The sequence below is a fragment of the Anopheles merus genome, chromosome 3L (assembly GCF_017562075.2).
Source record: "Anopheles merus strain MAF chromosome 3L, AmerM5.1, whole genome shotgun sequence".
NCBI classification, from domain to species: domain Eukaryota; kingdom Metazoa; phylum Arthropoda; class Insecta; order Diptera; family Culicidae; genus Anopheles; species Anopheles merus.
Genome location: NC_054085.1, coordinates 12,630,850 through 12,761,041, shown reverse-complemented (window position 1 = coordinate 12,761,041; position 130,192 = coordinate 12,630,850). Strand labels below are relative to the sequence as shown.

Here is a 130,192-nt window from a genome sequence, read left to right as displayed (position 1 = left end):
AACTGCGCAATGTCTGTGACTGTCACAACAAACGGAACAACTTAGTACAGCGGAGCGCCGTTTATTCGAGTACCTTTAATCCAGCTATCCGTTTATCCGTGTTGTTGAGAAATGACAGTTCAATACAAAGGTGGCATTACGTGCTAAGGATAATATAAATTAAACGATTATCAAAGCACATTGTCATAACAAAAAAACGCTATTATTCATGGCGCATTCCAAATATTTTCTCATTGGAAAACATGAAGTTAATGAAAACTGGCTAGGTTTTCACCAACACATCATATAAATTTAAAAAAAATCAAGAATTTGTGATAAAATCGGGAACTAGACGGGAATTTAATTTTTCCAGAAAATACGAGAAAACAGGAAAATTATCAAAAACTTTCTGTAGTCCGATCGTTGCTCCGTTGTTTTTTACGAGCTTTGCATTAATCCATCCATTCCTCACTAGCGCTATGGATGAGCATTGCTGACTTCCTCATCTTTTCCGAGAATCGAAGAACAACCGCCCAGCTATCGCTTGTCGTGGATTTTTTTTATATAGAATGAGTGAAAAATGAAACCAAGAGCGTGTTTTTCAACGCAGGAATAAATAGATAAAAGCCTGTTTAAAAAGGGTGCTGTAGAACGCACTTCTTATCACATAACGTACACTTCCCGTAAAACACTATCAAGAAAATGTACCAAAATGAAGAAAATCACTTAAATCTCCCGGATTTATTCGTGGGGGGGTGCATCATCAGCGTCGTGCGAGTAACAGCATAATGCATGGCTGCTGTTTTACAGGAAATCCGTTCTTCGGCGATTTTTCAGTTTTCTCCAGCGGCTGGTTGGTCCATCACTTCCGGTTACCCCTTTTTAAAGGTGTGTGATGGCATCTGTTAATCAACAATTGACAGCAGATGCAAAATATCTTTGTCACGGGGAAAAGTCTTTACACGTTAGTTTAATGATGCTAAACCTTACAAAAAGCAATATGTTTAAAGCTTTTATCATCATTTTTCCATCAGTTGTTTGCTCATATAACACTTCTGAAAATATAAAGATTGCATATTTAAATAGCTTAAGATCCATAGTAGCCAAATTAGATCCACAAACGAGCGCACGATTGAAAATTTGTTTGTACAAATTTGATAGAAATCATGCCAAAAATGGTTCTCTAATGTGTTGTCACACCTCCAGATTGGATACTATATTGTTGAATAATTCACTGATAACTTTTATCCAGTATTTATGACAAGTGTTCATCTTTCCCGTAATGCCCGTCTTTACTCTCCATCAGCTAGATAACGATTTTTGAAAACGCTTTATGATATAACAATTTAGAATTGAAGTATCAATAACCGGCACACGAATTATAGTGATCCGGGAAAACCCCAAAAAAAAATCAGGGAAAAACTGGGAAAAAACCTGGAATTTAAAATACTGGTTCGAGTTGCCCCACCCTGTAAAATATATACTTTAACTCATAAGCCGTGTTATACGAGTATCCGGGCTAGGTCGAGTCCCGATGAGCCCGGATAAAAGGCGCTCCACTGTTCTTTTATCATACATACACAACGTCTGGCCAGTCTTAAATAGTTATCATTCCGAGAAGCAATTAAAGTACTCAATTTTCTTTTTTTTTAATATTATCATTCTTTATTTCAGCAACACGCGTGTGTTATACAACATAAAGTTATCCTTGCGATCATCCGCTTCGCGTACTGACTCTCTTTGACTACGGGGAAACACATTTAAATTAATCACTGACACGAACGAGAGTGCACACACACGCACACCAACAAGGGTGATGATAACCTCCTCATCACACGAAGCGTAAATTGTTTCTGTATTATTAAACATATTAAATCCTCCTCGGGATGATGGTAAGGCAGGGCTGGGGGGAGGGGAGGAGGAGGCACAGAGTTTTGTTAATAATTTAAACATTTAAAAATATATTTTCAATATATTTCCTATATCGCCTGTTCGAGGGAGGTTGTTTTGCGGCTTTCCAAGGCACAACGTGTTTCGTTTGACGAAACTCAAACCGCTTGCTTTTTAGGGGTTGTTGACTCCCTCTCTCTCTCTATGGGTGGTGTACACAAGAAAACAGCGATCACAACAACAAAAAGCAGCAGAAAACAAACAATTATTTACAACAGGTCCCTCTCCATATTATCCCTCTCGGAGCGGGGACGCTTTGGAGTCGGGGAATAGATGGGGAAGCGTAATGAACAAACAATTAATTGCACTTTGAATCCTGTGTGACACAGGGGGCGGCGAGGAGGAGCTGGGGGAAGACTGTGGGTAGAGGGAAGTCGAGAATGGGGAAGAAGACTTTATGCGCGCCGACCGGGCGACTAACGACCGACAACCACCTGCGATCGCTGCGAAAAGGCATTTTCTGTGGAGCAGCTTCAGTCTCGAAGCGACTTATGCAAACGCGGTCCCTAGAACAGGGTCAGCATGCGGGCCAGTGTGACTGTCGCGAAGGTACAGAGGAAGACCTGCAACGTGGCAGCATTCGCCCGGAAGGCGGCACCTGAAAATGGGAAAGGATTGAATATCAATCATTTGGAAACGGTCATCGAGTAAACGATCGAGAAAAGGAGCACTTACCCAGATAGGGCATGCTGGTGCGCAGCTTGTAGTCGGTCCCCGGTATCGTTACCTCACACTCCAGCTCCATGTCTTTGTTCTGGTCGGGCAGGATGTACTGTACCGTCATGTTGTAGTAGTTGGTGTACTCCTGCACCTGTTCCGTTTCCACCGCGTCGGGCACCTTCTCGTTATCAATGCTGTAGCCAAAAACAGGGCAATAGATTATGAAAATGAGAATAGAATGAGATAGAATGTGATTTAATTATGGTTAGAATTGAAAAATTAATTTGAACTATTTCTCTTTTGTTGCATATAGCGCCATCTATGGTCGACTAGCCGCACTACAACGCGAATTAGTTTTTCAATACTTTAACTTCGTCAAACCGAATGCCAAATGAATACATTTTAGTTTTTAGTCGTGAATTTTCTTCGTGTGCTGTGCTTTAATGCGGTTAAATTAAAATAAATAAATAGATAAAATCGTGTTTGATGCTAGTATCGCTACTCGCCGATAGGTGGCGCCACGCCATTATCATCATCCCGATGAAGGATGCTTTTTCCGTTCATTCTCGCCTTTTTTTGTGCGTCCTAATCTAATCTAATCCAACCAAAAACCACGATCATCCCCAATTGCATACTTACAGCAGCGAAACTTCCGGTCGGGGGAAAATTTCACCCACATTGCAGAACACCACCGTGCTGCCGTTCGTTTCCCGCTGGAAGCCGAGCGAGAAGTCCGTCTCGGGCACGATTATCTGCAGGTGGGCCGTCCGCGACTGCACGCTCTGGTACGTCTGCACCTGGCACGTGTAGTTGCCGGTGTAGTTGGCTCTCGGGTTGATAAACTTTAAGGCACTGTGCTTGTGGAGCCGATCGTCCGACTCGGAGTAGCCGAGATCGATGTGTCCCTTGAACGCGCTCTGGAAATTGATAACAGATGAGTGTGTTTTTCTGCTTTCTTGGCACGATTTCATGTGTGTGGGTGTGTGTCGGGACTTACAAACACGACCGGATTCCGCGACGGTATCCACTGGTAGATCTGCAGCTCGTTGTGCTTCCATTTCAGCACGAACCCCTTCGACTCGCTCTCGTCGATGTCGTAGTCGCAGCCGAGGATCAGCGGTTTGTGGTCGCCCTCATCGCGCGATATGCTGTACGAGGACGGTACTCGCAGGTTGTTGATCTCAAGGCAGGTGACAGCTGGAGGAAGAAATGAAAGTAAATAAAGAAAGTGAGTAAATTTTAACAACTATTTGTTTCTGTTTTCATTCGCTCATTAATATTTATTATATCACAGCGATCATTAAATCAATTGGACATTAAATAAAACATTGCCTTTAAAGGCATATGAATTTCTTAATAAATTAAGAATATAAATAAAGCAATGCATTTTAAAAAGTTTTTTTGCAATTTTTATCGCAACCGAACACGTTCTTGATCGACCGAAAATTTCCAATTGGAATTTGATTTCAGTACTCCTATCCCGTTCTCTCACACATTGATTAGTCTCAAAGATACCACAGTATAGTTTTATCCACTTTTGAAATCATCGATACCAGGGAAGCACGTAAGTAAGAAGGCTACATTTATCCAATTGCGTGACATTACATGGTGTTAGTAGATGCCTATGCCACGCCCCCTGCATTAGATCTGTACTGGAATTTGATCGTCCAGTGTGTTATCACACTCTGCTCACGAAGCAAACGGTGGTTGATCGTATGTGTTCGCTGACACTAATAAAGCCGCAAAGGATAGTGTGTGTTGAGAAGGTTAGTTTGTGTCCTAGTATTTGACATCCTGTTCTTATCATGGAGGGGAAGGCTATTCCATCTCTCTCTTTCTAACTCATTGCAGTATATGCTTATTCGGGAAGTATAATGCTACAGAGGGGAAACAGTTTCAGTTACACACACAACTATGTATAACACAAAATGGAAATGGATGATCGATAGTGTAAGTGTCCTTCCGCTTTCTCTGTCACACACGCTGGATGCTGCGCCAAATTAAATCGTTAGAAAACCGGATTTGGGTAACAGGAGAGCATTTTATTTAGGAGGCTGCCTACCACAAAATTGCGTTGCCTCAGTGTATTAGTGTTGCGTTAGGATTACATGTGGGGAAGATGATCATTAGTATAAGTGTATCCTAGGTAGCTTTGATAGTCCGTTTTCTCTGTCCCTCTCACTGAAGTTGACCATGCTGTGCCATACCAGGAGCTTAGGAAATTGGCATTTTGTAACAGGAGACCATGTTTTCAAGGAGGATGCTACAACTAATTGCGTTGCGTATGTGTATCGTATGGAGAAGATGATCGTTAGTGTAAGTGTTCTAGATCGGAATGTGATCTGTTTTCTCTGTCACTCTCGTAGGAATTGATGATGCTGTGCCAAATTAAATTGTTAGAAAACCGGATTTAGGTAACAGGAGAGCATTTTATCAAGGAGGTGCGCTACAAAATATTGCGTTGCATTAGTGTGTTGTATTAGTGTATTACATTAGTATTACATTTGGTCATTGGTAGGGGAGCGTGGGGCAAAATGGTTACGTGGGGCGAAATGGTTATCTGCATTATTGGTAAATTAACACGTTTATAATGACTTTTAATGATAGAAAAACATCAAATACAATGTTTAAAGCCCACTATGAATGTTTCACTACCTATAATTTCAAAATAAGCGAATAAATTAGCAAATAAAGTTTTTGCTCAAAACGATGCAATTTTCAACGTCTCTAACATAAACTTTCGTAAAATCTATTATTTACGTATAAGAAGTAACAATTTTAATTTAATCAAACGTTTAAAAAAATAAAGTTTATAAAATGTATCACTTGGGGCAAAATGGTCGGTATGTCTTGACAGGAGCAACATTTTGAGAATGTGGTGAAAGCTAAGGTCGCTACAATATGTTAGCTTAACATACAGGGTTTCCCACGATTTATTTGTGAGTTCCCATAATTTTTTGGGCTCGTCTCACGATTTATTCATCGTATCGCATACATTATTGGTTCGTTCCCATAATTTATTGGTATCGTCCGATTAGATATCAATACAATTGCACCAAAAAAATTTGGGAAACGGCCAAAAAATCGTGGGAACGCACAAAAAAAAGAACCAACCAATAAATCGTGGGAAACCCTGTAAATAAAACTGTGCTGTATGTATACTCTATCGATAAGCAAAATCATTGACATCACGTTATTACTGAAATATTCCAGCACTATACTAAATTATTTAACAAAACACTTAAATACTAATCTTAAACCTTTTTTCTAACAATTCTACCAAGATGCAAGAGTTTTACCAAAAGCCTAATGTCCAATATTGTGGTCAATTTTGCGCCGTTGTTTTGATGTGTTTTGACATATGTATGACCATTTTGCCCCATTGCGCATTCATACATTTTCATAACTTTCAATGTCGATTTTGAAATTTTATTTTATTTATTTATATTTGTTATTAATATGTCAATTTTTGATTGTTTTTCATGAATAACAAGTTTAAGCATCGATTGTCCTGAAAATATCAGAAGTGTAAAGTGATGATGACCCGATGAGATATAGAGCAAAATCCTTTCAAGTTCCATTTTACCCCGCTTTCCCCTAAAAGTGTATCCTAGGCAGCTTTGATATCCCGTTTTCTCTGTCACTTTCACTGGATTTGAAGATGCTGTGCCATACCAGGAGCCTAGGCATTTATGTAACGGGCGATCATTCCATTCAGGAGGAGGCTACACAATCTACGGTCTGATCGTTAGTGTAAGTGTTCATAGATCGCGAAAGATCCGTTTTCTCTTTCACCCTCGCTGGATTTTGTATTCACGCCTAATCAAAATACTTCGAAAATTGGCATTTGGTACCAGGAGAGCATTTTATTAGAGAGGTTATCTACAATCAAATTGCACTCCGTAAGTGTATCATATCACGAACGAAGAAGATGATCGTTAGTGTGAGTGTGTCCTAGATTGTTAGGATCTCCTCCTATTTTCTCTGTCACTCTCGCTGGGCCAATCAGAAAGCTTCAAAAATTGGCATTTTGCAACAGGAGATCAACCAAATGTGAAGGTACCACAATCACCGTGTGCTTGTGTGTGTGCGATATCACATTCTTATCACGCGAAGGGGAAATTCGATCGTTGATAGATGTGAGTGAGATCAACTTTGGGTTCACTCGTTTTGATTTAGTAACAGGAGAGCATCCATTGAAGGAGGTGACATCTAACGACTCGGCTGTGTTAGTGTTTGCTATCATTATCGTAGAAACGTAATCGATAATGTGTAGATCTCTTCCCAAAATGAGAGTTAATGATCAACATTCCAACGACTATCTTCGCCCGCTTATCTGTGTTGAGCCTTTCTGGATGTGCAGGGATTTTAGCGACTATGGTACAGGGTTTTGGGATATAAATTTTGGGTTTTTTTTATATTATGAAAGGTAAAAAGGCACAGCCTTTTTTTTAATGAAACGCCACTCTAAAATTCAAATATTCAAGGTCTCGCTTTAAAATAGATAAAAAGGAAAGTGTACATTTTCGCCGTTCACCGTGTTTTCACCCCTCAGCTGCAAAAGGTGTTCAAGATTGAAGGAAAAACAACCCCGCAAAATGTTGACGCCTTGCCAACAAGCAAAAAGCATTACAAATAATAAACACAGCAAAAACCCATTGACATTCGTTGAAGCGTTTTACAGAGCTACACACACCACTAGCTCACTACTAAGCACAATCGCCTGTGACCGAAACCGTCTTCATTGCCCAACCATTGGAGGTTGGTGGAATTACATTACTCGATTGCAAGTCGAGGGTGTGTAGGTGTGTCGGTCGGTTTTAAAACATTTGCAGAACGTTTGAAATCTGTGCCAACAATCTGAAGCTAAACTACAGAGGAGACTCTGCTGCTGCTGCTGCTACTGCCGTACACAACAAAGCGCTACAAACGGCAACACTTTCCTAACCTCCCTCGCTGTTATGCTTATTTTTTTTATTAAATATTACATACTGTTCTATTTTCATGAAGACGACCGTACCCACTTGACCGTCCGCATGGGCAAGGCAGTAAAACACATGGCTACACGGTGTACACTACGGCCTCAACGACCCAACGGCCCCAATGCTTTTGGAAAATAAACTGTCCATACCTCCACGCGTCACTCGCGTATTTTGATAATATTCTAACCACCAAACGAACGTGCTAAACGTACGCGCGCACGCGGCAGTAAAAGCAAGCTAAAGTTTGCAAAAACAACGCCACTCCTTGCGGGTTCCCGGAACTTCCCGGTAGTCGATGGTTGGGCACAAGCAAACCCAAACAGTAAGTTGAAAGTAGTAGTAGTAGTAGTAGTAGTAGTAGTAGTAGTAGTAGTAATAGTAACAGTTATCCTCCGCGGGGGGGTGGTGTGGACGGTTTGCTAATGGATGGACAAATAACTTTTCATTCTTGGGGTTGGAGTGAGCACGTTACGAGCAAGACATAAATCAAACGTCATAAAGCGTCAACAAGCGTCAGTAGTGCGGGAGTTGTTACTATATCGAAGGGGCGATGGTGAACCAACGCAAGACGTTAATGTGGTCCAATCTATTGCTTGTCTTTAGGTTAACCAGTTGAGGGAGTAAGTGAAGTGATACAAAAAATAACAAGACAAACAGGCTCGGTGAAATAACAAGCGAATCGGTTATCGTACAACAAAACAACATGATTTAACACTTTTTACCCTTCCTTGTTTGTTTTGTTGGTTTTCCTTTTTGTACCTTTTGCTGTTTTTGCTGTTTCTATACTCCCTTTTCACCTCTTTCATGTGTTTAATTTTCATTTCTATGAAATCTTTTTTATTATTATTTTTTGTTTCTAATTTGTTATTGTTCTGGCGCGCCATTTTATCTCTTACTTGTTATTTTCGATTAATTTAAATACTGCCTATTTTTGTTTACATTCTGTTTTTTTAATCGTTCCATATTCCTTAACAAAACTAGTCCAATGTTAAAAGTTAGTTATTTGGTTTTATTTTATACTTTCCACTCTTTTTGATCATGTATTTACTTGTTGAGCCGGTCTCATGGTACAGTCGTCAACTTGTACGACTTAACAACATGCCCGTCATGGGTTCAAGCCCCAAATAGACCGTGCCGCCATACGTAGGACTGACTATCCTACTATGGGGGGAAATCAATAAGTCACTGAAAGCCAACCCCACAAGTGGGTTGGCAGGCCTTGACCGGCATCGGTTGTTGAGCCAAACAAGAAGAGAGAAATTTACTTGTTAGTTTTAATAATTTTTCGTTGATTTTTTGAAATATTTTTTTTTCTTCATCTCTTGTTATCCCTTTACCTCTATTTCATCTATTTATAGACATTTTTTTCTTTCGTCGATAATATGACGTTTGATTATTTATTGGTAATATTATTGTTTTTTAGTTTAATATATTTATCAATTTATTTATTTATTTATTCATTTATTTATATTCATTCATTTATTTATTTTATTTTTTGTTTTTTTTTTAAATATTCTTATTTATTTATTTATTTTTTTAATTATTTATTAATTTTTTTCGTCATTTTTTCATTTATTTTATTTTTATTTTTTATTTATGTTTTATTTATTTATTTATTTATTTATTTATTTATTTGTTTATTTAATCATTTATGTATTCAGTTATATATTTATTATTAACTCGATTTATACGCTGTTGAATGTTTTTAGTTGTTCGTTTTATAATTTTTGCTAACATTCTAGTTTGCATATCAACATGCCCTTTAAACCCCCGATAGAACGAGCCCCTGTGCACAAGATTGAAACAAATAGCCTATTATTGACTAAAACAGGTCAAATAATCAAATAAGAAGGGGCATATGCTTTAATAAATCAAAGATGTTCTTTGCAATTAAACTTAAGCTAAGGTTATTGTAATGCAAAAGTAAATTATACGTCAATTATATTCATCAAATGTACTGTATTACAATACAGATTAATACAACAGTTTCCGTTTGAGTGCATCGAATGCAACTATAACTTGATTGGAAAATCCCTTTACTAGAATTACAGCCAGGCAACGCTCACACTCCAAAACCACAATTATTATCGTATTGAAAGCATCAAACATTCATCTTCATACGGTCCAACAACGAATCTACTGCTGATAATCAATTTTGGTAGTATCATAGTCACCGTTAATACTGCATGTGCCACGAACGAACAGCCTTAAAACAGGCTTTCATATACTGACTGGTTGTACTAAAATACATCTATTTTATCATATATCACTATCCAAAGATACTATCCAAGACCACACACACGTTCCTATCAACACCAGTTTTCATGAGATGCCAGGCTGCTCCATCGAAGACGGTTTCAAGGCGTTTAACCCTTTTTTTCCTATTTTCATACTTCTACCAGCAAAAAATGAATGACAACAAATGAAATTTGCTTTAAATTTATATACATTGCTTCTTTCCGCATGATAAACGTTTAAAATATTACAAGTGAAAACCCCACATCTCCTCACAATCACCAATACGTCAACCACACCCCACTAGCACCGGTCAGAATTGAAAGACAATCCAAACCCCTTTCAGGAGGAAATTCCTCCAACCATCCATCGCTCCTTCCTTCCTGCCTTCGCTTTATATATATACATATATACCGGAAGCACACTTTTCCTCCTTAACGATGGAAACGCCGGCAGAGAAACGCGCGCGCAAACGATAAATTAAGGTCACGCAAAGGAACGCGGGTGTGCGTTCGCTTTTTAGTCGCTCTTTAATTCCCCTACCTCCCGATAACTCTTCTTCCCTCCACACTAGTTACCATATTTTACTCCCCACACAACACAGGCAAGAAAACAGCTGGCCGTACGATGCCTGCAAGGCGTCATAAATCTAATTTCAAACATGATTGACGCGCGCTGCGCATAGGATAAAGATAGCGCACGAGAGCGCGGTTTTTTGATAGGCACGGCATGGCTGGGGGGAAGTTAGACCCTGCGCATTGACCGGGAAGGAAAACTGTTGCTTTTGAGGGAAATTCCGATGCTTTTGGCGCTATTTTGCACTATAATTTTCAAACACCAGCCTTCAAACGGAAAAAACCGGGGGATTGGCCACCGCAATTAGATCACCCATGGAACCACACACAACCTTGCATACTCGACCGTGCATAACGAAATGATACCAATCCCATCCCAGCATGGCCATTCATCATAAATGCGCACCTACTTTTCGCCAAGGTGCAATTCCGTTGCACTTCGTTGCATCGCACGTGCGCCACGCTTCATCGTACTATCGACGATCTTTTCGATCGGATCTGAAGCGCATTTGCATGCGAACGGCTTCCTCCCTTCCAGTCTTTTTTTCATTTTTGCAATATGCTTTTCAAAAATTCCTTCAACACACACTCACACACACACAGAAGAGAAAATAAACTCGCAATTCAAGCGAGTTTCTAAAAATATTCCACCACAAGTGTGACAACACAGTGGACGCCCGTTCGCTCCAAACGTTCTTCCGGTCAAAGACACTCGAGTGTGGTGCCGGCTCGATCTCATCTTATCGAACAAGTCTGCCCTGGGGAGAAGAAAATGTGTGCCAAAATTTCTGTGAGTGTGTCCTCCCTCTTTTTCTCCCTTCCCCTTTCCACCACACACACACACTTTCCAGGGCGCACCAACACCAGTACGCGGATTTGCGCACTCGGGATCCAAACACTCTGGGGAAGCGCACGCTTATTTTACTTGCGATTTGAGTTTGTTTTTCCGTGTGTTTTTGCCAATACATTGGAGTTTTGCAAGGATAGAGCTTCCTTTCTTTAAAAATAGTTGCATTGAGGGTGGAGTGGATCTGCTCTATTATATTCGCTAGAAGAATTTCGGTATTGTGTGAGGTAATATTGTTCGATGTAGGAACCACAGTGATCTCATCGGGCGCAATTTCGCAAGCAATCGCGGGACACTATAGTGGCACACCACATGGAAATTTGTTCTGTCAGTCGCTGCTTGATAATTGCTGATTGTTTATCAGCTTGTTGTTGCTTGGTTGGTAGTGCGAGTGGCAATTTCCACCGTGTTAATTTGTAGTGCATAGTCGTTAGCAGCTAGATACGAATATTGATTCTGGCACCTCTACACAAAGGTGAAATACAGCGCAAATCGCAGCTTTAGAGCAATGTTTTATTTTCGATGCGATGATCGAGAAGTAATAATGAGGTTATAATCAAGGGCGGTTCAATGTTATCTTGTAATCAATTTACATCTATAATGACGATTACTCGGTCCTTCAAATGCTGTTGCATGGATCTAATTATGAAAAAAAAGGATAGAACAATAAAGACTTGGGAAGCAAACCATTGCCAATGAAGAATCGTTTGATGATACTACCAACAGTAGCAGTGATGTACTGTGGGGTAGATACTTTTTTACCCTTTTTTGGGTTTTTATCGGGTTCATTTTTACCCATCTTTTTCGTTTTTACCCTGGTAATTATTGGGTATTTTCGTTTGAATAGAATTTTCAATTATTTTTGTCACTTATATTAAAAATCTGTTTCGAATTTTTATGTAAAACAAAATGTTCAGTTTAGATTAGGTAATTACATGGTCTCTGTATCTACATATTTAATACATTTTATCTTATTTTTAACAAGGCTTTGAATTAACACTTTTATTTTCCCGTTGAAATTGTCGTGCAGTCAGAACTTGGTGAACGATTTGTTCAATGTTTTCAAAAAGAACGATTGAATTATTCATAAAATTTTCAATATCTTGAATCATTAAACCCACTTACTTTTTCTTCAAATTGAGAACTCTAAGATTTTTATGGATCCTAAGAAATCATGTCGTATCAAAAAGTTGTACAAGTGAATGATCAAAGCGTTTTACCCGGTACATTTGACTTCTTTCAAATTAGATCTACCAGATCAAGGAACGTAACTAGCTCTAGGTAAACAATGGAGTCAAATATAACACGGCTGTTAAAAAGGATATTGACAATTGTGGAAAGATGTTCAAGCAAATTTGAGTGGCTGCACAACACAAATCAATACAGTTTATCTACTAATCGAGCTACAAAATTATCATATTTGTCGTACAATTATGGTTTAAGAAACGTTATAGATGATTTTTTTCTACTCATTCTTTCGCACTGTACGTATAGAGGCACGGTCCATTCGGGGTTTGAACCCATGATGGGAAAGTTGTTAATTCGTACGACTATAGATGATAGTTTACCCAATTTACCTGGGAAAATACCGTATTTACTAGTGATTTTTCCCCGAAATTGAAAATACCCGATATGATACATCCCTGATCATGACAATTGCCTTGAAGTTATCCAAGATTACTTCACTTATTGGAATATTATTTCCATTCAAAAATGTCCACATAGACATGGTCCAGACTACCAATTGTCCTCCAAGTCGCAAACAAATACACATAAAATAAGCCAAACGCGTTTTTGCGATAGTTATTCACTGCATAGATTCTGGAATCAATGCTTCTCTTTGTCAGAAATCTTTGTATTGCTACTGGAACTCTGGAATAAATCAACATAAGTCTGGTGAACGTTTGGGTTCACTAGCGATAGCCCCAGGGCAGACCTGCATCAGTTTATTTGCTTTCGTTTGGCTTTGGCATAATGATCGTTTCCACTCTCTATCTGTCTAAAGTCTATCTTTCGCTAACCTTCGACTTAAGTCGATTGAATTCAGATTCGCCCAGAATGTTCAATTTAAACGTAAATACCTTCACGATGTATAGAATCCTTGCCTTTAGTGGCAGATGATAGTTGCGATGTCTTTCTCTTACTGCAACCTTGTTTGCAATTCTGCCTCTTTTCAAGAAATTAGCTTTCTTTCTGCTACAAGGAAAGGACTCAAATATTCCATGTGTCTAAGCTTCAGTTTTTTTTTCTCCAAATATTCTCAACATGTTTTTGAGTTGTTGTTAATTATTTTCCATATCTCTGACAGTTTTTACTCATATTTTATTTCCTCGATTAACCTTATTTCATGAATATGATCGATGATACATTAAACGACAATAATGTGTAGATCATAAAGTCCGTCATTTATGAAAGGGATATTAAAGATCATGAGCACCAACACTCCATTTACCGTTAAAGGGGTGGTAACGCTATCTTTAATACAGGTTCTAATTTTTACCGGACGCTTTTGTGTTGAAGTTTCATAAATAACCATACCACACGATCAGATACACTAAATATTCCAGGATCAGCCAGTACATTGATACTTTAGTGTTGAGATACAGTATAGCATTACAGTACAGTAGGTTTTATAGTGGTACACAGGTACATCAAACGAGGACATTACAGTATAACATTGTATTAGAGGATTTCAGGATTTCTGGATGATCTGTGGCGTTGAGTGACAAATTCTTGCCTTATTTTAATCGGCCAGATAATGCCACCACGTTGCGAAGAGTTCAGCTACTATGCAAAGAGCATCAGAATTTCAGAAAAATCGCGTAATTATTAGATTATAATGTATTAAATACGTCGTAGAGGCCATGAATCAAAGCCATCAATCATCATCATCAATCACGATCAGATACACTAAATATTCCAGGATCAGCCAGTACATTGATACTTTAGTGTTGAGATACAGTATAGCATTACAGTACAGTAGGTTTTATAGTGGTACACAGGTACATCAAACGAGGACATTACAGTATAACATTGTATTAGAGGATTTCAGGATTTCTGGATGATCTGTGGCGTTGAGTGACAAATTCTTGCCTTATTTTAATCGGCCAGATAATGCCACCACGTTGCGAAGAGTTCAGCTACTATGCAAAGAGCATCAGAATTTCAGAAAAATCGCGTAATTATTAGATTATAATGTATTAAATACGTCGTAGAGGCCATGAATCAAAGCCATCAATCATGAGCGCACGCGGATTTTTGAGTTACATTAGAGCATTTAACTTACTCTAACTTAGCTTTAAAATCACTCAATCCTTCATACATCCTTGTCACAGTAACTCAGTCGTTTTAAAAATAAACAAAAACTTGACATTTCTTTCATGAAGTTGTTTGTTTTTCAACGTGAGTTACGTGTTTATTTCAATAGTTTAAGGTCATTCAAACAGCTGATTATAGCGTTTCATAAACATTACGACCACCTTTGACAGTTTGTCCCATGCATCAACTAAAGATTATGATGAAAAATACAGAAACCAAAACCCGTAACCTTGCGTAAGTTCATAACACCATAACTCAAAGTCCGCCATCCTTGCATTCCCAACACACACACGATTAACCTTCCCACAGGTTCAGCGAACTTGACTTGAGAAAATTAAGAAAAAAACGACCCAAACGAAGGTTTCCCTTTGCAAGAAAGTATCAACTAACTTGTTCCGTTTAAATTCTTCAGCGGACCGTGTAACTTCGACGAAGATAGAAGTAAACGAACGATTAAGGAAATGGTGGCCACCCGATAGTTACGACCTTACACAGACACAACAAACAAAACAAAAAACACACACAAACACCAATTACCTTGCAGTAGGAAAAGGAGTATTAATCCGGTGTTAAAAATAAGTCCCCGCCGCTTATCCATTCTCGATGTCAACGTGTCAATGGGATCTCGAATCGGGGGGTGGTTGGGGGTTTCTTTTCGTTTACAGACGACTGACCCACACCGTACAGATGACGACTGGTCCAATAATGCCCCGTCGCAGCAGCTGTCGTAAACGTCACACACAGGACGACGACGCACCACAATTCCGCACAGTTCGCGTTAATCCGCACCGCTGTCAAATTCTCGTTCTTTTCCTTGCCTAATTTTCACTATTTTCACACACAAACACAAGCACACGACGACGGGGACACTAAAAAGGAACAGGGTGTTACTATTATTTCACTGGCTTACACGCCTTTTTTTTTGGACGGGATACACATTAGCTCCATTGTTTACTTCACGGTGTAACGGCGACGAACGGTTCATTACTAGCGTGGCACAGCATCGCTTGCTTTGACCAGTTTGATGGGTTTATTGTTTTTTTGGGAAGGGGAGCATAGTTTAATCAGCATAGAAGGCGAGGGGGAAAGTGATCTACAGTGACTCACTTAATTAATGGTACAGTTGCATTGGCTTTGCATGTAACATGTCATACCGTTATTATTTTAATTTAATCTGTCTTGTTCTTTTAGAGACAACTTTGTTATGATTTTGTTACTGTTAATAATTGTTAATTTATTTCAATATAAATTCTATTGTTCAAAATAAATTTTAATTAAACCATTTGTGAGTTGAACCATGCACAAGAAACCACATTTTGTCTACATCTTGCCCTCAAGTTACTGTACGAACTTGGAAAAGGTACGAACAATAAAAATGTGGCCAGAGGATACTAATTTAGATCATTAATTCCTGATTTTTTACTGTTAATCAGTAGCCTGAGAAGGTCAGATGTCCTCGTTGCTCATGAAAACTAGATTTAGACCTCAAAGAATTACTCCATTTAATGCATTAAGCTGTACCACAATATTGTTTGAGTACCAACCAAATGGAGTTTTTGACCATTTTGCCCAAAATGTTATATACAAAGTATGACCATTTTTCACTCACAAAACTGAATCGATGATCAGAAATATTATCTATCTAATGACATCAAACATTAAGGTTTAGCTTGAGAATTACCCAAAATACTGACAAACATTAAGAGTACCATCAATTTTGCAAGCCACTGTATGTGTGCGAGTATGTGTGTGCCACAACCATGATCTCATGTATGTGTGCGTGTATGTGTGTGCCACAACCATGATCTCATCGAAGGCCAATTATGTGTCAGTGTGCTAAAACACTATTCCCTCAAAACCACCAAGGATGCACATGGGATTTTTATTGAATTTTAATGTCCGGGAGGCGGCGGGAAAGCAAGCAGTACACGGTCCCCAAAAATAACACTCAATAAAACATCAGCAGCATGCCTATCGCAATGGCACGGTGTGATCCGATGAATTCTTCGAAGGTTCGTCCTTTTTTTTGCTGCTGTTCGGGTTGTCAATGTGTAATGTGAGACCTGTTATTTACTATCCGCCGTTCAATCTTCCGTGCTCGTGGAGTTTACTTTGGAGGGCGAATGGAAAGGATGGAACAACATTGAGGAAATTCTCGGTACACTAGGCGTGCTCTATTTTCACTTTTTCGGTGGCTCTTTGCTTCTTTGCTGCCCGTCACAGTCACCCAATCAAGGTCACAGGCTAGCACAGGATATTGAACGGATAACGAAGTGTAAGGATAATGAAGTTTCCTGTCTTCTCCAAAACGAAATGAGGAAACTATTTACGAAAACATTTTTGAAAAGTCTCTCACTACCAACAAAAAAAGAAAGCCTACATCACCAGAATTTCAAGGTTGATGATGATCTCAGACATTAGACCAGTCTTCGCCACCACAGATTGTCTACTAAACATAACCCAAAACGATCGTTACAAACAACACAAAACGGAACAATCTGCAATCTTGAAACACAGACACACACGTAGCTCTGCAGCAGCAGCAGCAACCAAAAGCTAGCAAGATGAAATCCCATTACTAATGATAATGAAAGGTCCCGCCGAGTGCAACGTTTTCGAATCGCTTTCAAAAAACCGCGCGCAACAAGCACCACACATTGATATTTTTAGTACACACAATCCCTCCACATCCCTCTCTGCCTCGCTCTCTTTATGATTGCAGGGAAAATAATCGTCACACACGGATGCCCGCACACACACATACACACACAGTGGGGAGAAAAGGAGGCCACTACCATCATAACACCACTTGTTGCGAGCAGCTCGCGTAAATATTCTTCCCCAAAAAAAACTGCAAACTGTTACGGCAGGATCATAACGAAGATCTTCCCGCAGATCACGATCGCAGATCGCACACTACTTCACACGTAGAGGTTCTCGCACGGATATCTGCGAACAGAGCCGGAAAGACACAGTTAATATCACGGCTAGATCGCGAGGATCTGTTCCTGAATTTCTGGACACTTCTCAAGAACTCCGCACTGCGAGACAGAGTTTGATCTTTGCTCAAAATTGGAACAAGATATTGGGATACTTCTGCGCTTGCTTTGATTGCTAGTCGTAAAACTCGTAAAATTACACCCCACAAATCACCCAAAAGATACACACGCACACACACGGCACACACGGTACACAAAATGAGGCACGTACGGTTAACGGTTGATCCGATCCGTTTGAACTCCGCCAAGAAACTGTCTAATGGCGCAGGAGGAACCAGCGCTGAACGTCGTCGTCGTCGCGCCGTAGAGTTTCGGTCGGTCTCGCCCGCCGTTCGCTCGGACAGACCACCGTCTCACTCACACACACACACACAGTCACATGCCGTGATGTATGGGTTTACAGTGTAACACGGCGTGCTGCTGCCCCCACAGGAGGAAAAGGGGAGGAAATCAACCACCGAGAAGCGGGAGCTCAGCCGTGAAGCCAGCCTGCACAGACACACACACACACACACACACACACACACCTCAAGCTTCTACCCTCCGCCTTGTGCCATTGACTTCAACCCATGCCAAAGGGGGGGGGGGGAGGACAGATAAGGGACAGGGGAGGCTTTAACGGCGGGGAGAGAGGCGGAAACGGTACCGCACAGATACACTTGAGTTTCCCTTCTACCTCAGCTTCTACGCCCTACCACCCTACCCATTCCTCCTCCACTTCCTTCCGGGTGATCGTCTTCCGCTTTCCCTATTTCATATCCCCCCATCCCGCACGGTGGTTACGGTGGATGACGACGGTCGTTACTCTAATCATATGTACCGCGCCGCGCCAGTCGTCGAGCGAATGGTTCAGAAGCAAATATTCTTTATTTTCTACGCTCGGCGTTAAAATATTGTACACAATATTATCTGTGTGTGTGTTGTTTTTTTTTCAACAGTACAGAAATGTACACACTATCTTAAGGTGCACCGGGGGAAGTGAGGGTCGAGGTGGTAAATGAGGCAAACGAGTACAAATTTTCCGCACATCTCATCGCACACAATCACTGATCACCTGCTGTGCCTAACGGTGTAACTGTATGTGTGTGTGCGACTCTGTCCGTGCTGGCCGCGAATGGGTGGAAAAACTCGCGGAAAATCAGCAAATTAAAGATGACACATATCCAATGAAAGGGTGAGTATGGGGAGCCAAATGAGGAAGGTGAGGAGAGGTAATGGTAATGGAAAACGGAAAGAAGAACACACCAAAAGGATATTTTTAGCAAGAGAAGTGCAACATTCAGAATGAGAGAGGTAGATATAAAGAGAGAGAGAGAGAGAGAGAAATAGAGAGAACGAAAGAATAAGAGAGTATGGTTATGGTGAGCTGTAGATTTAAAAAATGGCAATGAAATTTATTTATGATTTTTTCTCTTTTCCCGATCGCGCTCGAAACGGTTTGGATTTAAAGAGGGAAATTCATTTTTTACTTTGCTGCTGCTACTTTCTACCCTCTTCTGTTTGTTTTGCTTTCCACCTGTTGTTTCGTTTTTTGTTGCCACAGTTGCAATGCTAGCAGCAAACAAATCGATTTAAATCGAAGGAAATGAAAATATTTCGCATGTGTAAAGGGTTGTATGAGATGTCTGTTACTGTTACACACATGTATTTGAATTTTTCCCACAGTTTGGTGACAGTTACAGGAGTAGAAACCCCGTTCAAAAGATTAAAAATGTTTGCAATAAATAAATAAAAATTTGGGGTAATCTTGAACAAGGTTAATAGAGGGCTAGTTATTGTTGTTGCGGAACAATTTTGTGGTTGATGTACTTTGCAAGTTTTCCGACATCGAAATCAAGCTTAACAAATATGTGACACACATTTCAGCTTTGAAATGTTTTGTAATTTTTTATTACTGTTGTACGTGCTAGAGATTTTTCGATTATTTTACACGTATTAGATAGGGTAAATGTACCAATAGTGGTGCAATTTGTAGTGGTAAAAATGTGTTTTAATGGATTTCAAGTGTCAGGAAGGTAAATTCATGCATATTTTAACACATAGCAATTGGAATATGTTTCATCTTCGCAATCACAACCATTTTTACTAAAAAACGCATCAAATTTTAGAAAAAATACATATTTTTGTGACTGCTTCGTTGTACCTTTAATGGTGGTATGGTTCCTATAGTCGTCGTATTGTGTTCCTATAGTGGTGGTAAACAAAGATGCCTCCAAAAGAGGCATATCAATAAAACTTTGTTTCGAAGCTGTTTTTGTATGAATAGTAAGGATTACTGTTATAATTTTGATTTCTTGGGTAATTTGATCTTTAAAAATGTATAAATTTGATTGATAAAACTATTGAGTACTATATTGTATAACGTATTGTTAAACTATAAAGTACTGTATCACACCTGTCGTCAACCCGGAAGAGTGTGCTTGATTTGAGGTTGATTTTTCACTCAGCCAGGTAAGCGAATTTTGGCCTTTGATTGGTAAATTATGTACAGAAAACTCATTTCTGTTGCTTATTTTTATGAAAACAGTACGAAATGTCAAAAATAGCGTCGAAAAAATCTAAAATGTCATGTTTTTTATTGATTTTATAACTAAGACCACTATAGGAACATGCCTGTTTTGTGTACCTATCATGGGACTATGGTAAAAAACACTTTAAAATGCATAAATATGGTCAAAAGGCAATAAATTTTAATAAAGCAATATCATTGGATAACAATTATATTAAAAAACTAATAATTTCGTTGTTATGCGGTCATTTAGAACGTTAACAAAGATATGAGTTTCGTTATGAAATCCTAAGGATTTTGGAAAAATGTTGACCATTAAATAACGTAATGGCCCCCAACTTTTAAACCCTTTGTTAAAAGCCAGAGAACATTTCACACTAACTTAAATAACTTAATTACTTTTAATTTATCGTAGGCAACGCATTTTAGTGCAATACCACCATTATTGGTACTACCACCACTGTAGGTACGTTTTCCCTATAGATTTCTGTACAACGGATTAAAAGAGGCACTTTTAAAAGAGGGCAATAAATAAATACAAATATAAATGGGGACCGAAAACGGCAGCAAAATGTCGCGTATCTTGAATTTCAGCGTAAGTCGAATCTCGTGATTTCCAGCGAAAATATCACTAATTTTCGTATAATAATCAAATAATTATTTGTTATGATTCTGACTGAAAATAATAGTTTCAACCCTTTTGAAATGGTTTTTAACATTCTATCCAAAGGGAACTTATTTGGCAATTTACAATTGATGTGTCAAATCAGTAAAATTTGCTCAAAGAATTGTCGAATTCAGAAATCCGCGTATAAGATAAATCCGCTTATATCTCGGGGACTACCTGGACGTGCTTGTGTTTCATAGCGTTCAATAGGAATAGCATCACATTAATTAACAGAACATGCAAGACCTGAAACGGATTGTTTCGATGCCAGGCTACTTCCCTGTAGTAACAGGCCACCTGTTAAAAAAAGTCTCGTAAGCCAGTATAAAGCAGATATGGAATCGCAGCGTTAGTATTCAGAACCGTTCGGAATAGAACTATATTACATCCAGAATGACCATACAAAGCCGTTCGTAGGACGTTTCTCGGTCTTGTACTAGGTGGCCTGATACGGAGGAGCGACATGTACTGTAACCCTGTAAAAGGTTGTGTGCAACGTCAAGAAACGATCGTGAGTCATCGAATAATTGGTTTTTGTTGCATTACAAATAGCCGTTGCTTTCTATGAACAATTTAGTTAGCGTAACTCAAATATCAGACGACTCGACTACTATTAATATTTTTTTCATTTGAAATGTTGATTAAAATATCGCACACTGGTACGTGATTTTGTCAGCGTAGGAAATGCACTTCCAAGAAGAAGCTTCCAACTCGGCACCAAACAATGTACCATTTTAAAGTTTCACCAAGAATAAGCTACCTTCCTTCAATTCCTGCAAACGCCTGTTTATCATTTCTGTATATCCTCGTGTGCAAACGTATTTGATGCGTCCAAAAATGCGTCCATCAGCTCGGCTCGCTGCAAACGTTTGATTACCTCCCGAGGCACGGCTACGGTCTGATAAACAGTGATACGCACCACACCAAACCGGTACCAAACCGCGCGCCTGACGCACTTTAGCCACCGATATGCCACTTGTTGCTGTGGGATTAAAACGCACGTTTCGTGTTGGCGTTTTCCAAGCCCCACCGTCGGAACACGTGCCAAAACGCGTTTCGGTGTGGTTTATTTGTTTCTCTCCTGTGGGGAGGAAAAGCAACATTAACGCACTGTTTCTGGCCATCATCATGAACATCGGCGTTGCGGGACAGTGTTGCATCTTTCCGCGTCAGATTTTGCCCCCGTTTTACCCTTCCGTTGCGTTATGAATGCGTTGGCAAAGGAAAACAAATATCCAAACACTCGGGCTCGGCGCTCCGACAAACTCTCGGAATCCATTGGCCGAATGCGCATCGAACGGTGACGAGATTCATATCGCACTTCGGCGTTGTTGTAGAGGGAAAATAATTGAAATATTTTAAATGGTTTAAATACTTGTTGGTCCCATTTCGAGCTATGGAAAGTTCATTAGTATTTGAAAGTAATCTTTTCTAAAGTTTTGCTTTGGATAAAACAAATTTATAATTTTTTATGATTTTCAGCCCATCAGATTAATTCAAAATAACCTCTCCTACATTTTTATGATTCCTTAAAAAAATCAATTTCAAACGATTGTACACATATTTTAGATACAAATTGGTGTATAAATTGACATACGACCTCTCAAGCCCTGTTTGGTTATCATTGTTGATCTTTTATTCAGTTCTTTTATTGCTCCTTTCATTCAGTCTCCAAAAAACTGCAAATGCTTCGTTGGAAAACAAACACAACCATTTAATCTCCCCAGCTCAGAGAATATCAACATAAAATGATTTTGAAAAAGAACCCCTCGCCAGACCCGAGATTTGTAGTGTACGTAGATCTACAGACAGCCAGAAGGGAATGATCCAGAGGGAAAAGTCTTTTGAAATCAACGAAGCATTCGATCCCGTAAAAAAACCCCGTAACCCCAGACAATGTAAAGGCAGCAGTGCGATACGCGCCGTCGCCCCCAAGTCGTCCAATCGGATGACCGACTGTGTCCAGACTTCCAGACATTAGACAGCCCATGCAACGTCATCATGAGCTGGTAGGATTACATTTCCGCGATCAAACACACACACGCGACTTGAGACGCGCGCGCAAGTTGTTTTGTCAACGATCACGCACGCAAGGTAAGCATCTAAATATCACTTAGAACATCCTCGGAGTGACGTCATTTGTCTAGTGTGAGGGAGTGACTACCTTTTCAAGGGTGCTAAAACACTTCACGCATTGGGTTTGTTGTGCCAAGTTCAATTATTGGGGTTCCATTTGTGTGGCCGGATGCGCTGAACTACAAGCTGTTTAAATTATGTCACCTTCAATGCCTATTTGCTAACCCATCAATGGCGAATGAGCGGTCAATAGGCGACGGCATTCATTGCTCATTATGCAAACAGTGTGTGAAGAAGACGGTTGACCGCGCACCTGTCACCCGGTAATCCTCATAATTAATTCATGACCGAAAGATTTGCTTTTACACGCGCTGTTTGCTCAAATAATTATTTCCTTCACGTACCATTCATAAGACTCAAGTTTCCTGAAGGAAGTTTCGGTGGAGTCGGCATTTGAGAAAACATCCTCCCGTCGTCTGTTTTCTAACACAACGCACACACACGCGCGCACTGAGCATACGGTGTGTTAAGGCAAATAGTACATTCCCACCCTTCACAGCCCGTTTCGTGCCTCAAAATCGTCCGAATAGGTGATGAAATTGAAATGATTTCATCATCGGAAGGCATAATACGCCATGCCTCCAAACAAAAACCACCAGAAATAGTTGCGCATTTATTTTGTGATGAATGCGTGATGAAACTTCACTTCATCACACTGACAGGGTCCGGCAGCAAATAAACAAAACGGACCACACGAGATTTTGATCGATCCGATTTGATCGGGTGTCTTTCATCATTTTATTGTGATATGGTGTTTTGTTGCAGTAGGATGAGGTTTGAGGTGGAATTGCTGTGGTGCAGGAAATATATAAAGGCTAGCAAAGGAAGCCAGGATTGGGAAAGCATTTCCCAGACAAGTGGAGAGTTTCTTATGTTTAATGCTATTTTGTCGCCTTTATCATTACTACTATCTTTAAAGACGTTATTCCTAGTTTCCTATCACCTGATTCATATTTTTCATATATTTATACATGCTTGTCTTTAGATAACTGTTGACCCTTTCCTTTAGAATTGCCCTATTCTTTTCCATTATTTATTAAATTATTAGATACTGTCTTTTTTTATTGTTTGACCCAGTTATAGAGGTAGGTAGGTAAAGACGTATACATGAAGGAAACGTTAAAAATAGGGATATATAAATACAGCCACCATGAAGAGATGAGTATACCTTATGTTACAACCATTTTTTATTAGAAAAACTGTTGAAACTGTCAAGTTCCTATCCCCTGTTTTGTTTTGTCATGAATAAAAAACATGTCTTTTTTGTGCAGTTTTGAAATGTTCGAGTAAGACGGACACCTAATATGGGAAAGATGGACACCATGAAAGGTAAGATGGACACCTGTAGAAAACGTTAGGAATTGAAGAGTTTTATAGCATTTGACTCTTCCTAACTGATCTAGAACCGTGTCTATGCGGGATAAAAGGAATTAGTCTGGTAAAATTTTCTTGTTAAACTGCCGAAAATCCACTACTAAACCAGTGGCGGATTTAGGGTGTTGGGGGCCCTAAGCGGTAAAAGGAGTTGAGGCCCCCTGTTGGTGTCGAGCGGGGGGGGGGGGGGATTCTCGAGATCGACATCTGCCTTAATCCGGTGTCCGGTGAAATTAATAAAATATTCTCTTTAAATGCGTTGGTCGTTTACTCGTTAATAAATTAAAATCAAAGTCATAAGATCATGTATTGAATTGCCTTGTCATAGCTAGTAATGGCTCATTGTATTCCATATAAAGTACGCCTGCTCTCATCAACAAGCAAGTTACGAGAGCGAAGAGGTCTCGAAGGCACTAACATGAAGAACAAATGCACATTTGTTTACCTTAAAACGGTGCTCGAGCGTCTGTAGGCCAAGCAGAGGGTAACGAGAGGCGTTAACTTGGCATGGTTGGGAGTCCTCTGAATTGGTCGCATTTTAACGCAAGTCTTGTAAACTTCCGTTGTATTGCCTCTATTGTGTTAATCATCGTAGTGCAATTCGGGAACCAAATTACTGAGCACCCCCATGCGCACAAGACAAGTAAACAACGACATAAGACTTAAGACATGACTTCTTCTTCATTGGCACAACAACCGTTGTCGGTCAAGGCCTGCCTCTAACCACTAGTGAAGGGACCTTGGCTTTCAATGACTTATTGTTACCATAGCAGGATAGTCAGTCCTACGTAAGGGAACACGGTCTGTTCGGGGCTTGAACCCATGACGGGCATGTTGTTAAATCGTACGAGTTGACGACTGTACCACCAGACCGGCCCATGACTATTCAAGCCTTGACTATTCAAGACTTCAAGCTTGCAATTATCGTGGCATTGTTTCCCTATGCGCTTGTGCAAAGGTGTTTGAGCTCATTCTATACAATCCGCTACTCACAGCAATTCAAAACTATATGAGCCCTAGTCAGCATGGATTTCTCCCAAGGAGATCTTCCACCACAAATCTTGCTGAATTTGTTGGTTTCTGCTTCGACAACATGGATCGTGGTACTCAAGTTGATGCAGTATATATTGACTTCAGGGCTGCGTTCGATAGTATCTCTCATGATATCCTACTCTCGAAGCTAAAAAAACTCGGTTTCCTCGGCTGGCACATCACCTGGCTGCATTCATACTTAACTGGTCGTTCGTACTATATAAGCATAGGATCTCATCGCTCTCACTCCTTCACCAGCTCCTCCGGAGTGCCGCAAGGGAGTAACTTGGGACCGCTACTCTTCCTCATCTATATAAATGATCTATCTTTTGTTTAACCGCCAGGCCAACACCTAATGTAAGCCGACGACGTAAAAATATTCGCTCCAGTTAGAAACGACAGTGACTGTGTACGCCTTCAAATGATCCTTGAGAATCTCGACAGCTGGTGCAGCTGAAATGCCCTCCAAGTGTGTGCTGATAAATGTCAGTGTATATCATTCAGCAGAGTCCGTTACCCTATCTCGTTTACATACACTATGCTCAATACGGCTTTGGTTCGCACGACATGTATCCGTGATCTGGGCTACTCGACCAGAAGATGTCATTTCGCCCTCACATTGACAGCATTGTTGCGAAGGGAAATCAGCTACTCGGTCTAATTACGCGGACCTGTAGCGAGTTTACCGATCCCATGTGCGTCAAGTCGATCTTGTGTGCCATCGTAAGGTCGTGCCTGAGGTACTGCTGCCCGATCTAGTGCCCGCTTGGCGTTGGTGACATCAATCGCCTCGAAGCCATTCAACGGAGAATCACCAGGTACGTGGTTCGACTCCTTCCATGGCAATCCCACCATGCTCGGCCCTCCTACCATCAGCGGTGTCTGCTTCTCGGACTTGAACCACTCTGCTCTCGACGCAAAAACGCCCAATGCCTTTTTATATTCCGGCTCCTTAACGGAAAGTTCGATTCCACGGCATTACTAGCCAGCATCAATTTGTTCGCTCTCTGTCGGATTCTTAGACCTAATTTCCATCTCCGTGTACCGCGTACCCGCAACAATCATAGCCAGGGACACCTTATTATACGTATGTCCCTCGAGTTCAATGAAGCGTTAGATTTGTTCGATTTTAGTATGTCTACTTCCATGTTCAAGGAGAAATTGCGTCTACGTCACATTTAATGTTTGCTTATAACTAGAGGTTTATTTATATGCTCCTTAATTTTATTATAAGGTTGCCGATTAGACACGATGGTCCGTTGGTTATATATGAAATAAATAAATTAATTAATTAATTAATAATAAATAAATAAATTGTCGAAAGATAAAACCTAGCATCTTATATGCCTTGTTAACAGTGTTGTCAACGTGTAAACGGAAATTTAAACTAGAGTCCAGCTAGGCGTTACGCTCACAATCACAAACTTCTTGACGACGATCTAACATACTGCCTAACAACGAATTACGAATTATACTTGATCGTTTTTTCAAGTCTATGAAACGATGTAGTAAAAAAGCGAGCTAGCCATATCATTTTTAGACACCATGTATCAAAGACCAAGTATGAGTTTCTTCGTGCATGGGGCCCCTATTGGGCACAAAAGTTCTCGATGAGAACACATTGTACACATTGTTGTATATGCTGGGATTACCATCCACGGGGCCCCTAAATAGACGGAGCCCGCCGCGGCCGCTCAGTCCGTTAAATCCGCCACTGTACTAAACGTCATTTCTTCTTGCCTTCAACTGATTTCTTCGGTACTAACAGTATCGGTGAATTACTTTCCGCATCCACATCCTATTACTTTCCACATCCTGGTACGTACATAAACTAATTCTTAGCCAATTGCAACAAAGGTTCATTCAATTCATCCATTAATTTAGGAATTGTAAGCGCCGCTTGTAATATATCGTAGAATGCAGGAGCTGAGGCATTACTTAAATATCGGACACTAACAGCTGATGTTGTTCGAGATTATAGAACAACAAATTAGAACTTCCCTTATGGAAATTAGTCCGCCGCCCAGTCTTCCCCAGAATGTTTGAGGGTCTTGTTAATAGATCTATCCAATTTTTCCACCATTCAACTTTTAGGTCTTTGTAATCCCATAGAATCTCAAATCTATTCCTGTACGATGTCATCTTCGATCATCGGAGCATCTTCTTTTAGCAGATAAAAATGGTCCGAATCTTGGCAAGATATTGGGTTACGTGAAGAGCCTTTCTATGTCTAGTTTCTGGATTTTCCGTTGTTTAGTTCGTGAATTTTACCAATTTTGCATATTTTGCTTTCATTTTGATCGTTGCATTGTATATTTATTTCATCATTACTTTTTATTATTATTTTTAAATCATATTTTATTTTTCTTTCTATTCTTGCACTCGCTATTTTCCTGTCTGGGTATTTGTAGTATGGTTTTTTTTATTTTTGCTCCATTTTTCTACATTTTTTCTATAAAAAAGCATCAAAAGCCTTCGTTTCACATTTGCTAAAGCATGATTCATCCAAAATAAATATTATGTTATACGAAACCGTAAATAATTAGACCAAACAACATATAGGAACAGATCTTCGAATTGAACAGTTATATAGAAATAAGAAATAATAATAAATAAATTAAAATTAGTTCAGCGAACATGATAAACAGTAAAATTAATACATGGGAACGATAAGTAAAATGTTGAAGACGATTTTTAAAAACAAATATCAAAAGCCATTAAACATTCAACCAACGACAATAAATGAAGAGAAGAGGTTTTTTTTTTTAAATTCACTAAAGCTTATTCTATCTGATACAGTTGGCACACTTTTTCCTATCTCTGTGACATGCGTTATGCGATGTGTTCATAAAGAATATGGCTCGAGATCATATATTTGACGAGCAAAGAAGGTGTGTCAGATAAAATGAAAAAAGTTGTAGTGGAATGAATGTTTTCTCTAGTAAATATATCAATCCTTCGTCAATGATTTAATCTTTTTCGCTTTGTATGCTGCCCATTGGCTCTTTTTTATCCTTAAGTACAACCTGTGTCGTTCTTACAAACAATTCCAAAGTAGTTGATATTTACCGCGACAAATCATTCACTGTCGTCAACACACAAATCTAGCCTATGGGGCACCATTCTCTCGCAAAAAAATACACAAAATCTCCCCCCAAGTCACGGTGACATCACATCCGAGCTGTACCACAGGAAGCAAAAATATTGCCCTAGGAATAGTACACAAGGCAAGGAGGAGAAAACAAAATCCAACATCTATAAGAAAAACCTCGATATTATAAACGATGAGATCAGCTACCTTTCGCTCTCGGGGAAGCATCAAGATGTTCTCGCCGTTTCTTCTCTGACTCGTTTTTGTGCCAAAAAACCATGTCAAATACCGCCAACACACACAAATTCGGTCCATGGAATGGCCGTCACCGGTGGCAATGCTCTCAAAATAAAAATTCATCCCTCGCACACTATCTACACACTATTAGCAGCCCTCCATTAGCAGCAGTTTCCCTCTGCTCGAGGACGTAGGAGAGCGCGAGGCCGTACAGATTTTGCTTTCCGCGCTCAATGTCAAAGTCAATGTGCGGCGCTCGCCCTCGGCAACCGGCAACACGTGTGGCGCGTGAAGCCTTTTATCGGGAAAATCTCGGGAAGTCGCGCCAAAAAGTGAACAGAGTGCGCCATGTGCTGTTTTGGGGCGGCACTACTACTAGCTCCTGGCACTACCGCAGCCAGCTTTGAATGTGTTCATTTTTAGAACACCACCAAACGGCCCTCCACCAGCTGTACTGCCGCCGATGACGTGATCGATAAAAGTGAACTCCAAAAACAAGCGCCAATGGATGTGAAACCTTGCAGCCACACACACAGAAATATCATATAGTTTAGTAAACTGTATGACAAATAATATTTAGATAAGGGAGTCTCGCTCCGCTTGCGTCACTAGTTTAATGCTCTGTTATTCTACAACACATGGGACCCGCAAACCCGGTTGCTTTTCATGCGTCCTTCACAATTGTGTGATTTAACCAAACGGCGATGTCAAATACTGACCCGCTAGTCCATCATTTACTAATTTCTGATGTCTGGTTTTAAACCCTGCATCCTTGAAAACATAACTAAACATTCTTCACCGTTAGTGCTTAATATTCCACAACTCCCTTTTATTTCCAACTGTCACGCGTGCACAACAGGCAACGTCCGAACGTCTCATAAACACTAAACAATCTGTTGGTAACGCTGCAGACGTTTCGCTTCACGCGCTCATAACATGTGGAAAAATGAACCATAAATTTGCCACCAAGAATGTGTGATCGTGTGCGATCTTCCCAAACTCAAGACACACCGATCGGTGGATAGGCTGGATGCAGAGGAGGAAGTCAGTAGAAAATCATTTTCTACCTCAACATCATTGGCATTCCTGCGATATGACGTGCTGAAAGTTATAGCGTCAATAAACACTCATTCGCCCGAACGTTGCGTTTCTCTTTTTGTTCGAACCATTCGTCGGTAACATAAATACTAATCCGTATCAGTTGGTAAAGGACCGGGGTTTTATTCTTTTTTAAAAAGGTTAACTTAAAGGTTCACTTTCGCTTGGAGTGGTTCGAGATTGAGCATTAAGCACGTATGATTCATTTGGGTAGAATTAATGCAATTAAAATAGGTACAACAGTACGGTGCGCCTGAAGCTCAGAGGTGTCAAACTCAAAAGAACAACTAACAGTATTACATTTTTATACAGATACAGATTAATGTTATGAAGTAATTTTAACGGTAGCGAAGTATTCTTTCATTGCGAATGATCAGCAAATGGTGAAAAAATGACAAAAGCTAGAATGATCCAGTTAAAAAAATGATAAAAATGAATGCTTTTTAAACGTATCGTGCGTTAGATGAAAGTGCCGGATCAGTTAAAATTTGATGGTAACAAAATTTCAATCACAACATAATTATAATTTCTATGAAGGAAGGCAAGGGTAGGGTAACTTTTATAATATTCGATTCGATGATATTATATTCTCGAGATTCGAAAGATGATTATAAAGGCCTTATTAGACTGAGGAAAATACTGTCATTTCTCGATTGGCATTTATCTGTCAAACTAAGATTTTGGCACAAAACTGCCTCTCGTACGTGTAATAAAGCAAGAGAATTGTAACATTTCACATTTATTATTTAATTTATTGACTTTCTTGGTTTTATCCGAATGAATCACTCTTTGTTTCCCATTATTGTTGTTTTTGTACATCATCATCATCAGGAAATTCAATTCGCTCTATCGACGTCGACAAAAAAAAATCTACTCGGGAGCACATCGGAAATGAGCATGGCGAATTCCGATTTTCCAACTGGCATCTATCTGTCAAACCCTGTTTGAGGGATAGATTCCAAAATCGAATGACATTCGGTCTCAGCACAATTTTTCGATCGAAAAAATTCGATAGGCGTAAAACTGACAGTCGGCCTCAGCACAATTTTCCGATCAAAAAAAATCGATAGGCGCTCACGTAAAACTGACAGTATAACTATTTCTTTCATACTCCTACATGAAGTCGATTCCCATCGAGTTCAGTATTTAGTGTACGCAAACCATTTTTTTTAATATTCATTAAATTATTTTTTATCACCCAACATATTGAAAAAGAACCAAAACATTTACCAACTTGCTTTTACATAACGTTTTTCAAAACCATCAACCTTGATTTATATAATTATTCTGATATTCGAAAATTTCCGCAGCTCAATGCGTCGCGGATTTTTCCCCATTCAAAGCGGAACGATCGAATTTTTGTAGCATAGTTCATTTTGCTCGTGAGTGTCATGGTATACCAGTTTTCGAAAAGACCAGTAAAATGAACACCTATGCGGCGGCGAAATGAGTGTCAAATGACACGAAAATGACAGCCGGATCAATCGAATTTTTTTGATTGAAAAATTGTGATGAGGCCGAGTATTTTCCTCCGTCTAATAAGGCCTTAATCAAAATGAGTTCTAAGCAGAGTTTTTGTCGGATCACTTTCGACTACTTTTTCTTACCGAGTTACACGTTGCCCAGCTTATAAAGGCCGGAGTACATTGTCCGTACTCGCTAATGTAATTTTGATTTACACTAGCGCATCTGGCGGCGGCTGACCGAAGCATTTTCCTAACAATTTGAAGCCGATGCAGAAAATATGTTATTTTCTACTTTTTTACTACTTAAATTTGAGATCCGGCATGGCCATTCCCTCAATGACCAAAAAAAGATGCGCCATGGAAAATTAAAATTACTCTAGCGAGAACGATCAATGTAGCTTAGCATTACTAAACATGAGGGCACTTGTTTTTGTGGACTGGAAACCCTGTAATACTAATGGATTATGTAAAATCTTATCAATAAAAACTTATCATGCATTTTTTCGCATTTATTAAAGTCATTTGATTAACTAAAACACATTTTACTTGATTTGACCTGTTTGAGCCGGCCTCCTGATACAGTTTTCAAGGCATACGGCCTAACATTATGCCCAGTACACGGCTGGACTGACTATCTTGCAATGGGTTAAGCGGATTTTTAAAAGCGAAAGATAACCAACCCCATTGGTGGCATACGGCAAGCCTGATATCTTGCATCTGATAATGAAATAAAAATAGCATTCGGTTTAATAAGCCGAACCGCCTGTGTTTGACACCTCTGAACATATTAACAAATTTGTATGTGAAATGATTAATTTTCATTGTATAAAAGATTTAGACAATAAAGTATGAACTATGGAATATAACATATAAAAGTCCACTTACAAAAATATCTAACACATAGAAAATTAGGGTATAACGAGAATAAATAACTGGTAACATCAAGAAACACCGTCAAAACCAAAAAACTAAAATACATGAAACAAATCCTAATCATCAGGCCTTATCAATTCCCCGGTTTCTCTACCTACGCCACTAAACATTACATCATACCATCAATTAGCCTTCGGAACTGACCCTCGCCATCATCCCGACTCGAGACTCGGACACTGAACATTGCCCCCCGTGTGTCCAACGCACCACATCCAATCCAAAAGCCGGCGATATTCATTCATCAAAAAGCAATCGCAAAGCAGAGAGCAAACACCCGTCCCATCTACGCATGCCTATAAATATGCGTATGCTTCAAAAGCAGAAATTTAATCTGCTCACATACTGCTGAACTCCCACCACCACTATCACATGCTCGACCAGGGCGAAGCCGGACAAGTGCGTCGCGCACTATAATCGTTCATAAAAGTAACGAACCTCCCTGGAGCGATAGGAAGCCGCGTCAGAGGCAGCTAACTCTGCTCATGACGCAGTATTATTTTGTAATTAAAAGAATAGGAAAAAAAGAAATTAAACAAAGCTCTCGAAACGTTCCACGTGACAGTTAAGTATCATCTCACATTGCTCAGGTTACCTACCCCCCCAAGTCTGGGACACTCCGGGGACATGCTCTCAAGTTAGCAATACCGTTTCTCTGCCGGCTGAAAACGTAGAACGCACACTCATCCAGCTTTGCAAACGTATTGCCCGTCGACCCGGTTTTGAGCGCGCGTTGCGAACTTCCAGCAGCGACGCTGCACGTTAGTACCGACCGCGCACTAAACCGTGATAGAGGCCGTACACCGTTGCGCTAACGCAGCACACAGTAGCACGCGCGTCTGTGTCTCACATCTCCGGTTGACACATTTACCGTGTCCGGAGGAGGGAAATCAGTGCCCACAGAAACAATCGATACCAACTCTAAACCCACTGGCCGGTAGCGAACTCCAGCGAACCGTGAGCGCTCTACAGTTTGTGTCTGGGACACCTTACCTGGGACACGGTGTACATTACAGAACCGCGCGCGTTTGACAGGTCTCAGACAGCTCCAAAAAGGTGCCTTTTCAACCATGATCTTCCCAACCGTGGACGCCTTCCAGAGCTATCTCTGGCTGGTGCTGGTGTGTGTGGTGCTGTATCTGGTCTGGTTTCTCGCTACAACCGGCACACGCTACTGGCAGTGTGTCCCCCGGGTGCCGTACATCAAGGGCCGCCCGCTGGTGGGCAACTTCCTCGACGCGTTACTGATGCGAAAATCCGTGTTCGATCTAATGGACGAGCTGTACGTGGACGAACGGGTACGGGATAGTGCACTGTTTGGCATCAGCAAGCTGCTCACGCCCACCCTCGTGCTGCGCGATCCGGAGCTGATCAAGCAGATACTAATTAAAGATGCAGCGTTCTTTTGCAATCGGTAAGGGTGCAACGAACGGGTAGAGGGAAAGAACGCGTGGAACACTTAAAATCGTTTCGATTATCTCTCGCGGCGTATTTGCAGCTCCATGTCTACCGATCAACATGGCGATCCGATCGGGTACTACAACTTGCTGATGATTAAAAATCCACCCTGGAAGCAGCTCCGGTCTTACCTAACGCCGTCGCTTAGCCTGAGCAAAATCAAACAGATGTACCCGCTGCTCGATCAGGTAAGCTCATTAGCATGTGTGAAGGTCTTTGTTTGGGACTGGGGTTTTTAATTATTGGCTTAGGAATCTATACGTAACATATGCAATTAATACATCAAGGTAGTATAAAAATAGTAAATTGGTATAAACATTACAGTCTCCTTTATAGTGCTCAATTTTTGTTTAAAGAATGTCGAATTCATTATATAAAGCACTGTATTACAACGTGAATAGATGTTAAATACTAAAACAAATAGTAGACCGCTGAGCAGTGCCTAATTGATCAGAGAATTGCATGGAGCGGCAATGCAATTGGCATCAACAAAGCTAGCGCTGTTGCATGACAATCAACTATAATTAATAAGTGTCATGCCCATGACCTTCTAAGTCCTATCTTGAATCATTTCGCTGATTGAATCATTTCAGCGATCATGACTGTTGCTTTTACCAGAGGCATTTTCTAAATAACGAAAAACTAACATAGAAGCAGATGTGATATCAACTGCGGCTCTATCGACAATTGGTCGAATGTCGGTAGTACATTAAACTTGGTCGTGTGTGAAGACCTACCTACACAATTGCAATTGCAATAGTGCAATTGCACAATGTAGGCATACCATTGTAGGCATGACTGATTACGGGCACACCATTAAAATGGATACAGACGACGTAATGATGTTTACTTTTTGTGTTTTCTCGCGTAGCCACAACAATTGAATAATAGGCATTGCGAATAATTAAGATAATCCTTCAAGAGATGAGCCTTTTGGAGGTCACTAATGTCTCTAATGGAGGTCATACAGGACTTTAAATATGAAGTTAATGCTTAGCAAGAATTAGCAGTCACCTTGAATAGCGTTCGACCCAATAACTGGTAGCATGTTCAATTTTAGCACCAATATAAGTTTGCGATAAGTTTCAGCATTTGAGTAGAATTGATATCAGCATCATGACCAAGATGAAATCAAGATAACTTCCAGCACCGCGATATGATTAGTATTAGTTCCGGTATAAATCGGGATAAATTCCAGAGCAATAATCGATTCGGGATCATATCCAACACATCGATTGAGATCATCTCCATGACCATGGCATGGTATAAGTCTTATATCTGAGGATCCCAGGGTCATGATCAGGGTCAGGTTTAAATGCAATTGGACTGTTACAGGACTAGCACTATGATCAGGATCAATACTAGCATAGTTATGGATCAGTTCCACTACACGTCGGAAAAGGGCACAAAATGGCATGTTTTATTCGGATTGTTCGGGTCAGATTGGTTATTAAAAGATCTCGGATCAATTCCACGACCGGCTTAGATATTGGATCAATTCCTGATTCGGGAGAGGCCTGGAGTCAGTCGTGGTCAAGTCGAGATGCTGGATGAGTTCAGGAGAATTTCCATATGATCTTCTGGATAACCAGTAATACAACAGATATGAAGAAGTTCCAAAATAATTCAAGACATTTTCCGGGACAGTAGTTGGATCTGATTTCAATTTAAGAACATTTCACGATTCTAGAACAGTTTCACAATAGAAACAGATCTTGTATCAGTTCCAGAATAGGAAAAATCGTGTAAAGAGTAATCCTGTAACCCATTCAAATAATCTAGTGTGGGTTATTACTGTTTAAAACTACGCCGCTTAGTTCTTCAAGACTCGTATCTCCCAAACTGATTGTTCTCTTATCGATTTTTACTTGGTCATCATGTATTTGATGCTTGCATGGTTCCAAAAACGATAAACTAAGTCTCCATTCAACTCAACATAAATTTGCTTGCCATTATCAACTATTGTCCCATGCTTTAATTACTACTTCCTGAGCGATTATAACCGACCTTCTCTCCTCAAAAATATCTCATGACTCAAATCTTGCACCCACAAGCGCGCAAAGTTCAACCCCCTTTATCCCACCCCAAAGACCGTTCAATTACAGACATACAAGGTGAATCCGGTCAGGTCGTCAGCGGGGGATTAGATTAGAGCGATAAGCAATCGTATTGGCCCGCGAGGCAAGATAGCGGCCACGTGTGCTCGAATGCATTTAAGATTTTGGAACAGTTCAACCGTTTCCCATTGATAGTAGACCCAGTTAAGGGCTCACTGTTGGCATGCATCCTTCCATGCGAGTCAACAAACACAATGGCTGGTGGTCGAATTTGGAGCGTTATCAGTGAACCAATCGGTCCGCTGTGTACGCACAAGAAATAATCACTTACCTGTTGCATTATTGTATCGTTGGATTATTTTAGCGCGTGCACGCTGTCTCTTGGCTGCCGTAGTCAGTATTTATCAGTATCCCGTACCAGGCAGCAATCATGTCGCTCGAAGTGGTTGATATTTTGTACACGGTAGCCCTGCTGCTGCTCCTTTACCTCGGCTGGCGCAAGCAAACCTACTGGACTCGGGCCGGCGTACCGTACATACCGGAGATTCCCATCATCGGCAACTTTGCCACGATCTTCCTGCAGCGCCACTCGAGTTTTGAGTACATCGAGCACATCTACCATCATGCCCGAACGCGTTCGAGTGACTTTTTCGGCGTTAACATCTTCACCCGGCCTGCGCTGGTGCTGCGTAGCCCCGAGCTTATTAAGCGGCTCACGTGTACCGATGCGCAGCGCTTCATTAATCGGCAGATGTGTACCGATCCGTTTCACGACACGATCGGGTACTTCAATCTGATCATGATTCGCGAGCCGCTGTGGAAGCAGCTGCGCGGCTTTCTTTCGCCCTCCGTCACCAGTGCCAAGCTGAAGCGAATGCAGCCCCTTATTGAGCAGGTGTTTTCACACACTAAATCTTGCCCCTTTTGTCTTCTACCTCAAGTGCTTATCGCTAGAAGCTAATTGTGTTGGTCACTACTTTCCAGGTCGGTGCAGACATGATGGCGTCACTCGACGCCCTACCCGTACTGCAATCCAATGTGCGCGAGACGGAGTTTAAGGAGCTTTGCGCCCGGTTCACCACCGATGTGATCGCGAGCACGTTCTTCGGCATGCAGGCCAACTGTCTGAAGGATGAGCAGTCCGAGTTCCGGTACTATGGGCGGAAGATCTTCGACTACGGACCGGGGCGCGGCCTGACGATGGCATCGTTCTTCTTTCTGCCCGAGCTGGTGCCTTATTTGCGGCTGAAGCTTTTCCCCCGCGACACGGAAGCATTTCTTAAGGCGATTATCGAGCAGGAGATAGCACGGCGCGAGCAGACGGGCGAAAGTCGGGGCGATTTTATCGACTCAATGATTGCGCTGAAAAACAATAATGCCACGCTCGGTGTGAAGGAGAAGATACGTAAGTTGGGGGAGCGCCTTAAATTCCCTTAAAATGTGATTACAAGATTCTGGATCTCCTCTTTTGCAGCACTCAAAGGAGACATACTTGTGGCACAAGCTGCCACCTTCTATATGGCCAGCTTCGAAACGACCTCCTCGGTGCTATCGTTCGCTCTCTACGAGCTGACGAAAAATGTAAGTAAATGAAACATGTTTGAAATTATTTTTAAATAATTTCTAATTCAACGTAATTATAGCAACACGTCCAAGAAAGGTTGCGCGAAGAGATACGCGACATTATTGTCAAATATGGACGCGAAATTCCGTACGAAGCGTACGCGAACGAGATGCCGTACCTCGGTATGGTCATCTCGGAAACGAACCGTCTCTATCCGGTGCTTGCCTTCATCGAGCGACAGTGTACCCTGCCGGAGGGAAGCACCGGGTACAAGCTGGAACCGTTGCACGATTACGTTATCCCTAACGGTATGCCCATCATGATTCCAATTTATGCCATCCATCGTGATCCAAAGGTAGCTAAAAAACTATGAAAACTATATCAAAAGCGATTCTCTATTAACTTCCGGATGCTTTTCTCGCATTAGTATTTCCCCAACCCGACCGTGTTCGATCCGGAGCGCTTTGCGAAGGAAAACCTGGACCAGATACAGCCCTGCACGTACATGCCGTTCGGCGTTGGACCACGCACCTGTCTGGGGTCACATTTTGGGACGTTGCAGATCAAAATTGCCCTGCTAAAGCTGCTCTCCCAGTATCGCATCGAGCGATCGCCCTCCACGCCCGAGGTGTTAACTTACCGCAAGAACGCGTTCACGCTCAACTCCAACGAAGGGCTGTACGCGGCGCTGGTTGAGGATGCGATGTGAAATATATACAACAACTGGACCAACACAAACAGTCATTTTCGGCGTGGTTTTGCGAGCCACTCGGGAGCGGTTTCTATTTTAAAGCTATTAACGCGTAACACCGTGGTGACACGACCGGTTCGAACAGTTGCACCAGAAAGCTACGGTCGTGTCCGCACTCCCGCAGGTACAGTAGCCGATCGAGCAGGATGAGAGTCTCCACGACCGGCGCAAACTGTTGCCTTATCAGATAGAACACTTTCAGCTGCTCCAGCTCGGCGCTAAAGCGCTCCTCCAGCTCCTGTAGGCTGCCGTCCGTAATCGTTACTCGCTCCTCCAGAGCTAACCTCCGAACGGATCGGCGAACATAGTCCACAAACCCGCCGCACTTGAGCCGACCGACCTGGTGGGACTTTTTCTCGCCACACTCCAGCAACACCACCTGCAGCAGGGCCCGATAGCCAAGCTTATCGCTTGGGTTCTCCCTATTGGTGCAGGCACGTTCAATCGATTCCGCCGCCAAATTGCGCGCATTGCGTCCGAGGTAAAAGCTCTTCCCCCGCAGGTATTTGCTCATGGGAAACCCATAGCCCGGGTTGTCCGACACTTTCGTCGGATTGTAGAACTCGTCCACTACGAACTGCTCCTGCATCAGATGGTAGCAGCAGCCAACGTTGCAGATTCCCTTGATGGTGGGATTTTCGTGAAACAGGCGTAGGCAGTTCGGGCCGAGGTTGCCGCACGTGTGCAAACCGCACAGACAGAAGGTGCTGTGATGGCCCCCAGGGAAATATTCCTGCGCCAGCTCGATCAGGTTGGTGTTGAAATCAATCAGCTGCGTTGCCGTCCGGTACAGCGTGTCCAGTGAGCCCTGCTGCAGCAGGTTGGTAAAATGCTCATCCTCTTCGAGGTTCGATTTTTGCACGGCTTTTGGTATTTTGGTCTGAAAAAAACAGAAGACAATAAGTTAATTTTGCCTTTCCTTGACCAATCTTTCATCCTTACCTTGAGTCGCTCTCGGCGCTTTTCCGCATTGCTCGTGTTTGCTTCGTTACAATCCACTCCAAGCACCTTGATGCCGTGCTCCAGCGCAATCCGTGAGGAAAGATAGCCCTTCCCATCGCCCGCGTCAATCACCAAAATGTCCTCCAGGCTCGTGTCGGGCTGGGTCGCTGCCATACCGTTGCAAAGGGACGCCACGACGGCCGCCGCTACCTCCACCTCGTGACACTTCTTCACGTTCATCAGTTCCGTCATTTTCAGTCGCGTTTCCCTCCGACAGTCCGACAGCGCATCCATAAACTCGTCCAGCGTGAGGGCCGTTCCCCGAGCTTCCGCTCCTCCGAGTCGGAACTGGCGGGTGTTTTTGATAAATTCCCGCACCGCCGGAAAGCAACCACCATCATGCTCCTCCCCGTCAAACGACGGCTCAAACTGGCCCCAAAATATCTCCTTTGCCTGCAAATAATCAGACACGGTGCGCAGTTCGCTCTGTATCGCCACCGGCACGAACCGCTTCCAGTGCTGCTCGGTCAGATAGTCCACCATGTGGCAGTTGACGAACGGGAGGTTGGGCTGCAGGAAGCGCACGATCGAGTCCACCTGCTGCCTGATACGCTCCATCTTCGCCAGCGACGGGTTAAAACGAAAGCGCATTCGTTTGCGTGTACTTGTAGGGCAGCTTCAGCAGTGCGCAGAGCCGTCGGTACGTGTTGCGGATGCGCTGCAAATCGTGCAGCAAATCAACGGCCGGATCGTTCTCGCGGGGATACTTTCCCAGCGCCGCCAGCAGTTCCTGTACCAGCGTGTGTGCCTTTTCGTTCGCTGCCGTCTCCGGCTGGGAAGCAATCTCCGTCACGATTGTGTGATAAAAGCCGATTTCACGTCCGATTTCCGAACCCTTCTTGTGGCCGTAATCTTCCGCCTCCTGTACGGACCGTTCCTGCCGTCCGTCCGCTAGCCCGTGGTGAAAGTGTTCCTCGATGATGCGCTCCTCGGTGAGAAAAATGTCCTCAAACACATCGTTTATATCACCGCTCTCTTCGCTCGTCATAGTTTTGTGCACAAAACCCGCTGCAATCACTTGGGAAAACTACCGGACTGCATGGTGGCAGCGGAAAACAAAATGTAAACAAAACAATGACACGCCGGTCAGCTGTCAAAATGAGTGAGATAGTGGTCGCTTGTCGCTCAGAGCGCAGAGAAAAAATTAACCTTAATAATTAAGCGGTTTTTACGACTTTTTCAATACTTTTAAGATATTTTGGTATAAAAAATGTTCTTAAAAAGAAAATGTAAATAATAATAAAGAAACAAAAAATGTGTTTCAACTGTTATACGTCAACCGCGCACAGTGAGCGCTCCTCCGTTCGCTGTCACTTGTGTTCGACGTTCCAGAAATTACCAGCTGTCAAATCGCAACCCCTTCTCCCCTCCTTCCCGTCGCAGGCTCTGTGTGTTTTTCTGTTTTGTGCAAAACCGCATCCAAAATCGATCGACCGCTCGCCATCGTGTGTGCCATCGAAAACAAATCGTGTTGTAATTTGTGTGCATTTCTCCCTCCCTCGAGGTGGCAAAAGTGCAAGACAACTGCATTCAGCGTGCAACGATCCCGATCTGTCCTGTGTGAATTGTGTGTGTGTGTCTCTCTCTGTGTATGCCCACACTAATCAAGCCCCCGCATCGTTGCTATCGAAAAGTGATAAGGCAAGGTGTGTGTGTGCACCAGCCAATCCCGCGGAGAGGAATGTTGGTAGTGTGGTGCGCTGAAAATTGATAAAATTAAGCTGACTAACGGCAAACCCGACATCGCAATCAATTTGAAAAGTGAAACCGAGCTCGTTTGAGTGGCTGCAATTTACATAAGTCACAGGAAAACGGGGAATCCAAAGTCCGAACCCGACAACAGAGAGAACAGAACTAAACCTACTCAAAAAAATGACAAAATACTATGAAAGTGAAACCGTGTACAACTACTCCTGGGAGCAGGTCACCCAGGGCTTCTGGAACCGATACCCGAACCCGTTCAGGTAAGGCTCACCCCCCATTCAGGGCAGGCGTGACTTCAGGAAGCAGCACAATGAAGCTGCTGTAATGTTACATCGCCTTGGCTAAGACTCGTTTTAGCGTCCCTAGAAGGGCGGAAAATTTGTCAGCTTGTCAAAAAATAGCTGCAGTTTCGGTTGCTCTAGTTACCCTTTCGGGTGGCCAATGTGCCGCCAACTGCTTGTGTATGTGTGTGTTGCCCGCGCAACTGCAAGTGAATTTGCGGTTCCTTGGATGCCCACCGCAAAGCACAATGCCATCCGCACGCGCCAAGACAGACACATCTACCGCCCCATGCCAATTATGTAATGCACACACTGAGATTGCCACAACCATGCCTCTCCGGCACATGTGTAAATGTGCGGCACTTTCTCGCCGGTTGAACACGTTTTAATTCTTCTGCTTTACGTTCTATTTTTATGTAACCTGGCCTCCCCACCACCTCTGTCGCATGCCGGCACGCGCGCGCGCACACACACGCAACCATCTCGTTATCTGCGCCGGATGCATCGCGCGCACACACACGCACGCACACGCAACACGCGACAGCTCGCACGTACTCTCCGAGGACACGGTCTGCCGGGAGGTGCGGAATGGGAAGCTGCACAGCAAGCGGCTCCTCACCAAGACGAACCACGTGCCGAAGTGGGGCGAGCGCTTCTTCAAGGCAAAGTCGGTCAACATCGTGGAGGAGTCGGTGGTCGATCCGAACGAGCGAACGCTCGTCACGTACACGCGTAACATTGGCTTCAACAAAATAATGGTAATATGGACACTTTTACACATTGAAATTAGAACACATTCTTTAAACAAACACTTCCTCCCCTCTCTTTTCCAGAGTGTGGTGGAAAAGGTGGTCTACAAATCGCTCCCCGACCAGCCGGGCAAAACCATTGCCATCCGGTCGGCGTGGATCGATTCGTCCGTGTACGGCTTCGGTACCGCCATTCGCGCATTCGGGCTGGAGCGGTTCAAGAAGAATTGCGCCAAAACGGTGAGCGGCTTCAACTACGTCCTGCAGCACATGTTCCCGAACAATCCGGTCGCGCTGGCAGCGGCCGCCGCCGCTGCCGCCAGCCAGGCCTCGAAGGCCCAGAAGCTGCGCGAAGCGGCCAAACACGCGTCGGACCACATGAAGGCGCAGGCAGAACATTTGGTACAGAATCTGTCCGTCAAGGGCTAGGAAGGAGGTGATACACACGGGGGGATACCATGCAGCAATTTCAACGGTTACGGAGCAGTCCCCCAGGTACACAAGTTTATCGCCGTAGGTTTGTTTTTAAGTCTTTGGTGTGGGGCCATTCGGAACCGGGTTTTGTTACCTAAAAAGAGCTGTGGTTAGTGCGTTAGAGAGAGAAGCAGAAAGAGAGCGAGAGGTAGGAAATAGGAAAAGTTTTTAAAACAGCCGTTTCAAAAGTAGTTATTCCCATCTTGGATGCGCAGACGTAAAGCCGACGCAAAGAAGGTCGTGTTCCATATCTCAGCAGTATTGTCATTCGTGTGTGGCCTTGTTGGAAAGCATGCCCCATGACCCCCCGGTACACCACAAAGTCCCATGAAAAAAAAGCCACAAAACCCACACAAAATGCCGGCAGGGCCGCCGCCCGTCCAAAGAGCCATTGGTTGAATTGTGCAATTTCCAACGGTTGGTTAATCATTCCACGTGATTGTGTGCGCATTGTGTGCCCTGGGAAGAACGGCACTCGACGATCTCATTTGCGCCTGAGATCACTTCTCGCCTAGCGCGGATCGCACGAAGTAGGTTGCTTGCTGCTGTTACTGCTGCTTCTGCTGCCGCTAAGCTGCTACTACTAGCAACCAGAACAAAAAACAGACGTTTGATAGTGTTTATTGTTAATCCATTAGTCTCTACTGTTCAAAAACCGAAGGGGCAGCGATCGATGGAGGAGACGACAGCAGTTGTGAGCGAAAAATGGTAATACTGGGTTGGATTCTCCCGGGAGGAAAGCAAACGAGAGACAGGGTAGACTATACATTTGGAATTAGCGCGAATAGGACGTAAACTAGAATATTCAATTGTACGCTACTTTAAACATAACTGGAATAAATCCATCCTTTAACGAATATCTCTTTTAGAGAGATTTATGAATAATATGTACAATGAAGAATGATGACAAACGCCTTTTTTGAAGTCAATTGTCCTTAATTGTTTGGTCCCAAAATGTTGGAAAAGCTTAGTAGCGGAAAAAATATAAAAAAAAACTTTTGGGAAACGGTCAATAAATCGTGATACAGAATCCTTGAACAGCCCTGTAATATGGCTAACGGAACCACTATTGAAGTTTTTCGTCTCCAAAGCATTGCTTAGAACACGCTACCTCGAACGCATGGAAGTTCTCCGTTGCCTAGCAACCCTCATTCGCTCCAGCAAAAATGAGTAGTGATGGGTGGATTGACCCGAACCTACCGGGTCTTACCCATCAAAATGCCTTCCGGAGCGCACCGGATCACATTTGCCGTTTGTGAATCAACGCAACTAAAAAGTACAAACTCCCTATTTAGCACGAATTCTTACCAGCGAGGTCATACTGTTGAACTCGTATGCACCTACCAAACCTACTGAACCTACCGAACTCGTTGCACCCACGTGTAGGAATCGCATTTACTTTTGCAAACCTATTGAACCTACCGAACTCATTACACCTGACTCCATGTCGATCTGTTAGTGGAGTCGTATGACCCATCACTAAAAATGAGTTGTAAAGCGTATCGAGCAGTCGCTTCAAGGTAAGTCACTTATCAAATGTCCATCTATCTTGGAGGTCTTGGAGATAAGGTGTAGGAAACGCGTTAAAAATCTGGAATCGTGCCATCACAAAGGAACCTTACAATAAGACTTAAACAAATAACGGCCAAAGCATCATTTCACTTCTACCGCACGACGAATTCCAACGGTTTTTCATTTTATTCGGAAACATTTCGCTTCGATTGTTCTTCACTTACGTGCTAATGCTGCTTTTTTAGAAAAATGCGCGTCAAGCGTTGCCCCCCTCCTTCTCTTCCTCCTTTTCCTCCCCGCACTTGCCTACGAGAGTAAACGAATAATAGGTAAAACAGCAAAACAAAAAAAAGTACCCACCCTTTCCTTACAGTTCCCCCCCCCCCACTCTACTGTTTCTTGAAGCTCTTTAGAATCGGGTAGATGTTTTCGAACGCGTCGTAAATCTCCTGCCGCACCTTAGCCCCCGTCAGCACCACCTTGCCGGACACGAAAATGAGCAGCACGATACGCGGCTTCACCATACGGTAGATCAGTCCGGGGAAGAGTTCCGGCTCGTACGAGCTGAACCGACCGTGTGTTAGCACCAACCCTTCCAGCCGAATTGGAAACCGCACGTCACAGCTGCCGACCATGTTCTGCACCTTAAAGTCGAGGAATTTGGCCTAAAAAGGGAGAGAGAGAGAGAGAGGAAACTAAGCTAAATTGGTCCAAGGCCACAATGGGTGTCATCCTTCGCTATGCGTACCGTAAAGCCAAGCTTCTGTATGATACGCGCGTACTTTCGCGCCGCCAGTCGCGAATCGTCCTCACTCTTCGCGCCCGTGCACACCATCTTGCCGGAGGAGAAAATCAGCGCGGTCGTGCGCGGCTCCCGGATGCGCATGATGACCGCAGCGAAACGCTTCGGATTGTACTCGGCGTTACGGGCGTGCAGGGCAATCTTTTTGAGATCGAGCTTGCAGCTCAGGTTCACCGTCGAGACGATGTTTTGCAGCTGCGGCAGGATGGCCGGCTCGCTCGGCGTCATCGGCGTCATCGGGGTGGCGGGACCCATCGTCTGGTGGATGTTGACGCTGCCGATGTTTTCCGGATCCCGCACGCTGCCCCCGCTGCCGCTCTGCGGGTGGCTCGGTGTTGCTGCCGCCTTCGATTCCGTCATCGGCACCATCGGTGACATGAGACTTTGCTGAGGGGGGCAGAAAAAGAAAGGATTAGAAAGGACTTTAGCTGCAAACGAGAAACCACCAAATCCAGTCCGCTTACCGGTGTCTGTGGTTGAATCATGTTCTGCGGGGTGGAGAAGCTGGGCGCGTACGTGTGCATGCTCTTGCCGGACGTCGAACCGATGGCCGGCATTGTGTAGTTGCTCGAGCTAAGGCCACCCATCGGTGTCATGTGCGGCATCGACTGTTGCTGCTGGTAGGCATGGGGCAGAATCTGCTGATCCTCCTCCGGCTGGTGCAGCGGCGTCCCGATGCTGGGGATCGAGAATCCCGGACTCGGCAGCATCTGATCCATGGCTGGTGGCTGCCAAAGGTCTCGGTAGCGTGTAAACAAGCGATGCAAACAAACCTTCCAACCGCTACGAAGAGGCACAACGCGACACTGTGGCGCTTTTCGAATGGATGCCTTCTGCCGTTTGGGATTGACGCGTTTGCCGATCCAGTACACACAACTTACTATACGAAAATGCCGGGAATATGGTTCGAAATCAACAGAAACAGCCAATTCGCGTCCAAAGTGTTGTTTCTTGTTGGCTTGTTTTGGCAAACACTCGTTTGACAGATTGGCTGTAGGACAGAATTTGACGCGTATGACAGTTTCGATTTCTGAGCGCGCACAGTGAGAAAATGTTCGAACTTTGGCCAAATTCGAAATTTCATCTACAAAACCGTTACAAATTGTACGTTTTTTTTAAATCATCTCCGTAATGCCATAGCATAGCATGAAATTCAGTTTACTTTCAATGAATCAGTCCTGTATTTAATTCATTGAGGATTTATTGTGGCCATTTCTACGAACTAGATGTACCACGTGTTCAACGTTTTGTTTTCTAAATCTAGCGAGAATTGAATGAATTCAAAATATTTATGTTCAAAAATGTATTTACAGAATTAATCGAACTTACCCAACATAATTCATTTTCTTTCTTTGTTTGTTCAGCTTACCTTTACGGCCACCACAAGCACAAACAAATAAATAAAACTCGTGTTATAGTGTTCACCAAAGAAAAAACTTTACTCCCCCTGCAACAAGGATTTCCGACACAAAGTACAAAAGAGAGTTTTACACAATAAATATATGGCAACCGATCAACGACGCGATCAATCGAAAACTGGGATTGGTTTTAAAAATGGAAACATGCGAGACGCTCCACTTCACTTGCGAGAGCCAACGTTCTGTTTCTGTGTTGTTGGTTTTTCTGTTTTGTTTTACAGTTTTTCAAAAAAAGAAACGTTTTAGTATATTTTGCTTTGTTTTAAATCCCGGTTTCTGATCTTTTGTTTTGTGTGTTTCCTGTTTGTTTTCGTTTTTTTTCTTTAAAATACAAATACTTTTAAAAAATAACACATTTTTAGAGACACAAGCAAAAGAGCATTAGAAGAAAGAGGGAGTTTTGTTTTGTGTTTGTGTCTTTCGTTTTTTTTCTCTTTTTTTGTTGTTGTTTGTTTTGTATCCCTTTCTTGTTCACTTTTGATGTTTTTTTTTCTTTCTTTATGTCTCAAGTATAAGTAGAGATTATGCTGTGTATTCGTGTACGTAGTACAACAAAGCACAGTAATGGCTTTGCCGTCTCCTCTCCCTACACAAACGTTCCAAGAGAGGGTTAAAGAGTGTTGTTTACTCATGTGTGTGTAGTTGGATTTTTTGTGTACGTTTTTTCTGTTTTAAACTATTTCTGTCACAATAATAATTAGTAGTAAACCGCGCAACCAACTGGAATGCTTTTGCCTCGTTTACCAGTGGGGGAAAAGTTACTTGTATCTTTTCTCTTTTACTCTCTAAAATATATTGTTTTCTTTGAACTGTAGCCAAGCTGCCGATTCGGTTTTACATTTCCTTTTCCTTCGCTTCTTTCTCTTTTCCAACAAATATTTGTTGTGTGTATTGTGTCTCTTTGTTATCTTAGTCTTTTTGTTGTCTTAACTTGTTTAAACTGTGAATAAACTGCTGTGTTTCTCTATTGTTGCGCTAATCTTTTACATCTTTTGCTTTAGCAATTGCAGAGCACATGGTTGTGTTTCTGTATTTCATTGCTGTTTTTTTTTCTAACGGTAGCGAAGTGTTTGCCTTTATATACGGAGGGAAGAAAGAAGAGGAAGTAGAAATTGGAGTTGGTTTAGAGTAATAGTACAAACAGTTGTAGGCGATAGTAAGCAAACACACAGGGCACGCCTCTAAAATACAGCTTTTCTCAGCCAAAAACGCACACAAACAACGTACACATTGAGGACAACCACATGCACCCACATACACAAACACACACACACGTAAGAGACACAATAGAATGTCAATGTGAAAAAATGGGCATGCAAGAGGCACAATCTATCAATCAATTAAGGCGAATATTCGATCTGTTGAAAAGTTTCGGCTACTTGCCCCCCTTCAAGGGAAAGTGTAGAAAAACTGGTGTTGTTTCTATAATGTTTAAGGAGCAAATGGTGAATGGTGTGTAGTAAAAACGCTTACAAAAGTAAAACATTAAAATATAATCACAAGAGCGAAAGAGAGAAGGAGAGAAAAAGAGAATAGGTAGTAGAGAGTGCTCTTCAGCTGTTTATTAATTATTATATTTGTTTGCCTTCATCTCTGCCTTGCCTTCAAACTACCAACACACATCAGTATCCTCGCTCTCTCTCTCTCTGTATTTCAAATGCAATTCCCATATCCAACGGGCTTCTCAAAACACGCAACAAACCCTACCTTCCTTCTCCTCCACCTCCTCTGGCCTACAAACCCTTCTTCCAAACGAATCCTCTTCCGTGCCACGTGGGCGCCCGTGCGCCTCCATTTACGCAGCGCGCACGTTAAAGCGCAACCCTCAACACTCTGCTACGCGTACGCGCGAGGTGTTGCGCGCGCTGCTAACACTCACGCACATGAACTAATGCATACGCACATACACAAACGCACACACACAAACACACAAGCGCGCGCGCGATCGCACGCAAGAGTGTAGTGGTGGTGGTGTAGTAGGCGATGGTGGGGATTTTTGAGTCAAATCTGTGTATGTACGTTTCTTCCTGTCTCTTACTCTGTGTGTGTGTATATATAGATATCTATACTGTATTAATATATCTTTGTTCTTGTCTGCTTTCCTTCTCTTCTTTTGACGCTTTCTATGTTCTGTTTGCTTCTTTTCCAGTTTTGTGTTTTTATCTAATAGTGTACCTGTTAGCAACTTACTTTCCTTTTTCTGTTTAGTTTTCCTCTTTGTTACTTTTGCATTACAACACCTTCTGTTTTTCTTAATTTTGTTGTTGTTGTTGTTGTCACGTGTTCCGTGCTTTTTTAATTGTATATGTGCATTAATGCGCCAACAATTGTCAAAATGCTGCTGCTGCTGCTGCTATTGCTGCGGCTACTGCTGCTTGCCTTTGCTTGCTACTGCTCTTATAGTTTCCTTCTTCTCTTTTGTATGCGTATGTATGTATGTGTGTGTGTTTGCCTATGTTTGTATTTGTTTGTGTGCGAGAAAATTGTTGTAATTAGCTGTTTTTTTCTGTTATCTGTTGTTTTGTAGTTTTTTTTTTGGGTTTGTTATTAGGTTTTATCCTTTTTTTATTCTCGTAGTGGGTTTTGCTTGGTTTTTTGTTTGTTTTTTTTTTAACTTTGTTTTTTCGCTGTTTACCTCTCAACTAACAAACGCGACAACGACGACGACAACGACGACGAAAGAAAGAAAGGAAGAAAGGAAGAAAATGTCTTTCTTTTTTGGGAGTTTTGTATCGTGTGTAGTAGAGCTAAGTGTGTTCGTTGATTCCTAACTTTGTTTTGGAATTGTTTAAACGGTTTTTTTTGGTGTGCTCGAAAGTCTGTGAGTGTGTGTGTGTGTGTGTATGTGTGTGATTGTATAGTTTGCTTGTGTGTGTTTTTTTCTTCTTTTAAATACGTTCTCTCTTCTCTTACTAGCTTGGTAGTAGTAGTAGTTCTTTAGTTGAAAAGCTCTTATTTTTATCAATAATGAGTTACTTACTGCATTTTTATACTATCTTTTGTGTTTCTTTTCTCCTCTCTTTCGTCTTATGCTTTGTTTTGTGTGTTTTTAACTACGCACTTATACCATTCATTACCATACACTATATGCGGTGCTGTGTTTTGCAATATTCGCTTCGCATTGCATTCTAAGGTGGATTTTTGTTTTGTAACTGACAATTTGCTGACAAACGTTTTCAAGTTAAACATTGATTAAACCGGTGTTAACTGACATCTTGGACACCACACACTTCCTCGACACTCCCTCTGCTACTAAAACCCGAGTGAGACTATCATATGCGGTGTGTGTATGTGTGTGTGTGTGGGTTGGTTACTTGCTTTCTTTTTCTACAGCGTAAGAACGTTTCATAAACGTGAGATGGATTTGCAAATCGTAGTCGATGTGTTTTGTTTTTTTTTCCCCGAAGGATACAACACAGCTGCTTCTTCTTCACACACACACACACACGCAGCCACCGGTTCATGCTTCTGATTCTGTTCGTATTAGGTCCCTCTTTTAGTGCAAGCATTTAACTACTCCTAAATCGCATTGAGGCTACTACTCTGTTGCTGTTTCGATAGCAATCGTCTTACACACCACACATACACACTGTCAATAAGCCACTAAATGACGACAAAGAGAGATACAACTAGATCAATCAATCCAATTCGGCCATACTAGGATATAAGGATAAGCTGCCATCTGCGCTGCTGCTGCTACTGCTGCTGCTGCTGATGCCGCCGCCGCCGCTTTTGCTGTTTGCGCTGCTGCTGCTGCTGCTGCCGCCGCCGCTGAGTTTGCTGCTGCTGCTGTTAGCTGAACGCTTTCCTTTGGTGTCGGGCTGTTGAACAAATTCGTGCTCGTGGTGTCATAGGAACACACGCAAATGCTTTGCCGAGAGACACACGCAAACACTAAAATTAATCGAACGGAGTGGTGTTAAAATAGTCTTAGAATAACGGTTATATTTAAAGTGATTTTTCAATTAAAAAAGAAAAAAAAACCATTCTCAAAATTCAATTTCTTTATACTTTCCCATCCTGCCAAAAGAAAAACAAAACGAGCAGAAAATCCTTTTGCATCAACAACCACACCATCACCGAAAACAGATCAATTGCAAACCTCTCTCTCTCTCTCTCTCTCTTCCGCTATGTTCTCGATATTCACAAACAACCAATGTCAACCAGAAACGATGTGGAATATTTTAGAGAATTTTATATGAATATTGAAAACGGTGCGCGCGTGTGTGAAGTATTCTGTGTTGAGTGTGTCGAATTGGATAATTAATTCTTTTACCCAACGAGTGGTGGAGGAAAGTGTATGTTTCTGTATTACACCACAACAAGTATTCTCTTGCAGCAAGTATTCTTTCCCAAGATAAAACAAAAATAGCTTCACTTGTTTACCAACATAACCCACATATTAAAGAGAGTAAATGAGCTAGATAAATGCATCAAAAATGCTCTTCTAACCGTATCTTCAAGATCCTTTTTGAAAGTATTGTAGCTAGATCTTGTGTATCCTTATCTTCTTATATAGCTACTAAGCTACTAAATAATACCTTTCTGTTCTCTATTCTACTCTCTCTATCTCTTTCTAACTATCTCTCTTTTTATTACACACTGCTGAACCACTTTATTCGACATTTTAAACATTTTCTTTCTAAATCGCCTCGTTCCATTATGCGCGCTTACGTTGGCTGTAGATTCATCACACTATCTAAAACAGATACCCTCCTCTAAAAGGCTAATGCTCTTTTGGTACTTCGATTAATTCAAATATGCCGATGGAGAGTGAGAGAGAGAAAGAGAGAGAAAGGGAAAATTGATTTCCGTAGATTTTAGTTGTTTTTATTTTTACAAAAAAATGTACACAAATAGATTAAGGATAGTGTTTAAATTTAATTTAATTTAAATCTTTTTCTTTTCCGGTGCCTTCCTCTTCTTTCCCTCCATTCCTCTCTGACTCATTCCTCAGCTGCTCTGCTGCTGTTGCTGTTGCTGCTGCTTTCTTCTCTGCCTATCTCTGGGCCTGTGGTGCCCGTGGCGACTCAGCCGCCACGTGCCATTGCCCACACCCTCCTCTCCTTCCTTTCCAATTTGCTTTCTTTCTACTCTTTTCTCTGTCCGGCGATGTTTCTTTTTTCTCTCTCTACTAGCTGAATTATATTGAAATTTTGTTGTTTTGGAAAAGCTGCGCGAAGGGATTTTGTTGTGATGCAGAAGATTAAAGTAGTGGTGGTGTGTTGGTGTAGCAGAAGTAGTACACTAGAGTACTGTGGTGTTGTTGTGTAGAGCAGTGGTAGTAGTAGAAGAGGAAGTAGAAGTAGATAATAGTAATAGGTAATAGAGTAGTAATAGGGTGTTGTGCACACACGCTAGAGAATTGAGTGGAATTGCGCGGTGATGGTTGTTGCTGTCGTTAAATAGCTCTGTTGTGTTGTGTGTGTCGTGTGTGTCTGGCTGTCTGTGCGGTTATATTATAGGAGTAAAGAGTAAAAGGTTTCAGTTTTTGCTGTGTGCTCCACCCTTTTGTTGGTTTGCATTATTACAATATAGGAGTTGATTGTATGCCCTTTTTTGTTTTTCTTTCTTTTACCATTTTTATTTATCTTCTTATTTATAATTGTGGTTGTTACAATTAAAATTTTTTAAGTTATATGTGTTTTGCCTTTTTTTTTCTCTGCCGACTCTTGCTGTACCTTTCCATTTTGTTTACTTTTATTTTGCAATAAGGATTTCTCTTCGGGTTTCTCTTTTTGTTTTGTTTGTTTCTGTTTTGTTTTTTTGGAAATGAGAATTTTACCTTGTTTCTCTTTCTTTCGTCTGCGTGGGAAGAGAGAGTTGTTGTGTTGTTGTGTCTCAATGTGATGGTAGTGGGTGGGTGGTGGTGGTGGTGGTGATGAAGAAGCTTTGTTTTTAAATATTATTATGGCTGTTGTTGTTGTTGTTTATTTTTGCTGCTGCTGTTGTTACTGCTGTTGAAGTTGTTAAAATATTATAGCTGCTGTTTTGCTATTATGTTGCTTGCTGATGTTATTTTCGGGCAGCGCTTTTTGATGCTATCTTTCTCATCGGTTGAGATGTTATCAAAAAGCTGTTTGTTGATTTGCTATGCTTAGGTAGTGTTTTCAATTAGTTTCCATCATGTTTGTTGTTGTATACTGCTTACTGCTGTGTTATGCTTAAGAGTTTTCTTATTTAATGTTTATCTCTCGTTAGCTTTACTCTTTTCCGTATGGTTTCTTGCTCTTTTACGTTGCGTTTTTTTTGTTGTTGTATGTAGCTCTTTTCCTCTTCCTTTCTTTTCATCATCATCATCATCATCCTCCTCTCGCTCTTGTTTTCTCCACTCCATTAAATCCCACGCTGCATTTCTCCACCTCTTCCGCTTTTCGCTCTTTTTTAAATCCAAATCGATAGCGTTGCGCAGCTGTTGTTGCGCGTGGCTACAGTCTTCTTAATAAACAAATAGAAAGGCGCAATGTATCGACCTGTAGCTCACTTCGATGTCATCATTGTTACGAATTCTGGAATAGTTAAGAGAGAGAAAGAAAAATGGTAAAACAAAACGGAAATTAGTTGTGCAAAAGAGGAATGTGAAACCAAAAATAAGAAAAAAAAGAACAAGAAACTCCTATACTAAAAAGAGTAACACTTGTATTTTTACAACAAGATATAGCAAATAATCCTAGAGTAAACACTAATTAACCGTCCATAACACAAGATAAAGTGGTAGAGAGATATAAAAAAATCTTACTAATAGAATAGGAAGTATTGTGCAAAAAGAGAAGCACAAACATACGCCTTGTTGAGGCACACATTGTTTGCGCCAACACCAACTGGGGCTCTGGATGAATATATTAACATATGTTTGGCTTGTGCAAAAGAATGATCGTGCAATTTGTGTACACGCGGTGTGTGTAAGAGTAAAACAAAACAGTATAACACCGCAATTGCGTGTGCAATTCGTTTGACCGGAGTAATGAGACGTTTAATAATAGCAAGTGCTCACGACGCGATGTCTAAAACTACTTTATATGATTTTAAAATATTTAAAAACATTAAAATCAACATTTCAATGATACATTATTCCTATACTATCATCCAGCAACTCGAATCTACGAATAAAGTAACGCTTCTCGAAAATAGTTCACACAATAGTAACGGACACACAGTGCATCGATAACGGATGCTGAAGGGTCCCCGGACCTTCCACACTACGTCATCGTCGTTCGCTGCAATTTGCTTCGGTTCTTTTTTGAAAAGAATAACCCCACAATGCAACCACACTAACTGCGGCGTCTCTCTCTCTCATCCACAAGCAAATATTAATAACAGTGCCATCGTGCCCAAATAACCGCAGTATTATCTTTATGGTAGGATGGAATGGTGGTGGTGGTTAGTGAGCGGAACCTAGGAGCCACACTTCTCGCTAGAGTACAGGAATATTATTAAAACCTAGGCACACACACTCAATGTTATAGTTCTTTTTTTTCCTCCCAGTGCTACTTCTAGACTTTGCGCCAACGTTTTAGATGATTATTTACAGTATACTGAAGCGCCGGCTGTGTGGTTCTGGTTACAGTCGTACACCACACACAGTGAGTTCTACTGCTGGAGTACATGCAGGGGGTGGGGAGTGACCCCATCATCATCAGCATCCCCCGCTTTCCGTCCACAGAGAGAGAGGATGGTCGCGCAAAACGTTCGTCACCTCCAGTGTAGAATTCGAGATGCAGTACCAGTACCCGACGTATGACGTAGATAAAACTTACAAGACCGTGCTCATTACGCGCCTTGCAAAACGCAAGACCATCCCCCCATCCCATTTTCCCTGTTTTGTCCTATTTGTGTATATGGAGGTAGTAGTCGATGTCGGTAGACCGACCACACATGGAAGATAAATCTTCCAACAGCCAATGGTAAACAACACAAAACCCGGCGCAACTTCTACTGTCAACTCGGGTGCCGCCTGTCGAAGGGTGTTTAAGCAGCAGCAGCAGTAGTGCAGCACAAACACCTCCCAACCTTCCCTTGCTTTTGGTAGAGTTATCCTAGGTACAACGGGTTCCAATAGTTCAACCCGAAATGACGTTGCGCCTTGCGCTGTACTACAAAATACTACTGCCATCGCCGGAACTGTATCGGATCAGAGAGATAGAGAGCAGAGCGCTATATTAAAAAGACTATTTGAACAGCAACATATGGCAGGCGGGGGATCCATAAACAAATCGTAAGACGGAAGTGTAATACACAAAGTACAGTGTTGCCATAAATCTATTTAGCGCAGGTTACGACGCGCCGAGCAACACCAGAAGCGTGCTGTTGGGGCAGTCTTTATTTAACCAAGAGCTGCACAGAGTTTGCAGCCACGGGTTGAAATGGTTATATTGCACCAGAATATGAAGCTACACTTACTACTAGGCGATTCATTTGAAATCACAAAACAATACAAACATCAGCTAAACGATTTGAAATGCATCAAACTCCATAGAAAATTCTGATGATCATGCTGCTTCTGGATCGATCATCGCCTGTGAAAAAGATCGATAACATTACCCAAATTGACCATCCCACATTACTATGGGACTCTAGTATCTAAGTCACGCGCGCAAAGCAAGTCGTCACACGTCGTCAATGATATCACATGATGACGCGTGCGACGGGGGGCAGCAGCAGCAATTCCTGACCAATCTCAATTAAACGCGAAAGCTCTCATTACAACAACAAATACAATTAGAAAGCAGTCCCGTGATTTCGGGTTATAAAAAGATACTGCCGCGGCCACGCCCCATTCCTACCATAAATTAACCTGTTTGTTGTGTCAATCTGGTCAATGAAAACACATATACCACACATCCCCCATCAAAGAGAGGAGATGGAGACCATGAACATCGCCGAAGAAAGACAGCGGAACAAACCCTTTCCTTTTCTGAGCTGTATATACACCTCCGAACAAGGTTAAAAACATAACAACACAGTGAGTGGCGGTGGTGCGCCGCTGCTTCTCGATAACAAGCGATCGTAGCGAGCGTGTGGATTCCCACCCGGCTAAAGATCAACGATCGTTTTACTTGTGTTTTTGCTGCTTCGTGTGCACCTTGCGTCAAACTGCCCCTTAGAACTCTCATCGTCTTCGCCCTTCGCACCCGCTTTTTGCCTTCATCTGTGGCGGAACAACATTCGCCATTCTCGTGTGTCTCACGAGCAGCAGCACACTTCACCCTTCTAGAGCGATGAGTAAGCGAAAAGCGCCGTGAGTAATTCATTCCCCAATTCGACCGGGCAGCAGTATACACAATTGGTAGATGATGCCTACGCGACAGTATACACCCCCCGTCAGATGATGACGCTGAGACGCCTTCTTCATCCCGTGCATACAAAGCAGGATGTGGTGGCAGAGAGCACGGCGAGAAGGAGTTGAAGGTAGTAGTAGGCCCAGCACGCTTTACGACCACCCTATACACCAAAACATGTGAGAATTTGTATTTTGCATAATTCGAGTAGACTCCTCTCTTCCCATATTGCGCGCCAGGGGTAGTGTCGTTCGGCGGATGATGTAAATGTAATTTGCAATCAACGGTGGTACTACAACAACTCCTCCCTCCCCAAGGGGCCAATAATAGCCAAAAAGAATTTAGTAATAAATTACAACAACATTCCAAAGAAAAAAGCATTTTTAGTAGTAACACTAAAAAGCGACAAAAAAGCACGTCCCACAAAAATAGATCCTCTAACAAATCTCTGTGTGCACCAACCAAGCCGCCAACCAACGCCCTCTCTCTCTTCTTCCTCTCCCTCCTTCGCTAGTAAAGGCATTTCTTTATGTGCATTATATTGAGAAAGCGAAACAGGGTCCTCTACTTTTCTTTTTGTTCGCCGTGCCGTGAGCCGACTTCCGAAACGGCACACACCACAAAAGGCTTGAAATTTATGAGTTCACGTGTTTCGCGCAACAACCAAGCTCTCCTTCCTTTCCTCCCAATATACACATACAGCATTCACGTTCGTGTGCTCCACAAGTTTTATTGCGCCTTCCACCACTGGGTGCGTGCGCGTTACACTACACAGGACGGCGGTGTGGTGTGTACGTTATTCTGTTAAAAAGGCTGCCCTCTACACAATACAAGCTCTCTAGCCGGCTGCCACTGCCACTGCTGCTGCTGCTCGCGGTTAGATTTTTCCGAAACACTCCTTTCCGTTTATTCCAACAGCGTAATATCACCCCAGTGGACGTTGTGTGTGTGTGTGTGTTGAAGGTGCATCAAATATTAAACCACCCACAACACCACCACCAGTCACACCTTATTTTCGCCGTTCCCCAAGTTAGGGCATGGTTAGATTTTTCGCGAAGAAGCTTTATTGCCGCAGTCGGATTTTTGCGTAACACAGAGTCTCCCCCCTCAGCACTGTTTGCCAAAAGGGAGTGGCAGCAATGCGAAATATTTTACCCTCAAGCAGAAGGCGCGTGAATGTTGGAGAGGAGGATCTTTGCGAAAAATTTAAGGAGTGGAAAAGTTTGGATTGTGCTGGAAAAATTGCATGCAGCACGCAAATACAGAGGAACAACACACTGGGGTGTATGGTGCAATCCATCAATTCAGGAACACTGCAAGTGCATAGTGAGCTGATTGTCATTTGCTAGATTTCTACCGCGCCAACACCATGAACATGCACATGAATGCCACACACACCAGAGGGGACAGGGGTCCTCTGGTTTCAATAATGCACACGCGACTGCAGCACCCCACCACACGGGGTAAGGAGAATGAAACAAGCTGAGTGATTTATTTTCGTTGATTTGCACAACCACCACCAAAAAGTGTTAAGCGTGCGTTCCCAGAGCTCTGACCTCTAGGATTTTCGTGCATTCAAATCATCAAGTTTGCTCGGATGGGTGGTGTGTGTGCTGTTGGTGGTCCTTTGAAGAACCTGTCAGAAGAGTTTTACACACATCCTCACACAAAAGGATCCTTCCCTTCATCAAAACTGCAACACACACACAGACACGAAACACAACCGCCAAGTCAAACACACATCATCTTCTTTCATTCAGACTCCGTCGTGTTTGCCTTTGAAGATGATGGGCTTGGCTTCAAAGTTACAATGTAAAAGCACGCTCCTTCTACTATATCCCCTCTTTGCACGCACACATTTGGCGAATCCTTTTTCCTTTTTGTCTGAGAAGAATACTTCTTGAAGGCAGAACAAAAACTTGGTGGCAATAAAAAATGAGGGAAGACCTTGTGCAATATATGCACCACGACCGAAACCTTCACTTCTTCAAAGGCTTTTTTTTTCTAGTGGATTGTAAATTGTGCACAGAGGAGGCACCCCAAAAGGCGCGCGCGTACCTATGTGTGTGTCTGTGGTTGTTACAGAAGGAGGTGTAGCGGGCGGTAAAGTGAATGGTAAAGTCAACAAATGATTGAAATGCAACTTTCAACAGTGTCATTCAGGGATGAGTGACTGCAAAACGAAGCAAGAAGTGACTTTGAGCCAACTGGTCACACACAAAAAAAAGTTTGAATTATATTCCTACTACAGGGCAGGCATCCATTTCCGGCAATGTAACACGAAAATGTTCAAAAGTCAAAACCATCGTCGATGTTAACTCATAAAGTAAGCTCTTATTGGGGAGCTGGCGCTCCGCACAGGACACCGAAACACGAAGAGCTTGACGACGCAAAAATCAAAACATGACCCTGGCAACATGCTGATGGCGCAGTATGCTTTGTGTTCTTGGAGAAGCCGCCGAGAGTTTGGTGGCGCGTTTGGTGCCAGGAAGAGCGGCGCTATGAAACTAAAACTCTACTATATTCCTTCCTTCTTGCCGCTTTTACGCTTGTATATATCGATCAAACGGGGTTCGATTGATTTGCACCAATCTGTCCATATACACACACCAACACAAGAAAGGACGACAGAATTTGTTTGGCTATTACCCCCATCGAAATGGATGTTAACCACGTCAGGTAGTGAATAGAATGTGAAACTAAAACAAAACAAAAAACCATTGCTTCTCTTGCACAAAACAATAACACACTAGCTGCTTCGAAACAATGCTTGATGTGGGCGCGAAAGGCAACTCTTACCTTCATAATTAACCTGGCCATCGCCATCTATATCGGCTTCACGGATCATCTCGTCGACCTCCTCGTCTGTTAGCTTCTCGCCCAGATTAGTCATGACGTGGCGCAGCTCAGCTGCAGAGATAAAACCGTTGCCGTCCTTGTCGAAGACTCGGAATGCCTCCCGGATTTCCTCTTCACTGTCCGTGTCCTTCATTTTACGAGCCATCATTGTTAGAAACTCGGGGAAATCGATCGTGCCGTTACCTGTTCGCGCCAAGAAAATTGGAAACAATAGTAATATTAGTAATCATGTATGTAAAGTAAAGTCAATGGGTATAATTTATGTAGTAATTTTATTTCAGGGAACATTCGTTAGATTCCTCTATACAATAGATTCCAAAATGGCAAAGAAAATTACCCAAAAATATGTTGTTGCCTCACAAATCATGTTTATTTAAATTTCATCTGCAAAAGTCAAATCATCAATAATACAATAAGAAAATCGCAAAAACACACAAGCCTAGAATCAGCCTAATCCCGTACATATTCAATATCTTATGCGCAAAAAAGCAGGCCCCACAGCACTATCAGGACGACCTTCCCAGTGCGTACATATATAAATATGTGAAAGTATACACGCATGTGTAGTACACACGGACACCTCCGCTGGGGTCGCAAACGAAACACCTTCGCCACGCCAAGGAAGCAGAGCCCAACACCTTATGGTCAAAGGAGCAAAGCGCTACAGGCGCTTAAATATATTATAATGCTCCGTTTTTCTTCCAATTCCAAGAAGTACACCATACAACACAGTAAAAAGGATACTCAAGGATGTACCCTCGCTTGTGTTTTTTCCATGGATTCCAGAGCAAAAGGTAGACTCTACCTGCCATACACTTGACTGTACATCATGGCTTGCGTAATGCCACGTGTGGAGGGGGTGGTTTGTATCGATTTTTCCCCGTACTATGCGGGAACGTATATTTGAATGTCTTACTGCAGAAGGAGAAGCGAAGGTAACAGCAGATTTCACTACAACATGGAGAAACACACCACTACCTAAATCACATTCCCAAGTCGCCCTTAGAGAACACATACAAAGCATACACACCCAACTACACCAGGGGTAACCAACGCCGATGTTACCGTTTCCCGCGCAGGAATCAATTTCGGGGAGAGGGCGCCGGTCAGTGTGTAAAGGTGTTTTCGATTTGAAAAATTAATCAACACAAACGGTAAACTGATTGAACCATTCTCCCCCAAATGGTCGTTTTTAGTTTTGGTAGGCAATAAAAGGCGCCTTGGGGGAGAGATTTTAATGTTTCAGTGTGTCCTTGCCGACATAACAAGGGCTAACAACGGTGGCGTCATATTGCCCCACAATGGTAGCTTAATTTTGGGGAGAATAATATTAACCAAAAATCAACGTTTAATGTTTTTCATCATATAACGTCATTGGTAAGAATTGTTGAACACACAAATAAAACATATCCCAATGTCATAGGATGAACACAAATAACTTTGGAGCAGGATCTTTCAGCTCCAAAAATAAATTGAACAAGACTCCCCACGACCATCCATGCCCTTTTAAAATAAGGCTTCATACTTTACAGCCAACTAAATTAACTCTATGAAATTGTTATCCTCCCTCTCTATCTTCTCTTGTGTATAATAGAGAGCATTCTGATCTGATTTCTAATCTCGGAAAAAGGCTACAATTCCAAATCCGAACAGAGGCATTATTGGTGGTGGTGTGGTTACTGGTAATTGTACTACCACAATCACACCAACAAAATAGGTTGCGCCTCAAGCTCTTTTGCTGTGTGTAACCACCACCAACTAACCCTACCACCCTCTTCTCGGTTCGATAGACTTCCCTTCCTCCCTTATACTCCAGAGCGGGGACAACAACCCAAAAGCAAAGGACACAAACCGCAGTGCACGAAGAACCTTTCAATCGAGTACAAACTCCCCGCCGATTGAGGACGCCAACGCTGAGGACTAGGGCATGATTGGCAATAGAGGTCACAAGATAAGGGATTGTTGTGTGCCAGCGGGAGGACACGTTCTTCTTCTCCTCCGTCATCCGCACCACACCACTTCTGGGGGGCGAAGTGAAATAGAGGTTTCGCTATGAAATATAGTGAACGACGACTACTACTACTCCTTTCGCCCGAAACTTTACCCATTATCCATAAAATCCAAAAAGGACCTGGGAGCAGCAGCAACCCACCAAACCCACCGAGAAAACCAGAACTCAAAGGGTGTGAGGAGCCCACAATTGGACGGGGAGTAGTAGTGGTGTTGGGAAGAGTGTATGAATTGATACTCCGAAAGGGCACAAACGACGACGGCACTGATTTTCCCATGGCCGCACAAACCGTGCTGTGCTGGTGGTGGTGGTATCATAATGACTTGCCCCCACCCAACCGATACTTCAGTGGCGAAGGGAGGAGAACACTACAGTGTAGAAATGGTTGGCCAGGATGATTTCGGGAGAAGTGGTGGTATCCAATAAGGGAACGAAAATTTATTATAATGTGTTTCGTTCGTATCGTAACCGTGGGAGCGGCGGTTTGGTTTTCGTACAGGGCTTTTATGTCAAACTAGCGTGATTACGAACGAGCTTTCCGTAGAGCTATGTGAAAGGACAGTAGAGACACCACCACCACCGCGCTCTCTCGGTCCAGTCTATGTTATGTGTGCCTTGTCATTTCCTATCTTGGTGTATGGTAGGCATGATAGCGAGCAAAGAAAAGCTCATTTAAGGCGTCGGCGAGTTTACGCACCAGACCGAAAGCTATCTCGTAACCGATTCGATCCGACCAGGGGCCGTCCTTTCAATGCCGTGGAGACACACAAAACAGGAAATACCAAGGAAAATCTCCAGTAAAATCCTACCATCAAAAGTAACAGTCGAAAGGACACAGTGTATTTGAAGAATTTGTTTACTGCGCCATGGAGGTGGCCTTTTCTATTGATCCTCCTTAAAAAGTTATGCGAGCTTGGGGAGCTGACGATACAAAAATATTACACAACAAGCAACACCCACACACGAGAAGCCGGCGTCAGCGATGGTTTCCCTTTCATGACAAATTCGACGCACTTTATTGTGTACAGCCCCGGCCATCGAAAGGACGAAAAGGACAAACGGGGCGAATGAAGCTCGTGCAAGGGAAGAATTTACTCCCATAAAATAGTTTCTCCTTCTAGAGGAACACAAAAGGAAGAAGAAAAAAGCTTCACAAAACTTTGCGTTCTCGGTGGCTGGTTCTATACGTGCAGCTGCTGGTAATAAATATCATTTTCATTGTATCTCTATGGTAATCAGGGATACTACGCCAGTGTAGGAGATAACTGTCTACAATACAAGGTAGCGAACAAAAGGACGTCACACACATCTCTTCTCTTCACCGTGCGGCAGCAGAAAGAAGCATGGCTAGCGAAAAGCACACCATCATCATACATCACCACCACCGCGTAAATCCCAAACAAACTTGAACGATTTACGAACGTGTCATGAAAAGTAAAACTATTCACGGCGAATAAAACTGTCTCCCGAAAGCGCTATCGCGTTCTCGACGGCGCCTAAGCAAGGAGCGGAAGCCGTCCCGCAGCCGGCTACAGTGTCCTTTTTCACTGTTGATTCCCGCTGACGGGGACACGGGCAAAAACTCGCCCTTCTTTGGACCAGCATAAGCTTTTGCGATGTGACACATTCGTGTAATATTTCTTTTTTTTTTCGGGTGGGCAACAGTGTTTAACCGTACGGTTGTGGTAGGCTAACAGAGAAGACGTGGATGAGACCACTCTTTCTCACTCGCCTAGCCAATAAATTTCATCGTTATCCTTTCCTGCGTTATATTTACTGCCTTGATTTTGGCGATTATTTATGGGGATCCTGTTTCTTTTCGTAGCCTTCCCACGCACATGTAGCTTCGTCATGCTATCTGTTTAGCAGCTAAATCCAATTACCGTATCGGTATATGTATTACATTACCGATTTTCCTAAAATGATATTCAAAAATTAAATAAAAACAAACAAAGTAGTAACTCAATAAATGGAAGGCGACTCATAACGACTCATAAAACAACACGAAATGAAATAGAAAGTTAGATTTTGATTCGAAAAAAAAACGTTTAAATTTTGCACAATTTGACAACCGCTAGGAAGAAAATTAAATTCTTCGATCTTTTCCCTTGTTCGCTCGCCCACGGCTTGTTCGAAGCGAAGGCATGCAAAAAAGCTCCATCGCGCGTTTCGTAGCTGACACACAAATACACAATCGGCATACCATAAAGGCAACGAACAAGAAATGGGAGGCACTTTTTTGCAGGATTTTACAAGCATCCTTATAAAAAGTGTGGAAGGGCGTCATCTCTCATCGTAGACATCTTTTCCCTGCTCTTTTGTTCGGAGCTGGGGGAGAAGTTCTTTACTCTTGTAGTCGTCGTGCCCCGGAGAGGGGTTGGAGTGGTGGACGCTCCAATATATCTAGCTTTTCAAAAGCATGACAGTCAAAAGGCCAAACCGAGCGCCGCCAATCTTCGAATTGCCCCGCCGCATACCAGTGCAATCAAGGACAGCCGAGTAAGCACAAGCACATACACACCAACGAATGCTATTGTGTGTACACACTTCTTCTCCTCTTCTTTCTTCGTTTAAGTCCAATACCCAATATCAAAGCGCAAATGGATGCCACCAACTCGAGCTACCCGTTGTGCCTCCCGTTCTAAACGTTTGACCGAGAGAACGTAGCAACGTTTAGCCGATAAGAAATTCCTAAAGTTCAACTATTCACAATTGGGCGGTTGGGGGTGGTCGGTTTGTGTGTACGTGGCAGTTCCTTTGATGTGTGTTTTGTGTACGGGAACGCGATCGTCCACAAATGTAGATGCACGCTTAGCAAAGGCACACGAGCGAAAACATGTCCTTTTCTGCTGCTGCTCTGCTCGTTTACTATATATTAATGGTTCGAACATTTTCACTCTGCTCCGGGGGGCTGTTAGTTCCACTGTCTCTTGCTCTTTTATTGAAATATTTGCCACGGCAGTAAAACACAAAATAAGGGCAACAATCTGGAACAGCATCGAACGCGCCCACATACGCCCTTTTGGGACAACACACAGAGTGGCAGTGGCCACAAACGAGCATCATTGTTGGTCTCGGCAATTGCATACCAACGCCAACGAAACACGTACACCAAAAGTTCACCCAGATAAGACACCAGAGACCAGTAGAGGCCTGATAAGCAATACGCATCATGCGCCACACCGTCCGGGGTCTGGATCTTAATCACACAAACGCGCGCGAGCGCAAAAGATAACTGCAAACAGTATCCCACCGGTCGGTCGGGTCGGTTAGTCGCCTTGTTACATTTATCACACATTGACGTAATTTAACCAGGTGTGAAAAAGCAAGAAGGGCGAATCAGCTACACACTATTGCAAATGACGACATCACGCGCTTTGTGCTCTGCTCTTGGTTTGATATTGAATGTAGACATATTTGCATTTTGAGGAACAAAACAATAATTGCGCCTTTACGATACTAATAAGCTTTTTTAAATGGAGTTTGACAGCTGGCGGCCGACTCCATACAAAACCATCCACATAACAAGCTCCAGATTATTTCAGCCTCAAAGCTAGAATTAGATTCGAGTACCTGCTCGAAAAAATGGCAAAACAAGGTCGTGTTTTTATTTATCTCAAGATACATTAAAGAGATCAGGTGGTAGAAACTAGAATCAAAGTGTATGTAGTCCTCCAGGTTATCTCATAGCCTGTTTTTTATAACCAAATACGAACGTCACTATTTGACAGGACGTGTGAACTTTTTTGCTCAAACAGGCTTTCTGAAGAAAAATAAGAATAAGAAGAAAGCTTTCTGGTAACTTGACAAATACACAAAACACACTTAAAATCTTCATTCAGAAGCAGAAGCGATAAAATCAATCTTCTAAATACACACATTTTTGTATATTATATCCACTTTGATAGCTGCTCGAAAACTGCTATACAATGTAAATAGCTGATAGGCAGAAATTTCAGCCTACGATCTTAAATGGCAAAGGGGCCCAATAACGAAAGAATTATAGAAACATCATCGATTAAGCTTCTTTATGAAGGTAAAATAATTGATTGTGAAATTGGGTAATGAAAAGTTTCTGGATTACATTACACAACATTTTGAAACGAAGCAGCTAATTCACACATAATAAGGAACTCGCCCGTATCATCCTTATTTGTTCGCAAGGCCGTAGGGATCACACAGGGATTTGAAGCATCCGGGACAAAACGAGACAATAAATGGCATGGGGTTGGTTGGTTGCTGCTGCCATCCATTTTCTTCTAACCTGCATCAACCTTTCCTTGCGCTTAAGCTTAAAACAGCTTAAGGATACAACAGATCAGAATTACCTTCAGACGGTGATAGAGAAAGAGAGAGAGAGCGCTAAATAGAGATTCCACTATCAGATTATTATGGTACGTGACCTGTGTGCAGTCATCGTCATCATCGTTGTCGTCTCGTGTGTCCAACAAAAAGGGGCGACAAAAAAAATGCAAACCCTATGTCAAAGGACGCACACAGGCTATAATCAATCCTCCCCCAGGGGGGGACAGCAGCAGCAGCAGCAGCAGGGGTCATTACATATGATGGTGGTGTGTATACAAGCCCAGTAGAAGGAGTTCCGGCTGGCCTGCTTTTGGCCGGTATTTGCGTGGTGTAGGTTTTCTAGTTGGTGTCCTGTCGCCGTCGGCTATCATTTTCCCTGGAGTGCACAAATGTGTGCTAGCAAAATCGACCGACGCAGCAGGATGGGAGCAAAATTACGCACAACAGAAGGCTCTAGATACTTCGAGTAAGCAGTAAGTGTGCAAAAAAGGCCATGTAATTCACACATTAACACTGAAGAGAAGCTTTCGTAGTAGTACAACGATACCAGCCACCATTCATGCTATAAATAAGGTGTGTAATGGTTTCTCAGTATGGCTCTGCCCATTCCTTGGCAGCGTTATAACCCACCTTAAATAATGTAGAAAGTAGTTACAAAGGGAAAAAAGGAAGTAGCAAAAGCATCGCAATACAAATACACAACTTCCACAACCCGATTATTAATGCCGGATGGAGAGCTTGCACAGCATTAGATTGCATCGCACTTTCGTGTATCGGGGGTATATAGTAATCAGATAACACACAGTACTGTACCGTACCACCAACCCCTACACACCCCACACTCCTAATGGCAACAAATCATAATTTACATTTTAAATTAATTGTGCCCTTTTGTCCCTCTCACCCGTAACTCCTCCTTTCGGCGGTTGGCCGCTTTGCGGAAATATGATTCGTGCGCAAGCAGCAAATGGAGTCGCCCAGTACTTGGCTTAACCTTTTCATAACCATCATAGCGCGACCACCCCATCACCACCACCATCACTGGAGCAGACCCACAGCAGCTAAAGATGGTTTGGGGTATATAATTACAGTAAGCCCGTAATAAACAACACACAACAACCCCGTTCACAACGTGAGTGCTGCTGCTGCTGCTGCTTCTGTTGATGACGAGGGAATGGTACGGGGGGATTGAGTTTAGGAGGGTCTCGGCTGCAATTTAGTATGCGGTTTTGACGACTCATGGTGACGTCAAGCCGCCACCAAATCCCCTCTCTTCACTCTGCTCTATATTTTCTTCCCGCCACCAACTGTGTGTTGTAAAAAAGCCTTCTATACAAACAATAACAAAACAACATCGTTTTAAACACACAAACACACAAGAAGTTGTACACTTCCGTCTCTCAAAAGCTGTTTTACCCAGCGCTACTGCACCACAACCACTTTGTGCAAGACTATTATTTCAAAAACCACATCCGGTTAACAGCGCGCACGTGTATACTTTGCATTCGTAATTGCTCATGAGCCACAAACCATCCAATCCCCTTCCATCATCTCTTTATAAAGGGAAAAAGGGATCCTTTTTTGTGATAATACTTGCCCTACTTTTGAGCACACAAAACGGTACCACCAACACCCGGGGGTTTTGTACAAATGGGAACTCGTTTTTTACCTCCATTTTATCACCACAAGGTTGTAAATTACTCCATTTGACAATTTGTAATGGCCATCCTTTCCTGCTGTCTGCTAAAAGGGAAAAGAAGAGTAGAGGAATCGGGGGAAAGGGGAAACACCCCCATCATTCAACAGCACCGATCCTTCGCGTACAAGGAACCGATCTTGATAAACCTCCCTCGTCGTTTAGCCCACCAACACAACACACAGAGAAGGTTCAGGGATCCAAAATAAATTGACGTACAAAGACAACAGGAGACAGAGCGGAAACAACTCTGACATCTTTTTCCATCACGAAACACTAATCCCCATTGCTGGTGGTTGTGGAGAGTGAGCTTTCTCGTGTATCTATATTGCTTTGATCCGCCAACACACGGCGAAAAGCGGATTTTCTCTTGCATCTTGTGTTTCGCATGTTTGTTTACAAATTGGCAACTGCACACGGTGGGGGTTGTTGAGAAGCCATTTTCGGTGCCCACCTTACTCCCGAAAACCGACGACTTGCAGACTTTCTTCGATCGAAACAGCACAAACAAGAGGGCAAAAAATAAATCGGCTTTCGAAAATTGGACACCACCAACGGCACACCAACGGAAAAACACCCCGAAAACACAATTCCGGCAAAAAGAAAACAACAACACAAACCACCATCATTAAGAGGGGATAAGCGAAGAGGAAGAGCGCTGGAGTGAAAAGGAAAGCTTTGTGTTCAAGAGGCTAGACACCAATCCACGCACGTACACACCACCAAACCAACCAGCAAAAGAAGGCTAAGGAGATATGGTGGTGCCGCTTCGGGAAACTCCTAGAAAGTGCTGAAGTGCAAGAGAACCGGAAAATCAATAGCAGCCATTTTTCATGGCAACATTTCGATAAGGCGGCGCTGGTTCGTTCGGGAAAATTGGAGCCAAATCCAGGAACCTATACTCCAACAGCGCGCTGTGTCTGTGCTCCTTCTAAAAAGCTACTCATTACACTAGACACACACTCACAAACATACAGAAAAAAAGACGCTCTTTCTCTCCTTCGTCCGGGTCGTTCATCCCTTCCGTGATTGAAAATTTGGTACGATTCCAAAAAAAAACACACACACAGTGTGTTGACACGAAATTTGGGCCGCAATGACAACTCTTTGAAAGCTTTCCCATTTCTTTCTATTTTTTCTTCTGTTTGCCATAAAAGCAGGGGATGCGCTATATTTAACCAACCAGAATTGGGTGGGAAAATAGGAACCGAAGCGAAAGACGTTGGCTGGAAAAGAAGCCCTCGCTACCGGGGGGTTTAGGACTGTAGGAGACGAGGAGCCCAATTCGTTTGCTTCATTTTTCACTTCTTATCGACCTAAAAAAAAGGAAAATAAAAAAACGAGTCCAAAGCATTCCAATTCCTTGGAGTATTTTAATGGAACAACGAAAACAACGGCGACGATAACGATGAAGGATAGAGAGAGTACGTAGGAGATGGATAGACACGACGCCACCAGCACCGATACACCATCATCGTCGTCGTCGTCGTCGCCACTATTCCCAACGACGTTTCTATTTTTCCATAGTGATATCCTTGGCAATTTCCACATTGTCGTCACGAATGCCACGGGGGAAATGGAAAACAACAAAATGGAACACAGAGCGGAAGAATTTGACGCCAGCGAATAAGACCATACACCTCTCCCTCATCAGGATTAGATGATGATGGACGCTCTAAAAACAGAAACGCTTTGGACTGACGTCACCACTACCGACTACTCCATCTCATCGTCAAGAGATACTGTCAGCGGCAGTGAATTATATTAGGTTGTGCCTAATCATTGTGGAGGAATTTGTGTAACATTCCGTCATTCTATATTTATCATGCATCGACATTTCGATAACATATTTGTCTTCTATTTGTAGTAATATGTGTAGCTACTTCCAATTCTTCATCCTAAATCGTATTTTTGTTTTCGTATTTTAAGGAATTAGGCAGATTTTCTCCACCAGCTGTGCGTGTTAAATCCATCAGAGAGCTGGGAAGACCACAACATATGTGTCTGTCATCTTCATCTAAACTCTCCTTCTTTTCCGATCACGCGTATCCTGCTCCTCCCGAACATCTCATCCCGCGTGACACGTTTATTAATCAAGCGGACGTGTCATTTCCTGTATGTCCAACCATACCCACCGAAAGCCTTTTCCGTAGACGACGACGAGAGCATCGGACAACTCGCTACTCCGTTCTTTGTGCTTCTCTGTGGCTGTTTGTTTTTTCCCCCACTGCTGCTGCCATAAGCCAAGAGGAGTGTGCAACAGAGTAGCAGCTTTGATGCAGTAGCGCAAAGGTACAACGGAGTTGGTGCTGCGCTACACTTTGTTATTGCGCAGAACGTTTCTTGCAGCAAAAAGGAGTCAGAGGTAAGAGAACATGGGAGCCTGGATGGCTCTGGAAGGAGGCAAGAGGTATTCGAGAAATTCCAGGTGTGTATCTCTATCTCGTTGCCGTATGCAGTGTGTAAAGCTCATTCTCACACAATTTTGTGGCTTGTTGCCAGCTTTGCTTTGGGTGCCGGCGTTGCGGGCCTTACAAGTTGCGAAAGAGTGGGAGAGAGAGTCGACCTGGAAAAGCTCACGTACACACACACCGAGTTTGAAACATAGTAACAGCTTCTTTTGGGGGTTGTGAAACGCTCCGAAAAACCATCAACCATCTGGCTCTCTATTTCTCTCTCGACAAACTTCAAACCCCAAAAATCCAACGAAATACCTTTCGAGGGGGTTCGTCGTCGTGTGGCTTTTATTCAGTTTCGATGTACTAGTGTAACGTGAGAGAGCGTGAGAGTTGGGGCTCTTGTTTTTTCGGAGGGAAAGCTTTTTCCGCAGCGCCCTCGGGCACACCACTTTCCAGTGGGGTTTGAGAAGAGCAGATGAAAAGGTTGGTATATCTTTCTGGAATTTCCTCTCTATCTCTCTTGTTGGAAGAGTGGAAAGGCGAGCACCTTTTATCGGCCTTTTCCCCTATCTCGATCTCTCTCTCCGGGTCTGTGTGTGCGCTGTTAACAGTGGATGGGCTTGCGCACAACACACACGCTCGCGGTGCGGTGGTGGTATTTAGCTGGGGTCTGCTGCGCTACCGTCATGCTACAGTAGCCAGCCGATTTTCTACCGCTGGAAAACGATCGATATCTTCACTACCTGCTACTCCTCCTCTTCCTTCCTTTTCATCCTTCCTGGCTTCCCGCTGTACGGAAGGATGGGTGACGGCGATAGCACACTGTTGCGCTTCACTGTTGTAGCGAGCGCAGCGTTTCGTGGCACACAAAATGCCTTTTTGGTACGTTCTAGAAGCCGAACAAAAAATCGGATAAATATGCAAAGACAGAGTACATTTGATCGTTTTCGTTGGAAACCTCCAAAAGATGTCAATTTGCCACAAATTGAAACAAAACAAACTCTCACAAACACATACCACGAAAAGGTGTTGTGCCAGCACATGGTGCTGCTTCAGGGTTTCACACACACCCATCAGCACACCAGCAGGCCAGTAAACAAATGGGCGGTGGCTTTTACCCGTTTTCCATTAGCATAGCCCCCCACATATTTCAATTATGGCAGTGCGGTTGGTTAGCACATCGTGCTCTAGGCGAGGCCACGTTCTTCCAATAAAAGTTAGCCAACACAATGTACAGCGGGCTCTTACACAACACCTAAACACACACGTGCATTCTCTCTCTATTGATAAAACAGGATTAGAAATTGTATACTGAATTACATCTGCTTTTGCAACATTTTCCCGCTTGTTTCAGTCACACGACAGGGCAGAACAGCGCAAAATAAATCAATTTCAGCACTGCTGCTACGTGTGGGTGACGAAGCCCACCGCCACGTACATCATGATGATGTTGATTATTTTCGGGCTTTTCTGTCCGTTAATTAATTTCCAGTTCCGTTTCGAAACGTGGCGGTAACTGATAATAATGAGGCCAACAAAATATACAAACGCGCGCGCGGCGCACGTAACACGAAACGCGAACAGAGATTCAAACATAATCATTATTGATATCGTGTTTGCTGCGCCAAAAACCGCCGCAGTGGATGGCTGAGCCGAAAAGGACAACCAGTAGCAGGGGACACAGACACCGAAAGGAAAATACTCATTACGGGAGCCAATATTCGATACTGCGGATCGAATAACACCGGTTCGAACCGCGTAAAGCACAATCGGGTTGAGAGGCAAGCGCTGATCGAAATAATCTTCTTTCTGGTCTACTAATAATGATATTCTCATTAGAAGATTACGAGCGAGGAATAATTATTTTAGAGGTAGCATTCACGCACACCAAAGCGGACCCTCTCTTATCGCTCGAGCACGTGCTGAATTTGCGATAAAAGATAATTGGTGAACGACAGCAGCAGCATACCAAAAAGGTACTTTTAAACCAAAAGCGAGACATAAAAAACACGTTTTGCTGCTATTCAGAATTGTTTCAAAATTTAATGAGTTTTGAGGAGGAAGCTTGGAGGAAGGAGCAGATGGATATAATAATCTGCTTATTACTTAACTTTTATTTTCTACCCCCGTTTAATATTCAATACGGAAGTGTATGGAAAAGTTTTCCTTCCATCGCTGCATTTAGCGGTAAGTTTATTCGTCCAAAACGTCCAAAAAGCGTTATTTTCCACCTCCCCAGTCATGCATATGGAGGAGGGTCCTAGGGACAAGAAACATTTAAATGGAAGCTAAGTTTTTCTCTCACTCCCAGAAAGCTTGGTATAAATTTTAATGAATAATTCATTACGATAAAATAACTTATTTCCTCTTTCCCAGGATTTCCTTTCCTTCCTACTTCCTACGTATGTATTTTCCCACACACAAACAAAATACTCTCTTTTTTCCGGGGAAAAGTTACAGACCGACGACGGTGGCGTAAGTGGGTAAGTTCTATTTTTGACCTTTTTATTCAAATCCATTTAACCCCACACATCGTCCTCTCTTCCATGGTCACGGAGTGTCGGTCAGTGTGCGGCGGCGAGAAGTCCTTCGGAATAATTTCAGAATCAGGATACACGGGCGACCTGGCGCCGTCTCACATCCTTCTTCTTCGGAAGAACATAGCCACGTCCGACTGTTCCCATGTGGCACACAAAACCGGGGGCTTTCCCAGGCTCTTGTCATTCGGTGTGTGTGTGTGTGTTCACACACAGATGATCTCATTTCCTGCTACATATATTTCAGTTTCGTATGTAATCATCATTTCATAGTGCACACCTCGCCATCAAACCCGCAGAATGAACGCAGCAGAGTGACTAGGGTTAATACTAGATTTGTGTGTGTGTAGGACAGACGACAAGAAGCACAATCCCTTCACTAGAAATCCAATTAATGACCGGAGCGCGCGCGCACTCGCGCTGTTACTTTATGATTTCCTTGTTTTCCCATTTCCTCCTGCACTGGACCCTCTCTGGCCAAGCCAGTATTGCTTGGGAAATAGTTGCTCAGTGCCACGTCACGTCTTAAACCATTGCCCTCCCGGTGCAGCAAGTTCGTCCTTGTCGTGCTCGACCGACGACGATCAATATAGTTTCCGAAACTCATTTTCTCTCACACGTTTTCCATTAGACAGAAGGACACTGAAACAAGACGTGTGACAAGTGGCGTTAGAGTGTCGGACCGGGCTGATTGAGTGTACCAACCTTTAACGACAAGGTGACGAAGTTAATGGGAGCCCCAACAGCAAGCAGCAAATAATGCTCTGGAAATTGTGCAATTCCCACCATCATACCGGGTAGTCCCAATGTTGAAACAACATTGGATAGATTGGAAAAGGAAATAAAGGCCGCTCAAAGCCACACAACGATTTAGGGAGGGAGGCCACCAACTTCCATTCAACCCTTAATCGGAAACTTTACATGTGACCTTTGGCCGCGGGGTGGCCCAAAATTTGGTTCCTAAATACACCACCACCATCATCGCTCTTCTTGTAATGGCATCATGCTTTTATCGAAGGTCACAATCAAATACAACATCGCCATGGTCATCACCATCATTACTACCCGGCCGCGAACCACTACCAACCAACACAGGTGTGTGCAAACATCAGAAGAAGAGGGGTCCCCCCTGCGGCCTGGTGGTGGTTGTGTGGGGTCCAGGAAAATAATTCGAATCTGATTGCAAAACCCCTTTGCTGAGGAGGGTGGTGATTAATGCGCCGATCGCGTGCCGCTGTGGAGAGTACAGAGCTACAGAAGCGCGCCAAACACCAATCATCACAAGTTTCCCAATAAAGGAGAGGTCGTCTCTCGTGAGATATGCCGCGCCACCATCACCTTCACAGTATATTGATTGCGGGGTAACACATGAAAAATGCCACTGCTACGTGTGTACAACCCTTTTGCAAAGAAGCAAATGAGTACAACCTTTGAAGAAGCCTTTCTGATTTGAGATGCTCTGCAACTGAACGATATTAGTCCCCGAATAGTGACTACAAACATTTAAAATGAAAATTTAAAACAATTTCATATGCTTCATACCAAACAATACAACATGCTATTTACAGGGTTTTCCAGTGGTTCTCATAGTTGTTGGACACTTCCTTAACTCTTTCGTAGAAGAAGTGAACTTCATAGGTTGAAAATTGAACTCTGGCACCGTTTTGGACAGGCTCCTCGGAAATTCCTATTGGATTTGTTCAATTGTATAGAGTGCAATTCCCATTACATTAAGTTCATTTCAAACAAGAAAGTGACAAAAAAGTGCTCCACAGCTACGAGAACTCCTGGAAAACCCTGTAACAATACAATAATATTAAAATAAAAACATCCTATATTTAATTCTGCTTTCAATTCCAATCAACTACGATTCAACCAAAAACCGATGAAACCGAGTACCAAACTGTTGCAGGCCAAGAGTGGCAACAAAAAGCGTCCACTTCTCCCATCCATCATCAACCAACCATATGTTGCCGTTTGCTCACACACTCAAGTTCAGCTGTTCACAGCCGATACCGGAATATGACGTGTCACCTGATTAGTGGACATCGTCCAATAAACGATCCAGTGTGTACGGGATGATATTAAACGAATGCTTGATCAAGAATCAACTGAAGCATGATATCTCATCTGCTCCATTCATTACACTATGCAACCGCTACATGGGAACAACTCCGGCCACCATCATCCATTAAAAAGTTGCCGGATGCCGCGCGCCGAAAGAGGAATTTTCTAACGAATGTTCGTCCCCCCTGTATCCCGCCCAATTAAATTGCAAAGCATTCAAAACTCAACCGTCGCCTACAACACTACTTACCGTCCGCGTCGACTTCGTTGATCATGTCTTGCAATTCAGCTTCTGTGGGGTTCTGGCCTAGCGATCGCATCACGGTGCCTAATTCCTTGGTGGTGATTGTGCCATCGCCGTCCTTGTCGAACAGCGAGAACGCTTCTTTGAATTCAGCGATCTGTTCTTCCGTAAGTTGATCGGCCTGTGGGGAGGAGTTTGGGAAGAAAAAGATGAAAACAGAGCGGTGGTGTGGTTAGTGTTTGCGCACTATTACTTTGACAAGCCGGTGGTGTGTGTAATGGGTAATAAAACAATATTTAAGACGGTGAACTAATTTGTGTACGGGAATGTTTTTGCTCCGGTTGAATGGCTGGCTTACAGCGGGCGCTGCTGCCGCTCGTCCTCATGTCATTGTGGATCTAAATATTTTCACGCCGCTTCTTGCAGCGCCGTCCGACATAATTTACCCGGAAACGAGCCAGAATGATTACAACACGCTCAATCTTACTTTCGCATCAACACAACAACTCCATCTTCATGTTTCCCTCCACCACAGTGAGCACCACACACACGTGGTGTAATGGATTTCATGGCTTGCCGTGAACTTCTCTCTACCTGTGGAGATTGATTGATTGGGGCAAATTTATAACATCCTGCTTTTGGTGGTAGTGCTGGCTGGGAGTTTTTCCCGCCCCCTCTTCCCATTCATCAACATGTTTTGAAGGCGCATAAGCGCACGTGGTAATCTTTCCGAACACGACAAATCATCCTGTGGTCACGAAACAGCGACCCCAAACTCAAAAAAAGGTTGGCCCCGCGAAGAGTGACTTCCGGATTTGCCAAAAGGGGAAAGAGGGCCAAGGAAAATGCGATTATCGTGATACAACAAACACACGCCACACAGTATCTCACGCTCCCCAGGCTGTGAGAAATAAGATTAATTTTTGCGCCATGGCTGTGCGTTCCGGAGGTCAATTCTAGATATTTTTCTCCCGCTTCGTAAATCTTCCGCCGGCTTACACAAAACCAAACCAAACGAAGCGGGGGAAATCACAGTGCCGCGTCGCCGCATCACCACTACACACCGAGGAGTCATAAAATAATCGGCCATCTTCCAAACAAGCTCCAAACAAACGATGTCATCAATCAAGCAACACATAACACAGTGTGGCGGTGGTGGTGGGGGTGTTGGAGTAGGATCTCGTTTGCTTTCCCACAATCTGGCCGCTGTTTTCTGATGCTTCAGAAGGCTGCAAAAGAGAAACTAGAGCCGTTCCACACACATATAATGCAACGCACGCTCAACATGCTGATCAATTTAGAACAACACCATCGCTCTTCTCTCTAAATGTAGGAGAAGGAAAAAGACTCCTAGCGAATCTGCGATGGTGGAAGACATGGTGGAGCGAGAGATGCAAAATGCCAACGACCAACGTGGCCCGCGCGTTCACCGCGTTACCCGTTATACCTCGCGAAGTGCGACAAGTTATTCGAGAATCATTAAACATTATTTATATGCATGGCGTATACCTTCGCGCGAATCAATGTTGGAAAGTGTCGTCTCTTGCCACTCCTTCACTCTCTCCTGACCCAGCGACGACGATGACGACGATGCCACTTATTGGACACGTGTGCCTGACAAGCTATGAGGGACTGTGTCCACAGTAGCTACCTCGCCCGACCCAACACATGATCGTGTTTGGAATCATTTACTAGACAACTGGTACATGTTACAAGACCATATCATAGCAAAATTGTAATAAAATACATAAAACAATCGAACCGTAAGCATCGCATAGCGTTTACGCTTCATACACCTCCTGAAGATCATCTTCTTGATGGTCCCCCCCGAAACACCACCACACCTCCCCCAAAATTGGACTGTTGCCGTCGCCGGCTGTTGGCGATTGACCGATTTAACCCACACCAACCAGCCAACACACACGCTCGCTCGCTCTCTCTCTTAACACGGTGTATTCCACACACGCACAGTCTAACCGGCCGCATGTGTGTAGAGACACGGGGCAACAACACCGGCAACAAAACCGGTCAGCAGACAGTGTGTTGTAAAAAAACAGATAGTGTGTGCTGGTACTACTACACCACTACTACAGATGCGCGTTGGGTAGACAACACCGGAGCATAGGCCGTTCGGAAGCCCGCATAGAGATGATCTCGTCATCATTTTACAATTTGTGATCTCCTCTCTGTCTCTGTCTCTCTCTGCTGTACATGAAGTCACATAAGCAACCAACCAGCGGCAAGGCAAGCAAACCATCTTAATAAGGTGACAATTTTATACACCCGGTATTGGTGGAGGTCGCCCTTGCCTTGAGGAGGATGCTAGGCATGACCGGACGGCAGAGAGAGCTCATGTTGCAGAATTCTTCTTGCTCCGTTGAACAAGCACACTTCAGGAATTGCTGATGTTAGATGATATCAGAGCTTCAGCTTCACAGCTGTACAGCTCGTGTCAGATTCAGGGTGTGAAATAAAGCAAACTGAAACTGACACAAACGTACTAATTCCATAAACAATTACACAGGTGAGTGTACGTCATTGCAACAGGCTGACCCCGACCCGGAGGCGCCACACTCACGTGTTTCCCCCCTCGGGACATGCCTAGTTGTTGCAGACTTCCCAATCAACTTGGCTGCTTGACACTGATTGTCAAAACATAATGGGCAATTGTTGCGCGCCTCCCTCATTATTAGCAGCCAAAACACACAATTCCAAAGCACGGAACCCTCTCAACCGCCAACATCATGCCATGTGAGCAGTGTGTGTGTGTGTGTCTGATGTGTTATATTTTGACATCTTCGTTCTTGACCTCTGGTAGCAATCTTTTCTCGCTTTGCAGGCCGAAATAAGAATATTTGTTGCACACGGTCGAAACTGAGGCCGAAATATCGAACCGAGTGTGTTGCTCCAATTGCATTTCAATTTTGGTGTGTTCAAACCCCCTTGCTCCTCCATCATCCCCCTCTCGCTGGCTCTCTTTTGTGCTGTGCCAGATGTGGGGAAAATTGCAATTTGGACAAGAACACAATCCATGCACTGGACACGGAATGGAAAACCAAAACAACACATCACCACCACCATATGCAGTGCGGGTGCCAAGAAATACACACACAGCCCACACCACATGCACTCTCTGGACTGGTCGCTCTTTCTCTCTCACACTCTCTTGAGGAGCTACTGATGGCTTAGGAGTGGTCCAATGGTCATGGAAAGGTGGCCCCGCACCAAACCGCAACATCAAAAGCGCGTACAGAAGAAACACAAAAAGAAAAACCTGCAGCCTGAGTCAGCGAAGAACCGGTGCAACAGAGTCTTCTCCTCCTCCGTCCGCCCTTAAGCATGGTTTTGGTGGCGAGATATCACACACACACCCAGAACTAGAGAAACAGAACTAAGGAGAGAGAGAGACCTAAAACACACCGGTGTGCCGAGCCGGTGAAAATCGAAAATACATTTCCCAAAACACGGACACCGAAAAAACCCCCCCGCCGCACACACTAAACGCTGAGCGCGGCCAGTCGCACGGCCCACGGAGGAAGAGAAAACCCGTCGGTACCCGTTATACCACACCAAGAGAGGGAAAGGGCGCACTCGTACGGGCAGGGAAGGGTGGTACACACAGAAGGTGTCCCAAAAATAACATTCCAACACATCGTCGGAGGCCGCACACACAAGGGAACGATGATGGTGCGTTGCTGCTGCCTGTTTTGTTGCCACTATAGTGCGCCACATCGCATATATCACGGGATTCCGCGCGCTGGTGGTGTTTCACTGGCATGAGCTGCAACAAAAACACACGCACACACATTCCCCACGAACAACAAAAACGCATCTGTGCAACTCTCTCTCTCCCCCTCGGTCTGGGCAGGAGGAGAGGAAGCTGCCCCGAGAAGGAGGCAACACACAGACCCCGGTAAAAGTTTTGCCGCAACGGGAACCACCATCCATATCACCGTGCCGAAACGCCCGCGCTGGGCAAATTGACACACAATCGACGAGTATAGTGGTCGACCCCCGCGCGCTCGTGTGGGCGCTCCGGGTCACCGGGGTGTGTGTTTCTTGCATGCCCGTGAGATCGTCGTCACCGTCGCCTGCAGATTGGAGTGCGGCGCTGCTGCACTGTGGCTGCGCCACGTTTGCGGAAAGGTAAATATCCCCCAAGTCAAATCGTTGTGCGGCGAGCGTGTACCACCGCGCATTTTCAGTGCTTTGATTTGCAATTTCTACCAACAGCAGCACTGTGTGCGCAGCGGGTACCTTCTTTTGATGATTCGCGGCGTTTGTGTTAGGCGCAATGATATCAGAGCGTGCCTGTGAGCCGGTCTTCCTATTTCAGCTTGAAGCATATGGGTTTTTTGCTAGCTTCCTTTGGAGTAAGAGAGGGAATTTCCTCATGCAGGTTTAGTCATTGATTTGGTAGTTGGTTCTTTAATTCACGCCTTGTAGATATGGATGACGAATACGTTTGTCATTGCTGCTTATCCTCCTAAACGTGTATTCCTAGAGATGACGAATGAGTGAGATTATTCGTGCAAAGTGTAACATGTCTGAGGGACATCACTGTTTGTACTATTCATTGAATATTCCAAGTTATTCGAGGATTGATTCTACAAAAATAGGAAAAATATGTCAAGATAAATTAATTGCAAATCCCCAAACCAAGGATTCATTTAGGCGTACTGTAAACTACTTATTTAGTCTTTTTTTGTTTAAAAGATTTCAACCTTTTGCAAAGATTAGTACACGACTTTTGTCGAAATTTGAAGCATTACAAGCAAATGCTTTCTACAGCTCAAAGTTAGCGGCATAGAAGCTGCTCTCCTGTCTGGCTCTAGAAGTGGACAGCAAACAAAGCGCCGCTTCCCGTAATTAGGTCACCGGGCATATCGATCCTGGTCTTTGTACGAATGTGGGTACGTCCCGTAGTGTGCGCAGACAGGAAACAAATTATCCCATGGAAGGATATGAACCGACGACAAGATACCAACAAGAGAGTGGCTGGGGACTGTTCTACGTGCAAAACCATCTGGGTGGGCCTAACATTTTGCGCTGAGGACGTGTCAGCACAATCCACAGATAACCCATATCCTATCAAATTATCCATAAAGAGGACCAACGGTCGCTCATCATCACCATTTGGGGCAGGAGGCAAGTTCATTAGTTGCATCGTCACCTCTCTCTCTCTCTCTCTCTCTCTCTCTCTCTGCTCTGCTACATCATTTTTCGGGCACTAGATTCAAATCGTGTCCAAAAAGTGGGAATCTAATGGGAACGAAGGAGACGAGGTGAGAAAAGCTCGACCCAATCAGAGACCAAGCCAATCAAAGTGAAAGTGGTTGAGAGGGAGGTGGTGAGCAGGGAGCCTCCCTTTCTACCCCGTGGGATACTAGCCACACGCGCTGGAAGCGCACGCAGGCACAGAAACTCTTTGGCGTTTGGGATTCTAATTGGATTTTGAAGGCTGGTTAATTCGCTTCGCTCGAAGCTTCGAAGAGCGGAACGTGTGTAGCCTGTTGGGACAAGTAGAAGTAGGCTGGACGACGATGGGCGATGTGGACTTTCAAAGCCAAACGGTACAAAACCCCGATTCTGTTAATTGTCACACAGGTAGAGCCATACAAAGTGGATGTGTAGGGCTCCCCAGCGTATCGTCGTCATTCCAGTTGGAACCCAAAACAGGCGCAACAAAACGAATGGGTAGGGAGACACAACCAGTAACGAACAAGGTGTCCCAAAGCTCATGTATTCCCATCGCCCATCGTCTCCCAATAGGAAATATGGCATAATGGTAATCTTATTTACAGAGCAACCCCACCCGTGCGCCGAAGGGGAACCTTACTGTAAAAGGACATACCTTTGTGGAGGAATGAAATTTCAAAAAGGCTTCTTTGCAAGGTAACACACATCGAGACAGGCGCAGTTGGAGTTGAGCAGGTGTGACATGACAATACAAAAATAAGGTGTTTCTGTTTTTTTTTTTTTTGTATTGAACAACACAAATTATAAAATCCCATTGCATAACACACACACACACACGCACGCAATTGTGACACAGGGGAAGCCTACAATTTAGGGGGGGGGGGGGGGGTACCATAAATAAGGGAAGGTGCGCTTTTCCATTGTTCACCAAACGGGGATGATGATAAAAGCCATCCTGTAACACCCCTCCACCACCCGCCAGATCTAATTGCATACCTGGCCCGCTTATCAGGAGTGGCTGATAACACACACCCCCGCCAGCGACATCACCCCTTTTTTATCAGTACGACGAACTCCAGATGCACAACAAGACATACACACACCACCACAAAGGTGTCAACCCCTCTTCCCTCTTCCACAAAAAGGAGATGATTTACACAAATCCAGTTTTTGTACTTGCAAGGATAAACTAACAAAAAAAACAACCCCTTTCTAAGGTAAAATTCTCCTTTTAGCTCTCTTTCCCACACACAAACACAGGGGAAGAACACCACAAGGGTTCAAAAATTTAATTCCAACGGCCATAAACGGTCCCGCGAGCGCGCGCGCGGCTGTGTTTGTGCGCGGGAATGTGGTGTGCACAACCATTCCGGGGGTTGAGAAGCATTAAGGGGTGAGTCTGTGACTGTCACTGTGTGTGTGTGTGTCTGTGCGGGCCTGTTTTTGCACCCTCTCTCGCTCTCAATTTGCTGGTGCAATCGGGAAAGAGAAACGGGAGAGAGAGAGTGTGTGTGTTTGTTCACCCCTTTACTTCGGCGAAGAATCTAACACACACACACACACAAGAGCAAAATCAGCGGCTAACAGTATCAAAGTAGGCATTAGAGCTCATCTCTTCCCATTTCTGGACATTCCTGCGCTTATTGTATGGGCGGCGGGCGTGTGCTGATGTGCTTTCAATACAATACTAAAACGGGACAGGAAATTTAACCCACTTTTGCACCACCCTCAATCCCCCCGCCAGCACGGAAAACTATTTGCCAAAACTCCAAGACGGCGACGACCGGCGATAAAGAAGCAGTTCCCGGAAGCAAAACTGCACCGCAACGGGTATGTGTGTGTGTGTGTGCGGAATGAGTAACATTTTCGCAACGGTTTTACAAATAAAAAGAAGAAACCCGTTCCCACCCTTCCTTCCTCTTCCAAGGCATGCGGTTGCTACTGCTGCTATTTTCCTTTTTCCATTTTAATCAACAAGATGATGATCAATTGAGCAAACGCGCGGCTCAGAGGCCGGATCACAATCGTTCCTCGTTCGCTGCTCGCCGCCAACCAGCACGGCACCCCTCTACCAGCCTCAGCCGACACATGGACCTCGAGAGACACCACACCACAGGGCACAACGGAACGATGAAGATGATGAGAGCGCGGCGCATGTTGGGAAAATAGGGGAGACCCGCTGAGAAAAAACCCGCAATGCGGTAAAACTCGGTTTCGCTGAGCGAGGGAGGGCAATTTGCCGCGCGCGCGAATCCTTCTCGCACTCCGCCGGGAACGTTCTCTCTCTCTCTCTCTGTATCGCTCTCTCGCTCTCGTGTTTTACACAAGTTGCGTGTTTTCTCGCAGTAGCAGCAGCACTTCAATGTCGCAACGGGATCAATGTTAGGCGGTGTTGTGTGTGCGCCCCGGAGAGAAGAAACCTTTCAAAGTTGGTGTGCGCACACACACACACACATATGGGGGGGGCGCGCACCAAGGGAGAGAGAGAACGAGAGATGTTTGAAGGGACGACGACGTGGTGTTCGTGAGAAGCAACGAGGAAAAAAAACGGCCCCAGTGAAGCAGAGAACTTCATCGTTTTACAAAGCCATTTGCCTCTCTCTCTCTCTCTCTTCCCCTCATTAGATACTTTTTACAATCAGTCCACCAGAAAAAAAAACATGTATTTTCCCCGTTGCCGCAAACGCTGAAAAAGTAACACTACAGGAATGTGGGAAGACTTCTCTTCCGATTCACCATCCGCCTACAACGGAAAGAACAATAAAAATCAATTCTTCCCTCAATCCGAATGTGCTGCCGCCGCCCTCGGTACACACACACTCCCGTTCCTGCGCGAATCACACATTTTGGAGGTTATAATTAACAAGAACCACCGAACCAAGCAGTATAAACCCAACATGACGGTGAGAGAGAAAGAGAGAGAGGAGTGGGGAGAATGGAAGGGAGCGAGAGCGCGTTCGTTTGACTCAGAAGCACACACACACACACACGCACAAACGGGGGATGATTTTGTGAGTGGAATTGTGCACACATCGACACAAAAAGTGAGGTTAGAAATTCGCACACATAAAAAAGGGAATGGCTGCAGACAGGGAAGAAAGGGGAGGGAGGCGTGCAAACTGTGATTCACACACTCTTTGGTGACAGAGTTTTTGCTTCTTAACTCTACCCCCCCCCCTCCCTTTACCTATCTAGATCCCCCACAACCCCGTAGCATGGCTGTGTGTGTGTGTGATGACAATCTTTTAGTCCCCTACATCTTCAACCCTATACAGCAACCGGTGAGCATGTGTGTGTGTGTGTGTGATTGTAAAAGGGGAGAGGAGGGTAAACGTCACCACACTACACGGTAGCGCAGCACACAGCATTGCCACATACACAGGCACAGGGCACACATACAGACACATATACACTGCACGGGTACAGAGAGATATGGCCGACCCGGATTCCATTTCCAGGAGGTTCGGTCGCGAGCCATCTTTTGGGCTTACTGGGGAGGGGGGGCTTCACCCTGCTACCTCTACTAACAATTTCACCTTTCCCATTTTTCACTTAATGGTCAAAGAGTCCAATGATTGGGGAGACCTTCTATTGTTTCTAATGCTCCGAGGCAGGTCATCTTTATTTCCCCCTGTTTTCCGAGTGATAGAAGAACCTTTTCCATATTTCTTTCTCTCTCTCTCTCTCTCTCTCTCTCTCTCTCTCTCTCTGTTTCTCCTATAGTCCCTCTTGAAGAGGCAAATTCAGGGAGTCGGCGGCCACCAATCTTTTGCAAACTTGAAGCCAACTCCTTAGTACGTTTTCATGCACACTTTGATCAGCTCACAAACACACGCGCGCACGCACGCACACACTGCACACTATCTCATCTCATCATCCAGGGGTGGTAGCGGTAGCACACAGTAGGCGCAATCCCCCCGCTGTGCTAGGTGAATGTTCACTGCCTCCTGTCCTTCTTCCCCTTCTCACCTCCCTTCAGCTTGACAATCACTTAGCGCCATTTGCTTGTTCGCGAGCAATAAAAAAAATTCCTCCATTCGCACCACACATCCGGCATGTATATTGTGAGGCGGATTCGATTGCCAACGGTGGACCGACCGGACGCCGCCGCCATTGCGGGTATGAGAGAAGACAAGAGAACCGTATAATATCACTACATTTCTGCACATACACGCACGCACGCACGCCAGGTGGACGAAGACGACGACGACGACGACAACGGAGACACGCACTGATAAGATATTCCGATGAACGTGAAACAATACACCGTGCGAAAAAGCCTCGCCTTTCAATGGCCCCCGCCGCGGCTGCTGGCAAACGGGGCACACCACACAAAATACACGAGGTGGCCATTCAACCGGAACAGAACGAACAAAAAAAAAATCGAAATTGAAAAAGGGAAGAAGTGATTGCGCGCTGCAAAACGGCCCAAAAACAGGGGGGTTAATGGCTTCCGCACACTGTGCCTGTTCAATAGTTACCATCTTTTGCTGCTAAGAGTGTTTGGTGCTTGGAGTGGTGGAGTGGTAGTGTGTGGTTTCGCTGCTTTTTGCACACTGGCTACTGCTGCTGCTGCTGCTGCTTTCTCGGGTGACGCTCTGCTGGGCTCTGCGAACACTCTCGGGCGACAACTGCTAACTACTGCGGCTTACGATTTACTGCTGCTGCTGCTGCTTCCGCTGCCTGCTCAGAGTGAACTGACGGTCCGGTGCTGCTTCACTGTCGAACTGCGGGACACACACACACACAGGCGCGCGCGCACGTTATCGCTCTCGCACGCTCTCTGCCCTTAATGCGGCCGCTCAGCTGCGCTCTCTCTCTCGCCTTCTCGCGAACACACAGATACGGGGTAGGAGGTGCGCGCACACGCAACGAGAACTGTTCGCTCTCGTTCTTTCGCGCTCGCTCTCTCGCTCAGTGCACCGTGATGCGGTGTTTGCGTATCGATGCCGATGGGTTCGTTTCTTCGCTTGCGATGTTTTTTCTTCTCTTTCTCTCTCACTCTCTTACCACGAACGACGGATCTTACTTTTGCGCTGGCGACGCGTTACGCACACACACACACTGATGCAATTTTCGCACGCACTGTATATGCACTAACACACACACAGGGATACACTTTACGGGGTTACAAAAAACACCGCACCACAAATGCCACCGACCGGGAAAAAGCTACGCAACACACACAGACGCGCGTGCGGGTGATTTTCGCGTAGTAAAGGGGGGAAGATTTTTCCTCGAACGATCACCTAGTTGATAATAACTAGAAGTTTTTGGAGTAAATTAGATGGAAAAGGGAATTATGAGAAAACTATATTAACACACATTTTTTATTATTATTTTTTTCTAATTTTTCATTTGTTTGCCGCTGGTGTTGATGTGCGTGTTTTCATGACAATTCTTTAGAAATGCATAATTTTCCAAGATGTTGTCTCATTAATTCTTTTATATAAATACGAAAAACAAGAATTTTCAAGAAAAAATATGATCAAAATTACTTAAAAACTTTGCGCAAATTTTCCCCTAAAAAATTTCCATCAAAATGTTCCACAGCACCAACAGCAGCGGCAAACAGATCGCAACATTATCACAGGATCGCGGACTTGTTATCTACAGAAACAACACTCACACGACCAAGCCACACGGTGTGTTGTTGATGTTTGCGAAACTTCGCTGTCACCTTGATGGTCAGAAAGGGGTTTGGCTTTTGTGCTCGCAACACTCAGAACCGTTTTCCACGACGACTCGGATTCAACTGCTCTCGGACTGGTCGCTCACCTCAGCAGCACAGATCTTAAGCACCGAGACAGGGGCCGGAAATATATTCGAGCGATCAAGGTGCAGGTCACTGTATATGTGTGTGTGTGTGTGTCTGTGGGAAAAAAATCATCGCGCTTTGAAGGTGTGTGCATGTGAGAAACGAACGATTTGCTACCATGGCAATACGCGGTTGCTTCTACCCCCCTCCACATCCTCACATGATCCTGCGACCCTTTTTCAACTCCTCAACTCCGAAGACGAACGAAAGAACGCCGCAGTTTTCACTGCAGGATGGTATCGTACCTCACCCATACAGTGATAGCACAGGATACTACTTGTCTCCCTACTTGTGTGGGAAAACTACACTAATAAGTGCGAGAGACAGAGCGAGCGTCTGCTGTTGCTCACGGTGGTTGCTGGTGGCTCCCTCTGGATAGGCCCGCTCGAAGGACACGCTCTCCTGCGTCGCGCTGCGTGTGTGTGCGTACGATCATAGCCCGTCCAGCAGCGTTACGGCGTTACGTTCTCCCCCGCAACGAGGTCGGTTCGTATTACTGCGCAGAAATGTCGCAATGCACACAAAAGTTCGCTTCCTTCTTTACATATTCGATAAAACAACGCGCTTTTTGGGGCTCGTCCACACAGACACACAGCGGAGTGTCGTGTTCGGGTCGCTCTCACACTCTCCCGTTGCGGGTTCGTTGTCTCTGCCGTTGGGCGCCTCCATCCACTGTTTCCAACTAGCCCCCTGTCCAGCCATAACCTTATCCAGTTAGGAGCGACTAAACGCTCACAGTAGTAGTACCCATCATAATTTATGCTCCAACCAGGCGACCCGTTCCGAGGAGTTTTATCCTTCGTCGCTTATTCTCCCGTCCTTTCCATTGGGTGGGTGGGTGTGTGTGTGTCCTAAAAGCTTTCACTCCGGGCGCTAATAACCAGCGCATTAGTGTGTGGCGCAGTTGTATTTCGGTTTCGGATGAGTTTTCCCATTTGCTTTATTGCGGGCGAATTGTGCAGTTGTGCACCATTCAAATGCACAGAAAGAGAAAGAGAGAAGGCCTTTTATGGACAGCAGCAGTAGCAGCAGCAGACCGGTCATTGCTGCCCACCCGGAACGGGACGCTCTGCAGTAGCGTCGCGCAACGAAACGCACTCACGTGTTGTACCTTGTTATTTATTTCCCTCCCCCATCCTACCTGTTTTGCCAGGTTGGTTCAGTTTTTTTCTTCTCCTCTCGATCATAATAGCGTTCGTATTTAGGTGTTTTTGCCTCGATTTGTTTTTTGGATGGGTGAGATTGTCTATTCGCACTCTAAGGACCGTTTGCGTGCTGTGTGTGTTTGCGCGAACGCCTGTCAGATTGCGACAGTTTCACGTGTTTCCACTTCCTAAAACAAAAAAAGGCTACCATTCTCTCCGACTCTTCTGTACGGTTGGATGCAGTAGCAATGTGTTGTTCATGGTCATCGCATTTCCACCCTAGAGAGAGAGAGAGGTCCTTCCTCTTTCCCCTGACCAGTGCGCAAACCATCATTCAAACGCTAACGTTACTGCAAATTTTGGGTCAGGCACGCACCGGGCGGGTCGTTCTGTAAGGGTAGAGGACCTGATGACCGTGATAAGGTAATGTGGGTGCAGGGTTCCATTTTTTTTTTTGTAGAAGGAAGGTGTGTCACATCATTATGGCTACTTTAGAAAAGACAAAATAAATATAAAAACACTCATCAGTACCTATTGAAATCCGTCAAACAAAAAAAAAGCTCTAATGCGAACTTAATAACACAAAAATAACAGTGTCGCTTAATGCGAAAATTAGTGATAATTCAAATGAATGGTAAAATCACGCGCCCAGTTCAAATTGGCCCTCGCGAATGTACTTAAACCGGTGTCACCACCCATGCCGCCAACCTCCGCCATTTACCATCAGATACAGATCAGGTGTCAGGTTGGATTGTGACGCTTCGATAGCGAACACCTTCCCCGTTGCCGTTACTCGCTACCATCCCATGCTCGATGTCGAGCCTGCAATCAATTAGCTAATGGTGATAATGGGCCGCGTCCGTGAGTCAGGTTTTGTCCCCACCACGAGCCTGACACAAAACCCCGCTGACGTAAGTGTGCTGTGTGAGGTAGGAAGCCGAAAACAAAAAAAAATGACACCGAGCCAAGAATTGTGGCACTGATTTACATTGAATTAGTTAAAACGGCTCCGCTTATGAAGAATTATTACACATGTAATGAGATTTTTTTTCACTCCCGTTCCGCGCTGGAGGGTAAAAGTGGTTTTTGTAATCTCTTCGACTGGAATTGTGTTTTCTTCACTTTTTCTTTTCTGTTTGTGAGTGTAAAAGCGATAGATTGGCGTGTTGATAAGCGCGTAACGGTTCTACGTGCCTGTTTGATGCAACAATTAATAATACAGTGAGCGAATCGACGCGCAAAGGGCTTTGAAGTGCCACACTGTTTCTGATTGGATTCGCAAAACGGCATTTAGACCGTTTGTTACTTTTTCTTCACACTCTGTTCGCTGTGAAATGATTAATGTTTTCGTTTTATTTTAATTAAAAGTTTAGCTAATCTTGTTAATACTGTTTGATGTATTGATTTTGGCTTTGTTTTCCAATTCGTTGATGTTTTCTGTTGATTAAAGTTGTGAAGTTTCAGATTAAACTTTTCACATTATTCGATATTCAAGATACGTTTTTTAGAAAAATCTACTATTTTATCATTCGATTTTATTTTTGGATTTTTTTCTTTTACTTATTAGTGCTCAGCGTATGAAATTTCATACCCAAATTTATAAACTAACTAATGCTAAACGAAAAAAAACTGAACTGTTTCGCGTACAGACAAATGATACAAGCTGATAATTTTAAAGTGATTTTTGAGTCAGAATTACTTAATTTGTCATTTTTCGATGTTTTCGTTGTGTTTGAAGTGTAGAAAATCCAAGATTAATTGAGTGCCAAAATTCTCGAATAGTTAGAGTTCTCAATTTTTTCTTTACTAAAGGTTTCATTATTGCTCAAATTTGTGACAAAACGTTACAAGACAAGTGTAAAAAGAGATATCTTGCCTGATATCTAGATCTCAACAAACTAGTGAAACCGTTTATACTTTTTATTTTTATAAGAAGAACTCGTATCTCGTTGTTGATGATTTTGATGTGGATGACGGCTTGCAAAATCATGTGTCATCAAAAAATTATATCTATATCATTGGAAGTTAAGTCTGACGGAATAAATCATTTGATCAAAGCTAATCCAACCACAACTAAACGAAGATGTGCATACGGCAACTCCACACTCAGTGATTCTGAAGCCAATAATATCTCTTTATTATAAGTAGAATTTTAAATTGAATATTCTTACGTCAGGAATGACAAAATCTTTAAAAAATATTCCTTTCCGTTTTGGAAAAATCCTAGTGTAATATAAAGTTTCAAGTCATTTAGGTTTTGTACACCCGGGTAGTAATGAGTTGAATGACTGTCGTTAGAGAGTGTTAAATTCATGAATAATAATATTAAAAATAGATAAGTATTTACATATTTCTAAATTACAGCAGTAATGGATTCAATTACTGTTGTTAAAGAGTGTTACATTTAATATAACAAAGTAGATAAGCTATACTATAATTTATCCCATTACAAAAGCTTTTTGAAAAAACTGTTAAATTTTTTAAATATTTGGTTATTATACTTTTAGGTTTACCTTTTTTGTTTACTGGTTCGAGAACTAATAGTTGTTTATTTTTCTTTACCCACTCGTATTGTTTTTTTTTAATTCTATTGTATTTTGTGTCATTAACCATTGACTTTTGTACGCATTTCCAGCTTTGGATTACTTTAATCCAAGTGTGGGAAAAATATTTCTTATATTTCATATCAATTGTTGCTTCAGACACTAGAGCTACTCTAATCAAGTATTAAAAATATATATACCAAAGTACAATTGTTATTTCAACGTATCTTTTTTTATTGACTGTCCACTTAAGAAATAACATTTCTCGAATCAGTATCATTGGTAACTAGCACTTTATTGACCTCCATAGACCGTTCAAACCGTATCGGTATTGCGTGAGGCTCATATCACCGCTTCCCATTCGTTTTCTTTTATCAACCGTTTGCCTATCTCTTTTGCCCGTGAGTAAGAGATTAATGTACTTATCAGCATTTTTTTTAAATAAAAACAAACAAAAACGATGCACTTCTCGTTGCTCCGTCGATAAGCGACGAGCTGCATTGCTCTATCCTGTCGTTCACTTTTCAATTAAACTGACAAGTTAATTGAAAATCGCACTTTTCGTAGCGCGATTTTCGGCGAAAATGCGTCGACATTACTTCCCGTTTTGCCATGGAATCACTTTGTCCGTTTATTTCACGCAAATGGAAAATCAGGTAACAGTGAAGTAAAAATAAAACAAAAATGGCCCAAATGTTACACGTGCCAAGCAGAAAAATGAAACAAAAATGTAAAAAGCCCAACCAAAATGCCATCCCACATTTTTATAATTATATTCATCAGCCAGGCTTTTTGGGAAGCAAAGGACGAAATTGAAGAGGACAAAAAAAAACAATACACCCTCACGTAATGGGAAATATTTCGGCAAGGGGCGCGGGTTCGCAACCATAATTGCTGTTATCTTTATTGTGGTTGTTATTTTTTCGATCGTTTTCTTCAAAAGCATAATTGAACCGAACTGATCCGACCGGGCGTCTATTGCGGGGATGATGTTAATATTTATGGGCAGGTGGTGGAGGCCCTTGGTGGACTACCCGGGCCAGGTTTGCGTGGAGCGGGATGAAATATGGCACTGGAGGATTGTGTCCCCGAGGGGTCGGGCTGATTGGTAAGCGATCATTATCTGTGCTTCCTGTGCGTTTGAGTGATAATAAAGGAGAATGGAACTTGTATGGAGGTTTTTTTTAGCCGTATTTGAGTTTTAAATGACTTGTAGGTTGTTCATAATCATGATTTAGAAAAAAGTAGTGCACTTCTAATCTTTATAATATTGCTCTGGTGAAGATTTCAATAAAGTGTTAATTAAAACTATTATGAATTTACGTAGAACTAGTCCAACACATCTCATTTGTAATAAATATCCATAATCCATAGGGCTCTATCTCAGCACGAACGGAGCCATACCACGCGTACCAGATACTTCAAGGCCTTTGGCGTACACTATCAGCGTCCTAAGTGCGAGAGGCCCGCCTCTCAGAAGCGACATCGCAGCGCTGGGAGCTGCTTAGACGCTAACCGCTTTATCCTGCCTAGTAAAATGTCGCAATTTATGGGCCGCTTTTTTATTAGCTTTGCCGCAACTCGTACGCCACCCGAGTTGGAACTGTGAACCCGTGGGGAGGGGAAGCAAAGCTTTTGCCGTTTTGCGCGACATCATGTCTCATCTTGCAGCATCTTCGCACGCTGAAACGCAAGCGAAACGCGCGAGCGGCAGAAGAGCTGAACGATGCATTGTAAACGGAGAAGCGACGCTCCGGCTACTAAGAGCGTAGCTTCCGTAGCGCTTAGTCATCCTTTCGCTTTGTGGTCCGTTTGGCGACACAATTTCTTGCAGCATTAGGAAGCGTCCTATGCAAAGTGCGTGGAGGAAGAGAATGGAGTGAATGGAATGAAAAAGGGGAGACGGTTGACGGTTTGTGATAAGAGGGTGAGAAATTATCGAGTTACTCTTATTGTTGTTGTTGCTGTTGCCGTTGTTGGCTCATTACCCTAACGATTAAACGGCAAACTGCGAGGAAGCGAAGGCGCTTTTGAGCTCCCCTACTCATTCCAACCCGCTCTAGTTTGCTAGTAATTGTTACAACCAAGGCAGAGCAGAAGCACGCGCGTGTAGCAGCTTACACTAAAACAGCAATGAGGGAGAGAGAGAGAGAGCCAGTAGTGGACGCGCGAGAGCGAACCGCTCTCACAGTTATTTCGCAGAGCTCTCCATACACGGCAACGCAGCAGCACCGCCTTGCTGTTGGCCGTTGCCGGGATCGGTACCGACCCTAGTCGCGCCGCGCGAGTTTCGAACTTCGGTGCGGACGCGCGCGCTTGCGACAGAACGCCGACCGGCGCTGCTGTTTCAACCTGCTGCTGCTGCTGCTGTCGTCCGCAACCGTGTTGCGTGCCGGTGTGTTGGTGGAACCGAACCGGGCGCTCCGATTGGCGCAGCAGCACCTGCAATGCGAAAAATCCGTCCGTCCGCTCGCACGCACACTACCATTGCGGTGCTTATTGGCCGAAGGGATGAAACCGGAACCGGGGCGACAAATACGGCGTGAGAGCGAGAGAGTGAAAGAGCGTGTGAGAGAGAGAGAGGCTTTCATCAAAAGCGATTTTTGACGCGGCAAACCAAGTAAATCGGGCGCCAACGCCTACACAAACACGCGTTCACGGCGCGTCTGTTCGTTGCTGTGTTGTTGTTTTCCCCCGTCCCGCATTTTTTTTTCGTGTGTCGGAACAGGTGGACGCACGTTTCATTGCTGAAGATGCAGTGCACGTGTGCTTGTTGGAATGGGAGGGGGGGGGGGTGATTGGGGAGGGTTTTGAGAGGGTTGATAATTTTATTGTCCATTCCATTTCTGGGCAGATGATTTATGTTTCTCCTGTCGGCTCCCACTGCTGGGCGGCAGCCCGTTGGAGCAGGTGTGAAGCTGCACTCAGCACGGAGCAGTTGGCCATGAGGCGGTTGCCATATGAGATGAACGCACGGTACACAGAGCAAATGCCACCCCACCGAATGACATCGGATGACAATAAACAGTACTCTGTCAACAACAACGAGACGGACGCGATTCCATCCGGTTTGCGTGCTGCTTCTGTTTGTGCCGCGTGCCGCGAAAAAAGCGGTGTTTTTATCTTCCTCCTTTTCCCCTTCTTATCATTTCCGATTCCGATGATAAGATCCAAGCGGCCCGTCACCTTGGCCGATACCGTTTGTCGGCCTTCGCGCAAGTGCATCACTTCCCCGGGCACTAGGGGCACAACCCCTTATCAACCCGTGCTCGTTATTGCTTGTTATCGGCCGCAGCACATGTCTGCCCGTTGCGCTATCCTGCCATAAAAACGATGATGGCCCCCGTCAGTGATCGATCAACATCGAGAGCGGCCAACAACGAGCGGCTCGATTGTAATTGCCCAATCAACATGGCGTGCGTGCGTGATATGGCTCGCGATGGAGGCGCCCAGGCTCCGGAAACGAACCTCAAGCCGTGCAGTGAAAAGCCGTGCAACAGGTTCATTTCGAGCGCGTTTGGTTTGGGGCTCGGCAAACACGCAAATTGTGTGTGTGTGTGTGTGTGGGGGGGGGGGGGAAATAATGTTTTTTTGTGCTCCACACGGCACCAGAACCTCCCCAGAGTATCGCAAAAACCAAATTGCTGACGCAAAATGCCCGCCCTTTTCCATTCCCAGCGTTTTCCCACTGTCCCCTGTCTTTGGTGGCGTGATAACCTTATTTTAGAAATTCCAGGGTAAGGCACGCTCAGCACGCTGTGACATACATATACACTCTCATGCATGGGACGTTTTGTCAGTCCATATACTAATACATACACACAGACTAGGGGTGGTTGGGGTGCACTCTTCCCTTTCTCAGTTCCCCCTCGAGAAAAGGATCTCGCAACCGTACTGAAATGAGATTCTGCGTCTACTGCGATGGGTTTTGTTTTTGGGTCCAGAAAAGCTTGCCCACTTCCTGTGGTTGATCTCTCTCGCATGCTCTCTCTCTCTCTCTCTCTTCTGTTCAGTAGCTCTTTCTCTCTTGCTTGTTGTTTTTTTGGGCGGTAGGGTTGGACGAATAATGAACGAGCCTCCACCTCCGTTGCGCGTGCTAGAGGACCCGATTGCGATGTAAACAATTCTCACGCGGGTGTGCCCGTTACGATGCGCACGGCATGCAAATCACGGCCTGCATCCCAATTATGGTTGGAAAACGCGTTAAACAATCTGCAGTAATCGTTTGCGTAAGAGCGGACTTTGATTTAATTTCTATGTTGCGTTAGCAGAAACTGTTACATTTCAGGGAATATTTGTGCACCCTGCATAATAAAGGAATAGTATTTCACGACCAAATGATGGGCGTGATTGCATTTTATAGTTTTTAGTAATGGTTGGCGTAGAAATTGATTTTTAGTTCATTGCCATTTTCGTGTGCAATAATTTATCCTACAGCTACGTTATTTGGAATAACGCTTTCAGTATACCGAAGATCTTGAAGAATATTGTTCCAATAATTCTGGAGGATGGAGATGAAAAGTAGATAATCCACGTGTATGGAAGAATAATAATTAAATAGTGGTGTAAATTTTTGTTTCTTACCTTATTTTAACACACGAATCAAATTACGGACAGCTTCAATATACAGACATTCAGCATGGTTTTATTGAATTTCTTCATGTCTAGTACCTGTCGATTTTAAAATATACATAATTGCCATGGTGTACTTGAATCAATTTAAAATGTGTCTGGCCCCTCATAGGTCCTGATGTTACGATTAATAAATACTTTCTGTGAATCCATTGTAGAGACAGTTCAAAATAACAATATTAAAAAATACGTATTTAATTCTGTATGAAATACGAAGCAAGATTGTTTTTCTAGTTTTTCTAGTTTTTTTTTTCTGTATGGAATACGAAGCAAGATTGTTTTAATTCGACAGCCTGTATTATAATTGATTGCATAAAAATATTATTTAATCCAGTGATCATAACAATAAAACAACAATATATAAAGATAGATGTGACGAATGGTCATACGGAGAGATACAAAGAAAGTAAAGAAGATCGTCGTCCTGGCGGTCTAAAGGACCTATCACATTGCGGAATTTGGTATAGAATTGGTACGTCAAACACCGTTTTACAGCTTTAACCTCGGCCAAAAATGAATGGATCTTGGCCAAAGTACATTCTTTAAAGAAGGAGAATACTACTGTCAAAGTGTATAACGATAGTTTTTTTGTGAGAAACAATTGAACCAGATCAGAGAGTGTCGTTACAATACAAAATCTTTTAAACAAAACTGTTATTTCAAAGAGTAAGACATGTTTCACATACATTTCCGTTTCACTATCCCGAGTGTTATTACACTTGCCGAGCGGAGTTTTCTGTCAAATGAGGTCAGCGACAAATAAATTCCGGAATTATTCCTGTAATGTAATATGGCCTTAAAAGGACACCGACACTCAGAATTGGGTTAAAGATGTTAAACGGTCCGTAAAAGATCATGTGCAACGATGTACCTATGACAGGAACCTACTAGTCGGCAGATAGAAGCAACAACATACGGAAAATGTAAAAGCTTACCACCACAGCCAACAATTTTAACGAAAATTGAAAAACAACTGCTTAGGATGTTAGGTAAATTTGAGCTGATTTCAAACATTTCAACCCGTGCTCGAATCGGACCAGTTTTGGGATTATGATATTCACCATGTTCAGAATAATGGCTCCGAGATAGCCGTGCTGGAAAACGTTTGCTCCAAGAGGGCACTGCTTTCTCCAAGAGAGCACATAAGTGTGGATAAGAGCATCCAATGAACTAGAGGGGTAGAATTGAGGATGAAGTTGACAGTTTGAATAATTCCTTCGAACCCAAAAACAAATCCCAACCTTTTTTGTTCCTCTTAGGATATAATACGTCAAATTCAGTTAAATCCTTGTTACTGGAAGGAAATTAAGAGTTTCATCCTCATATTTTAATGCAAAGAAACTTATAAAAAGTCTTCGTTCAATTGGAATTTTGAAAAATAATCAGGAAACTCTAAGGTGTCCTTATTTCCGAGACGACTAATTCAAATGTGCTCGTCAGAACAGTGATCCATTTTATCTTGGTTTTATTGGAACAAAAGAACGGAGTAGAACATCGTGCAATTAGTCGTTAATATCTTCAAAAACACCAGATGTACACTGAAAGCAATTCTGATATATTGAAGATCAAGACATCCTCATTAAGTCATAAACGAATGATGTTTTCATCACATTTCTAACATATCCTTCATCAGCAATGGTTTCTTTAGGCCCTTCATTCAAATAATCTCTCAGATATTTCCAGCAGTCCGATTCCTCTCTTTAAACACCTGCCCAGGTACTCCCACTTCGATTAAAGCCCACCGCAGCAAAAACCTGTCAAAAGCACACCCATGCACGCACGGGCTGCCGTTAACCGTCCCGTCTCCGCTGCAGCCGGGGCTCGTTTTCCTCGCAAATCAAAAACTCCTAACCTTGAGCAAACGCACACCCGCACGCAAGCAGGATCAAGTGCAGACCTCATGGGTGGGTGGAAGTGGGTCATGATGATGTACGGGGCAAGCCCGGGGTAGGCTTAATTTGATTAGTTTGCGAACCCGAGGGCGAGGCGAGCAATACCGTTCAGCTGCAGAAGCATCGCATAACAACCTGCATGCCCATGCCCAACCTGCCCAGGCCTATTCCGCCGTCCAACTCCCCTCCACGTTGGAACTGTGCTCCATCAAGACGTCAACACGTACAGTGGGATATCTGCTGCTGGGGTGGGTGGCATAGTCGGTCTATCGGACTGTGATGCCCGTTTCCCCCTTTCGTATCCTCCCTTTCACCCCTCATCTCTCCTTCACTCTCACCACTCTCTCGCACGCTTTTTTCTCTCCAAAAAACTGCACACATACGCGCCAGTCGGCAGGCGTATTGCAGGCAGACGTTGACGCTACCATATTGCGGGAAACTTTGCGGGAAACTGCAGAGCGCCCGGACGGAGACGACGCAACCGTACGCCAACAGGCCACCATGCTCCCGCCAAGTATTGAGGCTAGGGACAGGCGCACGGCTCAGTAATATGAGCCCGCCAGCTCCAACTCGTCCGATGTCAGTGCAGTCTGGGGAAGAACCTCCCCAGATCCGTCTTGGGAGTTGGCAAACGCTGCAGCAGCAAAGCAGGATGTGTGCATCCAGCTTCCCAGTCACCTTCAATGCAGCTGTAATGCTGGAGTTATTTCGGCTGGCTAAAACGCTCGTGTGAAAACGACAAAAAAACACGGAGCATTTGCGTTGGCTGTTGCCATCCGAAACGAGGACGATGGCTACCACCTTCCCGGGTGCTCTCCAATCTTCAATCCCTTTTCGGCCTGCGGTACAGAGTCGCCAGTAAGGACCTCTCTTCGTGCGGACATGCGATCAAGAGGCACTTCTGAATTTCTGTTTTTCTTTGCTCTGCGTAGTTCTTCTCCTATTTTTAGCACAGCTGTGGGTTACAGGCTGCAGCAAAAAGACGCAAAAGCAAAATAAACATCCTCCCTGGTAACTAGGTTTTGCCTCTTAGTGTGTCTGTGTGTGTGTGCCCGGTGCCCACCCCCTCCCTCTCTTTCTCTGTTGGACCAGGGCATTAGGACGTTTGGGCGCCATCGGGTTTGTGCGCATTCTGGTGCGCTAGCGGAAGCGTTTGGCGTAGTGTGGCGTAAGAACGCAAAGCAGAGCAAAGCAAAAAAAAAGGAATAACGCCCAACCCGGCTACGCTATTGCTGTCGACGTCATGCGCATTTCGGGGACTGCCCGACAGCTCCAGTCCCTGGACTGCTCCGACGCATTGGCCGACCGGGGCTGATGGGGAGGGTTTAGGGGACGGGGGTTGTAGACCCGGGGAGAGCTAGGGATTAAACTCTCCGAGGAGAACTTGTTGATTGTTAGCTAAATGGTGCTTCCAATCAGCAAAGAAAGCACGTCATTGCGGGCGCGAGAGAGAGAGTGAGAGGGAGGTAAGCAAAGAAAAAATTTCTAAAAATGGGAGAAAGTGTGTATAACGCCAGGGAAGAGCACCAGGATAATAAATTTAAAAATGAGAGAGAGAGAGAGAGAGCGAGTTGGAGCTAGGCCAAGAGCGCTAAGATCCTTGGAGAATCGAACCTTCTCCCTCCCAGGGTGCGGGTGCGAGCGGGTGAATTCCAACAAAGTAATTCTGTGCCACTCTCTCTCCACTCCCAATCGTGTTGCAGTGTTGCCCTCCTCCTGCAACTACGCTTGGCCACTTTTGCCGCACACACTGCAACGTGGCCGCGCGTTTGCCGCGTAATATTGGGTGCGTCCGGGGCGTTCGCGCTGCGGCATTTAATGCTGCGCTTTGCTGCTGCCTCCGCAGATTCGGCAGCCGACGCAATGGCAAGCTGACCTCCAGAGGGGAGGGGAAGGGGGTGGTGGACAATCCGGACACTTCCGCAAAACACACACTGCACAGAAAGTCAGGTCCTAGAGGTCCAAGGGGCGCTCTGGCTGGACAATTTATGGACCTCCACTCCCCATCCATGCTTCCTCAAAGTTCTTAAGTTGTCGGTGGGCTTGGCGTCAGCACGATGTGATCGCATTATTGTGTGTATCTGTGTATGTGTGTATGCGTTCCTTTTTCTGCAGAAGACACCCATGCGACGCAGTGACAGGCGGTGGCGGCCTTCGGCTCGCGTTACTGCTGCAATGCCGAAGCAATTTTGCGCAATCGAAGCCATACGTTGCCAAACGGTGGATGTTAATAAAATTATCCTAGCCTATCGGCACTCGGCCACCGGTCGGTCGGTCAGTCGAACCAGCTTTGGCTACGTTGCACCAGCCAACCAACCAACCAACCAACGGGAAGGTTGTTTGCACCTGGTTGTGTGCGTCGTCCGGGTGGGGTGGAGGTGTTGATTTGTGTGAAGGACAAATTTAATTTTGTCATTTAATTAATATAAGGTAGCAAATTAAATTAAAACAGCTGCACTTACTCCGCTGCTGTAGCTTACAATGGAAATTATATGGTTGTGTTTTAAATGATTAAATTTGTTTTGTACATTTAATGGTGGATTTTTGGGCCAAAGCTTACATAATGCTGAGGCGTTTGATCCAAAATGGGAAAATTGTTCATAATTTAAAAATAAATTGTTCATAAAAAATAAAAAAAAAGAGCAGCTATTCATTAATGGATAAGCAAAGGTAAGCCTTTTTTTATTTTTATTTTTTAATATATTGTGTAACAACAGGTCCGTCATGTGTTCAAGCCTCGTTTCAACCATGGCTCAACCATGCAGGATTGACTATCCTTCTTTGGGTTATCTCTAAGTCACTCAAACAGTTTAAACTTTATTAAACTACTGATAAATTTCATTTAATATGTGTAATATTACTAAACCTTATTTATTAAAACAGAAAACATAATTGAATGACATGAAGAATAATTTTTTTAACTTGTATTTTACCATGTAGACCTTTCTAACAATTTCAACAGAATCCAATTGCTTTTAAAACGGCTATAATAAATAGAGTAAAAATAAAGCATTTAATTTCGATTTTCTTCAGCTCCATTCAACACGTGGTCGCACATAACGGGTAACGGTCTAGAATTTGAATTTTTAATTCACACTTTCGAAACGAACCCTCCCTTGTTCGAATTTCGCACACCGGACACTCTCAACCCGGCGCTATAAACATCCCGATTTGACAACCGTTGGACAGCAGCAAATGCAAAAGCAGAGTGACCAGAAATACCGATTTATCCGTATTCCTACCGATTTTTTACATGCCTACCGAGTCACTGATGACCGCCTTAAAACCACCGATTTTCCATTTATCCTACCGAAAATCACAGATATATGATTTTTCAGTTGTTTAAGCTTAATTTGTGGCGCTGATGCTGTTTCAAGGATCGCTAACCTCATTTGTTACTGTAGGGTTTAGGATAGACAAGGAAGTGATAGATAGAGAGAGATAGGACGAGCGTGAAAGATCATTCGAGATGACAGGAAATGCGAATAAACGTCAGTCGTGTTGGATTAATCAACGGAAGAGCATGACACCGTGTGTTCCTTAATTTCTTGAATCCGAAAGGTTGCTTTAAAGGATGGTTGCTTGGCCAGATCACGACAATGGCGCAGTTGGACGAATCTACGCATGGTAAATATAAGGATTTGGTCGGTTATTGTGGGTATTGCGTATTTTCCAAAACAAGTGAGAATATGGATGAACGGGTGCGTATCCCAAGTGCCACAAATCCACTAAACGACCACTAAACGGCTTCTAAACGACTCAAGTTCTCTACCTAAACGGAATATAGAAAGACTTCGTTTAGCAGACGGCAAACGACTCATTCATTCTAAAAATAGCAAAAAAGCTGGTGGCGCTCTCTGTTGGTGGGATACCCCAACCAGTTGAGCTTCATCGCTTGGAGGAGAGCTTTCTCATTTCCTCTGTACTGTTGTATGGTTTCGCATTGAAGTTATGCATCGCTAGAACTAGAACGGCGATACAATTGTTTAATTACTAAACTCCAACGGAAACCACCAGTACTGAAGCAAGTGAGAATTGAGTTATGGTCGTTGGTGTTGATACCCACGTATCTGACCACACGACCATTCACATAGATTTTTGCTCAGAAAGTTATAAGGCTATATAGGTCATGATAAGATGAAACTTGTCGAAACACATTGCAAGAACAGGATAGCAATATAACCCAAATAGCCAGAATTGCTTAAACAGCTCATTTTGGCACGCTAAAGATCGCTGCTCTAATTCGCCTTTTGCAGTAGATAAACAGCATCAAAGTTCTATGTGGGTCTTTCAAACAGCGCCTAAGCAGCTTCCTTATGCCACGATGCCAGGGATTATTTTTCTTTGTGTTTAATTTTCAAGCAAGCGTCATCGATGAAATAAACAACAAGATTTGTTTCGCTTAAACACATATGTATATTTTTAAATCTTTTGTATTGATGTATTACACAAAATTTTACACAATTTACTGATAATTCACAATCACTTCACTCAATATTCATTCTTCAATAAACGAATCTAACTTGTGCAGCAGCAATGAGATTATTGCCGGCGTCCGTCTTTGACACTTTGACAAGAGCCATCTCGTACCGATGTCATGCATTAAAAAGTTATACAGTTCCACCAAGTTCGGTACGCTTTCTTAACAAGCCTTCAAGTTCCACCATGAACCCTACACATAGTGCTAATCAGCCGTAAAGTTCCAAAGAGTACCATGTGCCTGTTAAAAAGCTCCATAGTTCCGCAAAGTACCGTCTATCTCTTAATCAGCCACAAAGTACGACATCGGAACGATTTTTCGTTAAACAGCCCTAAATCAGCTATAAAGTACGAGCTGGTTATTTGGGAATGATGAGTTGTAATACGCCATCTATTGATCAAACCAATGAAGCTGTGGAGCTTTCATTTTTTTTCTATGGATATTCAATTTTCCAGTCGTTTAAGCTTAATCTGTGGCGCTTGGGCAGCATCAAAGTTCTATGTGGGTCTTTCAAACAGCGCCTAAGCAGCTTCCTTATGCCACGATGCCAGGGATTAATTTTCTTTGTGTCTTATTTTCAAGCAAGCGTCATCGATGAAATAAACAACAAGATTTATTTCGTTTAAACACATATGTATATTTTTAAATCTTTTGTGTTGATGAATTACACAAAATTTTACACAATTTACTGATAATTCACAATCACTTCACTCAATATTCATCCTTCAATTAACGAATCTAACTTGTGCAGCAGCAATGAGATTATTGCCGGCGTCCGTCTTTGACACTTTGACAAGAGCCACCTTGTACCGATGTCATGGATAAAAAAGCTATAAAGTTCCACCAAGTTCCGTACGCTTTCTTAACAAGCCTTCAAGTTCCACCATGAACCCTACACATAGTGCTAATCAGCCGCAAAGTTCCAAATAGTACCATATGCCTGTTAAAAAGCTCCATAGTTCCGCAAAGTACCGTCTATCTCTTAATCAGCCACAAAGTACGACATCGGAACGATTTTTCGTTAAACAGCGCTAAATCAGCTATAAAGTACACTGGTGGACATAAAAATAGGAAAAAAAAAATTGTGTGTTTTTTTTTTGCGTGCACTAGGTGTGTCATCGCCAACAGTTCGAGGCGTACTGAATTTGCAATAGCCGAATTTTGCCTTTTATACTCTCATTTTTGGTGCGCTACTTATCTGAGTTTTGAGTGCCGGCAGCGTTTTGCGGCAGTATAAAAGGAGAGCCAAATCGTGTTGAGCTTCATTCTTCCATTAGTGGTCAAGGTGAAAGGTTGCTGTTGAAAAATTCCACAAAATCATCATGGGTCGCGGAAAGCACTGCACACCAGAGGAGCGAAAACACATTCAGGGGCTTTATCGTGAGAACGTGCCAATCAAGACAATCTGCAAGGCGTTCGGCCGTTCGCGGACGTTTGTGGACAACGCCATTCGTAGCGAGGCTACGGGTAAATCGACAGGTCGTCCGCGAAAAACAACGGCCGACGTTGACGCGCAGATTGTTGAGATAATCAAGGCGGATCCTTTCAAAACTTGCGCTCAAATCAAGCAGGAGCTTGGTTTGCAAGTTTCGGCGAAAACGGTGTCTCGCCGTTTACACGCCGCTGGGTTCTGTGCCCGGAGACCGCGGAAGGTTCGTAAGCTGCTGCCGCACCACGTAGAAGCGCGCATTCGGTTTGCCGAAGAACATTTAGCTGCATCCATCTTTTGGTGGAGCAAAATCATTTTTTCGGATGAGTCCAGAATCAATCTGGATGGTTCGGACGGCATTAAATACGTCTGGCGCCTTCCTAATCAGGCGTATCATCCGAAAAATACGATAAAAACCTGAAGTCACGGAGGCGGCCACGTTATGGTGTGGGGTTGCTTCTCCTGGCACGGCCCGGGTCCTTTGTTCCGTATCAACGGGACACTGAACTCGGAAGGGTATAGAAAAATACTTAGTCGTAAGATGTTGCCATACGCCCGACAAAAATTCGGAGACGAAGAGCATTACATCTTTCAGCATGATAACGACTCTAAGCACACATCGCGAACAGTTAAATGTTATTTGGCAAACCAGGATGTGCAAGTTCTACCGTGGCCTGCGTTGAGTCCTGACCTAAACCCGATTGAAAATCTGTGGTCAACTCTCAAGCGTCAGCTTAAGAACCAGCCTGCACGTTCAGCCGATGATCTATGGACACGCTGCGAGGTTATGTGGAAAAACATACCCGAAAGCGAATGCCGTAAGCTCATCGACGATATGGCCAAACGCTGTCAGGAAGTGATAGCAAATAACGGTCACCACATTGACCGTTAGAATGTGTTTTCGCTCTGTGGAACACCGCAACACCTCCTCCCAACAACCACTTAAACAGTCCTTTTCAGGGCTACCAAATATTTCTGACAAGAACTATGTCTTTCGGTCACAGAAAAAAGTTCCTATTTTTATGTCCACCAGTGTACGAGCTGGCTATTTGGGAACAATCCAGCGAAAATCAAATGACAGCACGTACGATAAAATCGTATTCAATGGAGAATTGCTGCGGCTCTAACCGGTCGCGTGGAGCCCCGAGAAAAAGAACTTGCCACCATTGAATAGAAAATGTGCATCTTAGTCCTTCTTTGGCTTGAATTCCTAGTACAATTTTCAGATCGACATTTCGGAAAGACTTTCATTTGTGTAACCGCTGAATCAAATCTAATCCAATCCTAGATAAAGGATACATATTCTCGTGATATGGAACTTTCATTTTGCGCATTAGCACCCCCCCCCCCCCCCAATCCCGCTAAACACTTCTTTTAACTCGAGTTAAGTTTCGAGTTTTAACCTACCGAAAACTACCGATAAAATTTTGATGTGCCTTCCGTAAACCGCCAAAATAATCTGGCCACATTGTTGACAGCAGCTCGCAAAGCAATTGCAAAAGAGGGAGAGAAAAAGAAAAGCCAAGGTCCCGCTACCAAACAACAACAAAGCAGCAACGCCAGCAGCGCCCACACGACGGACCTCGATTATTGATTTTCCCCCTGCAAGCTGAATGCAAAAATGCATTCCGACAGTGTGTACCGGCTCGTTGACGAGCTGGTCGAGGCGATTGGGCAAGAGTGCGGTGCGCGGGCGGACGGCAAAACGGTGAAAAAGTGTAAATCACGAGCATTTGGAATACTGCTGGGCAAACCGGACCATCGTGCACCGCCAGCGAGAGCTGGGGCGAGCGTATCGGAATGCCCCGTTACACCCGCGCCAACCGATCCGCTCGCAATGCTGGAATGCCATCAGTTCGAGATGCAGATGACGGCCCGATACAAATATCAGATGGTGCGGTGCGAACGGTTCGAGCGGCTGCTAGACCAAATCCGACGCGACACCGGCGGCGAATGGCCGCTGGCCGAATCAGACTGTTCCTTGTTGCTGTTTTTGCTGTCGCTGAAAAATTCCACTACCGACCGCGGTGACGTGCTGGCGGAGGTGAGTCGGGTGACTGCTTTTGTTTGGCAAAACGCATCAGTTTTGAACCACTTTTCTTTTAGAACCCGTTCTTCGGGCACAGCAAAATGCCTGCCGCACGCTACGGACCCTACCCGATCTTCCGACCCGAGGACTTCCACATCGATGGCCGGCTGGTGGCCGCTTGCTACGACCGGAAAGCGAATCCGTATCTCTTCCGCGCCACTAATGGTGTCTTCACCGCCAACATTGCCCACATACTTGCCAACGAATCGGCGCGGAACGATCCGCTGGCGGCCGATTGTTCCTATTTTAGTGACAAAATGGCAAGCTTGAACCATTACCAGGGTCCGTTTCGGTACAATCTGCTGCGAGCGGTTCGGCAAACGACCAACGGTGAACCGCCGTACGAGCTTGTCACAAACTTTGAGATAGTACCTGCGGGAAAGGCAGCGGAACCGACGGAAGAATCGCTCATATTTGGTATGAATTGGGAAAACCTCGGACGGCAGTATGTGCCGGAAGAGAAACCGTTCGCGTCCGAGTGTGCCGGGGCACTGTTTCGGTTCACCGCGGTGCAGGAAAGCGCGATGGGGCATGCACTTTCGGAGAAGAAAGTCGTTTCGCGGGCCAATTTCATACGCGACATTAAATTTCTTATCAGTAAGTTACCTTTTAAATAATTTTTAATTAGGAAGAGTTTATTTAATAATGCATTTTTGTTCCTTTTTTTAGCCGGTGTAAGCTCCAGCCTGTTCCATTTTGACGAGCGCAATCGCTTCCGCGCCCTTCCCAACATTACGATCGAGGACGTGCGCATCGAATCGATACAATCGTTTGTGGATCAAGCGCTCGAAATCGGCACCTGCTTCCGACGGCTGCTCATGATGACCCGCAAAAACCCGTACACGCTCGAGCTCATCATGGAAGGGTTTGTGTTTAGGGCGTTTTGTGAGAGTGTGGAAAACTTTCTGTGCTGCTACCGCGTGCTCGTAAACAGCTACGCCGGGGAATCGATACTGCAGCTGCTGCAAATACTTTCCCCGGCCAACAAGCAGCTGCTTTCGATGGCAAAACTGTGCAGCTTGCATCCGGGCAATGAGAGCGATCGCGAGTTTCCGACCGGTTCGATGCTGCTCGATCATCTGTACCGGGAGCTGATACAGGTGACGCAGCCCAGCGTGAGCGTGTTCCTGCTGTCGACGCTGCGGCGGTGCTGTTTGGAGTATTTTGCGATCTTTCAGCGGTGGCTGTTCCAGGGCCAGCTGCACGATCCTTCCGGGGAGCTGTTTGTGTTTTTTGTGGATCACTATCGATCGAACACGAAGCATTTCTTCGATAAGGCGTACTTTATCAGGCGGAAGAGTGTGCCGGGATTTCTGAAGGGCTACGATGAGGACATTTTGCTGTGCGGAAAGTACGTGATGCTGCTGCGAGCGTTTCGACCGTTGGTAAGAGACTGAAATGTGAACGATAGCTTCATTTTTTATATTGATATTTATTTGTTTCTTTTTCTAAAGCACCCTCTCTTCACCCTGCGCCATCCCGAGCTGACCGTGTGCCTTTCGTTCGCGGAAATCCAGACGATGCGCACGCAATGGTTGCGCTACGTCGCCAAGGCGCGCCAGCTCTGCGGCCCCGCCGTGTCCGTGCGCGAGCTGTACGAAACGAAGCAGAGCGAGCAGGTCGAGTTCTACCGCCTGGTGGAGGAAAACTTCCGCACCTACATGGACGCGTGGCGGGTAGAGCAGGAAACGGAAGCGCAGGAGCAGAAGCGCCGCAAGCAGAAGCAGATGGCCGACCTGCTCGACCACCTGAACGAGATCCGGGAGAGCAAGCTGATGGCGAAGCGGGCGGAGCTGCAGGAGGAGCTGGCGCTCGAGCAGGCCCGCATCGAGCAGGAAAATCGGCAGCTGTTAGGGGAAAATTTGAAGCTTACCGATCGGGTGAAGAAGTACACGGCATTGAACACGCTGATGGATGAGAAGCTGGAGGCGCTGCAGGCCGCGTCCGGCGAGCTGAGCATTGTGCCGGTGGTTACGGTGACGGTGGACGGGACGGACGGGACGGTGAGTGAGGAAGCTCCGTTTGAGAGTTGTCGCGAGAGCCGTGCGAGCAACGTGACGAGCGTTTCCATCTACGAGGATGCACAAAAGTCACCTGCGTGCAGTGTGGACTCGTCGCCGTACGGGGCGGACAGTACGAGCAGCTACGGTTCCGCCGGGAAGGGCGATCTTTCCACGTCCGGTGCGGAAGATCTCGACTGCACGCTCGTGGAGGGACCGATCGTACCAACGGTGGAGTCGCCGCCGGCCGTGCTCGACAGTGATCGCTTCAATTCGAACGTTCCAACGGTCAGCGAAGGGGAACGGAATCGGGCGAAGGTGTTGGGATCGACGGTGGGCGACTTTCTGAACGAGGATCACGCAAACGCCAACGTGGAGCAGCTGGTCGTGGCCACTGCGAGTGCGGGACTGCGCAAGCTGACGGAGGCACAGCGCAACAAGCTTAAAATCCTATCGCAAGAGTTTGAAATCACTCCACCGGACGAGCCCGGCACGATGGATGAGAACTGTAATCGGCTTGCCGAGCGGCGGAAGAATCGGGAACGCATTCTTATAAGCGATTACACCAGCAGGGAAGAGGAAGTGGCACCGGGTGGTCAACCGGTGCCGGGGCGAGAGCTGAGCGAGCTGCAGAAGAATCGCAGGAAGATTATGAGCCAAGAGTACAATCTGCTTACGGACGAGGCGGTTTGGGATGGCACGGGCGGACGGGATCCGAACCAGAAGCGCACGATGTACTTGAACCTGGACTCGGACCGGGCGCGGAACCGGCGCCGAATACTGGAATCGGAGTTCGACATTGCGACCGGGGTGGAAAACTTTCCCGCCTCACCGATGTCCGTGGACAGTGATACGGTGGACGAGTCGGCCAGTCCTTCGGTGGCGATGACCGCCTCGGGCACAACGCCAACCATCGCTGGCGAGCAGGACGTTAATGCGAATCCGGTAGCAGGAAAAGGTGCCGGCCTAAAGCTGGACGTCCTGGCGGCGGCTGATGCAGCGGAACGGTTTGGCATTGAGCGGCGATTTGGCATTCCCGATACGGCCGCGCTAGAGCTGGAAACCCCGGCCAGTGCGATGAAAGCGACTGGCGAGGTGGAGGACGCTCTCGATGGAGGGTTTGATTTTACGCGCGCCAAAGCACTGGAACGAAGGGAAGGGCCGAGCGGTTGCAATAGTCTAGTGCCGGTGGTCGCTTCCGCTGTTGCTGTGGAGCTGACGGAGGAGGAGGATGACGAGATTTATCGCGAATTTGTCGCTGCAATGAAGCAGCAAAGTGAGAACTTTTGTCGACTAGCGATCCCGACGTCGGATAGCGACACTTCGGCACACGTAGGCGCTTCAAAAGCACTCGAAAAGGAGCTCAACAGTGTGGACGTCCTCACGATCACACGCTTCCTGCAGTACTCGCTCGTCATTCCCCTGAAAGCGCACATGGAGATCGTGAACAACGAGATACTGAAGATGTATCTGTACGATCTGGATGTGCTGGGCCATTTCGAAAGCCTCCGCAACTACTTCCTCCTGATGGACGGTGAGTTTTCCACCCACATCTGTGACAATCTGTTCCAGCGGCTCGAAACCGTACGCACGCCGGAGGAGCTGCTGAACTACCAAACGCTTCACTCCATCCTGGATGGGGCGCTGTACTCGAGCAATGCCGGCACGGACCGTAATGCCGACCGGCTGTCCTTCATCGTGTGCCAGGTGCCGGAAAAGTTTGACCTCTACTCGCCGAACGTGTTCAGCATGCTGAACCTTAGCTACCGGGTCGAGTGGCCCCTCAATCTGATCTTCTCGAACGAAACGATCGAACAGTACACGAACGTGTTCAAATACCTGGTGAAGGTGCGCCGCGTTAGCTACGTGCTGGAGGATTCCTTCCAGCTGCTGAAGGAAGCGAGCAAGCGGCTGGGGAAACCGTTGCTCCATTCGCCCCAGTACGCCCGGGTGCAGCTGATCCGCCACAAGCTGTCCCATCTGGTGAACGCGCTCAAGAACTACATCACGAGCAGTGCGCTGCACGCGTCCTGGGAAACGTTCCGGGAGGATCTGCAGGACGCGACGGAAACGATGGAAGACCTGTTCCGCAAGCATCGTACGTACCTGAAGCGGGTGATCTTCCTGTGCCTGCTGAACAGGAGAAGCATCGAGTTTTACAACAACATCGAGCAGATCTTTCGCGTGGTGTTGCGGTTCTACAGGCATCTGCGCTCGAAGGAGTGGCGGCTGCAGGAGGAATCGCAGCAGTACTACGTGCATCCACGCTACCGGTCGATGCTGGACGATGAGATCGACTTTGAGAAGCTGATCAAGTACACGATCTTCCTCGGGAACAAGATGTACGACCATGGGTACCAGAAGGAAATATCCGAGTTCCTGCACGTTATCAATATCAATGGTTATTACGATGATGTGAAGCCTGCTGCTAGTTAAATGGTGTTGTCTGTTTCTTTGCACAAAGGTTTTGTTGAGGTTTCAGTGATGGCCAGTGATGGCCAGAGATTCGTTCCAGCTGCAAGCGACCGGTAATAACTTCCTTCTTGTTTTACACAGTTAAGTTTAGTCAATCGTTAGTACTTCCCAAGTGTACAGCACACTCGAATATTGGAGATCTGTTTCGGTAGGATAACTTATGCTACTGTTAGTAGGTGTTTTTAATGTATTTATAAATGTACAGTGGTCTAGCAAAATGTCTCCGAATGTCGGGGCGTAATACTCCAATAAACATTATGTGTACAAAAAGAAAAAGCTTGCAACTATTGTGGCCATGGTGGTCCTTGGCTGCAGCCTCCCATCTCCGATCCCATCTCCCGACCCGATCTCCGGCAGGCCTCGTTTCACCTGATCGAGCCATCGAGTTCGCTGTGCGCTCCTGCGCCTTATGCCAAACTGGGGATCGCTAATAAATTGCTTCCCAGATGGTCTGAGTCTTCGGCAAGCAGCTACTCCGTCTTCGTCGCATTGATTCTTAATCCAATTTTGCTGCTTCGTGTTTGAGTCGGGTGTATGCCTCACACACCTTCGCTGTTGTTCTGCCGATGATGTCGATGTCATCCGCATGGCCAAGAAATTGGAAAGATCGGTAGAGGATCGTGCCACGAATGTCGTTGTCTAGCGTATAGTAGTTATGTAGGCTCGTAGTAACTGTATATTTCCTAGAAGAGAGCGTATCTCACAGGTGAGTTCTTGTCAAACGGGACTGACTCCGTTTGTCACCGCCCTTGGTAAAATGGATAAGATCATATAGGTATTAGGATAAGATCATACACTGTTAGGTCCTCAGTAATACAGATCTATCTGGGATTCTTTCCCCTCAGGGTTACTCAGGGTTATCATGTTCTACTCCTGGGATCTCCAAACTTTTGAGTTCGTGGGCCGTAATGCTGCATATAACGTAGATGTTGCATTTTGCCGTGGCCTTTTAACTAATGCGACTATTAAACTCAACGTTTTTACTAACAAAATATACAAAAAATCAATCGTTTTCAATGTCTCTCGAGTACCGTAGTTTAAAGACCCCTGCTCTACACCAATGATGTGCCTGCGGTACTTCCTGATACTTCTATACTTAATTTTCATTTCTACGGACAAATCTGAGCTCAATTCTACGTAAGAGCGTACAGTGTTAAGGATCTATTTGTCGTACTAGCTGCTAAACTCTCTTTCTAAGAACAACTAGAGTACATTGTGAAGTAGATACAGTGTTCTGCTTAGACTGCTAGGGAACATGACCGCTGTGGTCCTATGTGTGGGCATCAAGACGCTGTACTGCTCGCTAATCAGTATACTAGTGCTGGTACTCATCTATTCAGACTTTTATGCAGCTTGAGCTTATCCAACGGAATTGTCAGGTGGTTAACACCTACTGGGTGTTACGGAAGGTTCTGCTTGGACTGTTTCACCTTTTTGAATTAATTCAGCATGCCAGGCGGGTTTTCTTCAGAGTTTCTTAACGTACCTGTAACCTGTATGTGCCTACTAACGACACTTCCACCTCGACCATTTAATGACTCTTCCACTGAGTTGCGGAGCTCTGTTAACTCTCGTGCCGTTTGCTAAAAACTGTTGGAAGCCTGTCTGTTAAACATTGGGGAGTGTAATGTTCGTTATGAATACTGTAATCGTTAGCAGTCTCTTGATAAATTAAGGCAATTTGCCTTAACTTCTTACGTAACATTAATAAAAGCACTTCAACTGCTTATTACAGCTTCCCGCACCATTTCCAGCTGATTGTAACGTAAACGCGCGATAGTCTCGATATTACACGCTGCGTGTGATGCATTTCTGTTGTGATCCAACGTCAACGATTGTCGCATCCGCTTCGATCGTGATCATCGCACATGTACTTGCACGCTCGCGGGTGCGGGTGGAATGACAATCATCACAGAAAAGAAGAAACACAGCTACTTTCATTTAAAATCACCTGTAAGAGATACTTTTCCGTGCTGTCGCTCCGATTGCATTGTCTTGGCGAAGAAGACGAACCGAGAAAATTACAGCATCGTGTAAAGCTAACGGCTCTCGAGATCAATCGATCGAGGCACCAGCAACATCCAAAAGCACCCTCGAGGGGGGGGGCCTTGGTAAAGGTCTGCCATGACCTAACGGTTTCTTTTTGTGTTTTTTCTTTTCCACTGCTTCCTTGCCACGTGATGACGGGGGGGAGGCGGGTGTTTCACTTTCGTTCTGCCGTGGTACGCTCACGACGTTTCCACGTGTTTTTGTGCGCTGACGCTGACCATGAACCCTGTTGTATGGGAAGCGTTCTGCAGCTCCCTATCAAACCCCCCCCCCCCCTACTTCCTCCTATAAACGAGTAGAATAGAGTATCTCAGGGAAACGGGCCCGGGAATGCACGAACCCAACGAACACATTCCCTTTCGGTTTCGATTCTTGGCGGGGAGAGATTGGACTTCACTTTCCGTGATGCGGCCCAACAGACGTCCAGCTCGAAGCAACTGTATCTACGATCGGCTAGGTTTGGAAGTGGTTGGACTGGTTTGACCGGGCAGCCGCCAAGAGCTGCAGGCAATCAAATCAGACACCTTGGGCACCTTGGACGCCGGTACCGTTAGAAGCTGGACCGTAGAGGGGGTGTCGTTTTTGGGGTGATCGTGAGTTTGAACTTTCGGATAATGACTGACTTGAAGGGATGCACAACAGGAAGGTTGACGAAGGGCACGCTCTCTTTCTCTCTCTCTCTCTCACTCTTTGCTTGCTGTCCAAACCTTGAAGTGAGTGAAGTGAAACCGCCGTTGGTTTGTTGGTTTGGCCTTCGGAATAGTTTACAATTTTAATCGAAATCTCATCTGAATACGGTGGAGGTCATTACCTGGGTCGCTGTTAAGATATGGTCGATTAGGGAAGAAGCCACCAATAATCATAGAAGAAGTTTAAGTTGCCGTTAATCTCGGCTCGTTATTAATTTTGCCTTAATTTGACATCAAACGCTTATCGTTTTCCGTATTTTTTTGTCATTATTTAAATACAGTTTTGAGCTGTCAGGTGTTTTCCGAGACTTTTTGTTTCAGTTTCCAAGTCGTATGCAGCAAGTAATCAAACTCATTAATTTTAAAAAAAAAGTAATTTATACCCCGGCACGATTTGGTACATTACGATTCGATCGATTCGATCAAGGCAGATGAATCCGCCAGAGTCGTGAGCGTTACCCGATGCGCCTACCCCTCGCTATTTCAACTCTAGCACAAGTTCCTGCATCCTGCAACCGAGCGAAGTTCATTATCGTTGGCAAGAGAGGGTTCGCTGCATGCGGTGATTTACGCCGAATGGCAGAGCTGTTGATGCACCTTAGCGCTGCCGTTGAAGGCAACTGCACCGGCAAGTTGGAATAACTTTGGGGAAAAGGGCATCCGATCTGGTAATAATTGTGTGGCGCTGGCAGGTTGACATAAGGCTGTGGTGTATTGGTGTGTGTAAATTATGTTACTGCCACTCGATGTCGATTGATTTCTTTCAAGGGCGTAGCGTAGCGTCATCGACAGCTCGACTCATTAAGCTGATTGAAGACGGTAAGGGTGCCTGTTGGACAATGAAATTGAGTGATTATTGGAGAGAGGATTTAAGGGAGGAATGGATTTGCCTTTTTGGAATCTTATTGCAAAATATCTTATTACTGGTAATCTTGCCATAGTAGCATTGAAGAGTATCTGTTGGAGTTGGTCTTTAGTAACTTGAAGGGGAGACAAAGGGGCTCATATCTTCTTCTACATTTTCTACATTTCTACAATATTTTAGAGTTAATGTTCATAATTTCTTGGATAATTATTCAATTAAGTTCAGGATTTATCTAAAACTACCAACATGAGGCATCGGAGTCGTCGATCTTCAAGCATAAGCAAGAAGCAAGACAATTTCGTATATACCGTATACAATGTATCGTTCTGATTCATGTTACGGACTACTTCCAAATTCTCGAAATTCTTACGGTTTTAATTGTTTATTTAGCATATCCAGGTTATGCTCAAACCGCATATAAACTTCACATAATAAAGACGATAGATCGTAATCAATTTTAATAATATTTAATGTGAATACATAAGCTTGAACATATCCGGAGTCGGAATCAAACTAACGGTTTAGTGATATTTTTGAGTAATACACTTGAAACTTTTTATATATTTCTTAAATTTAAATTTAAAAGCTTAGTTATAGCGGAATATGTAAAGGTTTGACTTATTTCATTGACATTTTTACATCCGGCAATATTTAATGCTTGTCGGTATTGGCTAAACCTAAACCAAAATGGCTTTATGACTAGACGTTCAACAAGTACCAATTGTATGTCCTTTATCTCCTCTATATCAGGCATTGAATAATAGCATTCTGATTGACCTCAGGCCTTTCACATGCTCTTCTGTTGGCTAACCTTAATCAACTTAGAATCTCATCTGCTCTTATCGAATGGTTACAGTCTTACCTTTCAAACCATATGTGTGTCCAGAAAAATGCTCTGTAGTAACCTTTTCTTGTGCTCGTAGTACATTGATACACAATTATCTGGCTATGGGTACGCAGATAGATGGTGTTAACGTAATGCTTGTCTTTGGGGTACTGCTCGACGACAGACTAACCTTTTCTGTACATATTGATAACGTCATTGGCAGATCCAGCCAAATTCTCGGCCTCATAATTCGCTCAACAGATGACTTCAATGATCCTCGCTCATTCAAAACTCTGTATGTGGTTCTAGTTCGACCTCTATCAGAATATGCCAGCAAAATATGGAATTCTACTAGTATTAGAGGCATTAATCGGCTTGAAGGAGTACAGCAACTCTTCACTAGAGTCACCTATTCGGCACATAATGCCATTTTCTTCTTTGCCCTCATATGCAGTCTGTTGTCAACTTTTGGGAATTGACTCTTAAGAAAAGAGAAGGCATATTGCTCACTCTTACTTCACTGCTGGTTTGATCCTTAGTACTATCGATGTACCTGACATTCTCTCTACCATTAATTTCAACGTTCCTTCCGGATGCCTCCGTCTTCGTCGTCCTCTATCAGCCATCAGCATTCATGGAAGCTTGTACTGTCATAATGATCTCTTGCTAAACTGCCACAGACAGTTTAATACTTTCGTTACCACTTCCTATGTAGTGCATTTTTTGTTAGGAATTACTATTCACTATTACTTGTAATATTTGTTAAACTTTCATGGCGTTCAATCAATCAATAAAATAAATGAATAAATAAATAAAATATTCTAATCTAAAAACCCTTCAGTGTCCGTAATTTGAATCAATACGGAAACTGCAAAGAGGTAGAAACATAACTTCGATATTAATTATATATGTGTAGCAATTGTAAAATAATATTTAATTATCGTGTTGTTAGAGCAATTAGGAAAAAATAGAACAGCTCAAAAATTGGGAAAACTGCCTCTCGTATCCAGGATTTTTGTCTAATATTCTTACTAATATACTAATAAAATCATCAAACATTTGTTGAAATATAGCAAAAAGTGTCACTCCTAATGCTGCAGCTTATAGGAAAAAAAATCTATCCATAATGCAATGTAACACCCAGAATCGACGCATTATGCAAATTTGTGTAATTGCATTTATACCGACAATAACAAATTTTGATAAGCAACCGTTTACCATTTGCCCAAGCCCCCCTTCTGGTGCTCAGTTTTATTACACATTTTGCTACTGTCAGCTTGAATTGTGCTTGTTAACATTATTCCATTCCTTGGTAAGGAAAAGCTTCCCTTCTTCATTTGCTGACTAACGGTTGTTAAGCGGGTAGCTTGAGTTGATATGCCACCGCAGCCGTCGTCGTTTCGTTCACGGAATCGCCAACGGTGATGGTGGTGCCTACCGGTTGCCCGGTTTAGCAGCCGCCACAAAACCGAAAACCGGCGAACCCGCGCCCGCGAAATTATATCCATACCCACAAGGTCACACGAGGAATGCTGTCTCATCAAATGGGGGGTGAGGTTTGCAATAAGCGCAACCCCGAGCAATGCAATGCACAAAAACCCGCGTGTGTGTGTCAGCAAAACCCAGCCGTTATCAACACTGCACACACACACACACACACGATGGCGGCGCCAAAGTTGCTTCGCTTGCAATCCCAAGGGGCACCATAATTTGTGGACATTAGTTGCAAATAATAAATAAATATAATTCGGGCCACACGGGCTTAGCGGTCCGACGAGGAAGTTGACGACGAGTTTTGGGCGCGATGGGCGAGTGTAGCGTTGCGCAAAATGCGCGCTTGTCAGCAACCCTTATCGAGCTATCATGGGGATGGCACACGAGCACACGAGCTGTGCCGAGTTCCGGTCAGTTTTCGCACAGTCTGCGTCGATGATAACAACGCCTCCCTTGAGCCGTCGTCACTCGGGAGGACGGTTGTCGCGGCCGGTCAGCATTCCCGATGGCGATTCGTTTAAAGCTGCTACCGCTGCTGAGTCACATGCATGTCCACGCTGCTGCGAAGGGGGGCTGATCGCGAGGTATCGTGACAGCTGGATCGAGGAACGATACAACGGAGCTAATTACAACGTGTGTGTGTTTTTTTGTGGTGTTAGTAAGTGCTTTTTTCATTAGAACAATGTGCAATTTTCCCACTCTACTTGGTGATGTTGCTGGGGAGATTGGAATGCTAGCACGATCTACGGCAGCTTTCAGTTCATTATGCAATGTGATGGGTCATGGTAGAGGTTTACAAAAGATTAATTACTACTTTTTTACCATCAAACAATCATTCAGTCAAGGATTATATTCATAATGGATAAATTTGTGTCGAAGTGTCTATTAATCAAAGGAATTTGAAAATAAACTAGTTACTGTTAGTAAAAATGCTGCCAATTATCGTTTCTGATGTCTTCCTTGATCGTAATGATAATAATTACCCTAGTATCCTAATCTTCAACCATTTTGCAAACCTAAACGTAGGTTCTTAGGTCTGGATGAAGACCTTCTTCTTCTTCTTCTTTGGCTCAACAACCGATGACGGTCAAGGCCTGCCAACCCACATGTGGGGTTGGCTTTCAGTGACTTATTGATTTCCCCCCATAGCAGGATAGTCAGTCCTACGTATGGCGGCACGGTCTATTCGGGGCTTGAACCCATGACGGGCATGTTGTTAAGTCGTACGAGTTGACGACTGTACCATGAGACCAGCCATGTCGAATTTTGGGTCCTACAATGAATGTGGAGTGTGTAAATGCCATTTTAAATGTTAAAATTGTTGGTTTGTAATTGTAAATAGATTGAATAGTAGATTTAATAAAGAAACTAGTTCAATAAAACTACGATATAATCTTAAAACGTGTGAAACTCTCATGGAGTTGTAAAAGGAAAAAATGGGAATATTGTATGGTCCTTCGAACCGGATTTTTCGAGCATTGTGGCTCTATCTTGGACCGTTCTCGTGATTTTGATTTTTTTTATTTGATTCAAAATGACGTACTTAAAGGAGCATAGTTTTAATAAAATACACTTTGTTTTAAATACAGTGAAATTCGTATTACGAGAAACCTCGATAAGGTAGAATATGAACGAGACCTCACATGTGTTGGGGTGATCAAGATCAAGAAAGAATTGAAATATCCACTTAACTGGTAATCTTTACGACTGCCATTAAAAGGTAAATAATCAAGTTATATTCGTCGTCACACCGGTTCCTAGTGTTGGACAAGGTTATGATCCAGACAAAGCCCTCTCAGGGGTATCCGCTGATAATACGGTTCTAGAGATTGGAATATTTTGCTGTAACTGGTAAATATAAATAGTTACTAAGTTGTACATATCCATCTTATTAAAAAAAAAAAAACATAAAAATCTGAGTAAATAAGTTGCCCTAATCGTGCTATTCAAGTAGTAACACTTTATTTTGACAAGCAGTTATTTTTAACAGCTAGATTCTCTAGCTAGTATCTAGAAGTTAGATGCTGGTTTCTTTTTTTACTAGTATTTCACTCTCACAATCAATTATTTACATCTAGTTACTGTTAGTAAGTATTATTGCTAGTTATTGCCAATGGGTTTTTTTACCTATTTACTAGATCGATTATCAGTAACAGGTAACAGTTTTAATGTAACTGTATCTAGCTACTCATAATAAAGCAACAAGCAACCCTTCGTTACTTTTTATTCTTTAATATATTTTCTTTAAATTTCTATCTATAACTGGTACGCCTAAAAATATGTTACTGAGAAGGCCTCTTTCAATTGACGAAAGGTGTGCATTGTTATAGAAGTATAGAAAGAATAAAATAAAGAAAAAAAAAGAAGTATGAAAAGAATAGACCAAAGAAGAAGAAGAGGTAGAAAAAGATGAAGAAAAAGAAGAAAACAAACAAGAAGAAGGAGAAGAAGCTGAAGAAAAAGAAGAAAACAAACAAGAAGAAGGAGAAGATAACTAAGAAAACAAACACGAAGAAGAACAAGAAGAAAAAGAAGAAGATGCAAAAGAAGAAGAAATGATGAGAAGGAAAAAAAGAAGGAAAGGATGAAAAGAAAAAAGAATAAGAAATAGAAGTAGAAGCATCTTCTGATCCTCAAAATTATTGACCAACACTCAGGGAAGTACTTGGTTTGTTGAAAACTTCATATCTTTAGAAATCTTTAGCCTCCAATATTGCTCGGCGGATTACTATAATAATTATTAGATTATTCAAAGCTTAATGAAGAAGGACACATAATATGAAGCAATAAACATGATTGTGCACTGAATTGCTCAGATAATGGGATGGCTTAATGTTCTGATTGGTGTTTAGCTTCAATAAAATTCAGATCATGCATTGCTTGATTCTCTTGGTAGTTTATCTTGCTTCACTACGAGCTGGAGGCAATAGCAGCGTAAGAAATGACAAACTGCTCCTAACGATTCTAGCGATCGAAATGGATGCCACCAACCTGAATCTGAAGGTACAATGTACAGACCCATTTGCAGCATGAAATTAACGACTAATCAGATTGCATACCAACCCGGCACTTAACGCGTTGTATCATATTCCTCCTCTTCCTCCTCCACCACTAATCCCGCTGGCCCTAATTCCCCATCTATCTCGGGTGCATCTATCGCTGATGATACATTTCCCGTTCGGGTGGTGGTGGAGCTCAAAGCTACTAGCAGCATAGGAAGCATAGCAAATGAAACAGCAACGAACAACGAATGGTGGAGGCAAAAAAAGATAGAAAGAAAAGAAAACTGCCGTGACCGCATGCAATGCATCACAGTTTTCATGATCACCATGATCGAGTTGTTTTCGCTTTCCGCCACAATCACACACACACACATGTACCATGGCACGCAACATCATCCAACATCGGTCCAAGCGGTCGGAGCAAAAGTTTCGTAATTTGTGGCCCCCGGGCCGGAAGGCAACTTGCAAGAGGGAGAGAGAGAGAGAGAGAGAGAGAGAAGCAGACCCATTACATATGTTCGAGCTGACCGTATGTAACTCTACCCCTCCTGCGCACGGCGATGTGATCACTTTCCGAAACGAAAGTGGGTCCACGGAGGAAGGCCACAAACCGCTCGGAAAAAGCCTCTGCGCCGCCTCAACGTATTGTATAATCATAACTTATGCCAATAGAGTGGGATGGTGGAGGGAGGAGCGAGAGGGGGAGTAGGGGTCTTGCGGGGAGGTGCACTTACCCGCACCGGGTTGTTGTTAAAAAAGCAGCATTGGAGGACCGGAAACCCCTTTCTTGGGTCACATCACTTTCCATCATTGAGGTGAATTGTTTGGCTGGTTGATAGAGAGATGGAGAGAGAGAGAGAGAGAGAGAGAGAGAGAGAGAGAGAGAAGAATAAAAAGGAGAAAAAAGGAAAAAAGCAAAAATAGATTTTAAATTATTTAAATAATTACACACAATTTCAAAGGCTCAATATGAGCTTTAAGCTTCCAACAGAATCATTTATACCGCAAAAAAAAACAAAGCAATAAATGCTCAAAGTTTTACATGCACTCTCTCTCTCTACTCTCCATTGCCGATTGTACGTAATCAATCATTGTGCCACTTTATGCGTGTGTAATAATTTTATTCGCCATCTGCTGAGCGGCGCGCAGATACACTTTCCAACCATCCGTAGGCCGGCCGTAAGCGACGAACCTCATGTTCCGTGCCGTCCGAGCCAACTCGCGCACTCCCAGAGCACGGAATGAAGTGCACCCTCCCTCGGTACTTCCCTTTTGCTCATTTGAATTGCGACCAGAATTGGCCATTTATGGTTGGCATGAACAGACGAAAAAAAAGAAGAAGAAATAAGAAAGCATCGGAAGATGCACCACATGCAGAGGGAAGGTAAAGAGACAGAGAGAGAGAGATAAATAATAGGAGAAGAAAGTATAGGCAAGCGAGGAAACGCGTCTTCTACCCTCACACTGGCCTCACTATTTCTATGCTGGATTATGCTGGCATAAATTGTGGAGGAATGAAGCAGCAGCAGCGAAGACGCGGTGCAGCCTGGCGTGGAGTGCATGCTGGAGAGCTTTTACGGCAATTACATCTCTTTTCTACCCCCTTTTTACCCCATTGCCGCGCAAAGCGCTATTCGCGAATCGAAATCGAAAGGGAACGGGCCACTCTTGGGCGCTACAACACTCGATCGTTGTGGAGCTGTGTGTGTGTGGGGGGAAACCTTTTTGCTTCCTGCTTCGCCTTACTTGGCACAACGGTTCCTTGGCGTGTACTAAGATAAACACAACCGGAACGCGCACAGCAACAGCAAGACGGCTTACGAGCAACCACTGCGGCCCGCGGTTCCGACCCGGGAGCCCTTCAAATTCGATACACATTTCCGTGTAACTGTGCACAGTGCAGGGCAGGCAAAAACGAAAGTGAATCACCCACCAACCGAGCGGGCGCATGGCGCAATGTGTCGCCGCGCGTTTTACTCTCAATTTCCTTTGGCGCAGTGGTGGCTTGCTTTCTTCGGTTTGCTATCCGAGCGGGTTCCGTCGTGTGCAATGGGAGCGGGGGTTTTTGTTACTCCTGAAGGTGGAATGTTTGAAGATCGTCTCTGTTGCGCTGAAAGAAAGAAGATCGAGGGAAGCACTTTGGGGGGGAGCGAAACACAAAATTTAGGGTGCGATATTGCCCGAGGAAATGGGTTGGAATTTTACGATCGAGCTTTTGATAGCTTTTTCTTCCCCCCGCCTCATCTTCATCGATGAGGTAAGAGTTGACATTTAGCGATGTGACATTAAAAGTTGAAGCTAATAGAGTTGAGCCCCGAGAGCTGCCGTAAAGTTCCGAAATCTTCTTTCGGGTGCAGCCCGTGGCGAGGAGGGAGTGCACGGTACCACAGTCCGTTGAAAAGGGCTTGCCTTTTTGGTTTAACAGCTTCAGCGTGAAGCTGGCAAGCATGGGGCCCGGTTTTATGTTTAATCGATTTATGAGCGTTTTTGCAGCATCGGCTTAACTTGTTGCTTTAACGAGCGTAGAGTTTGGAGTGATTTACTTGATTGGAGGGTTTGATATTTTGGACCATTTTTTACTTACTTTTTGCAGAAATAATGTGACATTAAGGGGCATGATAATGTCGCTCGTTTGAGGAATTGTCTGTTTGATTTTGACACGTACAGTAGAACGTCGATTATCCATGGACGGATTAACCGGCGGGCGGCTTAACCGTGTGCATGAATTTGACAGTTGGCCAATCGTGGCGAACATTTTCTGCGATGGTCAGCTTCGCAAAAACATTTGTTTTGCAGCTATCTATAGTCTAGTGATATTTTTTAACTTCATTTTTGATGAAGAGCAATTGTTTAATGTATTGTTTTTGATTTAAAAAATATTTTATCAGTGATTAATCGATTAGTTTAAGGATAATCGACGTTCTACTATGTTGCAATGGGATTGACATTGTAGATAAATAAAAACTTATATTCATTAACTTACTCTGAATATTTCACCGAGCAAAGGTTATTAGTTTTATTAAAATACTGGTTGTGTTAACTCGTTCGTTTCAATATTCCATTGTACGATCTTTTCGATATTGTTTAAAACCTTTAAAAACTAAAGTCTAACTAATAACACATAATTTTTTTTAATGGTTGTTGTTCATATTTAATTTTTTATGTTTTTGTTGCACGTATGTTTTTTCACACTGGTCATTTAATAGAAAAATCATGTTTGATGTAAACTGTTCAGATAATTATTCGATTTTCTCCATATTTTTTTATTTTTTTATTCATTTGGTCATATTTGTTTTTTTGAATGTTCGCATTTATATTTTCTTCTTAAACAAACTAATCATCATTCATGTATTTTGATTGCCTCGTTTACAGCTTATGAGGAGTCTCTTATTACTTTTATTTCTTTCTGCTAAAACAGAAGTTTTCTTTCATTCTGTTCAATACTTCATCATCCTTTAAGATTTTTAAGCACTCGAATATCCGCGTAAGTCGAATTTCATGTATTTCAGCTAAAATATATTTGATTGCTGGTTGTATTTGATAAAATTTGGTACTTTTAAACACTTTATCATTTTTCTGATACGATTTGTACCGAGCATCCTGATATATCTGGTTTTAAAGTGGATTAAATTTTTCTTTAGCAAAAATGCAATTTTTACTGCATTGGATTTCTTGAAGCAAATTGTACTGATTTGATAGCTTGATATGTAAAATTTAAAAAAAACGCGAATCTTCGAATCTGCGTAAGTTGAGAATCGGCTAACTAGGGAACAGACTGTATATTGCTATATTGCATTTTAGCGTTAAAAAAAATCCGGTTTGAAACTTTAATTATCTTTCCTATAAAAATATTGTACGGGAAAGAGTGCTTGTAAAACATTGAGCAATTATTTCTTTGTTTTTTTCGGTATCAATCATTCTGTTGGAAGCTTAAAGCCCATGAAGCTGCATGTTGCGAGCTAGAAACTGTTTGTAATTGTTTTAAATAAATTGTCATAATTTTAGAATATTGTTTTTATTTTACTTCGCTCATTTACATTCAAAAAATATTAAAAAAAAGCTCCTTGTAACAGCTTCTTTTAACTTACTATTAACTTATACTATACAATATATTCAGTTTAAATCATTTCAAGATTGAAAATCCCACACTACGTAATGTGCATGTCATTTTAAGTCCCGTTACCGATAGGTGGCCCTTATAAAACAATTAACTTTATACAATACATCGCCCTATTGCTCCATCATTAGCTGCTGCTACTGTCGTAAAATACCGCCGCTGCAGCAGTTTTACATTTTGTCACAAAATGATTTGTGGGCCTCCCACGAGCAAACACCCGCACATTATACCACCTCCTCTCTCCCGAACTCTCCACATCACCCTCCCGATCACGCTATGTTTTTGTTTTGTGCCTCATTTTTATGGCTCCAATAACCGTTAGCTTCGGAAGCAAATTCGCTTGCCTTCTCTCCCACCCGGGTGGAATGTGGCCACCCAAATGTCCGATTATTATGCTCGTATAGAGAGCGCACCGCGCACAACCGCACCACAGCATCCACGGGCACAGCTTGATTACATCCGTTCGGGGGTTTGCCTTCCACATAAGCATAAGCACGGTCCGACAATGACGCGTCCACAGGTTGTCACATTCCACAACTGTCCCTCGCACAACTCAGCCGTGTCTCATACAACTGTCAACGGTTGTGGCTGGTCAACAGAAAACACAGCTCGAAATATGACACTCGGAAGCCGCATAAATTTTGCAATCTTGCACACACACACACACAAAGAGGACGAAATTCCAACAGTGAATTCCAATTCCAGTCGTCTTGCAGCTCTGGGAGTCGTGTGAGTGCACATTTCGGAAGTCAAGTGCAGCCACGGAGGTCTGTCTATTGTGTCATCTCGGCGTTGGAATGGACTTGGAAAGGAGCCGGTGAGCTGTTGCACAAACGGAGATTTACGATTCCATGCAACAGTTGCTGGAATATGTTGTCGATCGAATGAAGTTAAAGCTTTGTTAAAGGGGGGATCAATTTGGAAGTCAATGTGTGATGGTGATGGTGTCATACTATCGTAGCGATTGTATCTCTGTGACGTTTACAAGACGTTTACATCGAAGGAGGTTTATTTATTAGTCTTATTTAATTGGTGCAGCCTTTGGGTAAGCCTTTGGCGATCATTCAACCGAATCTGGCCATGGACTGGAAAGGGTTTCTGTAGTATGATATTAGTCAGTGCTATTGCAGTGCATATATTGTAGGGGTTTCCCGCTTAACCACTTTCAAATCTTTCTCAAAAGTTTTTGGTATAAGACCACTTTTTCATGTCTGCTTTTCATAGGGTATATGCCTACTTCATGTTATAGTTTTTATTGATATTTAGGAAGTTATTGCAGGGTTTTTTCCTTAGGAATTCCCAACTCTTTTTCACCGATATTCATCCTTATTAAAATGACACTTTTTTCTTATCTTCTACTCGAAAGAAAGCTTGTATAAAGCTCTTGAATTTATGTTAAATGCCTTAAATCTTCACTTGAACCCCTCCTGCAACTCCTATTCAGCTCACCATAAATGTCACACTGGTCCATTGATATCGCTCTCACACTGCGAAGCCTTCCGACTTAAGCTTCCATGGCATGCAACACCGAAAAGCAACGACCCAATAAACAATAGTAGTAACAAACCTTTCCATCGTGACAAGCACACACTTTCTGGCCAGGTTGCCGAAGCCGCAGGTCCTCCCTCCCATTTCATCTCCGTTCCGTGCTGATTCAATGCAGATGATGATGATGATGATGTGTACGGGGCTGCAGTAAAATATGACACTGACAAGAGCGGCATGCACCAAACCGAAACTGGATGCAAATGCATCGGAAATAGGGGTGAGGCAAGGGTGGAAAATGGCCACGTAACAAAAGACGGTGTACAACGGTACAGTACAATGACTGCCAGGCCCTCCCCGCTGGATCAGAGTTGGAGCACCACGCAAAAAAAAAAAACGAACCCGTCAAGATGAACGATGTGAATAAACTGCACCGTTTGTGTGGCCTTAGCTTTTGTGCTAGACGCGGGGGGGACTGACGGACACACCAAAGCTGACATACATGGGACAGAAGAGTAGGTGAGGGGGTGTAGGTGGGTATGGTAATTTGCATCAAGCGTCGGTTTTTTAGTTTGTTGTTGCCGTCGTGCCGGTAGTCGTTTGTTTCACTTTCCATTGAGTCAGCTGCTGCTGCTGCCTTTGAGGCAGTACACAGAGGGGTGGATGGGTGGTGGGATTTGGTTATGAAAAGGGCACAAATGCAGCAAAAAAGCACAGCTATTTGGAGCTTTTTTTTGCTTTGTTCACTGTCGGTATGACATGACTGCTCAGCAAGAATCAATTAATTGCTTGCTCTATTTCCAAAGTGCTTAGGGTTTTTTTGCAAAGGTATAAAGGGTTGAGGAAAGTTAAAGGGATGTTGATTTAAATACTGAATGTGTTTCGCTATTATTGGTTAGCACTTAGGTGTTTATTCAGACCTAATTTTTAATAATCTAAATAGGCATACGGCGATTGAAACTCTTAAGCATGAAATATTGATCTATTTTTGCAAATGATTAAATTTACAATTTTTCTATTTATTTTTGATTTTTGACAAAAAATTAAAATAAATTAGACAAAACCACATTAAATTGGCTCTTGTATTATGATTAAAATGGGTAATGCAATCAATATGTTTGGAGTAGTTGAATAAATTTCAAAGATAAACTCTATTTAAGGTTCCTCGCCTAATTTGAAGGTGTTAACAAAGTCTTTCGATTCAGTTTGATCGTATTTATTTTTGTTTCTAATTTTACTCCTTTTTACTTCTTTTTAATGTGAAACGGTGAGTAAAAGTTCTCAGAAAATGTGAAAATTGCTGAATGAAATGATTATGAATATTTGATTTAATTGCATTTAAGGAATTATTATTATCAAAACGTAAAAATTCAAATGATCAGTTAAAAAGCAAACAATAAAATAGGAGTGTAAATATCATGTTTTTTTTTCAATTCATTCTTAACGCCTTTACAATCAAATTTAAACGTATCTAGATTTCTGTAATCTGTGAAAAATGTTAAACAAGAAAAACAAAGAGGCGCTATTTTGGTACAGCTAAAGTAAAAAGCCAAATCAAAAACATTTATGCAGCAGGAAGTGACATTTGGTGTAATTTTTAGCATTGATTTTGACCTGCAATTTTTATGTGCGACAGTAAGAAACGCCACTGCTATTAAACAGTAGTTTTTCTCCATTTTCCCACCGCATTGTTTCGATCGTTTCATGCTCCTCGGACGAGCACGACATTGAGGCTCATCCACCGCTTCTTCCTCCACATCCCCGCGTACACGATGGATTAAAAAATCAGCAAACAGTGAGCGAAACACTAGGAAATTTCATCTATTCCGCTGTGATATCTCTCACACCGGCAACCGCCATCCGGTCATTCGGCTGAGGCTGGTTGTCATTGAGCTCGTGGGTGCTCTGCACGGTACGAAACCACTATTACGTTGATTATGCTAAAAGATGTTACGTCTCGGCCAGCCGGGGCCGGACCCCGGGCCGTCTCGCTTTCCCGCTCTCAGGCCACGAAATACGAAACCTACCACGGCGCACGATGGAAGATGGATGAACACGAGGTTCCGAGGCAGACTGCTACGCGGTTGTGCGAATGCAACACGGGGGAGGAGAAGGAGGAGAGTAGTGGCAGAGCGTGAGCGATTCCGGTGCTCACGATCGAACACATTTGGGGACAATAAACCGTTTGCCTTGGCCTCCGCCAGCCAAGTGACAAGCGGCCGCGTAGGTAATGCCCTTTAGGCAACCGTTAGCGTAACTGCTGCCTGCTGCCTGCTGCTGCTGCTGCTGCTGCAGTACTGCCAGGTTGATTGCTTTTCACTGACTTGTAAATGGGCAGAGAAGGTAGGGGAGAGAGTGTAGGAGAGCGGTGAAGCCCTAGGCAGGCAGGGTGACTTATGAAGATGGCCTAATGTTTGCACGGTGATGGATCAACCGAGCTGAATGGTCATGCTGGTTGGCGAATGAGGTCCAACTGGCCTAATGCACGTAGACGTGTGTGTGTGTGTGTGTGTGTGTGTGTGTGTGTGTGTGTGTGTTCGTGTGTGCTTGCTGCACTTGGGCGCTTGTGTGTGGCTTTTGGGTCGATTGCCTAAAGCCTGCGCAAAGCAAGATGTTTAGAAGGCGTTCAAACGATTGCTTGCATTAGCCGGCTCCTAATTGCGGCCCCACAGGTGTGGTAAGTGTGTTTTGATGTTTGCGCTTGCCGATCAGCGATTGCCGATGCTTTTCTTCGGGTGCTTTGTAATCTAGCGAGCGTTTTGGCTTTGTTTCTACATCTTGGTTTGACTTTTGTATTGTTTTGGGTGTTGTTTTATTATTATTGTATTTTTATATTCAAGTTCAAAGTTCTTATACGTTTCGGCACATTATTTATTTGCTGTTCGTGTAATGTTTGTCTCTTGCACCCTTCTCTTATTTAAACACTCTTTGATCTATATTTTTGATAATTCTCTCTTCTTGTTTGCTATATTTTTGCATGCTTCGTGTTATTGTTTCTTATTGTAAATTTTACCTTTTGTTTCATTATGATATCTTTTATTTATATTAGAGTAGCTAAACACAAAGGGTACAATTTATCTTGTTTTCGGTTTATTATGGTTAATATATTGTTACATATTCTGTACAATTTTGTTTTATTGCTCAATTGTTTTGATTGATCTTTTTACTAGTTTATTAGTAGTATTAGTTCTTGATGTTTTTAAGATAATATGTATGTAAATCATAAAGTTTTTACTTCTTTCTTTATTCTTGAAATAATCATACTTTCATATAAACATAAAGAAATATATTTTTGTGAAAAAAGCAACGTTTGCTAAATATTATAATTATACAAATCAATTAATTTTTGATTTGATTTGTAAAAAGTATTGGTTACAATTATTTCTTAAAATACAAATCATCTGGTTATTTATATAGTCTTTTTATGATAAATCATTAATTTCAAACAATTTACGTATATTACAATCATTTCATTGACATAATTTAGGTACTAATAAAGCATTGTTTGTTATTGACTTTTTGGTATTGAAATAAATATTTGATCATGAATTGTTCACATCCTACATCATTAAAATATTATCTCAAAGAGCTTAGAGAGCTACATTGTAATTTGATTTTCATAATTTTTCAAGGAAAATGTCCTCGCGAATCGAGAAACTAGACCCCGGTGAAGGTCTACACTCACTCGACAGCTAATGCGTAATGGAGATTAAATTTCCATCCAACGTAGGCAACGATTGATTTGTACGGGAAACGGTCCATTTCTCAAGGAGAACATTATGCGGAGAGAGAGAGAAAAAGAGCTACTTGAGACACGCTGAAGAAGGGTATTTTCCAAATTCCATTAAAATCGTGCACTTCATTAGTAAAGGGCACTTAATTGAAAAAAGAGGATTTTCGATAAGAGTAGTGTGGCCCCCCTCATCGCTGTCGTCACCGTGCCACAAAGCTTTGTGCTTGGCCAACCACTTATGGGGCCACTAATTTTCTTCACCTTGCACCAGCTAGCAGCCATCGCCAGCCATCAAATTGAACCGAAACGGCGCGCGCGGTCATCGATTTCAAGACTGGTCAAAAGTCAAGAGCCCGAGCGCGGCGAAAGATCGCCGAATGGTGGGTTGTGAAAGTGAGAGTGTTTTGTGCCCTCGGCAACGTGCGGTGGCGGTGAATCTGCCGTTTTCTTCGTCATTGTGTGCGCCGGCTTGGTGTTAGAGGTGGAGGTCGTGTGAAGGTGGTGACAATGACTCACCAGCCTCACTGCTGTGAAGACTGTTTGGACTGCGAATTTGACTGATTTATCGAGGTCTTCCAGTGTTGTGGTGCTGTGGTGTCTGTCTAATGTCAAGCTCCACCTAGCGCCGGTACTGCTGACAGCCTAGCGCGTCGCGTCCGTCTAGGGGACGGGTGAAGCTTTTCGTTTTCTGCACGACTCCGCACATGGAGGGAAGGAGTTCATTATCTTTCGCACTGTTATTTATTTATTTTATGATACTTAACTTCCTAACCTCACCGAGATGGAGTTGTGGCTTAATGCATGCTGCTTTTGTGGCGGGAGGGGGCAAATGGTTGTGTGTCTCGTAAGGTTGAGGGGGTTGGGGCTGAGTGCATTGCGGTTGCGGTTGCAAAATGGCTCGCAATGATCCTTGGTTGGATGGGTGTTGCGGTTGGTAGGATGAGCTGAAGTATGGCTGTGTAGTGTGCAGTTGCATTCGTTAAATTAGTAGTTTAACAGTGCTGGGCACAACAGTAAGATCAGTTTGATAAAAGGGAAATTCACAATTACACAAATTAAACTATGTTTGCAATAGGTACGTACTATCGTAGGCGTGACGTACAGATAGGTAAACGCACTTTTGAAGTCGTCCCACAACTCACCTATCTCGGGTCAAAGGTCAGCAACGACAATATCATGGTAGCTGAGTTGCGCGCAAGGATGCTGACTGCCAACCGGTTATTGTGAAAAATCAGTTCACCTCAAAGAACCTATCGTGACAGACGAAGCATGGACTATATAGTACCGGTACTCACATACGCCTCTGCGACATGGACACTGTCCAAATCTGACAAAACCCTCTTAGCGGCGTTCTAGAGGAAGATGCTCAGAAGGATCATTGGCCCGTTATGTATGGAAGGACCTCCATGTCATGCAGTGTATCAAGCTCGCCAGGCTTTAGAGAGCTGACCATGTTGTACGTATGGCAACGGACGACCCAGACCGTAAAGTCCTTTTAGGCCATCCACAAGGACAGAGCGGGTGTGGTAGACCCAAATTCTGGAGATAAGATGGTGCGGAGGCGTCCGCCATTAAGCCCAGGATAACGGATTGGCAGACGAAGGCGCGTGACCGTGAGCGGTTTCGGACACTTATGATTGCAAAGAAGTTGTAGCGCCGGATAAGTAAGTAAGTAAGTAGACAACGGGCGGTCCCTTGGTACAGTCGTTAAGTCGAACGACTCAATATCATGCCCGTCATGAGTTCAATCCTACAATGGACCGTTCCCCCGCAGCAAGGTGTAACTATCAGGTTGCGTGGTCATGAATTGGCCGGCATTTTCGCGTAGGACGTTACGCCAAATAGAAGAAGAAGAACAAGAAGAAGAACAAGATCCTTAAACTGAATCTATTATTAAGTGAAGAAACAAATCATTTTTAAACTTTTTGATCTTGATCAGAGCAGGAAATGGAACTCCAGTCCTGGAACTGATGGTATGTACGGGTCCTAAAATCAATTATATGCTTATCCTAGAGCTGATGCTGAACCTAAGCCCAACCAAGAACTAATAATCAATCCATACCGGTCCTAGAACTAATGTTCAACCCGTGCCGAACCTGTTAATAATAGTGAATTCATAGAACTGATATTGATCATGAAAATGATACTGAACCTATACTTGTTCAGGAAATTGGTCCTGAATTCGTGCTGGTACCTATCGCGGGAACGAGTTTTATCATTGTCCTGGAACCGATACAGTTGTTGATTTCTTTGTTGTTCAAATCATTCCCAGAAGTAGTATATGTCGAGAATTAATTTGGAGCCTTTATTTTTCTGAAAACTTGCTCCGAAACTTTTGCCAAGCACTGTAACAAAAAAAAAAAACATAGCTTAAAATAATGTTTACGTTGCGATGTTAGTGCCATTACGACTGCACTAATCGGTTCACGATCAAGCTACTGTGTCGTAAATTAATCAAAATTGATCTTGCATTATGGTTTTAGACACTTCCCAGCCAGCGTTTACCTGCCCTTGAGCAGAGCTACCCACAGAGACAACGGGTAGATTTCACTCAAGGTATTATTAATTAATCACGTTCTTTTTTATAGGGCTAGCTACTACTACACATCTACCAGTAAATGGGCACGAAAAGATCATTAATATATTCCGAGATGCAAGAGGGTTATAATGTGCTGCTAGCGTGTCATTACACTGCATCTAATGATTTCATAGGAATGATTAATCAATGTAACCCATTAGCTACAAAAGCATGTGTCAATTTAGGTTAACTAGTTGGTCAAGCTGCTTCAAGTGTCACTGGTTGGTGTCATCCTTAAGAAACTGCTTGATCAACAACTGCAATGTCGTACCAAACTCCACCCCACATGCTCGTTACAACATGCATCATAAAACAATCAATGTTGTTTGTTTGTTTGTTTCTTCCTAACCTCGAAGCAGATTGGGTTATCAAAAGCTGAGCAAACTGGATGCCCGTCTAGATGCCAGCTAAACAAACACAACCCAAACTAGGCCATGTTGGATTTGTTGTTTTCCTCTCCATCCCTCTCTCTGTGTAGCAGATTCCTGTCGCATCACAAAACTCCAAGCAAGTTGTCCTCCCGTTGCAACATGAGCTAACACTTGCCCTTCAAACAGTGATAAAGCAAAAGGATTTAGCATAAGGCAGCTTAAAAAAACTGCTTACCACTACGCAGTTGAACCGTGGTGTGTTGACAGAGTGCTTTGTGAAAGCAGCTCACATAACGCACGGTCAGATTGATTCCAGACCGCAAGCGAAAGGAATGCGAAAGCGCAAGTTCCCAAGAAGCTCGGGTGCAATATCAGGATTCAAATTTTTGGTTTTTGTACCCCGTTTGCATTGCAGTGTGTGTCAGTTTTCCACCATTTATGCCCGGCGGTCCGTTTTGCTTATCGATGCAGTTGGGTTCGGCTTACCAGTACCTAACCAAGCCCAGGTTGCCGTTGTGTTTACTTAGGACACTGGCAAATGACACGGGTCGTATGGAGTTTCCAAGTGAAATGTATGCAATCAGCACATTGAGGCTTCAAGTTGATAAAAACGCAACAAATTATTGTTGATGATATAGGGCAGAAATGCAAGCAGCAAGCAGTACGTTACTGTTCTATTCCTTATTTTTACCTTAACCTGATACAGTAGAGGTCTGTCTTGCAGCAACAGTGTAATGCACTGATCACATATAAAATTCAGGAACTGATCTATTTAGCAACATATTTTTCTGGTGCTATTCTTTGTCTCAGTCTCAGCTACAGTGTTGACCGGATCTGGGAGCTGGAAATTTTACTCTCTTGGTACATTGAACTACCCAATCTTCCAGTCAATATATTACCTTATTCAGATTCTGAACTTTGGTACCTAGACCAAGTCTCTCTCTCTCTTTCTCTCTCTCTCTCTCTCTTGTTGGCCTGCTCACAAAAGAGCACGTCGATGTGACATGGCCCGGTCAACAATTATTCTCCAAGATGCTCGGTCCCTGGCTGCACCCTCCCATCCACGCAGACACCCGATCTCCGCCAGGTCTCGCTTCATCTGGTCCAGCCATCGAGTACGCTGTGCTCCCCTGCGCCTTATACCGAACTGGGGATCGCTGTCGAACATCTTCTTGGTGGGGCATGACTCCAGCATCCTCATGACATGCCCTAGTCATCATATCAGGCCAGACTTCGCCAATGTCAGAATGCTCGGTTAGCCGTACAGCTTAGCAACCGCGTGGTTCATCCTTCTCCTCCACGCACCATCAAGGATCGTCCGGAGGATCAAGACCAAAGGATCAAGACCAAGTAAACTATCTTGATTACTGAGCTTTGTTGTCTCCATTATAGATATGAATCCTTTCCCGTTTTAAGATCATAGGCTGAAATTTCAGCTGTTTGCATTGTATAGCAGTTTTCGAGCAGCTATCAATGTGGGTATAATATACAGGTGGGCATATCCCAAGGTATATTTAGAAGGTTGATTATTATCGCTTCTGCTGGCGACATTGTAGGAACCATCTGTCAATCCTTGCATACAAATTTCCAAAGTTTATGTAGACAAGGTAGCCTTATAGCTTGGTTTTTATTGCCAAATTTGAAAGTAACTTGTTGACAGGACAGGTTGCTCGAGTAGGCTTTCTGGAAACTTGACGAATACACAAAACACTCTAATGTTTAATAAAACTTCTTCTAACACGTGAAATACTATTAATTGTAAGCTAAATCAAAGCTTAACGACTTAACATTCATCTTTGTTTCGATACAACATCTTCGATGAGGAGACCAATGTCTGATACGTATGTGCTGCTATGAATAACGATCCGTTCCTATGGCAAATTCATTTCACCCAGTACTGTCAAATAGAGTTTTTTGTTATTCAGAAATTAGTTTTCAAACTATAGAGGACGAGACACCCTAGCCTACATACTTTGATTCTAGATTCCACCACCTGGTCTCTTTAATGTACCTTGGGATGAATGAAAA

At 43.7% G+C, this 130,192-nt stretch overlaps 8 protein-coding genes and 1 long non-coding RNA gene across 15 annotated transcripts; 3 read left to right on the top strand and 6 right to left on the bottom strand.

Annotated features, from left to right (window-relative positions):
* Positions 1-1,621: 1,621 nt before the first annotated feature.
* On the bottom strand, positions 1,622-17,853 carry LOC121599759. 5 transcript variants are annotated; one of them, XM_041927816.1, is made up of 6 exons: positions 17,757-17,853; positions 15,084-15,415; positions 3,587-3,786; positions 3,229-3,506; positions 2,605-2,783; positions 1,622-2,527 (listed from the first exon to the last, which is right to left on the bottom strand). In XM_041927816.1, exons 2-6 carry the CDS (start codon positions 15,142-15,144, stop codon positions 2,436-2,438), a joined length of 810 nt encoding a protein of 269 aa, XP_041783750.1. In that variant the 5' UTR covers positions 15,145-15,415; positions 17,757-17,853; the 3' UTR covers positions 1,622-2,435. The 5 variants fall into 5 exon arrangements, with proteins under 5 accessions (XP_041783750.1, XP_041783749.1, XP_041783747.1 ...); XM_041927815.1 differs by having other exon boundaries at positions 17,719-17,815; XM_041927813.1 differs by having other exon boundaries at positions 17,715-17,814.
* A 14,959-nt stretch (positions 17,854-32,812) lies between these two features.
* LOC121599096 (probable cytochrome P450 6g2) lies at positions 32,813-37,948 on the top strand. Of its 2 annotated transcripts, XM_041926618.1 has the most exons (6): positions 32,813-33,499; positions 33,584-33,731; positions 36,585-37,005; positions 37,075-37,181; positions 37,244-37,519; positions 37,592-37,939. In XM_041926618.1, the coding sequence occupies exons 1-6, from the start codon at positions 33,156-33,158 to the stop codon at positions 37,871-37,873; spliced, it is 1,578 nt and encodes a 525-aa protein (XP_041782552.1). In that variant the 5' UTR covers positions 32,813-33,155; the 3' UTR covers positions 37,874-37,939. The 2 variants fall into 2 exon arrangements, with proteins under 2 accessions (XP_041782552.1, XP_041782553.1); XM_041926619.1 differs by lacking the exons at positions 32,813-33,499; positions 33,584-33,731 and adding an exon at positions 35,964-36,495 and having other exon boundaries at positions 37,592-37,948.
* Positions 37,947-39,475, bottom strand: LOC121599097 (methyltransferase-like protein 25). Its single transcript, XM_041926620.1, has 2 exons — positions 38,858-39,475; positions 37,947-38,795 (listed from the first exon to the last, which is right to left on the bottom strand). The coding sequence occupies exons 1-2, from the start codon at positions 39,473-39,475 to the stop codon at positions 37,947-37,949; spliced, it is 1,467 nt and encodes a 488-aa protein (XP_041782554.1).
* Positions 39,476-39,489: 14 nt separating this feature from the next.
* Positions 39,490-39,984, bottom strand: LOC121599099 (protein LTO1 homolog). Its single transcript, XM_041926623.1, has one exon. It carries the CDS (start codon positions 39,903-39,905, stop codon positions 39,492-39,494), a length of 414 nt encoding a protein of 137 aa, XP_041782557.1. The 5' UTR covers positions 39,906-39,984; the 3' UTR covers positions 39,490-39,491.
* Positions 39,985-40,256: 272 nt separating this feature from the next.
* LOC121599098 (protein preli-like) lies at positions 40,257-42,334 on the top strand. The gene is made up of 3 exons (XM_041926621.1): positions 40,257-40,881; positions 41,447-41,660; positions 41,736-42,334. The coding sequence occupies exons 1-3, from the start codon at positions 40,790-40,792 to the stop codon at positions 42,078-42,080; spliced, it is 651 nt and encodes a 216-aa protein (XP_041782555.1). The 5' UTR covers positions 40,257-40,789; the 3' UTR covers positions 42,081-42,334.
* Positions 42,335-43,787: 1,453 nt separating this feature from the next.
* Positions 43,788-45,432, bottom strand: LOC121598766 (TATA-box-binding protein 2). Its single transcript, XM_041926040.1, has 3 exons — positions 44,904-45,432; positions 44,386-44,826; positions 43,788-44,302 (listed from the first exon to the last, which is right to left on the bottom strand). The coding sequence occupies exons 1-3, from the start codon at positions 45,156-45,158 to the stop codon at positions 44,027-44,029; spliced, it is 972 nt and encodes a 323-aa protein (XP_041781974.1). The 5' UTR covers positions 45,159-45,432; the 3' UTR covers positions 43,788-44,026.
* Positions 45,433-48,743: 3,311 nt separating this feature from the next.
* Positions 48,744-51,684, bottom strand: LOC121598767. Its single transcript, XR_006005619.1, has 2 exons — positions 51,643-51,684; positions 48,744-49,751 (listed from the first exon to the last, which is right to left on the bottom strand). It is a non-coding gene; the product is annotated as an uncharacterized LOC121598767 (long non-coding RNA).
* Positions 51,685-51,912: 228 nt separating this feature from the next.
* LOC121598278 (calmodulin) lies at positions 51,913-84,216 on the bottom strand. The gene is made up of 5 exons (XM_041924886.1): positions 84,082-84,216; positions 82,934-83,715; positions 73,260-73,434; positions 57,935-58,177; positions 51,913-52,366 (listed from the first exon to the last, which is right to left on the bottom strand). Exons 2-5 carry the CDS (start codon positions 82,934-82,936, stop codon positions 52,338-52,340), a joined length of 450 nt encoding a protein of 149 aa, XP_041780820.1. The 5' UTR covers positions 82,937-83,715; positions 84,082-84,216; the 3' UTR covers positions 51,913-52,337.
* A 1,086-nt stretch (positions 84,217-85,302) lies between these two features.
* Positions 85,303-107,882, top strand: LOC121598277 (gamma-tubulin complex component 6). 2 transcript variants are annotated; one of them, XM_041924884.1, is made up of 5 exons: positions 85,303-85,838; positions 101,873-102,435; positions 102,498-103,077; positions 103,150-103,865; positions 103,935-107,882. In XM_041924884.1, the coding sequence occupies exons 2-5, from the start codon at positions 102,013-102,015 to the stop codon at positions 106,914-106,916; spliced, it is 4,701 nt and encodes a 1,566-aa protein (XP_041780818.1). In that variant the 5' UTR covers positions 85,303-85,838; positions 101,873-102,012; the 3' UTR covers positions 106,917-107,882. The 2 variants fall into 2 exon arrangements, with proteins under 2 accessions (XP_041780818.1, XP_041780819.1); XM_041924885.1 differs by lacking the exon at positions 85,303-85,838 and having other exon boundaries at positions 101,814-102,435.
* The last annotated feature ends 22,310 nt before the right edge of the window (positions 107,883-130,192 follow it).

What these genes read in the sequence shown, in the direction of transcription:
- LOC121599759 (XM_041927816.1), bottom strand. Translation starts at nt 15,144, where the DNA reads ATGGATAAGCGGCGGGGACTTATTTTTAACACCGGATTAATACTCCTT. An exon ending in CGACCGGAAGTTTCGCTGCT is followed by an intron (nt 2,784 to 3,228) that starts GTAAGTATGCAA and finishes TTTTGGCTACAG; the next exon opens with CATTGATAACGAGAAGGTGC. An exon ending in CACCAGCATGCCCTATCTGG is followed by an intron (nt 2,528 to 2,604) that starts GTAAGTGCTCCT and finishes TCCCATTTTCAG; the next exon opens with GTGCCGCCTTCCGGGCGAAT.
- LOC121599096 (XM_041926618.1), top strand. Translation starts at nt 33,156, where the DNA reads ATGATCTTCCCAACCGTGGACGCCTTCCAGAGCTATCTCTGGCTGGTG. An exon ending in GCAGCGTTCTTTTGCAATCG is followed by an intron (nt 33,500 to 33,583) that starts GTAAGGGTGCAA and finishes GCGTATTTGCAG; the next exon opens with CTCCATGTCTACCGATCAAC. An exon ending in TCTACGAGCTGACGAAAAAT is followed by an intron (nt 37,182 to 37,243) that starts GTAAGTAAATGA and finishes ACGTAATTATAG; the next exon opens with CAACACGTCCAAGAAAGGTT.
- LOC121599097 (XM_041926620.1), bottom strand. Translation starts at nt 39,475, where the DNA reads ATGGAGCGTATCAGGCAGCAGGTGGACTCGATCGTGCGCTTCCTGCAG. An exon ending in AGCGCCGAGAGCGACTCAAG is followed by an intron (nt 38,796 to 38,857) that starts GTAAGGATGAAA and finishes TGTTTTTTTCAG; the next exon opens with ACCAAAATACCAAAAGCCGT.
- LOC121599099 (XM_041926623.1), bottom strand. Translation starts at nt 39,905, where the DNA reads ATGACGAGCGAAGAGAGCGGTGATATAAACGATGTGTTTGAGGACATT.
- LOC121599098 (XM_041926621.1), top strand. Translation starts at nt 40,790, where the DNA reads ATGACAAAATACTATGAAAGTGAAACCGTGTACAACTACTCCTGGGAG. An exon ending in CGATACCCGAACCCGTTCAG is followed by an intron (nt 40,882 to 41,446) that starts GTAAGGCTCACC and finishes AACACGCGACAG; the next exon opens with CTCGCACGTACTCTCCGAGG. An exon ending in TTGGCTTCAACAAAATAATG is followed by an intron (nt 41,661 to 41,735) that starts GTAATATGGACA and finishes TCTCTTTTCCAG; the next exon opens with AGTGTGGTGGAAAAGGTGGT.
- LOC121598766 (XM_041926040.1), bottom strand. Translation starts at nt 45,158, where the DNA reads ATGGATCAGATGCTGCCGAGTCCGGGATTCTCGATCCCCAGCATCGGG. An exon ending in TGATTCAACCACAGACACCG is followed by an intron (nt 44,827 to 44,903) that starts GTAAGCGGACTG and finishes TGCCCCCCTCAG; the next exon opens with CAAAGTCTCATGTCACCGAT. An exon ending in TACAGAAGCTTGGCTTTACG is followed by an intron (nt 44,303 to 44,385) that starts GTACGCATAGCG and finishes CTCCCTTTTTAG; the next exon opens with GCCAAATTCCTCGACTTTAA.
- LOC121598278 (XM_041924886.1), bottom strand. An exon ending in CAACGAAGTCGACGCGGACG is followed by an intron (nt 58,178 to 73,259) that starts GTAAGTAGTGTT and finishes TGGCGCGAACAG; the next exon opens with GTAACGGCACGATCGATTTC. An exon ending in TGGCCAGGTTAATTATGAAG is followed by an intron (nt 52,367 to 57,934) that starts GTAAGAGTTGCC and finishes TAACTATTCCAG; the next exon opens with AATTCGTAACAATGATGACA.
- LOC121598277 (XM_041924884.1), top strand. Translation starts at nt 102,013, where the DNA reads ATGCATTCCGACAGTGTGTACCGGCTCGTTGACGAGCTGGTCGAGGCG. An exon ending in CGACATTAAATTTCTTATCA is followed by an intron (nt 103,078 to 103,149) that starts GTAAGTTACCTT and finishes TCCTTTTTTTAG; the next exon opens with CCGGTGTAAGCTCCAGCCTG. An exon ending in TGCGAGCGTTTCGACCGTTG is followed by an intron (nt 103,866 to 103,934) that starts GTAAGAGACTGA and finishes CTTTTTCTAAAG; the next exon opens with CACCCTCTCTTCACCCTGCG.